The following is a 144179-nucleotide window of genomic DNA, read 5'->3' on the forward strand; positions in this document are numbered from 1 at the left end:
TGATAGGGTTAATGAAGGATATCAATTCTTCTGGTTCAAACCATATATCCTGGCCCCTTGGAGATGTTATAAACACCAACGGTGTGGGCATGTGGTGGTTGTCAGTAAGGGGGAAATGAGGTGTGGTAAATGTGGAGGGGAACACTCATATGAGAACTGTATGGAAGGAACAGAACTGAAATGCAGCAATTGTGTTTGAGCTTACACAGAGCTTTTCTCACCAACCAAAGTTGGTCCCCTAAAAGACATTACCTCACCCACCTTGTCTCTCTAATATACTGGGACCAACATGGCTACAACAACACTCCATGGAACAGTTCATTGACACACACAGTCTGGTATTGCTCAAGATTGGAGCACCTTCAAAGTTTAATTTGGTGGATGGAACCTTTCCATATTTAAATCTGGGAACTGCAGCAAGCAATATAGCAAGTAAATGTAGCTTGGACATTTATAAAGAAGACGGAATGGGATGTGATCACTTTCCTATGCTAATTACATATCAAGGCCAAGGTAATGGTGAAAATACGGAAGGAATTCCTACCTGGAGCCTTAGAAAAGCAAACTGGGGACTCTTTAAGAGAAAGTGTGTTGAATATCTAAGTACCAGTTGTATAAGTGGTACTCTAGAGGAATTTTATGATAATATGATAAACGTAGTGTAGCAGCAGCCAAACTACCTATATGTAAGACATCATATTGCCACAAACTCAGAAATCCAGTTCCCTGGTGGAATGAAGATTGTAAAGCAGCAATTAAAGAAAGAAATAAGGCACACAAAGAAGCAAAAAGTACAATGAATAGCAAGGACTTAATGAATTATAAAAGATGTAAAGCAGTGGCACAAAGAGTTATTAAAAAAGGCAAATAAGGGTAGTTGGAGAAAATATTGTGGGGAAATGAACAAAGATTCCAAGCTGTCAGAGGTCTATAAACAAGTTAAAAGAATGAATGGGACATAGAGTTAAAACAAAATTTGTAGCTGCTCTTATAGTAAGTAATAAAGTTGAAAGTTCTAACTTAGGAAAAATGGACATTTTAGCAAAAGAGTTCCAAAAAGTTAAAAGTAAAGAGTTTTGTAAAGAAAAAAGAATGTTTGCTGGGGAAAATTGTGAGCACTCTTAGGGCAGGTCTACACTAAGGGGGTAATTTGACCAAAGTTACGCAACTCCAGCTACGTGAATACCTTACCTGGAGTTGACATACCTTAGGTCGACTTACTGCAGTGTCTACACCATGCTGGGTTGACGGGAAAAACTCTCCCCCTTCGACTTACCTTATACTTCTCATTTCAGTGGAGTACAGGAAAATAAAAGAAAAAAAAGACAAGGAAAGTCCCAGTGAGAGAGACTCCTAGTGAGTCAACCCAGACTGGCCCAGTTAGGAAGGACCGGTGAAAGCTGCCAGAGACCAGGGGACTTCTGGAGTCCCAGAAGGAAGCAGAAGTTGGTTCCTGGGAGAAGGCTGAAGGCAGGAGGGCAGTAAGAGGGGTTTGCTGGCTGGCCTCCCCAAGCCAGAGAGCCAGGGCTGGAGGCCAGAGAGCAGCACAGGGAATTGCCTGCTTTCTCTAAGCCAGAGAACTGGAGACAAGGACCAGAGAGGGCGGAAGGCGGGGGAGCAGCGGAGGAGCTTACCCACTGACATCTCCAGGGCCACAGAGCTAGAACTATGAGGGAGCCAGAGGGAATGAGGGGTGTGCCCCTAGTAAAGATGTTCTCTTAGCAGAGAGGCTCTGGGGGTTCCTGCTGGGAAAAGTGGGGTTGTGCTTCAGGTGGAAAGGCTGGCTGGCTGTCCTGGGATGAGGATGGCAGAGGATGCTGCTGGAGAGCTGGGGCATGGTGAGGGACACCAGGGCTGTAAATTATATGTTATGTCTGGACTATGCTAGGGGAATTCTGGACTATGGTTGTGGGACTTCAGTTACGATTGTTGTTCATGGGACTTCTGTGATAAATGAACCCCACTAGGGCTATATTTATACTTGGGAAGATGTTTTAGACTATTTCTGGGGAGTCTGAAGGAGGGAAACTCAGGCCTGGTCTACACTGGGGGGTGGGGGATCGATCTGAGTTACGCCACTTCAGTTATGTGAATAACGTAGCTGAAGTCAACGTACTTAGATCTACTCACCGTGGTATCTTCACTGTGGTAAGTTGATGGCTGACGCCCTCTCATCGACTCCACCTGCGCCTCTTGCCCTAGTGGAATACCGGAGTCGATGGGAGAGCACTCGGTGGTCCATTTATCTCATCTAGACTAGATGCAATAAATCGACCCGCACTGGATTGATCGCTGTCGATCCAGCAAGTAATGTAGACAAGCCCTGAGGCAGGCGTGACTGTTATGTGGTGGCCTGCCACTTGGCAGGGCATGGCCTGCCCAGGCAAGGCAGTCTTCTTAGAGGTGTAAACATTAATTCTTTAAGGCATAATCCAATCTCTACTTAATGTAGGTTTAGGAAGAATTTTTTTCCTGGGACAGGTTGTCCCATAACGCAGCTGCAGGGTTTCTTGAACCTTTCTCTGAAGCAGCAGATACTGCTGGAGACAGGATACTTGCCCATATGGAACATTGATTTGATCGAGTCTGGCAAGTCCTCTAGTCCTCTATTCCTACTCAACTTCAGATTTTTTTTTTTATTCTAAATTTGTCTGCCATGTTTTTCACATGCAAAACAGACATATGTTAAAAAACAAGTTGGACAAACTGTCAGGGATGGTCTAGGATTACTTGGTCCTGCTACAGTGCAGGGGGCTGGTCTTGATGACTTCTCATGGTCCTTTCTAGCCTTACATTTCTATGATTTATGTAGGGTCTTGCATTCAGAAGTGATGTCAGAACTTTCACCTTCAAAAAAAAATCAAGCCAGAACAAACACCCGTTATGTCAGGAAAGGACAGGCGTAAAGCAATATCTATTGCACAAAGGAAACACTTTTATAAGTGGGGGTGTATGAGTCCTGTCATAGGAAAATTATTGAAAGTACGGTGATGTATTCTGGAGGCAAATTCTAAACCAGTGGCCAGTACAGCAGCAGTGGGAGGGTGTCACTAGGCAATCAGCAGGTGCATGGGAACTAGCATGATGGCTATCTTGCTTTCTGCACCACTGGACATTAATTACTTACAGTATACTCCCATTTCTGCAGATAATCTTACAATCATCTCTGCAGTGAACAGCATTAAATTATGCATGACATTTACCTTAATTCCTCACAGTTCTCCAATCCTTCATAAATATGAAAAGCAGGACTGTAGATAGCTGTCTTCAAAGTTTTCCAAAGCTATAGGGCTGATTATACAAACCCTTACACTGGTAGTGCCAGTGATTTCAGGGGGACTTTTCTAAAAGGCAAGGATTACCCTCCATTGTAGTCGCACTTTTAGTAAGTATAGTAAGAGATTAAGTGACACAGCATCAAAGTTTGCAGTAACGCATGACTTGTATATTTACTTGTCAAATGTTAACATGGGTAGATTTAAGACACCAACTAAAATTTGCCCCAAATTTCACTAGTGCTCAGAGTTGGCTAAATTAATTTTACTGCAAATCCTACCCCAGATTTCATTAAAATAAACTTTTACAAAACACTACAGAAAATAGAAATGTTTTTTTTTTCAAATGAAAACCCCCAGCAGTTCCCAACTGACATCGTTGTTCAAACAGAGAGAAATGTAAAAAATAAATGAACTAATGAAAAGTGAATCGGATTTGGAAACTGGTTTCAGTAATTGAAAGTGTGGTTAGCAATATAAGTAAGGAACTTGGTTGTTTAAAATACATCATCTTACTCCTGCAGACTTTGTTCATGTAAACATTCCCGCTGAACTCAAGCAAACTAGCTATCTAACATACTGATATGGCCTCTATTAGCATGGTACTTTTAATACATTTCTCCTTAACAGCCCTGTGAGATAAGGAAATACTATTTTCCCCATTTTACAGATGAGGAACGTAGAGACTAAGTCTCAGATCCTTAGATACCTAAATGTCTTACCCAAACTCTCAGAGAATTCTGGTAGAAATAGGAACTATTTCTTCTAAGTCCTAGGCTTTGGCCCTAACTATGTACCAGCCACAATCTCAGACTGACTTGGGTAAGGGTTTCTCTTGTGAGTAAAAGATGCAGGCTCTGGCCCTTTGACTTTTAAACTGACAGTCTCCCTCTACATAAATTAAGATACACAGCTAGCTCTGGGTAACAGTAGCATTTTCTTCAAGCTTCTCACCATTGAACTCCACTGTTGATACAGTAGTGGGAGTGCTAGTGTAGTTTGGCCACAGGTGCCAGCATTTTAACCATTCTCCTCTCTACATCTGCTTTGAGCTGGGTTAGATGAAACGGTGGGTCAATATGCACTGGTACTACCAGTGGAATTGCACTAATGGTAGGGCAGTGGCAGAAAATTAGAAGAAAAATGCTGGTCTAGACACAGCCCTAGAGAATATGTGATGTATTCTGCACTGATATATTTTTGGTTTTTCTTTTTTGTTTGTTTAAATAATGAATAAGAATTATATTTGCTATAACTAAGTATTATGATGAATTCATTCTTTTAAAAGAAGTCTGTGTGAAAGGAAGCTGGATTAGATGTCAGGATCACACTAGCATGACATTGTCTTTCATGATGATCATTAAGGTTTTTTTCATATAGAAATCTTTCTGTATTGCATTAACTATGAATGCATTCCAAACACAAGCTACTAATATACCACTATCATAATAGTTTATTACGGGATCATTATTAGATTTTCAGTTTCCACAACAATACTGAATATAAATATATTTACTAATATTCATACGAATGGAGATTAAGGCTTTGTACATTCCAGATGTGGACATCTGTAGGGAAGAAACAGGGTTCCCATCTGCTTCCTGTTTGCTTAGTAGTCTGGATAAATCTAGGTGACAGGTGAAAGCTACATTTCATAGAATCATAGAATATCAGGGTTGGAAGGGACCTCAGGAGATCATCTAGTCCAACCCCCTGCTCAAAGCAGGACCAATCCCCAGTTAAATCATCCCAGCCAGAGCTTTGTCAAGCCTGATCTTAAAAACTTCTAAGGAAGGAGGGTCTACCACCTCCCTAGGTAACGCATTCCAATGTTTCACCACCCTCCTAGTGAAAAAGTTTTTCCTAATATCCAACCTAAACCTCCCCCACTGCAACTTGAGACCATTACTCCTTGTCCTGTCATCTTCTACCACTGAGAATAGTCTAGACCCATCCTCTTTGGAACCCCCTTTCAGGTAGTTGAAAGCAGCTATCAAATCCCCCCTCATTCTTCTCTTCTGCAGACTAAACAATCCCAGTTCCCTCAGCCTCTCCTCATAAGTCATGTGTTCCAGACCCCTAATCATTTTTGTTGCCCTTCGCTGGACTCTCTCCAATTTTTCCACATCCTTCTTGTAGTGTGGGGCCCAAAACTGGACACAGTACTCCAGATGAGGCCTCACCAGTGTCGAATAGAGGGGAACGATCACATCCCTCGATCTGCTGGCTATGCCCCTACTTATACATCCCAAAATGCCATTGGCCTTCTTGGCAACAAGGGCACACTGTTGACTCATATCCAGCTTCTCGTCCACTGTCACCCCAGGTCCTTTTCCGCAGAACTGCTGCCTAGCCATTCGGTCCCTAGTCTGTAGCGGTGCATTGGATTCTTCCGTCCTAAGTGCAGGACCCTGCACTTATCCTTGTTGAACCTCATCAGATTTCACACAAGTATTTTTCTTTTTTTAATTCTAACCTATTGATCATCTACTTTTGTACTCTTTCTAGGCCACTTGAAATGGCTGGAGCATGATAAGTACATTGATCTCTGTATTTTTGTTGCGATTGTTGTTTTGTCCAAATGTATTAAGGGCCAGCATCAGTTGCATGCTGTGAGTGTCTGCTCTGTGCAGCCGCTACACACAACTAGCACTATGGCAAACCACTTTCACTGTTGTTGTGTTCCAGTCAGAGCCTGCTAAAACAAGCACGGCTGAATTGGCACAATAGGTGAGAAGTGCAACCAATATTGTAACTAATATATGGCCAAAGTCCCTTGGGTCCAGCCATGAAAGATATGTTTATATCTTTCCAGATGGCCAAACCTAACTATTTTCTGATGTTCTAGTCACTGATTGCTAGATGTTTAGCTAACCGCAGAATCAAATTAAGATATTTTTTAAAAACTTTACAAACCAGCCTCTTTTTTTACCATAAATGAATATTTGTACAATTCAGTTCTGTGTAAGTGACAGACTGTACCTTGTTACCTCTTTTGGGAGCTGTCAGCCTTTGGCATTAGGGACATGTACAGAAGCAGAAATCACCTGGTAGTGAAAGGAATAATTTTCATAATGAAAATGAGGTTCAGGAAAGACGGCCAGAAGAAATTTATCCTACTGGGCCCAATTCTATTTGAACTTACAGCAGTTTTGCACTGGGTTAACTCTCTTAATGTAAAAGGAGTCACACCTGATTTACTTTGGTATAAATAAGATCACAATCAGGCTCTTGGTATCTGATCCATTTGTCAGTAATATCACTGTTACAAAATGCTCTGCAATCCTGCAATCTGACCTATATGTGCATACTTCTTAAACAAACTTTAAGAGCCATACCAAACTGTTAGATGGGCACTGCTGAACGGGGTAGTGGTTATACATTTAAAAGCCCGATAGAAGCTTCCTCACTAAATTTCAGGGACAGAGTTAAAATTTGGAGATACTTGTGCTCGACTACAAAAATGCAGAATTAAGCCCAGTGCGTGCAGTTCCAGTATAATGGATACCTACCTGTTTTGCTGGGACTCTGAGATGTGATGAGGTATAAATGATGAAGTTTAGTATCAGCAATTAGATTCTTCCTTATATAATTCCCATTCCATTAATATATGTACCTGACTAACTAGAGTAAAAATTTTGCCTGCAGATTCACACAAGTTGGTTGCTCCCTTGTGCCCTGGGCCTTCCTAATTACTGATTTGCAACTGTGTGTTACAGAAGCTCAAATTAATGAACAATGTGAAGCCAACATTTTTATGCTGCTGCATAGAAGGTATGTGGGGGGAAATGACACAAATTCAAATACAAACAGCCACAATATCCCTGTGCTGGGAAGGTGATAGACAAGATAACCTAATACCCCCTTTCCATTTGGAATGTGTATGACACTAAAGAGGTACTGAATCAATTTCCTAAAATAGTACCCTCCTCATCAGCATCTTCCACTGATCTTTTATAAACAGGAGCATTGCCATGCTAGCTAGACATCTTCATCTGTCTCTGTGAACATCTCCAGATCTGCCAATTTTGGGGAGCTTTTTTCCAGAGACACATCTCTAGAAAATCTAGCAATCTGAGGCCCACTGCTCAGTTACAGGGTATTATAATATGACTATCCTTATTTACTCAGGGCCTCCAAAGACTTGGGGTTTTAATAAATCAAGAAGTGTGGATATTTATCCAGGAATACAGTGACCCTGTGAGCCTCTATGCCCCTTCTTCCTCTCCCCCCCCCCCCCCGAGAAAACAACAACAAAAAACTCCGCCATCCCCACAGTCTTTCTTGGGGGAGACTCCTTATCCTGCTTTCAAGGGGAGGACAACAAGGCCATTTACCTCTAGATTTTAGGAGGAGGAGGGCAGGCCCTTTCCCCCCCTCCATACTCTCACTGGGCATCCTCACATGTCTTGTGAGATGGGGGATGAATTATCGTACCCTCATACTGCCTAGTGGTTATGCCTATGTTTTTCAGAAGCGAGGAGCTAAACCTTTCAAAGAGGAAGAATGGCCTAGTGGTTGGGATGATAGCTTGAGATTCAATCCCTGCTCTGCCACAGACATCTTGTACAACCTTAGCCAAGTCACTGAATCTCTCTGTGCCTCAGTTCCGCATCTGTGTAATGAGGATAACGGTATTTCCGTACCTCACAAGGGTGTTTGTGAGGGTGAATACATATAAAGATCATGAGGTGCTCAGATACTACAGTGATGGGAGCCATTTAAGTATCTAAGATAGCTATAAAAAACATGGTTTGCCAGGCCTTCTCACACAAGATAAAGGAATTGCTGTTGTCCATCCCACAGTGGGAGGGACAGGAAGACAGATCTGCTCCCTGCCTCCCAAACTGCTCAGGCGGTGATGGAAAGCCATATCAATGGAGCTCTTCAGGAGAAGACCCAGTGCTGAAAACAAGTCTTGGAGCCTTTAAGGCTGAGCTGAGTGATGGCTCTGTGGGGAAGGCCAAAGAGGCTGGCTCTAGAATTTGAGATGCAGGTCTAGGAGTCCTAGCCTCCCTAAGGGGAATATACAGGGCCAAAAAAACCAACACCCCAAGCCATGGCAGTAAGTCTCAGAGCTGGGTTCAACTGTTTCAGGCTCCCAGGACATGCAGTGCAGGGCTAAAAATAGCAGTGTAGATGTTTGGGTTGAGCCTGGGCTATGAACCTGGGAAGGGTGTTGGAGCTCAGGCTCCAGCCAGAGAATGTCCACTTCTATTTTTAGTCCATAACATGAGCCTGAGTCAGTCGACCTGGGTTCTGAGACTTTGCTGTTTTGTTTTCTGTGTAGACATACCCTAAGTCAATTCTGTCCCAACTAAAGGGATATCCGAGGTCTCTAATACAAGCTTGTGTCACAATGATCATCATAATCATTGTGAGATGTCTGTATGATGATATTGAAAGAGTTATGTATACAGACCCTGAAAATATGATCCTAAAAAGTCTCTATTATGACAGAGCTGACCAGCAGCTTTCTTCCAGACAAGAGATAAGATGTGTATTTCTCTGTCACATGTAAATTAAGCTTTGTAAACCAAATCTGCATATGGAACAAATAGGACACCAGAGACTTAACTACAAGGGGTTGTTATGTCTCTGCAGGGCAAAAGACAATGAACTTTGGGGCTATAAGTAGAATGCAAAAAGAACAACTGGTTTGTCCTTCGCTGAGGAAACAGAAAGGACAGTGCTTTTTGCATTCATGAAAAGTGGATCCCAGCCATGTTAGTTAGTGTGGCACGGAGGTTGCTTTAGGTGAGAAACTGCTTTAGACAAGGAATTTAGCCTGTTAAAGTTAAGCTTAGACTCTAAGAATTATGTCATTACTATCTCTTAAAGCTGTATCTTTGATAAGAAACTTATGGTTGTTTTCACTATAACTATATCTCAGTGCTGTGATTGTTATAAAGGACCTAATCCTGAGTTGTACCAGTTAAGTTTTGTCTACATTGCTCCCTTGGGGACAGTGACCTGGAAGTTTCTGTGAGTGTCCAGCAACAGGGGCTGGATACTACAGCGGGATGCTTTCAGAGGAGCTTGGGCAGTGACGGATTAGCCACTGGGCCAACGGGCCCCCAGCCAATTGGGGGCCCCCCGGAAAAATGGGCACTCCAGTGCCCCAACCCACTCTGCCCACCCAGCACTCTTGCTGGGGAGCAGGTTTGGGGTGCAGGGGCTTGCTCTGCTCCATTCACCCACCTGGTGCTGTTGCCAGGGATTGGGGTCGGAGTGCAGGGGCTTGCCCTGCTCTGCCCACCTGGTGCTCCTGCCAGGGAGCAGGATAAGCCCCGCAACCCAATCCCATTTCCCTGGCAGAAGCACTGGGGAGGCAGGGGGGAATGCAGACAGAAGGGGTGGTGAGGGGCCTCCACTTGCTCTGGCCCAGAGCCCCACAAACCCCTAATTCGCCTCTGGGCTCGGGAGCTAAGGTACAATTGCTAACCTGCAAGGCAAAGTAAGGGCTGGCAGAATCCAGAGGAAATTGTTTGGGTAACTAACAGGCAGGTGGTGTCAGGGAGCTGACACCCACTTAAGCACCAGCAAGTCTCCCCCTCACTGGAAGCCAGGGCAAGGGGAACAGACTAACTCACTGTCCTGGGCACCCTGAGAGAGCATCGCAGTAATAATTACAGCTTAATTGATTCCTTGGGAAAGAGAAGCATGCATATGATTTGAATAATAATTGCCTGAAAAAATAGCAGTCGTGCTGGAGAGATTGCATGCTGACCATCTGCAGAGAGGGCATTCTATTGAATTACATTTTAATGCAAACCAATCAATAAGTAGCGTTTGGATGGAAGTGTTTCTACACTGGTGCCTTCACTGCAGTCTGACATTAGCAGAGCTATTTAAATGATTTACAGCCTTGTATTAAGCCCAGTATCCATCTGTCATCCAGCCTGTAATTTAGTTCTTGCTACCAAGATGAAACATCTCTTCAAAATTCGTCTTCGTTAGTGAATCAGAAATAGCTACATTTCCATTCAGCCTTTTATTCTTTTCTTCAGATTTTTCCTCCACTAGGAGTATAATAACCAAGTGAAAACAATCATTTCAATCAATGGCTTCCTTGTCCTGGAAAGTCCACATAATCCAAGACCATGCAGTTGCCCTTCCTCTCTCCTCATTGTGATCTGGTCATGAATATGATTTTACTAATGCTTTCTCTACAGTACGGGGGTGTTTCTGCACTCCAAGCTTTAGTATTGGAACATTAATGGTGAATGGCAGTCCCCCAGCCAGCTAGACAGCCACCTGCTCAATGCTGCCTTCATTTCTCCATTTCCTTTCTCCCAGTCCAGCTTTTGAAAACACTGATGTAAGGGATTTGTCAAGCTCACCCAATGAATCTGGATCAGATCCAGGAACATAACCCAGATCTCCTGCCTCTTAGTTCCATAGGTGCTGGAACTAGGGGTGCTGCCACACCCCCGGCTTGAAGAGGTTTCCATTATATACAGGGTTTACGGTTTGGTTCAATGGCTCTCAGCACCCTCACTATACAAATTGTTCCAGCTTCCCTGCCTAGTCATAGCTTTAATTATTTGGCCAAGATTCCTTAACTTTTAGCTCTGCTATCCAGAATGGGAACAGAATGATGCCACTACCGCAAAGTCAAACCCATAGACTTTGAGGGTGAAATCCTGCTCCATTGACTTTAGTGGTAAATCTCCCATTGACTTCAATGAGGCCAGGATTTCATCCCTTGTCTTTATTGTGATATAACTATTAATAGTCTCTCTTTTCCAGGCACATTCCTTGTGAGATCAATCCCTGTGTAAGATCAGTGTTAGCCTCCGCTTTTGCATTAACACTTTAGTAGGCAAAGCACTGGTTTCTCAGAATAAGCTGGTTATATCAATAAAATAAAAACCAGCAGGATCTTATTAAAGGGGAAAAGGCAAAATGCCACATTTATTGTGAATACAGAAAGAATCATAGTAAGCAGTTAGTTATAGCTATAACATTCCATTCAATTTCATATTTATTTACACATTCATTCATACACACACACCCAGGTTCTGCAAGGTTGTTATCATAGTTACTAGCCTTAGAGTTGCTCATGCCAAGCCACTGGCCAGGTGGCCTGGACACGAGGAGGGAGCAGGGCCTTGTCAGGTGCACATCTGATGCTCCTGGAAGTTGCTTTGCAGAATCAGACCCCAAAGTTCTCAGTTTCTAGAGTCCATTTTTATAGGAATTTATTTCTATGCCAGTCTATGGGAATTGCTGCATCATGCTTTTGCTGAATCAATCAGCAGATGGCACATTCCTGACGGCTCCGTGCTGCCAGATGTTATCTTGTTCTTCGGTTCTCTCATCCTTGAGGCTGTTGGGTGGATTCCAGTCTGCGTTCCGGGGGTCCTCTGGTTGTTTCCACTTGACGCCTTCTTTAGCCGATTGACACTGAATTCTTAGGCTGGCACCTCCCTGATCATTCATTTATTATCCACACCAAGCATCCATCCACATACATCCTCTATCTCTATTTTAATCACAATTATTAACAAAGTGAGATAAATACAACAAAAGGGAGGGGTGTCTCTGTGTGCTGTTTCTATTGTTACAAAGTATCGCTTTGGGAACAGACTCTGTTTTAGGATGTACTAACACAATTAGCAGCCAAAAACCAAGAGACCTCCCTCTTAATTAGTAGTACCCTGGAATTTAAATTATGGGGAATCAAACTCATTTGTGATTTTAATACAGAACTTCTTTAATATGATCCAACAAGCTCATGAAAAAGAAACAATAGATGTGGACAGGCAGAACCACTATCCCATCCTCAGCAGAGCACCCAGAGCCTTTATTAATAGATAAACTCACTCCCTTACTGGGGTTTGGCTTTGTTGCTAACTCAAAAACACTAGCACACACAATAACACATAAACCTCATCTTCTGAGACAGTGTGACCCCCCTGGATTGGATTTAGGAGACGTGCATTCTATTCCCAGCTCTGTCATTGGCCTGCTAGGTGACATTGGGCCAAGCACGTCCCGTCTGTGCCTCAATTTCCCTGTCCTTTGTAAAGTGCCTTGTGACTATTGATGAAAAGTGCTATATAACAGCTAGGTATTATTTTCTTAAGTTTCTTCCTTGAGCCTGTCTGTTGTTAAGATTCTCCTCTACTTTTGTCCTAGCTTCTTAGTTCCCACTCTCATCTCCCTTGTATGCAGGAGTAACAAGCAGCACCTGCCACAATGAGTCAGCAGAACTTCAGCAGCTTTAATTCCAACACCTAGTGACAGGGTGGGTAGACAACAGAGCCCTGCCTCTTTGTTATGCTATGTGATAGTGATAATGTTAATCAACTGGTCTACTGTGATGGCAACACTGCTCCTGACACGCTCTCTGAAGACCCGTCTGAAGGGTATGGTCCATGTAGACAAACACTGCCAGGAAGGCAGAAACAGGAGGAAGAACAGGACCTGGAAGAAAAGGGTGAGCAATATGAACCAAAGTCTGGATAGTTTTCTCTAAAAGGCATAAACTCAATAGCACAGGGGTTCTCAAACCGGGGGGTCATGACCCCCTAGGGGGACACGAGGTTATTATGTGGGGGTCACAAGCTGTCAGCCTCCACCCCTAAACCCTACTTTGCCTCCAGCATTTACAATAATGTTAAATATAAAAAATGTGTTTTTAATTTATAAGGGGGGAGGTTCGCACTCAGAGGCTTGCTGTGAGAAAGGGGTCACCTTTCAAAAAAGGTTTGAGAACCACTGCAACAGCACAGGGTACAAATAACTGGGTAGGTGGTGTGGGGCAGTGTATGTTCAGGAGGTTTTTGGAAAATATAGGAGATGGGCACAAACCATTAGTCTGGGGGTGCACAAGCCTGAATGATGGTGGTGGTTTATTCTAGAACTGAACTTCATAATTCACTCCATTTGTATGAGGGCTAACCGCTGGTTCTGAGTACTCCCAAACTTAGCAGGTCAGGCCTTTCTCTAGGAAATACAGACAAGGAAAATGAGAGAGTGCTGTGAAATCCTGCCTTACTGTTCTACTAGTGAAATGTGTAGAAAATGAGACAATGCCTAGTTTTCTAGAAGGACGAAGGAACTACGTTTTATACTAGGGTAAATCCAGAATAACTCTACTGATTACATTGGAATTACTCTGGCTTTACATTAGTGTAAATGAATTCAGCACCTGTTCCAATGGGAATACTCAAGTGAGTAAGGATTGTAATACTGAATATTTAGTAACAGGAGGAAAGTAAGCTTCCATCTTCCAAAAGGTGATTAATAAATAGAGATTTTAAAAATTCAAATACATTGATACTCATTCCTCATGCAGAGATTCTCATTATGAAAGGCTTTTAGTCTACAATTTGTATTAATTTCTGAGCAAGGTAGATTATTACACTTTGCAATATTCACTTGTGTGCTGTGTTGTATTAGTTGCTAAAACAACCTTCCCTCTAACGTTGCTTTTGCCCATTGTTCCTTTGCACAAAATGGCAATGTTCTTGCCTCTGCCTGAAATGTCAAACTTTGTTGGTTTTCTGGTAAGCGATATGTTCTGAACAATAAAGGCACTTGAGTTGTGAGCTATAGGTTGCCATTTTGATCATATGGGTCAGTGAAGCCGGATTGTGATCTTGTGCTCTTACTTTTATCTTCGCTTTTGCAGATTGCATTTTTATATGTAGCATCAGTAGACAGTGCTGGGACATCACAACAAGAATTAACGTTGTGACTATAATGACAACATTAATAGCAGTCCAAACTAGCTTGTCAAGAATCATGGAAATTCATTAGTGATGTGCAAACCCTATTAGGTCAGAGTGCAGGATCGTTCCTAACAATATATGTTCTAATGCATTGTCCTGCCCAGTCTTAAATGACACTTCTGTCAGACAAAAATGACAAATAGATTGAGTGGCTTCTATAAATTAAGAAATAAATCCCCCAAAACTAACACATTCACAACTTAATCTTAGGCTTCAGTGCATGAGTTTGAGTGACAGGGGACATTTTATAAAAACCTGGTAAACTACCTGAAAATAATTTGAGCTACTGGAACATGGTGTTTACCAGCTAGCCTGTCTCCAGTTCACTTTGCTTTCACCCACTGCCATAGATTTATATTGGGTATTTACAAACAGAAAACACATCTGATATCTAGAATAATTCAGAAAGAAGTGTGTTCTTTGACATTTCTGACACATTGCACTGGGTGATGCTGGGTAACCCCCTGCAAGCTATGTTGTTGTGTTTGTACCATACGCTGTAACAGTGCAACAGAACAAGATACATCTTAATGTAACAGGGATTACAGTAAATTACAGCACAAGCCTGGTTCCTTCTGTTTCAGTCTTCAAGTGCTCTAATCTCTTTGATCTTTCATATTTGCCCAGGTTAAAAAGCCCACACGGTTAATAAAATTTTTAGTTTTCTGAAAACTAAAGCACTAGATGGATGGAAAAAAATTTACCCTCTGCCATCTGCAAAATCCACCTTTAACCTGTGTTCTAGGATGCGGGGCTACAGTGTAGATCTGTGGATAGGCCTGGGGTTGGGAGCCAGGAGACTTGGATTCTATTCCTGGCTCTGCTGCTGTTTTACCATGAGCAAGTCCTATAGGCGAAGATCCACAAAAGTGTTTTGGTTCCTCACTTCCTGAACTGATTTCAATGAAAGTGAGGATCTGAGAGAGAGAGATTGTGGATCTGGGCCATAGAGTTATTAACATCCCAAATCAGAGTAGTGGGCCATCTAATCCAGTATCCTGTCCCTGAGTGTGGTCAGTTTTAGATGCTTCAGAGTAAGATGCAAGAGACCCTGAAAAGACTCAAAACAACATCCTTTGTCTCCACTTAAACTATGAATCCAGAGACAAGACAAACCTGGGTGTCCTGCTTATCCATAAATCACCAGGGACCAAAGGCATCCCAAAGAAGCTGACAGAGACACTGCCTGACATGGTAATGTATTTCACAAGGCTTACCATCTTGGGAGACATTGTCATCCACATGGACAATGCCTCTGGTAGGATAGCTGCAAACCTTCTCACAGGTGATGTCCAGACTCACATATATAATCAGCCATACCCTGGACTGGATCCTCAGGCTGGTTGTGTGTATAAAATGGGAAGAACCTTCTTTTATTCTAGTCAGACCATTTCCTCACCCACTGGAATGCCTTTCCATTGCAAATCAAGAAGAAACCACCACTGTGAACTTGCATTTGACCCTTTGGCATCATTGTTCATAGATTTGTAAAGAATGAAGCCAGAAGGTGTCACTATGATCATCTGAGCTGACCTCCTACACAACACAGGATGTAGAGCTTCATTCAGTAATTTCTGCAGTGCAAGGACTTATTCTTCCTCCTCCATTACTGAATACTGTTGAACACAAGAACGGCCCTACTGGGTCAGACCAAAGGTCCATCTAGCCCAGTATCCTGTCTTCTGACAATGGCCAATGCCAGGTGCTCCAGAGGGAAGGAACAGAACAGGTAATCATCAAGTGATCCATCCCCTGTCTCCCATTCCCGGCTTCTGGCAAACAGAGACTAGGTGCATCATCTCTGCCCACCCTGGCTAATAGCTAGGTCTTTTTTTAACCCTGTCATAGTCTTGGCCTTCACAACATCCTCTGGCAAAGACTTCTACAGGTTGACTGTGCATTGTGTGAAAAAATACTGCCTTTTGTTTGTTTTAAACCTGCTGCCTATTAATTTCATTGGGTGAGCCCTAGTTCTTGTGTTATGAGAAGGAGTAAATAACTCTTCCGTATTTACTTTCTCCACACCAGTCATGATTTTATAGACCTCTATCATATCCCCGGTTAGTCATTCCTTTTCCAAGCTGAAAAGTTCCAGTCTTATTAATCTCTGTTCATATGGAAGCTGTTCCAGACCCTAATCATTTTTGTTGCCCTTTTCTGAACCTTTTCCAATTCCAATATATCTTTTTTGAGATGCAGCAACCACATCTGCACACAGTATTCAAGATGTGGGCATACCATGGATTTTTAGAGAGGCAATACGATGTTTTCTGTCTGATTATCTATCCCTTTCTTAGTAATTCCCAACATTATGAGCTTTTTTGACTGCCGCTGCACATTGAGTGGATGTTTTCAGAGAACTATCCACAATGACTCCAAGATCTCTTTCTTGAGGGGTAACAGCAAATTTATACCCCATCATTTTATATGTTTAGTTGGGATTATGTTTTCCAATGGGCATTACTTTGCGTTTATCAACACTGAATTTCATCTGCCATTTTGTTGCCCAGTTACCCAGTTTTGAGAGATCCTTTTGTAGCTCTTCACAGTCTGCTTGGGACTTAACTATCTTGAGTAATTTATTATCATCTGCAAATTTTGCCACCTCACTGATTACCCCTTTTTCCTGATCATTTATGAATATGTTGAATAGGATTGGTCCCAGTACAGACCCCTGGGAGACACCACTAATTACCTCTCTCCATGCTGAAAACTGACTATTTATTCCTACCCTTTGTTTCCTATCTTTTAACCAGTTACCAATCCATGAGAGGACCTTCCTTCTTATCCCATGACAGCTTGCTTTGCTTAAGTGTCTTTGGTGAGGGACCTTGTCAAAGGCTTTCTGAAAATCTAAGTACAGTATATTCACGGGATCCCCCTTGTCCACGTGCTTGTTGACCCCTTCAAAGAATTCTAGTAGATTGGTGAGGCATGACTTCCATTTACAGCAACCAGGTTGACTCTTCCCCAACAAATTATGTTCATCTATGTGTCTGACAATTTTGTTCTTTACTATAGTTTCAATCAGTTTGCCCAGTACTGAACTCAGTCTGTAATTGCCAGGATCACTTCTGGAGCCCTTTTTAAAAATCCCAGCAGCTTGTGCTTGTTGGCAGTCTCTGCAGAGGCCAAGGAATTAATGGCTCCAAAGAATGTGTTACCCTCTCACCCTTCACCATCCAGATAGGGTTGAGCCCCACTGGTCTGACAGATTAGGGAGGCAAACAGGTGAACAGAAAAGCTTAGTTTCCAGGGTGTCAATTTGCTTTAAATTCAAAGCTGGTAACTTTGCTTCCTATCAACCTCCTCCAATTAAATGCCTTTTGGTAGGAACTTCCATTTGAGTAACTTTAAATATGAGAGACAAACACAGTGTTTCAAATGGAATAATTTATCCGTTCTTTTTTGTCAGGAGAAAAAATGAACTGGCAAAAAAAATTCTAGGAGAAAAATATAATTTAATCCAAATAAAATCTTCTATATAAATTTAGTATTATTTCCTTTTCTTCTGAGATGTGATTGGGATAGTTTCATCTGAAGGTTATCCAAGTTGTGAATTAAATAGATCCAGGCAAGGCTAATATATTTTCTCTTGTCCAAGAATGTGCATAACAACATAAATCTACATAGGAACAATGGCAGAACTACTGCAAGGGCTGCGAGGCTAGAGGGTTGGGATTACAGGGTTTTAAAGTATCCTTTGACATCGGTGGTTTGTAGTTAATGAAATGAAGACAACAGAATTAATCATACTTTTTTTAAAATACAGTTTGCTTGCTTATAATATCGTATTTCAGCATGTGACGACATAGCTTTTGTATTAGAGTAAGAAAGACGTGTTTGATGGCTATGCATAACGATAACTAAAAGATACAGGATCTTAGATGGCAGTCCTTTATTCAGGAGGTTTTCCCGTTGAACTGAATGGACATATAGCTTTGAGGACTACAGAAGCAGGTTCACATTTTTAATGGAAGGAATCCTTCGTTGAGATGAAGTGATCCTATCCTTCCTCATACATGTTAATTAAAAGAGTTTTTAATTAATATGTATAAGTACTGCACATATTCTATTTTATAGCATATTTTCACATGACCCATTTTTTTCCTTACCCTCCATATCTGTATGGGTTTGTACAGTGTGAAAATCTTAGTGCAAAATTTAAGCTGAAAATAAAACCTACACAAGCAAGTGTCTTGACCTGCAGAAAACCTTTCCATCTGAGCTCCATGGAAAACTCAGCATGTACCTGCCTCACTCCCTGGTCTACACTGGGGGTGAGGGGGGATTGATCTAAGTTACGCAACTTCAGCTACGTGAATAACTGAATAGATCGACTTACTGTGGTGTCTTCACCGTGGTGAGTCAACTGCTGCCGCTCCCCCGTCGACTCTGCCTGCGCCTCTCACAGCGCTGGAGTACAGGAGTTGACGGGAGAGCCCTTGGGGGTTGATTTATCGCGTCTAGACTAGACGCGATAAATCGATCCCCACTGGATTGATCACTGCCTACCAATCCGGCGGGTAGTGAAGACAGTGGCATTTAACTGAACCTATAAAGCCATGGCACACATTTGTGTGAAAAGGGCACATGGCATTGGAGAAACATACTCCCCCTTTTTCAGCAGATGATGATTGCATGCAATATTACATTCAGAACAGATTAAGGTCTTCTGTATACACAAATATAGGGTTACACAATATACCCATAGAGACTACTGAACATGGGAGCAATAGGAATGTGAAATAACAAAATTCTATGCTCCAATCTTAACTCATATGAGTAATCTTTGTTTATGCAATTAGTCTAATTGAAATCTGCTCATGTACATATCTTCAATGCAAGGAGGTGATGCAGGACTGGGCCCTGGTCCTGTAAGGTACTTACTCTGTCATAATAATGTATAACTGTAGAAAAGGGATACAGGGAAACAACACTGAATTCTAATTTCTAAGAAATGTGTATCTACCCAAGTACACAGAAAATACATGATCATAGAAGTGTAGGACTGGAAGGGATCTCAATAGGTCATCTAGTCCAGTCCCCTGCACTCAGGGCAGCACTAAGAAGACAAACACATGTCAAGAATGGTCTAGTTATTAACCTGTTCTTAAAAACCTGTAATGACAGAGAGTCCACAAACTCCCTAGGCAATTTGTTGTAGTGCTTATCTACCCTCACAGTTACAAAGTTTTTTCAAATGTCCAACTTAAACCTTCCTTGCTGCAATTTATACCCCCATTGGGGGGGGGGGGGGAAACAATCTGATCACTGTTTGCTGATTAAATATATTTAGCCTCGGGGGTGGCATCCTCACGCCACTGAAATCAAATGCAAAACTCCCATTAACTTCAATGGGGCTAGGATTTCACGCATGATGTGCTATTGCAAAAATATTGCAAATCCGTTTTCTGCTGACTTGTTAGTTCTTCTGTGCTGCTGTGCTCTCAACAAGATTACCTAGGGATTATGAGTCCATTGTCTTTCTCCAAAAGGTAGCTAAAATGAGTAGCACTAAGCAAAACATTCCCCAATTCATTGTTCACACTGTGTATATCACAGAACCAATGTTGCTTTCATCTGGAGATGGGTCCCAGATGCCAAGTTTGGAATTGGATCTGAATTGTTTTGGATTTGATGTTTTGAACTCTGCTTTAATCATAGAAAACATGTCCTTCTGAACGGAGTTGCTCCTGTAACTAAAATCAAAATGAAAGCAGGCCATTTTCTCTTGATCCCCGAAAGCAAGAATCCAGTAACATTTTTACCATGAGCTACTTCCCTTCATCATCTCCCTGAAGTGCCTGAGGAATTCAGCCAAGATTCACCCTCAAACTTCCCTGCTGCTTTGGAGGGAGAGGTTTTCTGGCAATAAACATCCTTCCCCCTGCAGCTCTGGGGAGAAGAGGGACAGTGTCAGGATGTGAGCTTCCTAGGTGAGGATCTCTGCTGTTCTTGGGGGAATGGAGAGAATTAGGTATATAAACTTCTGAGAATCGCTGTTGCTCTGGAAGAAATAAGGCCTTGAGTAATCTCTCCCTGAGGATCCCTGCTGTAGCATAGTCTATTGGCTTATGATACCTAATGTATGGCTTGTTTCTATATATATAGCAGTATTAGACCAAAGTCATATCTACTTATCAGCATGGGTAATGTGGCGAGACTTCAGTGTATCTAATCAGTAGCAGGCTGCACGCTCTAAAGAGCCTAATTTTAGTCTGCTAAGGAGCATGCTGTGGTAAGTTCCACTTATCACACTGCTCAGGTAGGTTGTAACTCAGGACACAGTTTAGGAGAGGTTTAGTAAGGTGTGTATAAAAGGGTTTGGCTAACTAGGGGAGCAGGAGAAGTGTGCCCAGTCCTCCTACAGCTGAGTGAAAATTTTCAAATTTTGAATATTTTTGACAAAAAGCAAACAATTTTTGGTGTCACAAATGATCCCACTTTTTTACTAGCTCTACTTTTGCAGCCAAGCAACACCCACCTCTTCCTACAAGTCATTCTCACAACCCTTAGCCCCCCCTCTTTTTGGAATAAGAACTGTGATAGGTTTCAGCCAAAAGGCATAATAGAAGGATTATAGTTTTCACCCCGCTGTGTCTCCTTCTATGTTCTCCCAGACTCAGTTCTGTATGTATTTTCTGTCCTGTATTTGAAGGCTCAGATCCTTTTCTTTTAGAGATCTCCCCTGTTTAGAGTCCCATCTTCCCATCTCCCCAAATTTCCTGCTCTTCTCCTTTGGTTTCTCCTCCTGGGTTTTCTCTTCTTATACTTTCTATGCTGCTTCATCTTCTTTTCCCTTTCTCTACCTTTCCGTTCTGCTTCTTCTTTTTCCTTTTCCTCCCATCCTTTGAGCTCCTCTCACATTCCTTTTCCTTCCCTAGCTCTCACTTGCCTATCTCCCCTTCACTCTTTATGTGCCCTTTATCTGTTGCACATTCACTTTCAGACTTTTGTTTTCTTCACTTCTCTCATCAGAAGCAGGTTCTCTTTTGTCTCTCTGTGCCCTGCCGCAATGTGATGTTCATCTCTTGTACGGGGGAGGTGAGAAGAGACATAGATGATGGCACAAGTTGAGTCAATCGCCACCTGCATACGGTGACTTAGAGGCTGTTCTAACTGCTGGCAGCCTTACTGGCTGTGTAGGTATGAATTCGGATACAATCTTTGATTGTGTGATTACAAACTCTTTGTTTCACAGGACCCCTGCCTTATTAGGACAGGACCCCTGAAATAGGCAGAAGGTTGCAAGAAGGGAAATAATTTTCTTTTGTGTATAAGACATTTGACTGTGACTCAGAATAACTATGCTCTGTTCCTGCCTCTGCCACAGCCTCCCTATGTGATGACAGGAAAGATGTTGGGCTGAATTAAGGTTGCATAGGCAACCTTTTAGTGTATCCTGAAAAGAACTACCCCTGCTTAGAATGATGTAGATTTCCTCCAATGTCTGGTAGCACTGATCAAAATCTTAAGGCTGAACACTGAGCTCTCCTGTTCAACCAGATGTATCACATGTAAAATGTATTCAATACAAATTAAGGAGCAACCGGTCAGAGGGCACTTTGGATAGTATTTTTCCCTCTGGTGTTGTTAAGACATGGGGTGATCATCTTTTCAGTGGGTGTAGGTAAAAGACAAGGACATCATGACCTGGTCTTGTCGTCTCCTGTTTGCACAGAGGGTTAATATGGATCAGTAATAAAAGCCGCAGTCTGAAAAATTAATAATAAAGTGCTGAAGTCAGAACTTAATAATCGTTTGCCTTGTGTGTCTAGTTTCTTTTTTCTCCCACCCTTCTTCAACATGAGCCCTCCTGTTTTGCTAGCCCCACCACAGATATCACCATGACCAGCAATAGAAGTCACCCTGAGCAGGGAAAAATCCTTACTCCCCATGCTCATTTGCTAGCCTAAACGTCAACACAGAGCCAGTCTGGGCTCTGTACCAGGAAATCCTTGTCATAGACTCAACTGCAGCTCTGAGTTGCCTGTATCCCCTCTAGGTTCTGGGCCTGATCCTGTGCCCTTGAAGGCAAAGCTTCCAGATCAGGATGTCTACACATGAGGGAGCAGGAAGAGAGACCTGCCAGCAGAGGTGGGCTGGTAGGAGTCCAAGTGGAGACCAAGGAAAAGGGCTGCTCTTTCCTGGCAGAGAGAGAATGGGGTCTCGTGGCATATTGTAGGCAGGAGTCTACACCTGGCCTTGTTTCCCAGATGCCTCCTTTCCCTTCATAGCACTCCTTAGATAATTACATTCTGGGTACCTATAATCCCCCTGTGCTTTCAAGGGAGAAGGTATTTTTCTCTTCTTGTCCTAAATTCTTGTGTAGTGTAACACTGTGCTGGGGCAGTGTTGTCATGTTTCACCCCGCAGGTAGCTACACTCCAGTAATGGGTGAAGTGACTCCTATATATAGCTTGTAAAGCCCATTGAGATGCTCCTGGCTGAAAGGCACTATAAAATGCAAGGTTCAAATCACCTCAAAATACTTCAAAAAGCATGTAACAAAATTAAAAGATGTATACAAAAGGGGACACACATCCAGCAAACCAGCACCCCATGAAAACAGACTAACAACCACTAGTGAGCATCCATCAGATGGTGGAATCTCCTGCTTCACAGTATGTCCATAGAAGGACAAAGGGATGAGAACTAAAGTATTGTAAAACCACAATTAACGTGGCTGCAATTAAAAACCTCCATCCCCTAGAAGAAGAAATCACTTTGGCAGGACACTTGGTCATACAGAGTAATATGTTATACCAATAAAATAAAAACCAGCAGGATCTTATTAAAGGGGAAAAGGCAAAATGCCACATTTATTGTGAATAAAGAAAGAATCATAGTAAGCAGTTAGTTATAGCTATATCATTCCATTCAATTTCATATTTATTCACACATTCATTCATACACACACACAGAGGTTCTGCAAGGTTGTTATCATAGTTACCAGCCTTAGAGTTGCTCATGCCAAGCCACTGGCCAGGTAGCCTGGACATGAGGAGGCAGCAGGGCCTTGTCAGATGCTCCTGGAAGTTGGTTTGCAGAATCAGACCCCTTATGTTCTTTTAGCAAATTTCACTAAATTGTCCAGTCAAATGATTTTAATCAGTTTATTTTTGCCTGGCTAATTTACAGACATTCTTTTGGAAAAGGGCCCACTTTTCCTTCAGAATGGCTGCAAAGAAACCAAGAATGCTCTTTCTCTAACACTTTTCCTTTTTAACATTTTCACAAAGTTTAGCTGCTTAATTCCCTCCAGTCTCTGCAGAGTTAACTTTTTCACTCTCTTTTCTCTTTGTAATTATGCCTGGGGGTGCCGTACATAGGACTTTCTCCCCCTTCACCTGCTGTACTGGCTGCTACCTGTTTAGAGGCAAAGCCCAATTTTTGTCTCAGACTCTTAATTAGTGATTCACAACGACTATGATTTGCGGGTGCTCTGCCCTGCTTCAAGGTTAATTTCTTTACCGTACCTTGGAGCACATGATTCTCTCTTTCAATTTTCTCAGAGCCTTTAGCTTGGTCTGCCAAGAATCATTCTCTCTCTCTTTTTGCATTCCGGGAGTGCCTCTTTCACTATTTTCAGCTGACTTTCGGTATTTGTAGCCAGCACCTTCCAATTGTCTGCTCCCTTTTCCGTTTGTGCCTTTTCCTCTTTAATAAGATCCTGCTGGTTTTTATTTTATTGGTATAACAAATATACCTGGAAACAATGGAGCAGAATGGCAGCAGTGGTGTTCAAACTGTGAAGGCAAAACCATAAATTCAGCATGTAGGACTGAAGATTGGAAAGGACCATGAATTTGTTTAACTGCACACCATTATGCTATGGGTCATAGTGGACCTCTGCAGGTAACTCACAGTCAGCAGTTACATAGCACCTCCATGGCAGATGAAACAAGTAAAACACAGACACTCATTTGAAAGAAGAAATCAGCTTTAATTATGCTGTTCCGTGGCAATAATCTCATTGCACATAAGCTGCATACAAATGTACCAGCAATGGCAAAGACATGAATAACAGAATGAAAAATAAAAATATCTATGTAACCAAGGAGAATATTTTAGATGTTGTTGAGTGATGATGAGCCATTCAGTCAGTCCAGCAAATATATGTAAGTATTTTTGAGGGGAAGAGCAGAAGTATTCAGCTAGCTTCTTCCCTTCAGCTGGGCATGCATATTACACATAGGTTGCACACAGATATGGATAAATTGCTAAGGATAAGTACAAAAGAATACCAGATGTCAGAAAGGCTAAGACACAAAATGAGTTACACCTAGCCAGGGACATAAAAGTCAACAAGAAGAGGTTCTATAAATACATTTGGAGCAAGAGAAAGACAAAGGAAAGTGTCAGTCCACTACTTACTGGGGAGGAAGAAGAACTAACAAGAGATGACATCAAGAAGGCTGAGGTGTGTAATGCTTATTGTGCTTCAGTCGTCCACAGAAAGGTTGACTGTGACCAAATGCTGAACACAGTTAATATTAACAACAACATCAACAGGGAAGGAACATAAAAACCAGAACAGGGAAAGAACTGGTCAAATTGTATTTAGATAAATGAGATGTAAAAACGAGGAGTCCGGTGGCACCTTAAAGACTGGGAGCTGCAGGGCTGAATCCTTGAGCCCCAAGCCCTGTTGCTCCCTGTAGGGCAGAAGCCCTGAGCCCATGGGTGTTGTTGGGAGGGCACAGGGGCATGGCACCCCCCAAACTGAAGTGCCAGACCCAGGGGCAGCTCCACATACAGGCAGCTCCACATACACACACCCCACCTCCTCCTCTCCCTTCCCCTGAGGTCCCACCCTTTGGCCAGGTCAGAGGCAGGAAACTGGAGCTGGGCAGAGCAGGGCAGCTGCTGCTCTGGCTGGTGCCATGGAGCAGGCAGCCGTGGTGTTCCCATGTCTTCTGCTGCTGGTGGTGCTCCTCAGCTTCCAGCCCCCTTTGACTACTCACACAGCCAGAAAGAGCTTCCCAGGCAGGGGACCTGGCTCAGTGGCTGGAAGAGCCCTCAGGGAGCAGTGACCTCACACACAGCCCCTAGCTAACTCTTCCCTGCACCTTGAGCTACCCCCCACACCTGCATGCAGTCCCTAGCTACCCCCTCCCTACACCCTGAGCTACCTCCCTTCCTGCACCCTGAGCTGTTTTCAAACTTTTTGAGCTGAGTCCCCTACCTTTGAGTTATAATTTTTGGTTGTACACATCCCCCTCCCATGACCCAGATGGGCTGGGTGGCCTGTTGAGGTGAGTGAGGGGGTGGAGGTGGCACTCCCTCCTCAAGCCCCGCTGGCCCCTGCTCCCCCCAAAATGGAAATCAAACAATGCATATACCTGAGCACCCCTCCCAGCCCCCCACTTCCTGCTAGGCCCTGGAGTTTTTATAGCATGTGGGGTCAGGGAGCTCAGTAAGAAAAAAGTTGAGAACCCCAGCTGTAAGGGGCAGTCCTGGATCTGGTACCATTTCATTAATGACTTGGATAATGGAGTGAAGGGTGTGCTTATACTATGTATGAATGACACCAAGCCGGGAGGGGTTGCAAGCGCTTTGAAGAACAGGACTAGAATTCAACATGATGAAGTTCAATAACAAGTGCAAAGTACCTTGACTTAAGAAGAAAAAAATCAAATCCATAACTACAAAATGGGGAACGACTGTTTAGGTGGTAGCACAACTGAAAAAGATCTGGGTGTTATTTAGTTTGTGATCCACTATATGAGTCAACAATGTGAAGCTGTTGTGAAAAAAGCTCATATTCTGGGGTGTATTAACAGGAGTGTAATACGTAAGACATGGGAGGTAATTGTGCTACTCTACTCAGGACTGGCAAGGCCTCAGCTGGAGTACCATGTCCAGTTCTGGAGTCCACACTTTTAAAAAGATGTGAACAAATTGGAGAGAATCCATTGGAGATCAAGAAAAATGATAAAAGATTTAGAAAGCCTGACCTATGAGGAAAGTTAAAAATATTGGACATGTTTAGTTTTGAGAAAAGAAGATGGGGACGGGGGAGGGGGAGGGAAGAACACCTGATAACAGTCTTCAGATATCTTAAGGGCTGCTACAAAGAGAATGGTGATCAACTGTTCTCCATGTACACTGAAGGTAGGACAAGAAGTTATTGGCTTAATCTGCAGCAAGGGAGATTTAGGTTAGTTACTAAGAAAAACTAGTTCCAACTAGCTCTCTGCTGCCTGGGTCTCTGGCTCAGGGTTTGGCACGCCAAAGAAATCTTTTGCTTTGAAGCTGGTCCTTGTCCCAGGAACGGCCCTGTCAGCCGGTTGTACATCGTGGCATTTCAGCAACTGCTGTTCAGATGGGACTGGGCATGTTTCTCTTCTTGGAGGGCAAGAAAGTCCAGGACCTCTTGACAGGTCCACGTGGAAACACAGGGTGTGGCTGCTATAACTGGTATGTGGCTCACCCCAGGCTGGACTCACACAGGGTGTACGTAGCTATGTTCCTGTATTTAAACAGGGAAGTGACATCTGAACAAGATGTCCCCAGAGCAGTGGAAGGTACAGAAATAAACAGACAGACTGATCCAGTGTGAAGCTAAGCAGTGTGGGATAGGAGCAGGAGGGCTGCCAGAAACAGAATAGTTAATCAGAAATATAGATGTGTCCACAAGAACCTTAGCTCAAAAAACCTCATTCTGGAATAGAGTTTCCAAAGCAGATTAATGTAAAATAAGACAGCAGACAATAACCAACAAAAACAACAACAAAAAGGCCACTTCTATATGTAGACACAAGGCTGCTTATACTGAAAAAAACAAACAAACTATATTCCAAAGAAATTTCCTCTGTAGCCAAGGCCTATCTACTGATTCTCTGATATTGTTTTGTTTTTTTAATAACTGACCAGGAGTCTTAAATCCATCTCCAATGCACAATGAAAAATAATAAAATTTAATATACATCATTTATAAGCATTAATCATTGGCAAGACCAATGTGGTTAAAAAGAACTCCTGGTCCCAATTTTGGTAAGGGAAAGGAATTGTGAAAATGCAATTGCATGATTTCTTCTAAATTCAGCTAATTTTTCTCTGTGATTTAAGTATCTTTCAAATGATTTTTACTCACTTTAAGCACTCAGTAAATTCTGGAATTTACCTACCATTCAATGTACATTATGACAAAGGCTATGATTTAGTCACGGAGGTCATGGAAGTCACGGAATCCATGACTTCCAGCAACCTCCATGACCGGGAGCTGCAGGGTTCCCCACCGGCCGTGGGGCCGGGAGCTCCGGGGGCCTCCAGAGGCGGCAGGGATACCCCGCAGCTCCTGGCTGCCACAGGGGGTGGGGGACCTCCGTGGTTCCTGGCGCTCCGGCAGGGTACTCCTGCAGCTCCCGGGTTGCATGGTGAGTGGGGGAACCCCCGACCTCGCAGGCGGGGACGGCAGTGGGGGAACCGCCGAGCTCCTGACCACAGTGGGCCCCCGGAGCTGTAGGCGGCAAGGGTTCCCCACAGCGCCCAGCCCCCTATGGTTCCAGCCCAAGCCCAACCATCTACACCACAATTAAGCAGACCAGCAGCCCAAGCCTTGTGAGCCCAAGTTAGCTGCCGCGGGCTAGCCACGGGTGTCTAATAGCAGTGTAGACATATCCCTAGAAACCACTGGGGTTGGAACTGTGGACCACTCCAGTGTATGGTCTCAATAAGGGAACAAGCAGGTCATCTTCATTGAAACCCTGTGACTCAAGCTGTAAATCTTTCCTGCTTGATAAACACCATTAATTATCAGTGGCATACTTCATGATTAAAATTTCTTGTTTTCTTTTTAGTTCTTTGGCTTGTTTGTAATGAATTAAAATTGCACTGGAAAAAGTACTATAAGGAACAATTCTGTGATAGCAGGAAATGGACTTTATGACCCAGTCATGAATTTTCATTCTATAATTGCTATTAATTTATCTGTGTTTGGGATTGACTACTGAAGCTTTCATGACTGCTGTACATGAACCATGTTGTATTTATGTTGCCTTATTTAGATAAAGAACAAAAACAATACAGTAATTTATTGTTAAGTTAACCTAGATGCTATCAAGCATTGGTACCTTATATCGGATGGCAAATAAAATATACAAAATATTACATTTTATAATAATGATATTATACTGTTTTCAGCTATTGCTCTTCTGTATTAGATTGTTCAGCTGTTGTTCTGTTAGAATATTGTAATTTAAAAATTATACAGTACTTTATAAAATTAAAATAGAATAATTTTAACACATTATCTGATGTCAAAAGCATAAAGGATTTCAACAAAAAGGGCCACATTTTCAAAAGAGTGGCTTTTCATTTTGCCAGTGTTTTTGCACTTTTAATTGAATTGTGAACACAGGTATTAGTATTTGTACAACTACCAACCTGATTTGCTGGCACAAAATTTGCAAGTCCAGAGAAGGGAATTTAGGACTCAACCCTTTGGAATTTTACCCCACAGTACTGGAAAGGCCTATTCCATTGAATTAGGGGAGGAGTACAGGAGAAAAAAATAATTAGTTCAAGTATAGACTATATATAACCTCACAGGCAAATATAATCTCCCAGTATTTACAAATATGCTACTGATTATCTGAAATGATCAGCCTTACTCCTCCCTTCCATCCCTGCCCCTTACAAATGTGGTTCATTCAAATTGGCAAAATATCGATGGAAGCAATATTGCTTGACAGGTTTGTTTTCTTGGCATCCAGAACACAGCAGGAATCCAACCTTGCTAAAGCAGACACAAATGATACTGTGAGATACTGCAGCTATCCCCATAAAAGCTGTGAGCCTTTACCCTCTTACGGGATCAATAACTATAGCATCTAAGTACAGACTACCTTATTAGTGTGACCCATAATTGATATTATAACCTACCTTGAGCTGCAAATGTAGGGCCAAAGAACATCAGATCAATACTAGTGATGTAAGCTTAATCTATGTATAATGAAACACGTCTTCAGGGACCATTCCAGTCTTAGGACTTTTTGGAAGATGATATGTAATTTTTTTTTTTTTTTTACATGCAGGATAATAAAAAACTTTCTGATGAACCTACCCCTTTCCTCGCTCACGTCTCCAGATTAGAGAGGGGTCAAGGTGGACACACAGAGCAAGTGAGAGAGTTTCCCTCTCCCTGGGACCACACTGTATTTCCCTCTGCAGATTTGGTCTCCTTTGCACCACACAGCAGGGGAAGCAACTGATCTGTAGTGACCGGTGTCATCTTCATCTCAGTTAATATGATCTAACAATAGGTAGAATGTACGGTTAAATGGAAAGGATGGTTCCCTGCAGCTGTTATTACAAATGAAAATCCCACACATCTTGAAGTCAGCTGGGCAGCTACTATCCTCCCACCCCTTTTCCCAGGATACCTAAAGCTTCCTCATGTACCACATTTTCAAGTTCCTCAACAGATATGGCAAAGCTCTTTGCCATCTCAACTGTGTCAGCCACAATGACTTCTCAGACAGTTCTTTGCTGCCATCTCTAAGAGATTAATTTATTTGCTCATATACTCAATCAAGTTTAGGCCGTTGCAGTCTATCAAAATACAACCTCAATGTTTTCATCATCAGTCTCTCATATATGAACTTTATTTTGTGTCCCTGATCAAAGTTTCAACGTGCTGAAAAAAGCAGAGGCTTTCCATAAAGATGTCCTCACAGTGACAGTGTGTGAATAACAGACTTGAGCCCAGACTCCTCAGGGTATTTAGGTGCTGTCACGGGGTCCATTTACCGCAGGTGGTGCCTCCTCCTGGCCACTCTGGGGATTAGCTCTTTCCAGATCCAAAGCTCCCTTCTGCTGTTCATTGCACACCCTGCTGCTCTCTCTCACTCTCTGGGACTTAGGGTGCTCCCTCTTTTTGACTTGGCTCTCCAGCCAGATCACTACGCGTATCTACCCCTTCTGGAGTAACAAAGTCTTTCCTTACCAGTAGTCTTAAGGAGTCTTCTCATTCATTGCCCCTATGGTACCACTTCCCCAGTTGCTGGTAGGGGAACCCAGGCCCGCCCTTTACTCTGGGTTCCAGCTCAGGACCCCTCTAACCAACAGCCAAGGTCTGTTCCATGCTGGATCTTACTGCCTTTTCCCCGAGCCTTTCCTTACCTTCTGGTTCTCCCCCCTTCTCTGGGTTCTCCAGTCCCAAAACTCCCTCCTCCCAGAGAGTTACCGTGAGCCACTTGCCTTCTTAGCCCCAAACACACCTCCCTTGTCCCAGGGAGTGACTGCACTGCAGCCTCTCTGTGCTATCAGCTTCCTGGCATTATAGAAGCCCTGCCTGTTCCTGCATAGGTGAGCTTCCCCTAATTAAGGCTTTTCTCTCAGCCTTAATTCTCCCAGATTGCAGACTAATAGATTAATTGGCCCATCTGATCTCCATTAACCCCTTCAGGGTGAGTGTGGGGTGTACACCCTATCACATACCCTTCTACTCAAGACTGCAATCCTCAGGGGTGCAGGAACCTGCTACCCTGCTCTTGCTGCAGCCGGGCTCCCAGGTAATCTCTTTCTTGTTTTATGGTCCCTGACAATTAGCCGCAGCCTGCCCTGTTCCTCTATTGCATCTCTGAAGTTTTCTTTATGAAACTCCCTATCCTGAGTTTGTTCAGCAGCTCCCAGTTTCTCCTGCAACTGCTTCATCTGCTCCACCTGGTCCCCCAGCACCCTCACTCCCAGGGTCTCAGTCCCCCTCCCGCCACTTTATAGCTCTTTTAATCCTGCATCTTTTAACTTCCTCTCTCCTCTCCTGCTTCTTCTCAAATTCCGGTTTTACCACCCCCTTGGCTTTCTCTGCCGCTTCAGTGGTCTTGCTACAGCCTCTGGTTCTTCTTCACTCTTTTCCCTTGGAACCGTGCCCTTGTCTTCCCTGCTCCTCTTTTTCCTGTGGGGTCAATGTCTCTTTATATGTCCTCTTTCCCCAGGCTCCCAAACAGATCCCCTTCATACCTAATCTTCTATTGGGTGGGATTCTCCTAGGCTTTACATCAGTCCTTACTTCCTGTCAAGATTCCTTATTGCCATAGAAGTAGGGACAGTCCCTCTACAGTTGTCCCTGCTGCCCACAGGCATAACAATACCTCAGCTGGGCCTCTGTCCTCCTAATCCTGGAACCCCCCTTCTGTTCCTGGTACTTATGACTTCTCCTACTTTCTTTTTGCAATATTGCTGTTGCTTAGCTACCCTCATTAAATAGTCCTGCAGGTGTACTTGAATTTCCCACAGTCTCTGCTGGTTTTCCAGCACTTGCTTCATAATGGGATGGACCCGCCCCTGTTCTTTACCCGTTCCCCTCAACAGGAGTGGCAACTCTGAAGTCCATCCCAGGAGGGAGTAACTTCCCTCCACCCTAGTCACCTCCATGCTTTCTTCCTTTTTTGGCATCTCCTACTACCATCCCCCTTACTCCCCTTGTATCGGGGTTTGACCTTCTTACACAGTCTCTGTCACAGTCCCCTTACATCAAAGGCGACCGAACGCTGGCATTTTCCACCATGTTGTCATTGGATCCACTCATTGCAGGTCGTGCCTCCTCCTGGCCACTTTGGAGATTAGCTCTTTCCAGATGCAAGGTCCCCTTCTGCTGCTTGCTGCACACCTTGGTGAAAGAAACCCCATAATGGAGAATTATGGAGTAAAGTGCCCATTCGGAACGTTTCTTTGGAAGCCCAGGCAGTTAGTGGTTGGTTTATATCCTGAAGCATAAGGGTTTATATCCCGTATACATATTTATCCTATATAATGCAGCTAAATTGATAAATTGGCATTTAAAATTTGCTGGATTAAACCATACTTCCATCAATAAATTGAAGCAGCACTTGGATAATATTATGATGGGGAAAAAATGAAGACCGATAGAGAGAAGCTATACAGAGCAACAGTAGGAAGTAGCAAAGGAAAGAACAAGAGAATATAGACTGAAAAAAACAGGATAGGAGAGGAAAAGTACAGAAGAAAAATAACTGAAAAAAGGGAGAGTGAAAGGAAAGAAAACAGAAGAGAAAGCATATTCAAGAAGATTAGACAAAAACAGAAAAAATAAAAGACCAAAACAGAAGAAAAGGAAATATAAGAGAAAACAGAAGAGAAAAGAGGTAAATATACAAAGGAAAAACAACAGGAAGAGGAGAATCTTGCTGGAATTGAAGTCAGTCCCTGATGGACTTTTCCTTCAGAAGTCTTAACATAAATTACAGGAACAAGCAAGAATACTAAGAGAAACTGAAATCACTTGACCTATGCTCAGAAATCTTTTGTGAAATAAATAACCCTTGAAATACCAAAGCTACAGAGGAAGAAATGAAGGGAAAAAAGAAAGAGAACAGAAAGAATGGTTAAAAGAAAAGGAGTACTTGTGGCACCTTAGACACTAACCAATTTATTTGAGCATAAGCTTTCGTGAGCTACAGCTCACTTTATCGGATGCATAAAGTGGAAAGTACAGTGAGGAGATTTTATACATACACACAGACCATGAAAAAATATACATTGCAAGGAGAGTGATCACCCAAGATGAGCCATCACCAGCAGGAGAGTGGGGTGGGGGAGAGAAAACCTTTTGAAGTGATAATCAAGGTGGGCCATTGCCAACACATCACTTCAAAAGGTTTTCTCTCCCCCACCCCACTCTCCTGCTGGTAATGGCTCATCTTGGGTGATCACTCTCCTTGCAATGTATATTTTTTCATGGTCTGTGTGTATGTATAAAATCTCCTCACTGTACTTTCACCTTTATGCATCCGATGAAGTGAGCTGTAGCTCACAAAAGCTTATGCTCAAATAAATTGGTTAGTCTCTAAGGGGCCACAAGTACTCCTTTTCTTTTTGCGAATACAGACTAACACGGCTGTTACTCTGAAGAAAGAATGGTTGTTACAGTTCTTTTGTCAATAAAACTGTTTAAATCTGGATCTTTTCCTATATAGTAGAACCTCAAAGTTACAAACAGTTTGGGAATGGAGGTGGTTTGTAACTCTGAACAAAACATTATGGTTGTTCTTTTAAAAGTTTACAACTGAACATTGACTTAATACTGCTTGTAAACTTTACTATGCAAAAGAAAAATGCTGCTTTTAACCATCTTAATTTAAATGAAACAAACACAGAAGAATTTTCATACCTTGTCAAATCTTTGTTTTTAAACTTTCCCTTTATTTTCTTTGTTAGTTTACATATAACACGCTACTGTACTGTATTTGCTTTTTTTTTTTTTGTCTGACCTGCTGCCTGATTGTATACTTCCGGTTCCAAATGAGGTGTGTGGTTGACTGGTCAGTTTGTAACTTTGGTGTTCGTAACTCTGGCTATGTCTACACTACAGCCGGGATCGATGCTCTGATATCGATCCACCGGTGGTTGATTTAGCAGGTCTAGTGAAGACCCGCCAAATCGACAGCAGATTGCTTTCCAGTCAACCCCTGTACTCTACCCCAACGAGAAGAGTAAGGTAAGTTGACAGGAGAGTTTCTCCCATTGACCCCCCTGCGGTGTAGACCTCATAGTAACTCGACCTAAGGTACGTCAACTCCAGCTATGTTATTCACTTAGCTGGAGTTGCGTAGCGTAGGTAGAATTACCACAGTAGTGTAGACATAGCCTCTGAGGTTCTACTGTAGATGCATTCAAAATATCCAGCTTATGCATTTTCTTGCCTTAGCATCTCTGCACCTCAGTTTTTGCACCTATGATTAATCAATCTGAATACTGGCCAACTGAAATGCTGTTATTTGGTTGCAACATTGAGGCTTTAAGAAAGTTACATAAATTATTTTGGTAAAGAGCTCTTTTTCCTCTAGGTAATTTTCTTGTTTGGCAAATAACAAAGCAGGTCTGCAATTAAATCTCAAAAGCTGATGTTCATTCACTTCTTGGTGGATCAGTTAATGAGTTTCATTGGATGTGTTCGATGGTCAATGTGCTAGGCCCTACACTCCTCAGGAACTTAATGTCACATGTAATTTTCATGCAGACTGTCAAATGACAGCATCAACAGGATGTAGCGGGGGATGTATGAAGTATTAAAGTATTTTGAGTTACAGTCAATCAAAAAACCCACCCATCTAAAATTGTATTGGCACTCTTTATGTAATATCACAAAATCCAGAGCAACCAAACTCAGTCAGCTGATGTCATGGTTAGAGGGCTAGATGTACTTCTGTCCCCTTTCTGGTCCCTCTGAGTGCAGTCCCCTCAGGTCTCAGATCTCATGCCTTTACCTATCCCAGGGTGGAATTACACAATTTTCCCACTCTTAGATCAGGCTGTGGGCTGAAGTTCTCTGTGGGTCAACTGTGCTTACCCAGCAGGCCCAGGTCAGTTCTGGTACCCAGCGTTCTTCCTTAGGGAGTTTGTGACCATTACTATACAAGCAGTGATAAGACAGCCTTCTTAAAACCAAAGTATTATTTATTTTGTAGTAGGAATAAAGCATTAGAGAAAAAGGATTTTAAAACAACAAACAGCCTCCAGGCATGTCTTGCTTAATTTAGGCAGCCCTAACTTCTTCAGACAACCTGGTGAGGTCCCTGTGTCATAGTCCGGTTTCCCTTACAGCTCCTTCATCTTTTTAGAGAGTGTTCCTTTTTGAACTGCTATAGACCTTTTGTACTTCTGTGTTCCTGGGCTTTGGTTCTTCTGGACAAAAACAGCCTGTAGGATCAGCACGAGATAAAGCCAGAGTCCTCAGAGCTGGTAGCTCTACCATCATCCCTTAACAACTCTCATGTGTTTGCCTAGGGGTGGCTCTTCCTGTGCCATTCTTTCACTTCCTGCTTGCTTTTCCTTACAGCTCCCTATTAACCTAAACCAACATAGTTTCATACACCATCCCAATAACCAGGCCAACATACTGTATTCATAAATTATTCGAGAGCAACTCCAATTCTGTTGCAGCAGGTAAACTTACCCCACAACAACATTTTATCACCTTCAACATATTTCCTATCTCAACTCATTATCCTACTTCTAAATGCCCAAACCGTCACATTGCCCCTCCACAACTGGACCTTAGGGATCAGCCTATGGAAAACATTTGTAACCTAGGAAAAATGATTGGGATATGTCCAGACTAGGCTATACAAAGGTGTTAACTATCTCAGTAAAACTCTAGTATAGACTAACCATTAGTCAGTGACGTTACAAGGAGCTGAGAAGTAGATACTGGGAAAGAGTGGCAATTGGGTTGTTAGACAGGAAATGAGAGGTGTTAAGGGCTGGTCTGCTCTGGAAACTTAGGGTTTGTCTATGCTGGCAATTAACAGTGCCGCAACTTTCTCGTTCAGGGGTGTGAAAAAACACCCCCTTGAGCACAGCAAGTTGCGGCACTGTAAAGCGCCAGTGTAAACAGTGCCCCAGCCCTGGGAGCTACATTCCTCGTTGAGGTGTTTTGTTTAGAGCGCTGAGAGAGCTCTCTCTCAGCGCGGCCCTGTGACCACACAAGGCATGTTAAAGCACTGCCGCGGCAGCACTTTAGCATTGCCAGTGTAGACTAGCCCTTACATCAGCATAGCTATGTCTCTCAGGGGTGTGAAATATCCACATCCAGGAGAGGCATAGCTATGCTGATCTGGCCTTAGGCCATGTCTATATTACATAGTTTTTTTGACAAAGGGGAGCTTTCGTCGACAAAACTATGGCTGTGTACATACTGCAATGCTCCTTCTGCCGATTTAACTCCCCTGCTACGCTGATATAATCAAATCAACTCAGAGAGAGTCACAGAGCTTTTTGTGATGAAGTTCAAGTGATGCAGTTTGAGTGAAGACACTGCGCTTGCTTATGTCACTCTAAGGGGCCTTCAGAAGGTGTCCCTCAATGCCCATTGTGACCACTCTGGTCAACAGTTTGAACTCCGCTGCCCTGCAGCCAGGTACACAGGCATGTGCCCCTTCCCCTTTAAAGTCCTGGGAATTTTTGAAATTCCTCTTCCTGTTTGCTTGGTGTGGAGAGTTCACATAGCATCTTCCCAGCTGACCATACCGGCTCCCTACAGCAAACACGCTCCCGCCTCAAGTATACTAGAGTTGCTGGATCTGTTGGGTGTGTGGGGAGAGGAGGCTGTGTGGTTGCAGCTCTGCTCCAGCTGTAGGAACTTTGATACCTGTGGGCAGATTACTCGTGGCATGGAGGAGAAGGGGCATGATAGGGACATGCAGCAGTGCTGTGCTAAGATCAAGGAGCTGAGGCAGGCATACCAGAAGGCAAGGGAAGCCAATTGTTGCTCTGGTGCATCACCAAAGACATGCTGCTTCTGCTAGGAGCTGAATGGCATCCTTTGCAGCGATCCCACCTCCACAACCAAGAGCCCCATGGATACTTGGGGGGCCTGGAGACAGTTGCCAGCAGAGTGAACCCCGAGGATGAAGTGGTGGACAAGAAAGTGGAGTTGGAGGAGGATGGGGGACAGGTGACAGGGTCATCTGGTGGCGTGGTGAGCCAGAACTTCTTTTTATCTCTGAGGGGTCTAGCCATGAGCACATAAGAACGGCCATACTGGGTCAGACCAAAGGACCATCCAGCCCAGTATCCTGTCTACCGACAGTGGCCAATGCCAGGTGCCCCAGAGGGAGTGAACCTAACAGGTAATGATCTAGTGATCTCTCTCCTGCCATCCATCTCCACTCTCTGACAAACAGAGGCTAGGGACACCATTCCTTGCCCATCCTGGCTAATAGCCATTAATGGACTTAACCTCCATGAATTTATCCAGTTCTCTTTTAAACCCTCTTATAGTCCTAGCCTTCACAACCTCCTCAGGCAAGGAGTTCCACAGGTTGACTGTGCGCTGAGTGAAGAAGAACTTCCTTTTATTTGTTTTAAACCTGCTACCCATTAATTTCATTTGGTGGCTCCTAGTTCTCATATTATGGGAACAAGTAAAAACTTTTCCTTATTCACTGTCTCCACACCACTCATGATTTTATATATCTCTATCATATCCCCCCACTTAGTCTCCTCTTTTCCAAGCTGAAAAGTCCTAGCCTCTTTAATCTCTCCTGACACAGGACCCGTTCCAAACCCCTAATCATTTTAGTTGCCCTTTTCTGAACCTTTTCTAATGCCAGTATATCTTTTTTGAGATGAGGGGAACACATCTGTACCATGGTGTGATGAGCCAGGACCTCTTTTTATCTCTGAGGGGTCTAGCCATAAGAACGGCCATACTGGGTCAGCCATTCTTACATCTGTATGCAGTATTCAAGATGTGGGCATATCATGGATTTATATAAGGGCAATAAGATATTCTCTGTCTTATTCTCTATCCCCTTTTTAATGATTCCTAACATCCCGTTTGCTTTTTTACTGCCGCTGCACACTGTGTGGACGTCTTTAGATGACGCCAAGATCTTTCTGCTGATTAGTTGCAGCTAAATTAGCCCCCATCATATTGTATGTATAGTTGGGGTTATTTTTTCCAATGTGCATTACTTTACATTTATCCACATTAAATTTCATTTGCCTTTTTGTTGCCCAATCACTGAGTTTTGTGAGATCTTTTCAAAGTTCTTCACAGTCTGCTTTGGTCTTAGCAGTTTAGTATCATCTGAAAACTTTGCCACCTCACTGTTTACTCATTTCTCCAGATCATTTATGAATAAGTTGAATAGGATTGGTCCTAGGACTGACCCTTGGGGAACACCACTAGTTACCCCTCTCCGTTCTGAAAATTTAACACTTATTCCTACCCTTTGTTCCCTATCTTTTAACCAATTCTCGATCCATGAAAGGCTCTTCCCTCTTATCCCATGACAACTTAATTTATGTATGAGTCTTTGGTGAGGGACCTTGTCAAAGGCTTTCTGGAAATCTAAGTACACTATGTCCACTGGATCCCCCTTGGCCACATGTTTGTTGACCCCTTCAAAGAACTCTAATAGATTAGTAAGACATGATCTCCCTTTACAGAAACCATGTTGACTTTTGAACAACAATTTATGTTCTTTTACATGTCTGACAATTTTATTCTTTACTATTGTTTCAACTAATTTGCCCAGTACTGACATACTTACTGGTCTGTAATTGCCAGGATCACCTCCAGAGCCCTTCTTAAATATTGGCATTACATTAGCTATCTTCCAGTCATTGGGTACAGTAGCTGATTTAAAGGACAGGTTACAAAGTCTCTGGCTCTGGCTCTCCAGCTCTCTGGCTCTGGCGCACCTGATGCAGGAAAGAGGAGTTCCAGTAAGCACTCATTGTGCTTTGACACTGTAGGAAGACATGAGATAGAGCGCAGCTGCTGAGCCAGTTGTTGAAGCGCTCATTGCTGGTTTCTGATGTAAGGCTTCATGAGCCACAGGAGCAAGGGGTAGGCTGGGTCCATAAGGATCACTTTGGGCATTTCCACATCCCCAGCTGGAATCTTCTGGTCTGGAAAGAAAGTCCCTGCTTGCAGCTTTCTGTACAGGCCAGTGTTCATGAAGATGTGTGGGTCGTGCACCTTCCCTGACCACCTCACATTAATGTTGGTGAAAAGACCCTGGTGATCCACCAGAGTTTGCAGTGTCAGAGAAAAGTATCACTTTCTGTTGATGGACTCTATTGTGAGGTGGTCTGGGGCCAAAATGGGGATATGCATGCCATCTATCACCCCCCCGCCCATATACAATTAGAGAATCCCATTGCCGCAAAGCCATCCACTATTTCCCGCACATTGCCCAGAGTCATAGTCCTTCGTAGCAGGAGGCAATTAATAGCCCTGCAACTCTTGTATCACTACAACCCCCACGTTGGACTTCCCAACTCCAGACTGATTCGCAACTGATTGGTAGCAGTTTGGCATTGCCAGCTTCCACACAGTGATCGCCACTCACTTCTCCATCATTAGTAAAGCTCTCATTTTGGTGTCTTTGTGCCAGAGGGCAGGGATGAGATCCACACACAGTTGGTGTCATTATCAGATTTGCAGCTCATGAAATACTGCAGGATCGGCCATGTTGTGTTCATAACACTCATCACAAGACTGGTGAGCAATGCTGGATCCATGCTCTCAGGCAGCGATGGTGGGTGCAAAGTTTACAGTGGCTTTTGAAAAGTGGCACAAAACATAGAAGCTCATAGAATGATGGGATGGAGAAAACTGCATCAGGAGATGGTAAGCCTGCCTCCATGATCCCTTCCCAGAAGTACCAGTAGCAGATGGTGACGAGTTGCCCAGTGGGATAGCTACCCACGGTGCATTGCTCTCTGTTGATGCAAGAGCACCAACTGTGGATGCGCTCTGCCATCACAAGAAGAATTGTGTGGACATGCAAAAACGGTTTAATTACAGTGGTGGATGATCGTCAACATAACTTAAGCTGACTTAATTTTATAGTGTAGACATGGCCTTAGATGTAGACAGTGCAAGGTCAATGGAAGAATTGCAGGTTGCAGCGGCAAGGAAAAAAACCCCACAAGGTTAACCTTACAGAACATACATTGCTGAAAACAGAAGGTTAACTCTTGCAATGAATGAAACACTTCACAGCAGTAAATACATTCCCTGAGGTACACGGCCACATTTTGTCTTTTAAAAGAAGCACGTACCAGGAAGGTACAACACACGGCAGAGCACTGGGCAGCAGATTTCAGTTTGCAGGCAGGCATGGTAAGCACACAAGAAAAGGTAGGAGGTGTCAGGGCACACCTGGGGACATTTTTGGTGGGGAAACTCTTGGCACATAAACAGGCTTTTCCGGGGAGCACCCTTTGCATAGCTGGACTGGCCACCACTGTATCCCAACTGTTTACCGCCGATTAAACATTAACCACAATTGCATTTAACCTCTGTAGTGTGATTACAAGTGTGCACTCACCAGACGTGCCTTCCCCACCATCATGGTCCCGCAACAGTAGGCCCTGGGAGGGGATAGGCTCCAGAGTTAGGGAAAGGTCTGGCTGATCATTGAGAATGGATCCTTCGCTTGCCTGCTGCACATTCTCCTCCTCCTCCTCTTCCTTATCAACAATGTCCTCCTCATTGTTGCCCGAGGCTACCTGGGGCCCTTGGAAGGTATCCATGGAGAGTGTTGGGGTACTGGTGGGGTCCCCGCCTAGAATCGCATACAGCTGCTCATAGAAGCGGCATGTCTGTGGCTCAGAACCAGAGTGACTGTTTGCCTCCCTTGTCTTCTGGTACACTTGCCTGAGCTCCTTTATTTTCACGCGGCACTACTGTGTGTCCTTGGTGTCGCCTTTGTCCGCCATGCCCCTGTGTGATTTTGGCATAGACATCAGCGTTACTTCTGCTGGTTCGGAGCTCTGCCTGTACAGACTCTTCTCCCCACACAACAATCAGATCCAGTGTTTCCTGTATGCTCCATGCTGGAGTGTGTTTGCGGCCCTGGGTAGGCATGGTCAGCTGTGCTGGTGAGCTCTCCATGCTGATCAAACAGGAAATGAAATTCAGAAGTTCCCAGGGCTTTTCCTGTGTACCTGGCTGACGTGCAGTGGAGTTGAAAGTGTTGTCCAGAGTGGTCAAGTTGGAGCACTCTGGGACACCTCCTGGAGGCCAATCCTGTCGAATTACCCATTGTTGTGTCTACACTAGCCCTAATTCGACCCAGGAAGGTTGACTCTAGCGTTATGCCTTTTGCTGAGGTGGAGTACAGGCTTCAATTTTAGAAACACTTTAGGTCAGTGGAAAGGGCTCTGTAGTGTAGACACACACATTATAAATTAGACCTAACGCAGCATGTGTCGACTTAACACTATGGTGTAGACCAGGCCTCAGGGAGGTTGATTAACTACAGTGAAAGGAGAATCCCTCCCCTCACAGCAGTGAGTGTCTGAACTGAAGCTCTACAGCTGCGGGTGGTTTAAGTGTAGACATAGCTGAGACAGAGAAAAAGGAAAAGCAGATGAAGGGAGGAGTGAGTGGGTGTTAGAGAGAGAGAGAAGGAAGAGTCATAGATTCATAGATTTTTATGGCCAGTAGAGACCATTAAATCATCTAGTCAGACCTCCTGTGTATCACTGGTCATAGAATGTCATCCAGTGACCCCTATGTTGAGCCCAATACTTGTGTTTGATTAAAATCTCTTCCAAAAGGAATCCAATCTTGATTTGAAGACTGTCTGGCTTCTGCTTCCAACACTGGTTCTTTTTATGCCTTTCTCTGCTAGATTACACAGCCCTTTAGAACCTGTAAATGTATTTATACAATGTAATCAAGTCACCTCTTGATCTGCTCTTTGATAAAGTAACCAGATTGAATTCATGCAGTCTGTAAGGCATTTTTGCCAGTCCTGCAATCATTTCTATGGTTCTTCTTTGCACTCTCTGGTTTTTAAAACAACCTGATTAAAATATGGACAGTAGAACTGGAGGCACGTAGGGTTTCCTTAATACATTTTTGGAGGGGATTTCCAGTTCATGAGAAATTTCAAAAAGTCAGAACTTCTCAGGACCTGCAAATCCCTAGTGTCACCCAGCTCTAATAATGTCTTATTTAGGTAATATTACAGGCAGGTATTGAAAGGACACCAAGCAGTGCAGGAGGGAAAGGCGGATAGAATCATAGAATATCAGGGTTGGAAGGGACCTCAGGAGGTCATCTAGTCCAACCCTCTGCTCAAAGCAGGACCGATCCCCAATTAAATCATCCCGGCCAGGGCTTTGTCAAGCCTGACCTTAAAAACTTCTAAGGAAGGAGATTCTACCACCTCCCTAGGTAATGCATTCCAGTGTTTCACCACCCTCCTAGTGAAAAAGTTTTTCCTAATGTCCAACCTAAATCTCCCCCACTGCAACTTGAGACCATTACTCCTTGTTCTGTCATCTGCTACCACTGAGAACAGTCTAGAGCCATCCTCTTTGGAACCCCCTTTCAGGTAGTTGAAAGCAGCTATCAAATCCCCCCTCATTCTTTTCTTCCGCAGACTAAACAATCCCAGTTCTCTCAGCCTCTCCTCATAAGTCATGTGTTCCAGTCCCCTAATCATTTTTGTTGCCCTCCGCTGGACTCTTTCCAATTTTTCCACATCCTTCTTGTAGTGTGGGGCCCAAAACAGGACACAGTACTCCAGATGAGGCCTCACCAGTGTCGAATAGAGGGGAAAGATCACATCCCTCGATCTGCTGGCTATGCCCCTACTTATACATCCCAAAATGCCATTGGCCTTCTTGGCAACAAGGGCACACTGTTGACTCATATCCAGCTTCTCGTCCACTGTAACCCCTAGGTCCTTTTCTGCAGAACTGTTGCCGAACCATTCGGTCCCTAGTCTGTAGCGGTGCATTGGATTCTTCCGTCCTAAGTGCAGGACTCTGCACTTGTCCTTGTTGAACCTCATCAGATTTCTTTTGGCCCAATCCTCCAATTTGTCTAGGTCCCTCCGTATCCTATCCCTACCCTCCAGCATATTTACTTCTCCTCCCAGTTTAGTGTTATCTGCAAACTTGCTGAGGGTGCAATCCACACCATCCTCCAAATCATTTATGAAGATATTGAACAAAACTGGCCCCAGGACTGACCCTTGGGGCACTCCACTTGATACCAGCTGCCAACTAGACATGGAGCCATGGATCACTACCCGTTGAGCCCGACAATCTAGCCAGCTTTCTATCCACCTTATAGTTCATTCATCCAGCCCATACTTCTTTAACTTGATAAATAGAGAATGGGACTAGAACCATTCAGACAGATAGGGTCTGTCATGTGTAGCTAATGAAGTGAACTGTTGAGCTGAGTGAGAAATACTCATAACTGCCTAATCTCTAGCTTTTGTGGAATTCTTCTGGCCCTCAACATGTCAGGGCTCTCAGTAGTGCAGCTGTGAAAATGGCACTGAATAAAACAGAAGAGGAATAGAGAGATTGGTCCTACTTAGTCAAGATGGAAGACTGCGCTTGAGATCCACTATTGTCTGAAGTCACTTAAAGAAAGAGGCTATATTATTTTAATTGTTTAAAAAATGCATTTCTTGCATGTCTTCTCTTTTTTTATATGGCAGAGAGGACAGGAATGCATGGAGCAGCCAAAATAAAACTCTCAAGATTTTCCATTTCCCACTGTAGGTACGCATGAAAACACTCCAGTGGGGGTGACTGTAAATTAACCACCAATGAAGGAAAATAACTGTTGGGAGGTCTTAGTACATTGGCAATGTAAAAAACAGAAAACATAAGCATTTTTAGTCCCAGTTACTTGTTAGTCACCACTGCAGCTACTGTTTTTACCTTGAGAATCGGAAGCCAGGAATGCAGGATATATCAGAAGGCCCCAAGTCTAGGTGGTGAGTTTTGTTGGTTCCCATTATAGAAGATGGCAAAAAGGACAGTATGGGCTGGGTCCCATGAGATTTTCAGCCCCCATGGGACTTCCAGTATGTTCTTGAGGTTTCATGGGATTTGGCAGGAGATTTGGAGCCATGAGATCTTGTGGGATTTAGCATGGGATGAACCATAGATCTTGAGGTATTTGGCATGAGATTTGGAGCCTTGGTAAGAACCATGTGCTCAAGGCCACTTCCTGTTTGCTGGTTTCCAGCAGTCAGCCATGAGTGGTGCATAGCATAGGCTGGAGAAGGCAGTGCCTCCCGAAACAGCCTCACGTGGCTGCACCCATGTTCTGCCCCAAAGCCCCCTCCTGCTTGCCGCTAGTTGCCCCAGCCCAGGCAGGCTGCCTCCTCTTCTGGGAAGCCTGCTGGGTGGGGCTGGGGCTAGGGTGGCCGGCCTCTGGCCAGAACTTGGGGTGGCTGGGACTGCCCAGCTCTGGGGGACCCCCAGCGCTAGGGTCGAGTCACCCATGCAGGGGAGGGCGGAGTTGCCCACCCAGTACTTTGGGATTGGAAGGGGGCCACGTGACACCCACCCACACTCCAGGGCTGGAGGTGCTTGGGTGGCCCGGGGCTAGGGGGCTGGCAGCCACGGCAGGTGCGTCTGGGCTTTGGCAGGGGAAGGGGGATGGGAGGGGCGGGGCCTCAGGTGGAAGGGGCAGGCTGGGCTAGGAGCTAGTGTCCCTGTGCCCGTGGTTCACCCACTGCCCATGCACTCAGCCCACCCTCCATCCCTTTACTAGGTCCCTTTGGACTACTTGCCACTTTGGGGCTGGGAAGGAATTTTTCCCCATACCACCAGATTGGCTGAAGCTGGTAAAATGTTTGTGTTTTTTTCCTTCCTCACAGCAAAACCTAGGATTGGGTCTTGGGCAACCAAAGGGCTGGAATTTTCTCCTTCCTAGAAGTCACAGTTTAAACTTATGTGAGAGTTGTTTAGTTGTTACAACTTTTGGCAGGTGCCCAGTGCTGCAGTACAGGAACTTGCTGATTTAGGCTCTAGATCCAGACAGCTAAAATACAGTAGTCGGTATTCTGAGGGCATCTTCTTACGAGATGGGGTCATTGGGTAGAGCGGCTACACTAGAGAGCTTGCGGTGACACAGCTGCATTGGTGCAGCTGCACCACTGTAAGCTCTCTAGTGTAGCCATAGCCTTGGACATCTTCTTAACACCCTCATCTCTTAATTTTGGCTCAGGGCTGCAAGGACTGCTACTAGTTAGCACAGTGTCAACAGCTCTCTATCTGCACAATCCTGCACCCATTGATGTCAATGGCAAAGCTTCCATTCACTTCAGTAGTTCAGGATCAGCCTTAAGAGTGATTGGAAAGGAAATGATGCTGTACCAGTTAGTGGTGCTGAGAAGATCTGATTGAGAATTTTCCAACAAAATGTTTTTTTCATTGGAAACTACTGGTTCATTGAAACTGTTCACAGGAAAGTGTTGGTTTTGACCAATTATCTGACTCAAAATTGTTGAAAAAATCATTTTCATATTTTCTAAATGAAATATTTGGTTTTCCAGTTTGAAATGGCTTTTCATTTTGAAATTTAAGCTAATCATAGTCAAAATTGAAATGAAATGTTTTGAAATTCTCAGAACAAAATGTTTCAATTAACCTGGACCAAACTAGTTTTTGAATATTCAGATTATAGAGATTTTTGTCCTGATTCAAGATAGATTTTTTTTTTTTGATATCGCAAAAATTTTCACAGGATGATAAAACTGTTTCCTGCCGAGCTCTAGTGCTGACCCCTCCAGGGCGAAGTACACACTGCACTCTCTCCCATGTTTGTGCAATGACTATTTCAGGTGGGGTTCCTGCAGCACGGGGTTACTGTGGATTCTGTTGCAGTGCAAAAATTGAAAACAAGCTGGTCTACAGTGAAAACTTACAGTGCCATAGCTACGTCTCTCAGGGATGTGAAAAATCCACCACCCTGACAGATGTAGCTATGTCAACCTAGCTTCTGGTGTAGACAGTACTCCAGCTACTGCCTCTTGGGGTGGTGGATTACCTATGCTGAGAGGAGAATCCTTCCCAACACTGTAGTGAGTGTCTACACTGAAGCGCTACAGTAGTGCAAATGAAGCACTGCAGCTGTGCCACTGTAGCATTTTAAATATAGACATACCCTGATCATCAAGGAACCAGCCAGATAAAGGCTAGTGAAAAGTAAAGTAGAGTGAGAAAGCTAGATGGTCCTCACACCTTTACATAATAAATTAACCACCTATTTAGGAGCTGTTCCCAATGCAGTCACACCCGGGACCATGATACCACTCACATCAGATGAATCTTAACTGCATCACAGTAAATACCCAAAGGCACTGGTAGATTGTGATGCTGTCTGGAATATGGGTGACCATTTATAGTATTATTGATATCAATATTAAAAAATTGCTATTAATCTTACAAGATATGCCATGTAAGGTATCAGTGGAAAACTTATGATTGCTAAATATGATAATCGTGTTTATACATATGTATCATCTTTGTCTTGTGAGTTATAAATACATGTGATGTATTGATATCTCAAACTTGTGCTGTGTATCTGGGTGACACCCTCAGACAGACTGGCATCAGCACTATCCAGACTGCTTGATGGCCTATTGAGGGCAATCAGCTATCCAATGAACTCATTGAAAAAAGCCTGGGGCTACACTTATGAGTCAGCTGAACATGTAGGGACGTGCCTGTGGAGGGAGGACTCCAAGTGATTTTCCATGCCCATGTGCTGTGAGCTTGTGTTTGGGATGAAGGATATACAAGCCACATGGAAAAGGATATAGAAGGGCAGCTGCATCTTCTCCATTTTGTCTACAATCCTGCTTCTCACCTCTGGAGTAACTTCTCTACAAACTGAAGCTCTGGACTGCTAGACCCATCCAAGCTTTGGATGTATTCCAGAGAGAATTTACAAGCCAGTAAACTCACTAATGCAGCTTAGAATCTGATATATGGATTCTGAAGTCATATGTTTGTATCTGATTGCTTTGACCATTTAACAATTCTCTTATTGTTCTTTTATAATAAAGCTTTAGTTTTAGATACTAAAGAATTGGCTGGCAGTGTGGTATTTTGGGTAAGATCCAAACTAGTATTGATCTGGTAATGTGGCTGGCTCTTTGGGGATCAGAAGAACATTTTGTATTGCGAACAGAGTTTTAAATAACTCCTCACCTTACTGGATGCGCTGATTGGGAGCCAGAGAACTGGAATGCAATAGAGGAGTCTGTGTGATTTCTTTGTTTTAGCTTCTTGATAATCAGTGTGGGGGATCAAGAGCACAGTTTGTGATTGGTTGGTGAATTGAAGGCCCTGTCTACACTGGCAAATTTCTGCACAGTAAAGGCACCCAGAGGCAGAGGATGACTCAGAAGTCAGAGATGAATGCAGCCAGGAGCTCTTTTCTACCCCGGAGGAGGCTAGCCAGTCACAGCTGTTGGACCTGGCAAAGCGCAAACAGGAGAGGAGGCCCCTGGTAAGTGGATTTGATTTTGGAAATCGCTGAAGTGAGTTGTTGGGGGCAGAAGGATTGCAGAAAGCAGCCTTGTGTCTGTATGATGCGCATACCACCACATGCTTACTCTGAGTGGCGGAACAGGCTGTTGATTGACTCCCTAACTTCACTGGGACACTGATAATCTTCACAGAAATCTGTCTCAGAGATCTCCTGGCTCCAGTCTGTACCCGCGACATTCCACTCCTCCACCATCACAGTCCAGCACTGCGGACTCGCAGTACCCACTGCACTCAACACCTATCCCTCTGCAATTTGGCCCTGCTGAAGTACAGTACCCGCTGCACTGTACTCCAAAGGAGAAGGTTGGATATGATCCCTGGACATACACAAATCTTTAACTGTCCCGGGACCCCACCTCCTCCTGGGACCTTCCCTTTCCCCATCCCCCTCAGTGCTGATGTGTTTTTTTGTTTGACTCTCTCCTCCGGTTGTTGCTTTTTAATAAAAGAATTGTGTTGGTTTGAAAGCAATCTTTATTCTATTAATTGAAAACAAACAGAGCTCTGCAAAGCAACAGACAATTCTCTTAAACCTTCATATTGCATCATCTGCACCAATCACAATTACCTCCTAGCATTACAAGCACTGCACTCCCGAGCATAGCAACAAATATTAGTGGCTTTCAGCTTCAAATTGCTGCCTCAAGGCATCCCGGAGCCTTATGGCCCCTCTAATAGCCCTGGTCTCTGGCTGTTCAAATTTAGCCTCTAGGCACTGAGCCTCAGCAGTCCAGCCCTGAGTGAAGCTTTCACCCTTCCCTTCACAAATATTATGGAGCATATAGCAGGTGGATATAAGCATAGGAATATTGTCATTGGTCATGTCCAGCTTCCCATATAGGCAGCGCCAGCGAGCCTTTAAACAGCCGAAAGCACACTCAGCAGTCATTCTGCACTTGCTCAACCTGTTGTTGAACTGCTCCTTGCTGCTGTCAGGGTGCCCTATGTATGGCTTCATAAGCCATGGCATTAACCAGTAGGCAGGGTCTCCCATGGTCACAATGGGCATTTTGACTTCCCCTACAGTGATCTTCTGGTCTGGGAAAAAAGTCCCTGCTTGCAGCTTCCTGAACAGGCCAGTGTTCCAAAAGATGTGTGCGTCATGCACCTTTCCGGACCAACCTGCATTAATGTCTATGAAACGCTGTCATAAACATACAGCTAAGTGTAGCATAAAATCCCTCCTTTACCTGTAAAGGGTTAAGAAGCTCAAATAACCTGCTTGGCACCTGACCAAAAGGACCTATAAGAAAAGAAGATACTTTCAAATCGGTGGGGGGAGGTTTTTGCTTTGTCTCTTTGTGTGGGTTCTCTCAGAGCCAGAAAGGGACCATGGGCAGGAAAAACCATCTCTTAAAACCCTGCCTAAAATAAGATCTAGGATTACAAAAATTGTAAGTAGAGCAAGGAAAGGTGTTAGATTATCTTTTGTTTTAGCTTGTGAATTTTCCCTGTGCTAACAGGGAGGTTTATCCCTGTTTTTTGTAACTTTAAAGTTTTGCCTAGAGGGGAATCCTCTGTGTTTTGAATCTGATTATCCTGTAAAGTTATCTTCCATCCTGATTTTACAGAGGTGCTTCTTTTACTTTTTTTTTCTCTTTTTATAATAAAGTATGTTTTTTAAGAATCTGGTTTACCTATTTGGTTGGTATATTATTCTCAAGCCTCCCCAGGAAAGGGGGTGAAGGGACTTGGGGGTATTTTAGGGAAACAGGAACTCCAAGTGGTCCTTTTCCTGAATCTTTGTCTAACTCACTTGGTGGTGGCAGCAGTACCCATCCAAGGACAAGGAAGGATTTGTGCCTTGGGGAAGTTATCAACCTAAGCTGCTAGAAATAAGCTTAGGGGGTCTTTCATGCAGGTTCTCACATCTGTACCCTAGAGTTCAGAGTGCAGAGAGAACCCTGACAAATGCCCACAGTGATCCACAAGCACCTGGAGAACCATTGAGAAATACCCCTTCCGATTAATGTACTTGGTGGCTAGGTGGTCTGGTGCCAGAATTGGAATATGCGTGCCATCTATCACCCCTGCACAGTTAGGGAAGCCCATTTGTGCAAAGCCATCCACAATGTCATGCATGTTGCCCGGAGTCACGGCCTTTCAGAGTAGGATGCGATTAGTGGCCCTGCAGACTTCTGTCAACACGAGTCTAATGGTCAACTTTCCAACTCTGAACTGGTTAGCTACTGATAGGTAGTGGTCTGGAGTAGCCAGCTTCCACGGTGCAATTGCCACGTGCTTCTCCAAAGGCAGGGCAGCTCTCATTCTCATGTCCTTGCGCCGCAGGGCTGGGGCGAGCTCATCACACAGTCCCATGCATGTGGCTTTCCTTATCCTAAACTTCTGCAGCCACTGCTCATCATCCCAGAGGTGCATGATGATGTGATCCCACATCAGTGCTTGTTTCCCTAGCCCAAAAGCGGCATTCCACTCTGGTCAGCACCTCCGTGAATGCCACAAGCAATCTCATGTCATAGCTAGTATGTGGGCGAGATCAATGTTGCACTCCTCTTGCCTTTGTAGTTTAAGGAATAACTCCACTGCCACTCTTAGTGGCAGTTAGAGTGAGCAGCATACTGGTCAACATTTCAGGATCCATTCCTGCAGACCGAAGAGGCAGAGCATGCAGTACGCAAACCGTTGAACAATGGTGCCAAATGCAGACGGGAGGCACAGGGATTGATGGGATGCGCAGCAATCCATCATGGGGCATTGGGACAGGACCCAGGATGCCCCACGACGCCCTCTGCTGTCCCACAACTCTTAGTGGCAGAAGAGGAAGCGATGCTTTGTGGGATAGCTGCCCAGAATCCACTGCTCCAAATACCGTTGCAAGTGCCGCAAATGTGAACATGCTATTGTGCAGGCAGTTGACAGTGTGAACACACAACAGCCGTTTCCGTTCAATACTCTCTGAGCAGCGCTGTAATTGCCGGTGCTGTAACTCTGCCAGGGTAGACAAACCCTAACTTAAGTGTTAACCACCAGTTTTGGGAGAATCTGCTGTCTTTTCGCAGCCTGCCCTTTGACATTTTCAGTGTGGGCTACCCTAGGCACCTCGGGTCACATAATAGTGCATATCACATAATAGTGTTAAATCTAATATTTTTCACTTCTGAAATTATCACTACAGCAGTGGACATCAGATCTTAAAATTTCTTCTCATATTTCAACTTATTTCTGTTGTTTTCTTTTTCTTGAGTTTACCAGCTTCACATTAAAGCTCTATCTTCTCCACATCCTGAGATTTATTCAGGTCTATGTCTAATGCCAATTTCTATTGTATTACTTTTTGGTTTCTGTTTTCTATCTCCATGAGCAACCCTAACGTAAGACAAGAATCACAGTTTATCCCTGGAGAGTTAAAAATATTGAGAAATGAAAGATGTTGAAAGTCTATTATGTCAACGGGTGTATAATCACACCCTAGCATTTCATTGTGTCCATACCATGTCATTTTCTTTTGTCGCCTATTACTGTATTTCAAAAGTAGATTTCTTTAATTTGCTGTTTCCACTGCTTGAAAATATGCTCCTTGTGGGGAAATTTGCTCTCATTTCACAGAAGCAGAAACAAATGCAAAACAGAAAGTTAGGAGGGAACTTCATTCAAATCTACATAGGAATTTGCACGCTTTGCTAGCTCTGCCATGTGACAGTTCAACAGCACTTCTGTTGTGGAGAAATGTTTATACACTATGGGTTTTTTTCTGAGTTGGTTTTCTTCCATTGTTGCTAAAAAGACAGTCCATCTGAAAGTAAATAATAAGTGGGAGAAATAGTAACGGCTCTAACTTTCATCATTCTCTTGGCTATCCTTGTAACTTATGGTAATTATTCAATAAATGCTAAAGTGTATAGCTCTTGCCACAAGAATGTGGTTCATTTTTTTGAAAACCTGCCTTATGAGAGGAGACTGAAAGAGCGTGGCTTGTTTAGAAGGATGAGGGGAGATATGATTGTTTTCTATAAGTACATCAGAGGGATAAATACCAGGGAGGGAGGGAGTTATTTAAGTAAAGCACCAATGTTGACACAAGAACAAACGGGTATAAACTGGCTATCAGGAAGTTTGGGCTTGAAATTAGACAAAGGTTTCTAACCATGGGCGCCAGGTTTGTTTAATTTTTGGTGTTGCCCAGAACGGGTCCAAGCATAGAATCATAGAATCATAGAATATCAGGGTTGGAAGGGACCTCAGGAGGTCATCTAGTCCAACCCCCTGCTCAAAGCAGGACCAATCCCCAATCAAATCATCCCAGCCAAGGCTTTGTCAAGCCTGACCTTAAAAACTTCCAAGGAAGGAGATTCTACCACCTCCCTAGGTAACGCATTCCAGCGTTTCACCACCCTCTTAGTGAAAAAGTTTTTCCTAATATCCAACCTAAACCTCCCCCACTGCAACTTGAGACCATTACTCCTTGTCCTGTCCTCTTCTACCACTGAGAATAGTCTAGAACCATCCTCTCTGGAACCACCTCTCAGGTAGTTGAAAGCAGCTATCAAATCCCCCCTCATTCTTCTCTTCCGCAGACTAAACAATCCCAGTTCCCTCAGCCTCTCCTCATAAGTCATGTGTTCCAGACCCCTAATCATTTTTGTTGCCCTTCGCTGGACTCTCTCCAATTTATCCACGTCCTTCTTGTAGTGTGGGGCCCAAAACTGGACACAGTACTCCAGATGAGGCCTCACCAATGTCGAATAGAGGGGAACGATCACGTCCCTCGATCTGCTGGCTATGCCCCTACTTATACATCCCAAAATGCCATTGGCCTTCTTGGCAACAAGGGCACACTGCTGACTCATATCCAGCTTCTCGTCCACTGTAACCCCTAGGTCCTTTTCCGCAGAACTGCTGCCTAGCCATTCGGTCCCTAGTCTGTAGCTGTGCATTGGGTTCTTCCGTCCTAAGTGCAGGACCCTGCACTTATCCTTATTGAACCGCATCAGGTTTCTTTTGGCCCAATCCTCCAATTTGTCTAGGTCCCTCTGTAACCTATCCCTGCCCTCCAGCGTACCTACCACTCCTCCCAGTTTAGTATCATCTGCAAATTTGCTGAGAGTGCAATCCACACCATCCTCCAGATCATTTATGAAGATATTGAACAAAACCGGCCCTAGGACCGACCCCTGGGGCACTCCACTTGACACCGGCTGCCAACTAGACATGGAGCCATTGATCACTACCCGTTGAGCCCGACAATCTAGCCAACTTTCTACCCACCTTGTAGTGCATTCATCCAGCCCATACTTCTTTAACTTGCTGACTAAGCAGAGCCGTCCTGTCCATATGGACAGGGACAACCGCCCCGGACCCTGCACTTTGGGGGGCCCCGCGCTTCAGGGGAATGCGGGGTCCAGGCAGAGCTGTCTCGTTTATAGGACGGACCATCCTAGGCCCTGCGCTTTGGGGGGCCCCATGCTTCAAGGGGGATTCGGGGTCCAGGGCGGTCTGGCAATTTAGCGGGGGGCCTGGCACTGGCAGGAGTGAGCGACCTGGCCCCAGCCCGCCCCTACTCCGCGGCCTCCCTGCCCCCATTCCACCCCTTCCCCCAAGCCCCCGTCCCGGCTCTTTCCAGCTTCCGCCCCCTCCCCTGAGCGATGCCACGAGCCGGCGGGGCAAGGCAGGCTGGGGTTGGGTCGTTTGTTGCTGCCGGTGCCAGGCCCCCCACTAATTCCCCAGGCTGCCCTGGACCTCGCATCCCCCTGAAGCGTGGTACCCCCCAAAGCATGGTAAGCCCAAACATTGGTGGAGCCGGGCCCACGTTCCTAAATATTGGTGGAGCATGGGCACCATGGGCCCATATAACTCGCCGTCTGTGTTTCTAACCATCAGAGGAGAGAAGTTCTGGAACAGCCTACCAAGGGGAGCAGTGGGGGGAAAAAACCTAACTGGCTTCAAGACTGAGCCTGATATGTTACTAGAGTCAGTGGTATGATGAGACTGCCTACAATGGCATGTAGTCCATCTGCGAGTGCTAGTAGCAAATATCTCCAACAGCTCGTGATGGGACACTAGATGGGGGGGCTCTGACTTACTACAGAGAACTCTTTTCCAGGTGTCTGCCTGGTGGGTCTTGCTGAAATGCTCAGAGTCCAACTGACCGCCATATCTGGGGTCAGGAAGGAATTTTCCCCTGGGTAAGATTGGCAGAGACCCTGGGAGTTGTCTGCCTTTCTCTGCAACATGGGGTACTGGTCACTTGCTAGTTTAAACTAGAGCAAATGGTGGATTCTCTGTTTAAATCAGGATTTGAGGATATCAGCAACTGAGTCAGAGGTTATGGGTCTTTTACAGGAATAGGTGGAATAGGGTGACGTTCTGTGGCCTGCGATGTGCAAAAGGGAAGACTAGTGATCATGATGGTCCCTTCTGGCCTTAAAGTCTATGAGTCTATTGTCTCTGGATGTATTGTTTTCATTAGATAGAGGTACAGGTAGTGCTGCAGCACTGCAGTTCATGGCCATTTGAAAGAGAATTAAGGAAAATGCATCCCTTTGTGACATCTGGTGAGTCTTGAGCTTTTTGGTGTTATTTCACAGTTGGTTCACGGTGCGACTCATCTCTTAGCCTCTTTAGTAATAGCTGGTTCAGAGGTGAGTCATCTCTTAGCTGCATTAGTGAATGATTGTAACTTGGGCCTTGTACACATCCAAAAATTGCACCAATTTAACTAAAATGGTTTAGATTGAGGGAAAGAATCAACTTAAATTAAACAAGGGTGTCCATATGAGAAGGTAGCACTAAGGGCTTGTCTATGTACAAAAGTTTTAAGAGGTGCTCAGCTCCTCACATAATCAGACCCTTGGACTGAAACTGTGCAACCACCAGATGGCCATATTCAGACCCATATTAAGGCACCTTTGCACTTCCCTGGCTGCACAAAAACGGCTTATACAGACAGCTGAAGATTCCGCTGCCATAGAGGAATTCTTGGCTGGTCTAGCATCTCTTCCAAGCATCCATGAGGCTGCTCTAAATCATTCTAAGGGTCAGACCTACACCTCGCTGGCCATAGATTTGGAGTGCGAGCAGCAAGGTGACTTATAAGAGCCACCTCTGCTTCCCAGGTATTCCCAGGGCTGCTCCAGTGCACTTAGGGTTGCCAACCATCCAGGATTGTCCTGGATTCTCCAAGAATTAAAGATTAATCTTTAATTAAAATTTATTTTGTGTGGTGAAACGTCCAAGAATATATCCAACCAAAATTGGCAACCTTAAGTGCACTTGAGGATTGCATTCCAAATATTTAGTTGGTAGCAGGGTTCCTAGTGCTACCTAATTAATGTGAACAAGGATTTCTCCCCGGCCACTGAGGAGATCCTGTAACTAGTAGATCATCTGCTACTGCAAGCTTCACAGACGCTTGGACCAGTTGTGGGATGGAAAGTTTCATGAAGAAGAAATGAATTGGCTGTTTGAATGTTAGAAAATCACCAGAGCAAGGTGACATAAGCCAGTATGTCTGCAGTTTACATAGCTGCGGTGCCATTTTAGCTGCTTGAATAAAATTAACATGTTTACAGTAAAATATAATTGATGTTGCAGAATAAATATTGATTAAATTACTTGTTTCTATTAAAAGTATGGCTATGCTATGGCGACACAGTGGGAGCACTGCAGCAATATCACTGTAGTGACATAGAGTAGGAAGGGGTTTTTCCATTGCTGTAGTTAATCCACCTCTTCAAGAGGCGGTAGCTAGTCAATGAAAAAATTCTTCTGTTGAACAAGTGGCAACTACACTGGGCGTTATGTTGGTTTAACTATGTCAATCGAGGGTGTGAACTTTTTTACATGTAGCTATGTTGACCTAAATTTTAAAGTGTAGACCTGGCCTGATTCTCACATTTCATCCGTTTTTTCAAAATTCATACATAATACAGATTGTATCTCAGTTGGTACACGATCCCTCCTGCTCCTTCCTCTGTCCTTCTCTGTTACTGTCATTTCCACTGTTAAATAACCTCATTTGGATTGCAAAATCTTTAGGGCATGGACATTTTTTATTTCTGTAAAGTGCCTTGCAAAATTATAGCATTGCATAAATATTAAGTAAAATAAATAGTATCACTGAGTTGTTTTTCTGGGAGCGTAGCCTATGTGAATATGATTTCCACACTTTGTTGCAGGTGAGTTTGGTCTGTTTTGGTACAGGGTGCTGCTATGGTGGCTTAAATGAACAGCCTATTACACAGTGCATGCAGGAAGAGCAATACAATTTATTTAAAGATTTCCATCGAATACCATGGCACTGAAACTCATTTAAACATCCATAACAACAACTAGCCTAATTTGGTATGGGTCTGTCAGGCCTAGTAGTCTGGTGAAGTGGACCTGGTGTGGCTGGCCAGGAGAAGAGACGAGTCCCTGCCTGAGAGCTTAGGGTGCAAGTGTTACATTTTGGCATAAGGGGGAGAGGGTTGGATGTGTTTGTGTATCACCCTTCAGCCCCTGGGGTGTGTGTATGTTGTGTTTTGGCCTGGGGAGTGCAGGTGTCATGCTTCAACCTGTGGGGATGTGTGTGTATTACACTTGGGCTTTGTCTGTAGGAGGTGTGCACACATGTATGATTACACTTGGGGTTTGGTGGGGTGGCTGTGTGTGTCCATGCTGGGTTTGTGAGATCATAGTTGGGAGCTGATGATGGCTGTGACTGTTCACAGTGTGTGTGAGGGATCACACGTGGCGCTTGGGACTGTATTCGGTATGTTTCAGAGTAGCAGCCCTGTTAGTCTGTATCCGCAAAAAGAAAAGGAGTACTTGTGGCACCTTAGAGACTAACGAATGTATTTGAGCGTAAGCTTTCCTGAGCTACAGCTCACTTCATCGGATGCACGCAGTGTGTGTGTAAGATCTCAGACGGGGCCTGGGGGATGTCTCTTCTCCTGGCCAGCCACACCAGCACACACACTGCATGCATCCGATGAGTGTGTGTGACATGAACACACTCATCGGATGCATGCAGTGTGTGTGCTGGTGTGGCTGGCCAGAAGACCCGCGCGCCTTGTTGTCCGGCTCATGGGGGGCGGGGCTGATGCCGGACAGCTCCCGCCTAGGCGCTCACCCCGGCGCGCGCGCGTTGCCTGGGGACAGGGGCGCGCGGGGAGGGGAGGGGAGGGGGGTTACGTGGTGACGTTATTTCTATATGAGCGCGAGCGGCGGGAGCTTGGGTCTTTTTACCGCCAGTCGCGCGGCACCTCGTCCTCGCTCCTGAGTCACTGCGAGCCCCGGTTCGGCGCAGGTACTGAGGAGGGGGGAGCGGCTGGCGGGGGCCGTTGCGGAATCACGGCGCCCGGCTGTGGGCGGGTGGGGGTCCGCTCAGCTCTCGGGGGAGGCGCCCCTCCGCCTGGCCGGGCCGGGCCCCTGTTCCGGGGTCGCCAGGCAGGGGTGGGCCGGGATCGGATGCGGCCGGGACTGGGCCGGGCCGGACGGAGTCGGTTGTCCCGGTGTCTGCGCGGCGCGGGGGCCCTCCCCTCCCGCGGGGCCTTTCTGCTCCGCCCCGGGGAGCAGCGCCGGCTAGTCGCCTCCTCCGGGGCCGCCATGGCCGCTGGGGTGGCACTAGGCCGCGCTGCCCTGGGCCTGGCGCGGGGTGGGGAGAGGTCGGTCTGCCGGGTAGTAAGTAGCACGTGGGGACGGGGCTGCCTCCGACCTTCCCCGGGGCGCTGCCCCGCCCGATGCTGGTGTGTGTGGGGTGGGGGGAGAGTCGGGGTGCGGGTAAGGGTGAGCAGGGGAGGCTGTGCTGAGGTGGATTGGCCGGGGGGGGGGCTGTGTGTGGGGTATGTGTCTGTGGCGGGGGGAGGTTGTTGGCGTGGGGCAGGAGATGCGTCTGGGGAGGGTAGTGAAGGGCGCCTGGTGCTAGCTATGGCTCCTTGCTCTCTCCCCGGGGAGCGTCGAAGCTAATGTGCTGCGCAACTTGTTACTGACAGGGGGACCCAGCGATTCAGAGCCTGGCGGTGAATCGCTTGCGCTCCCTGCCTTGTCGAAGAGCTCTGTCCGCTCAGTTCGTAGCCTCCCCCGATGCATGGTATCTAGTGAGTTGAGCGCAGCCTGCTAGTCCCCTCTGGGCTTCGTTCTTGGCGCTTACTCACAATTCCATGTAAAGGTCGCGTTTAAAGTACCATTAGTGGCTGTAAGTGATGATGAGAGGTAGCTTCCCTTGTCAGAAAGGAAACTTGACGTATTAGTAACCTCCCCCCCCCCCCCCCCCCGGAGCAAGTTTCAAGCAGTGTTGATGCGTTGCTTTTATACTGTTACCAGTTGCATAATATTACTGGTGATATCAGAATTTAGACTTCAAAAAATCCACTTACTCCAAGAAGCCAGGGAAAGCACTTACAACAGGAATTTCTATAGAAATTCAGCTTAATAAAAAAAAATTCTGTCTCTATTTGGTTGGTAAAATAACTCTCCAAAAGTGAACAGAGGGTAATCAATATGCTGATGTTTTCCTTAGTCTGTAGCCAGACATTAAGTGCCTCTGCAGCAGTAGCAAAGTGCAGTTCATAAGATTTGTTAGATTCCTTGCTGCTGTTTGGAACTTGGTGGAAGACTTTTGTACAGCATGCTGTAGTTCCTTGGGAAAAGTTACAACCAGCAACAGCAGAGGTAGACACTGAGATACTCACAGGGGAAGAGGAATCTAAGGACCAGGAGACTGGAGTAGTGGCGGAAGGGTACCAGAGAATTCTGCTCCTCCTCACATCAGGCATGAAGCTCTGGAGGGAGAGAGAAGTGAAGATTCTTCCCTTGAGAGCAGTTTAGAGGTTCTGGAAAGTGTATGGAAGCACTATTCTTAGCAGCTTTGGATGCTAGGTTTCTTACCAGGGCCTTGCCCTGTGTGTATTTTGTGTCTGGTAAACTTTTCAAGCTCTTATCAGAATTCTACTGAACTTAAAATGAAATCACAGACTTGTAAATTATAAATTTAGAAAATTTATTGTTTTAATCTGTCATTCACACAAACTTGTGATGTTCTCTTATGTGAACTGATGACATTGAGCAGAGCTAGGCATTGTACAGGTATGTTGCAAAGCTTCCCCGCAGCACTTCTTTCTTGATATGAGACTTGGTTATTCTAAGGCAGAGACTGCATTCCTGAGAATGTCACCATAGTCTACTAAATTGAATTTCTGCAAGTCAGTGACATGGTAAAAAGTTGTCCATTATCTTAACTTTCAAAGTACAAAGTAACCACATGAAATAAACGTATTCATTATCAGAGAAATGTCAGAAACTAAGTACACCTCTACCCCGATATACCGTGGTCCGATATAATGCAAATTTGGATATAACGAGGTAAAGCAGGGTTCTGGGGGGCGGGGCTGCGTGCTTCGGCAGACTAGTGCATCAGTGTGTCTGGCTCCCACATGCTGCTGTGAGGGGCATGTTAAGGGTGCCAGGCTGGGGCCGAGGGGTTGGATAATGGGGCCATGGGGGGGAAGGGAAATGGGTTGGTTCAGACGGGGCTGCGGCGGGGCTCGGCCAGTCTGTGGCAACCCGGGGAGCGGGTCATGGCTGGAAGTTCATGCCCCAGCCCGAGTGCCTGCGGCCAGAGGGAGTGGGTCCGTGCTGTAGCCCAGGCTCCACGCCCTGGCCAGGGGGTGCTGCGTGCTCCGCCGGGCTGGGTGGTTTTGCGGCCGCCGCCACCGCTTCGCTCAGCTCCTCCCTCCCTCCCGCGCCCCTGCCCGAAACCCTCTGCCCCACTAACAAAAATGATTTAGTTTGCAAGTTTACAAACATTTTTATCCTAAAGGAATAAAAATATCTTTCCTAGTAAAATTTCAAAGCATATTATTTCTTTGTACACTCTAAGTCCTCTACCCCGATATAACATGGTTTCACTTATAACGCGGTAAGATTTTTTGGTTCCCGAGGACCGTGTTATATTGGGGTAGAGGTGTAGCTGTCAAAGTAATAAAAACAATTTTTGGAGCGGCTGAGTGTCTTGATTTTTTTTTTTTTTTTTTGCATTATCCCAAGGATGCAAGACACGGCTTCCATCTATGGTTCATCGCTCAGGGAATGTCAATTAAGGTCCAGCAGGTGTTGTTTCAAAACATTTAGGTGTCTCTGCTGGTACAGTGTTTGAACACCAACTGATTTTGTGGTCTGCAGTCATATGGCTTTGGGCTGTGCACATGTTCTATCTCAAACTAAACTGGTTTAGGCCTGGTCAATACTTGTATGGGGAACTTAAGAAACGGCTGGATGCTGCAGAAAGTGGTAACATTTGTTGTATTTTAAATATTGTCATCCATTATTCTGTGAGCATGTACAAAATCCGATTAATCCACAAAATGGGTGGCATACTTGACTCTAAATTAATACTGAACCAATACTTCAGCCTGTCACTAGGGTTTAAGAAGGTGCCACCAGATGAAATATGAAAGCTGGTTCCTAATTGCTTGTGGTTAGAGCCCATGACTTTCGAGAGTAGGATGTTGAACTTGTTGTCTGGTCACTTCCTAGTTTGGGTAACTGCATTCTAACTAAATTCCATCTGTCCTAAACTGTAGATTTGATCTGCAGTATCTTACAACAGCTGTTAGTACATGTTGTAGATCAGTTTGTTTGTAAATTGCTTTGGGATTCTTTGCACTCAAAAGTTGTGTATAACTAAAGTTAGTTAACTAAAAATAAATTGTTAATGCCACTAACTGACCCTGGCCTGCAGAAGCATAAGGTTAATGAACTAACATTCATTTCCACCTAAACCACATCTAGGTTTTAGCTTTTATATACAAATGCTTTTTTATATGTAATCCAATCAACATATGTGTGGAAGATTTTACAGAAAGGTGCTTGAAGACGTCTCCATTTTAGCTCCTGATTGACTTAATTGGATTTAAAAACACAATGTGGGCAGTCTGTTGAAGACTTCTTATGCGTTTAGCAGATTTTGTAGATGCAATAAAATTCAGTGCAGAGGAGGCATGTAATTGTACAGCTCAGGCTTCATGTACTCCCCAGCAGGCTGGACCTTAAATTTGCAGAAATATTCCTGAATTTTATGATAGACTAGAAACTTTGCAGCAGCATCATTTATTAGAATTGCTCAAGCATTCTAGGGGGCACCAGGAAGCTGAAAAATTCTGTTTTGGTTCTCTCAAGCCATATTTTTTTTCTTAAACCCTTCCTGTGAACTTTTTCATGTTTTTGGTGGTTTGTCCCAGTTCAGGACACACATTCCCCCTCCCCCCCCTCCCCCCCCAAAAAAGAAGGAAATCTTTCAGATGTGAATTTTTTCTTAACATTTTTTTTTTTTTTCCTGGCCAGCACTATTTAGAGCTCGTTCAAGTGTGTGAACAGTTCAGAACATTGAATTTCACCTGCCATTGTGTTGCCCATTCACCCAGCAGGTATCACGTTAAAAGTGGGAACTTCGGAGCTCTCTCCTAATGCTGGTGCTGCGACTACACCGTGCGGCAGCACTTTAATGTTGCAAGTGAAGACATACCCTAAAACAGCAGTAACTTTCCTTAGACTTCAACTCTCAAATTATCTACAAGCAAACTACCATTTAAGAACTCATGGAGCTTCAATTTCGCTCCTACTATCAAGGATAAACAAGAACTGCTCAGATTAATAAAGGACAAATATCTACATGGGCTTGTACAGAAGTCTTCTGGGCAACTCCTGGGCTGGTTCTAACAAAAGGGTTTGATTTTTTTCTACATAAAAAAAGCTTCTCTTGCAAGTTTCCATCAGATAATAAACAATTCCGTCAACAAGCACTCAACAACCCCTCTGCTAGTTTGTAGCATTCTGAGGCTAGGTCTGTTTGATACTTACATCAGTGTAACTGCGTCACTCAGGGGTGTGAACAATCCATACCGTTGAGCGACGTAGTTATACCGACCTAGTCCTGTGTAGACAACACTATGTCGGGAGGCGACCTTCTCCCACAGACATAGCTACCACCTTCTGCAGAGGTGGATTAACTATGCTGATGGTAGGTGCTGTCCTGTCAGCACAGGAATGTTTTCACTTATGTGCTGCAGCTATGGTGATGCAGCATTTTAAGTGTAGACCTGCCCTGAGTGCTTGTAATTTACCCTTGCTGGGAAGATAGAATAGGATCCCAGACTCTGGTCAAGTGAGTAAGGAAATGTACTACAGAATTAGTTTAAAACTATGACAGACAATTAATTCTACCCCTTTATTCTATTACTGATTCAGACTCTCTGAACTGGTTCTAAAAGTGGGGTAATTAGAATGTAGGGACCTAGAATACAGGCCACACGCTCTCAATACTCGCTATACCGAACAAGCTTTAATTCTATATTAATAGAGAAGTACCGTATAATCTAGTGGTCTAAAACTAGAAGTAAGAATCAGGGACTTAAACACTAATTCCAGTTTTAACAGGCTGCCTCAGTTTCTCCATTTCACCATCAATAAAAAGGCAATAATGCTGATCATGAAGGGATGTTGTGAGGGCTAGTTACATCATGTATTGGAAAAAAAAAAATAACTATCAAATATTCATCCAAAGACTTCAATGTATTATTTATTCTCCATGCCCAATTCTGCAGAGGAGTTATCTGGGAGTTGGCAGAGATGCCAGAAAGGGATACGCGCAGTGGAGCAATTTGGCAAAACAATTTAGGGCAGCAGGGGTCAGTTTAATAGTTTGTCTGACAAGATCAGTTCATACACATTTCAAAACCAGCTGAAGGAAAGGATAATGTCAGCTGACTGTTGAGGTCACTTACAATGAGATGCGACAAAGGTTGACAATTACAGATATCTCATATCTGCAAGCCTATGGAGCAGGGGTATGGCCTGCACGTGGCCCATCAGGGTAATCTGCTGGTGGGCCATGAGACAGTTTGTTTACATCGACTGTCCGCAGGCATGGACGCGGTTTGCTGTTCCCGGCCAATGGGAGCTGCGGGAAGCAGCATAGAATCATAGAATATCAGGGTTGGAAGGGACCTCAGGAGGTCATCTAGTCCAACCCCCTGCTCAAAGCAGGACCAAGTCCCAGTTAAATCATCCCAGCCAGGGCTTTGTCAAGCCTGACCTTAAAAACCTCTAAGGAAGGAGATTCTACCACCTCCCTAGGTAACGCATTCCAGTGTTTCACCACCCTCTTAGTGAAAAAGTTTTTCCTAATATCCAATCTAAACCTCCCCCATTGCAACTTGAGACCATTACTCCTCGTTCTGTCATCTGCTACCATTGAGAACAGTCTAGAGCCATCCTCTTTGGAACCCCCTTTCAGGTAGTTGAAAGCAGCTATCAAATCCCCCCTCATTCTTCTCTTCTGCAGACTAAACAATCCCAGCTCCCTCAGCCTCTCCTCATAAGTCATGTGCTCTAGACCCCTAATCATTTTTGTTGCCCTTCGCTGGACTCTCTACAATTTATCCACATCCTTCTTGTAGTGTGGGGCCCAAAACTGGACACAGTACTCCAGATGAGGCCTCACCAGTGTCGAATAGAGGGGAACGATCACGTCCCTCGATCTGCTCGCTATGCCCCTACTTATACATCCCAAAATGCCATTGGCCTTCTTGGCAACAAGGGCACACTGCTGACTCATATCCAGCTTCTCATCCACTGTCACCCCTAGGTCCTTTTCCGCAGAACTGCTGCCTAGCCATTCGGTCCCTAGTCTGTAGCGGTGCATTGGATTCTTCCGTCCTAAGTGCAGGACCCTGCAATTATCCTTATTGAGCATGGGCAGACCGCTGTTTCCCACAGCTCCCGTCGGCCAGGAACGGCAAATCGCAACCACTGGGAGCTGCAGGCAGCAGTGCCTGCGGAAGGTCATTTACATCGACCAATCTTGCGGCCTGCCAGTGGATTACCCTGACCGGCCACATGCGGCCCAGAACTGCTTTGGAGCATTGTGCAACATGAAGGTGGATTTTCTTCTGCTGTCTTATAGTAAGCATATTTTTAACAGCTGTACCTGAATAAAGCTTTTTAAAAGTCTCTTAAAATGTTGAAAAGTGCTTCAAAATTAAGTACTTTGAAGAAGTCTTTTGAAACCTAATGTCTGACAAGGCAGAAAACTCGACAGCTCCAAGCCTGAAGCCACTGAGTAGCTAACTCCTCTACTGCTGGCTGCAGTTCATTCCTGTTCCCATGGAAACTAGTCTTTTAAACCTGATTTTTAAAAAGAAACCTTTCCTTTTTTCAGCAACCAATTCACTGTTTGTAGAATCAGAGAGGGTAGCCAGCAGCAGTCTTGAACTTTTGTAAGTTTCAGTTACTGCAGCCTGGAAAAGCCACTATAACAATAAACCACAACAAAAGCATGCACATATTAATTGTAAATGTCAAGTGACGAGGTCCATGGCAGAGTAAAAAGCACACCACTAATCTACTAATGATGGCCACGTTCCAGCTTTATTACAGAGTATGGCTCATTTGCTTAAAGTTTTAAGAGATTCTGAGGTGATTATGGCACACAACCTTCCACTATGAAAAACCGTTCTAGTATAACAAACTAAGTGTGGCATATAATTGAAGGCTTGGGAAAGATTCCAACACTTTTACAGATTTTTCCCTCTCCTACCCTGTGTTGCTTCTATTAGCTTCTGTTTTCATGCCCCAAATAACATTTCCCGCTCACTGATCTAACAAATGGCAATAAAAAGCCCTAATTCACAAACGAAATCCTTAAGCACTGGTGCATGGGGATGTGAGCAAAAATATCTGAGGAGCCAGCCATAATGGGGTTTAGAATCCTCTGTAACCTCATTCATAACCATAGTTGCTAAAACCCATTAGCTACCCAGTGTTTTGCAGCTTTCTATTTTTAAAGCTTATTACTGTTTGGCAGCGGGATAACTCAGTGGTTTGAGCATTGGCCTGCTAAACCCAGGGTTGTGAGTTCAATCTTTGAGGGGGCCATTCTGCCTCAGGCTGCTCTCCCAGCCAGCAGCACCGTCTGTTGCCAGCCTGCCCCTTGCTTTCCCCTCCTCTCCCTCCATGAAGGCAACGGCCAACAATTGTCATCCACCAGCCGGTTCCGCTTCCACTCTGCTCTCCTGCTCGTGCCATATCACGGCAAGCATGGAGCCCGTGCAGATCACCGCGGCAGTTGTGACAGCTCTAAACACCACATGCAATATATGCAGAATGAGAACCTGCAAAAACAGGCGAGTAGGCGACGGCAGCGCAGTAAGGAGAGCGATGAGGACATGGATACAGACGTCTCTCAAAGTACAGGCTCCGGAAATTTGGCCACCCTGGTGTTACAGGGGCAGGCTTATGCCGTGGAACGCTGATTCTAGGCCCGGGAAACAAGCACAGACTGGTGGGACCGCATAGTGTTGCAGGTCTGGGATGATTCCCAGTGGCTCCGAAACTTTCGCAGGCGTAAGGGCACTTTCATGGAACATTGTGTTTGCTTTCCCCTGCCCTGAAGCACATGAATACCAAGATGAGAGCTGCCCTCACAGTTCACAAGCAAGTGGTGATAGCCCTCTGGAAGCTTGCAATGCCAGACAGCTACCAGTCAGTCGGGCATCAGTTTGGAGTGGGCAAATCTATTGTGGGGGCTGCTGTGATGCAAGTAGCCAACGCGATCACTGAGCTGCTGCTATCAAGGGTAGTGACTCTGGGAAATGTGCAGGTCATAGTGGATGGCTTTGCTGCAATGGGATTCCCTAACTGTGGTGGGGCAATAGTCGGAACGCATATCCCTACCTTGGGACCGGACCATCAAGGCAGCCAGTACATAAACCAAAAGGGGGTACTTCTCAATGGTGCTGCAAGCACTGGTGGAGCACAAGGGACGTTTCACCAACATCAACGAGGGATTGCCGGGAAAGGTACATGATGCTCGCATCTTTAGGAACTCTGGTCTGTGGGAATGGCTGCAGCAAGGGACTTACTTCCCAGACCAGAAAATAACTGTTGGGGATGTTGAAATGCCTATAGTTTTCCTCGGGGACCCAGCCTACCCCTTAATACCCTGGCTCATGAAGCCATACACAGGCACCCTGGACAGTAGTCAGGAGCTGTTCAACTATAGGCTGAGCAAGTGCAGAATGGTGGTAGAATGTGCCTTTGGACGTTTAAAAGCGCGCTGGCGCAGTTAACTGACTCGGTTAGACCTCAGCGAAACCAGTATTCCCATTGTTATTACTGCTTGCTGTGCTCTCCACAATATCTGTGAGAGTAAGGGGAAGACGTTTATGGCGGGGTGGGAGGTTGAGGCAAATTGCCTGGCCGCTGATTATGCGCAGCCCGACACCAGGGCAGTTAGAAGAGCACAGCAGGGTGCGCTGCGCATCAGAGAGGCTTTGAAAACCAGTTTCATGACTGGCCCGGCTACGGTTTGAAAGTTCTGTTTGTTTCTTGATGAAAACCCTCCCCCTTAGTTCACTCTACTTCCCTGTAAGCCAGCCGCCCTCCACTCCCTCCCCCTTTGATCACCGCTTGCAGAGGCAATAAAGTCATTGTTGTTTCACATTCATGCATTCTTTATTAATTCGTCACACAAATGGGGGGATAACTGCCAAGGTAGCCCGGGAGGGGTGGGGGAGGAGGGAAGCACAGGGAGGACGGAAGGACAAGGCCACACTGCACTTCAAACCTTATTGAATGCCAGCTTTCTGTTTGGGCAGTCCTCTGGGGTGGAGTGGTTGGATGCCCAAAGGTCCCCCCACCACTTTCTTGGGAGTCTGGGTGAGGAGGCTATGGAATTTGAAGAGGAGGGCAGTTGGTTACACAGGTGCTGCAGCGGCAGGCTGTGTTCCTGCTGCCTTTTCTGCACCTCCAACCAGGAGGAGATTAGTCTTTAAAAAGAGACATTTTAGAGAACAATGGGTAAACTCTTTCACAGTGATCCAAGCTGTTAACATTACATAGCACGTGTGCTTTCTTTACAAGATTGCATTTTGCCTCTTATATCGAGGGCCTGCTGGTATGGTGTGAGAGATCACGCACATAGGGCCAGCGGGCAACAGAATTCGGCTTGCAGGCAGATCTGGTAAGCCACAGTCTTTTGGCTTCTTTAACCTTCCTGATGTGTGGGAATGGTTTCAAACAGCAGCACCCTCATTTCACATACCAAGCACCATTGGGTTGGCCCTTTAAAATGGGTTGTCCATTTAAAAGGAGGGGCTGCAGTTTTCGGGTTAATGTGCCGTACAAATCAAACTAAGCCCCCCCCCCCCCCCACCCAATTCTCTGGGATGATCGCTTCACCCCTCCCCACACCGCGTGGCTAACAGCGGGGATGACTTCTGTTCAGCCACAGGGAAACAGCCCAGCAGGCATGGCCACCTCTGAATGTCCCCTGAATGAAATTCCCCTATTTCAACCAGGTGACCATGATATCCCTCTCCTGAGGATAACACGGAGAGGTAAAGAACGGATGTTGCTTGAATGCCAGCAAACACTGGGACCATACGCTGCCATGCTTTCTTATGCAATGATTCCACACTACATGCTGCTGGCCTGCCGTGGTAAAGTGTCCTATCATGGAGGACAGAATAAGGCTGCCCTCCCCTGAAACCTTTTGCAAGGGCTTTGGGAGTACATCCAGGAGAGCTTCATTGAGATGTCTCTGGAGGATTTCCGCTCCATCCCCATACACATTAACAGACTTTTCCAGTAGCTGTACTGGCCGTGAATGCATCCCAAATCTTCAGGGCAAATTAATCATTAAATGCGCTTGCTTTTAAACAGTGTATTATATTTACAAAGGTACACTCACCAGAGGTCCCTTCTCCGCCTTCTAGGTCCGGGAGCCTGCCTTTGGTGGGTTGGGAGGGTATTGTCTCCGGGGTGAGAAACAGTTCCTGGCTGTCGGGGAAAACGGTTTCTCTGCTTGCTTGCTGTGTTCAACCTCCTCCTCATCTTCCCCGTCCCCAAAATCTCCATCCCTGTTTTGTGAGAGTCCATTGACGGAGTCCACGCACAGGGCTGGGGTAGTTGTAGGGGCACCCCCTAGAATTGCATGCAGCTCATCATAGAAGCAGCATGTCTGGGGCTCTGACCCAGAGCAGCTGTTTGCCTCTCTGGTTCTTTGGTAGGCTTGCCTGAGTACCTTAAGTTTCACGCTGTCCTTCTGCAGGTCCCTGTTACAGCCTCTATCCTTCATGCCCTTGGAGATTTTTTCCAAATATTTTGGCATTTTGTCTTTTCGAACGGAGTTCTGATAGCACGGATTTGTCTCCAGTACCTCCCGTTTGGTCCATGCTGGAGCTCTTTTGCGATTCTGGGACTGCATGGTCACCTGTGCTGATCAGCTCACCACGCTGGCTAAACAGGAAATGAAATTCAAAAGTTTGTGGGGTTTTTCCTGTCTACCTGGCCAGTACATCTGATTTGAGAGTGCTGTCCAGAGCAGTCACAATGGAGCACTCTGGGATAGCTCCCGGAGGCCAGTACCGTCGAATTACGTCCACACTACCCCAAATTGGACCCAGCAAGCTCGATTTCAGCTCTAATCTACTCGTCGGGGAGGAGTACAGAAACCAGGTTTAAGAGCCCTTAAAGTCGGAAAAAATGGCTTTGTAGTGTGTACAGGTGCAGGGCTAAATCCGACCTAAACCCGTAGTGTAGACCAGAGCTAAGATGCTGATGTCCAAAGCTAGCACACGGCCATGGACTTTAAGGAGCTCAACTGATCACTGTTCTCTGACCTGCCATTGAAACTCTTGACATATCTCCAGTCTTATTGCTAACTCATTACAACAAATAGAGTTGTTACATGCAGATTAGCTGTAGAGGACGGTGTTTGGTTCTGTCCTCTGATCTCAGTGGACCTATTTTAATTACCTGAGCTACTGACCTAACTCTTTTTGTAAGTGTATATAATAGAACAGTTGGACACAAAAAAATTAATAATTTGATTATATCTGATGAGTTATGTTTGTAGACTATACATAAGATTTCACTGATTTTAATAATATGGAAAATATAAAGCCTGTACTCATTTTAAGATGATTCAGGAAAAAGACTAATGCAGATATTATTTAATAAAAAGAAAAGGAGTACTTGTGGCACCTTAGAGACTAACCAGTTTATTTGAGCATGAGCTTTCGTGAGCTACAGCTCACTTCATCGGATGCATAGCATTATTTAATGAGACACAACTTTTAGTTTTTTACTCAAACTAATTAATTGAATTTGCTGAGAACTAACAAATCCTTCTGTACTCAAAGCATAAGAGCTATAAACTTCCGGAGGATAATCCCATGTTTTTATAATACAGAGTGAATCTATGCTTTAAGTGCAAAACAGAATTCAGCCTTAACTATGGAGCTGCATTTGGCACTTCCATACTTTGGTTATGTAACATATTTTTCTTTGCTGTGAGACTTTAATATTTCTAGCATCGTGCTCATTTAGCATGAACTCACATTTTAATCTGCTAATTTAGTCAAATGTATGTTAATGACTTCAATACCGTTTTTGGGTAAAAATGTTTTTCTGCCACTATTAAAGTACCAAAACTTACCAGTGTTTCAAGTGTAATTGAAAACTGTCTCAATTGTTTCATTAAATTTGATGTTGAGATCATATCCTCTTTCTAAAATCTTCTTGATTTTTAGATTCCTTTAAAATAAAACCAATCAGACTTGTGAATTTATGGATTGAATGTGTTTGCAGGCATAATACACTTCAGTGTGGAAAACTGTTACTCTGAAGCAACAGCAGTTGCACAACTGGAGGAAGGGGCCACTGAGCCGCCTTGCTTGCATGTGAAGTCAGGTTAGGGGCAACTGTGACTGCCTGTCTCCAAAGCAAAGCAGCTGCATACCTCATGAACTTTTGAGTATTAATAACACCCCTGATGTCAGAGTTGGCTTTCCTAATTCAGTTCCGTAATCTATCCTACGTCTACCTCATCTGTCAGCTCTTGTTTCTTCTCCATGACCCTTCTACTGCCCATAAGTAAATTGCTCCTATGGAGAATGTCTTTCCAGGACCTTTGCACTTGTACCCTTCTATTTCCACCCAGATAAACCTTTTTTTTTTTTTGCATATCATTTTTTATTCCCACACACAATGAAGTGTGCGCATGTGTGTTTTGATAGATGTTGATTCTTGAGTGAATGGTAACCTTGCAGCAGGTTAGTTTCCATTGCTGAAGAGAAACTGAGGTCACAATCAGTCATAGAGTAAAGTGAGTTCCTAGTTTTTTAACATAGACTTACTGTTACAGAATATACACTTCTAACCTCTAAATTGGCTTTAATTTCAAAATGAACATATTTCAGTGGTCACATTCATTGGATGCAATTCAGTGGGAAGTTGTGGGACACTTGATGAAATATATGGGGTTCTGATGAACCTCAACTCTACCATTTGGACAAAGTGTTGTCTTTTTACTGACTACTTTAATATTAGAGTTTAATGACTTGGCCAAAACTTTGTTCACGTAATTTTCATATTTGTAGTTGGCTAAATTAGTGTAAACTCAAGTTGACTAGATTCTTATGAGTGTCCTAAAAGTGACCATATTGTCCCTGTCTTACTGGAACAGTCATGGCGTCCCATTTCATCATCGTAACAAAAGTTTTTGTTGTTTTTAAACTAAAATCTTTAAGACCTTGCTGTAGGGAATAGAATGGGGGTGGCCAAACCATGGATTGCAAGCCACACGTGTCTCATTTACAGTTAAAAGGGCAGCTCGTGGAGCCCACCATGCGTGGCTCCCTTCCCCCCCATTCTCTGCCTACCAAACTGGGGGGGGGGGGGGCGGGGGCGGCAGAAGAGCTCTGGACTTCCGCCCGAGCACCAGAAGGCAGCTCTGCAGTGCTAAAGCCCAGAATCCTGGCAGGTGTGCCCAGCTTTTGAAGTTATGAAAATTTATTATGTGCGACTCAGATGGTCAACAAGTTTGGCCACCTTCAGAATAGAATTTGCTCAGTATCAGAAACAATCCATTAGAGTGTTTAGCCTCTTGCTTCGAATACGCCGAAGTGTACACGCCATCAAAGATGGTCTTCTGATTAAAACGAATTAATGACAATTATTCAATATTTCATGATTTAATGTTCTGAACATTGAGTACGTCTGTAGCATGAGCTAGGGGTGTGATTCTTCTGCTCTCTTATGCATACTTGTGCAAATTCTATTCAAGCTCACGCTAGCTTGATTATAGTATAGCTGGAATAGCATGGGTAGGAGTATTGGAGGCATGACTTCAGGTAGGTTTGTACTTGGCCTGACTAAGTTACTGTATAAAAAAAGCTCTCTAATCCAAGAAATAAACGAGTATTGCTATTGAGTGAGAGGCTGGCATTAGCGATACAGCACACATTTAAACATGTAACTTTGTGTTATGATGTTTTAACCCTAAAATGTTACCACTAAGTATCCTGTGTCGTACTCTGGCAAATATAGTAATGTTACATACCAATTTGCTGTTTGAAAATGCAGTGTAACATTACTTGTGCTTTGTCTTAATACTTGTATTCTTCAAGAATCCCTGTAAAACTGTACTGGGTTTACTCCTGGGGGAATTCTGCGCCAAAAAATTAAATTCTGCGCACCATATTTTAAAATTCTGCAAATTTTATTTGTCAAAATAACACTCTATAATCACGCCAGTTTCAATTATTTTGGTAATTTATTTCAAAATACCTGTCAGCAAGTATGTCCGTAACTATACGGACACACACACACACATTCCCCCAGAAGTAGAGAGTTAAAGAAACCCCTACACCTTATTCCTTCTTCTCTTCTCTTCTCTTCTCTTCTCTTCTCTTCTCTTCTCTTCTCTTCTCTTCTCTTCTCTTCTCTTCTCTTCTCTTCTCTTCTCTTCTCTTCTCTTCTCTTCTCTTCTCTTCTCTTCTCTTCTCTTCTCTTCTCTTCTCTTCTCTTCTCTTCTCTTCTCTTCTCTTCTCTTCTCTTCTCTTCTCTTCTCTTTTTCCACCTCAAACCTAGCCTTGTGTCGTCCCCCCCCCCCCCAACCCCCGCCCAGACATTCAGACTACGTTTCCCCCAGAGGCCAACTGCAGGCCCCCACAGCCCAGACACTCTCAGACCCAACCCTCCTAGAGCCCAGGGATCCAGAGGGAGAAACAGCCTGATGCTAGGTCCTGGGCTTGCACAGAGTTTCCTGCACGCCGCAACCACCTTCCTTCAGGGAATGCTGGGAAAAAGAGTTCAGGAGAGCTGGCAGTTTCTCAAGGAGACACTGTTAAAAAGACAACTGTAAAGTATCCAGATATAAAAGGAGAGATGAGAATAGTAAGAGGCCTTCATCAGGAGCTCTTTAATGACCTGAATCAGGATGGATTTGATTTAAATCATGATTTAAATTACTAGTCAGGAAGACTCGATTTAATCAAGGATTTCTACATAAAAGGGCATTCTTGTTGGTTGTTATAACCTTAATATATATTCTTCACAACTCAGAGATAGATGTAGGTTTCATTTTTATAAGGTACACACTATACATTTTTGAAGTCATTTATTTTGAAAACTTTTCAGATTGATTTTACAGCTATATCAGAAAATGAATGATTGTTTGGTTATTTCATTTACCAAAGGTAATTGAAGCAGATAGTTCACCTCCCAAGGACTTCATAAATATCTCCAGTTCAACAGGTTAATCATCATTAATATTTGGAGGATTTTCTTGCCATGTTTTAGGAGGAGAACATCACCAGACAGACATTTTAAATTGTTTTATTTAACTAAAACAATGTTACGTATTCTGGATTTTTTTTTCTTCAACAGCAAACATAGTAATATTTTAACAAAACAAGCATATGCATTTTTGAATTTAAACATTCAAGTTTTTTACAATCAGGTTTGTTTTTGTTAAAATTGTTTAACTAAAATAGTTAAATGATTTTTTTTTTTTTTTTTTAAATTCAACAAAAATCAACGGTCAGCCAGATCAACATGAGAAACTTAAAATATGGGCTTCTGCAGCTAACTCAGTCGTCTTCACCTTCATTTTCCTGTTTGTTCATAATCTGGAAAAGGAAACTGAGCTTTCCTGCTTTTTCAGGTCCCAACGATTTCTCAATTTGGAATGAATTACACCGGCAGAAGAAGCTACTGCTGTTAAAAATGAGATTATCACTTCAACAGTCTCTGAATCCAAGTGCTTAAGTGACTTCCACCAGTTCATTGGTGTGAATTTCTTTAAAACATCATCAGCAAACATCTGTTTCTTGAATGGTTCACCCTTAGGTCTGAAGTTTATCATAGTTGGCATTATGGAGAGATGATTGCTGGATGTCCATGGCATAGCCAACTCCTCTTCTTCAGCAGTTAAGGTTTGACCTTGGTACCGAGTATGGAGAATATTTTGCAAGAAAATGAGATGGAGATAGTGCTTGTCCAATTTGTTTTTTTTAATGCTTGTAATTTAACTCTGTCATTGCATATTTTTCTTTTTAAGATCTCACTCAGTTCCTTCCAAATTTCAACCGCATCAGCAATAAAATAGGTATTTCTCTGCATTTTGTTCATGGCTTCAGAAATAGGCTTCAGGGTACTCGGTATTTCTCTTAATCCCAATGTTGAGAACGTATGCTGTGACAGTGCCATCTATTTTTTCACGATTTTGTTCACAAACTGTCATCGTATTAGGCCAGTTCTTGATATAGTTCTCAAAACAGTCCACTACTGAGTTCCATCGCACATCTTGTGGGAGAGTTAGCTTGGTTCCTCCCACTTTTTTCAGAGCAGCTGCTGCAAAGTGGTGGTTACAGAAGTATTTTGCAATTTCAACAATATTAGCCTTTATTTCTGGAACACTGAAATCTTTGGCAAAGAGGTGCATCAAATGAGCACTGCAACTGTACGTTAGCTTGGGACTCTCTTCTAAATTTCTTCTCATCTTGGATACATTTGCAGCATTGTCTCTGACCAAGCTGTGTACTGGACATTTGAAATCCCCCCCCCCCCCCCCCCCCCCGCCGTTTGTTATAGCTTTTACAGCTGCTACTTGTAAGTATTCTGCTGTGTGTGCATTTCCTGATGGATCAGTTGTTTCTGTAAGGAAGACGTTCCCTTCTTCTGTCACACAAGCACATACAACAGGATCATTGTGGACATTGCTCCACCCATCAAGACTTAGGTTAACAATTTTACCCTCTAGACCTTTTGCACACTGCTCAATTTCTCTTTCATACACTTTATCCAGCAATTTGCCTGCAACATCTGCTCTGTTGGGTGGACTGTATCCTGGTCTTAATGACTTAACCATGTTAATGAAGTGTGGGGTCTCAATCATATGGAAAGGAGAGTTTGTTGCATAAACAAACCGGACAATTTTTTCATCAATTACCTCTTTTTGGAATCTGCTGGTTCTTTTCATAAACTTATCTATGGTTGTTTCTGGATGATGGAGTTTTGTTTGTTTTCTTTTTGCTACAGGTGATATACTGTGGCTATGTGACATACATGATGTGACTGAAACACTACCATTGGCAGATAACTGAAACTACAGAAAATGATGGTGATCCTGAAGGTGCATAGTGTTCAGAATCCTGTATGTTGAGGATGGATTCTCCTACACAAAATAAGTCAATGTAGTTATTTAATTATTATTACCATACTGCTCATTTAGTATTACTCGTTGCATTCACTGACACTCAGTATTACTTTAAAGGTGAAATTGTAAAAGGAATATTGACCTATTTCAGCTATTTATTTTTTTTAATCACAACTGCATCTAAAATGATAGTACCATAGAGTAACAACTATATTTTTTGCTCAAACATGAGAATTCAAGAATAGTCCAGAAGAAAGACAGGCAGTCCTTAAGAAAGAAGTATGAAATAAAAACATTTATCAACCTGCATGTTCAGACATGTTCCTTTCATCATCTTCAATGCAGCTTCCGCCATAGAAGGAACACTTCTCATGATGTTTCATTCAAGCACCTAGGCCTTGCATTTCTTTGTTACGCTGTTTGTATTTTGCATGCATGCCTATCTTACCCACAGGTAGAGGAACTTCATTAAAATATTCCCAGACTGGGTCTCTTTTAAGGCCTGCTGCCATTATAGGTTTTCCCTTCTAGTGATAGAATGGTATGGTAGATCTCAAATCCAGTGAAGGCTACGCTACATTCAGAAAGACCTTAAGACTTCTGGAATATGCTGCTCAAACAGTTTCACTTTTGTTTCTACTGCCTGTCCCTCCCTTCTAAGATTTATCTCCAGACTTCTTCTCCTTGTCCAGATCTATTTCCACCCCCAACAATCTTCTATTCATTGAACTTTTTGAAACTCTGCACTTTTAGAGAGAGGTCAGGGATTGACTCTGTACACAAATTTGCAGAGGGACAGTAGGGTTGAGGTCTGTTGTTTCTCACCTTTCTTTATGTTTATTTAAAAACATTTTTGCTGTTATCTCTGGAGACACAAATCTACAGTTGGAGAACTGCAAAACTAAGCATCTCTAATGGTATCTTCTAGACTGAGCACTGAGTCCCATTGGGTAGATAAAAAGATTAACCTAAATCTATACCGAAGCCCCTGGAACCCCATAAAATTGGGTCCCTAACCCATGAACTATTGGAACTCATTTACAAAACTTCTCTTAAACATTACATGAATATATTGTTTCATACTATAGAATTAGAATTCAGCATCCCTATTCCATGATCAGACATTATAGCTCAAAGATGTATCTTAATGAAAACTATAGATAAAATGCTTTTTGATTATTAAAAAAAAAAAAAAACTATCAAAAAATTAATTTTTTTTTAAAAAAAAATTCCTTGATTTTTATCCATCCTGCTGAAAATTAAAAAGGAATCATACAAAGAGTGGAAACATAGTTTAGTGACTAATGCAATGTTAACTATGTTGGTGAGGATAGTGTAGGCCAGCTATACCTTGTAGCCAGTTAGCAGTATTTTGGACCTTATCCGGTATCTATCATCTGGGGATTAGAAGGGAAAGATAGTGTACCTCCCTATCCCGTGATGCAAGTGAATAAAGAAGAGAGAAGAATAAAGTAAACAGATGATAGCTTTTATTTAAAACAGAAACAGTGAGATGTGGTTTGACCATTTGGATTTAAAATCCAGGCCCAACCAAACAGACACCTTGGCAATAAACAAATAAACCTAAAACAAAAATACTCCAGATACTGCACCATTTCTAGGTGTTGATAGGCGGTAGATGGTACGACACTGTTGTCACAGGCAACTGATGGACCTTGGGTCTTGACTGCTTCTTAAGAGAGGCCTGGCTCTGCCATCACTCAAGGGTGAGTGATCAACAGGATCTCTGTACCTTTCTCTGAAAATGATGTGGAGTTCAGAGATTGGTAAGCACAGTCACAGTTCTTAATGCTGATGTCTTCAGATGCTGGTCTTTTGACCTTCTGGTCCACGTAGCCACGCAAATACAACGGTACCGTGGCTGCTGCTAGGATGGACAGCAACTAGGCAGCAGGCGCTCAGAGTTATATAGGCACAAGTGTGCCAAAGTTCTGAGGTAAAACTGGCAGTTTCCCTGCTGGAACCTGTTTGAACCAGTTCTATGCTGACTGTTGGCTGCCTTTCCTGCCAGAGTTCCAAAAGGGCGCGAAAACTTCAACAAGAAGTTAAACAAAGATGGAGTCGAGCTGTTTGGCAGGCACGCCATTTTGAATTTTAGACTCCATATCGAATACATGGTTAACCAAGTGTAAAGGCATAAAGTATAACTTATTCTAAAGCACAAGACCATTTATAATCTCTCATATACAAAAACATTCTTACAAGGCGTATAAAAGAATAACCCAAGCATGTAGGGACAAAATTAGAAAGACCCAGGCAGAAGGTTAATTACACCTAGCAAGGGACATAGAAGGCAATAAGAGATTCTTTACATTAGCAAGAGAAAGATGAAGAAAAGTGAAGGTCTCCTACTTAGTGGGAAAGGAGATCTAATAACTGATGACATCAAGAAAGCTGAGGTGTTATGCTTAATTTGCTTTAGTCTACACTAAAAAGGTTAATGCTGATGAGGTAGTTAACAGCCAGGGGGAAGGACTGCAAACCAAAATAGGGAGAGAACAGGTTGAAGAATATTTAGATGAGTTAGATGTGTTCAAGTTGGCAGGGTCTGATATAATTCACCCTAGAATGCTCAAGGACCTAGCTGAAGCAGTCTCAGAACTGTTAGCAATTATCTTTGAGAACTTCTGCAGGATGGTTGAGGTCCTGGAAGACTGGAGAAGGAAAAACATAGTATCTGTCTTTTATAAAGGTGAGTAAAGAGGACCTGGGGAGTTATAGACCAGTCAACGTAACTTAGATACCCATAACAAATATTAATCAATTTGTAAGTGCCTGGAGAATAATAGGGTTATAAGGAATAGCCAGCATGGAAGTTGTCAAGAACAAACCATACCGACCCAATCAATTTCCTTATTTGACAGGGTTACTGGCCTAATGTGATGTCTTGGGTGTGGTTTTTTTGTTTTGTTTTTTTGTTTTGGGGTAAAGTGAGGCATTTGACAGTCCCACATGACATTTTCAAAAGCAAGCTAGGGAAATGTGGTCTAGATTAAATTAGTATAAGGTGGGTGCACAACTGGTTGAAAGACCGTACTCAGAGTAGTTGTTAATGGTTTACTGTTGACTTGGGAGGTTGTATCTAGTGGGGTCCTGCAGTGTCTGGTGGAATTTAATGAAAATATTGACGACTTGAAGTGGCAAGTATGCATATAAAATTTGCCGAGAACACTACATTGGGAGGGATTACAGCAAGCACTTTGGAGAAGAGGATTAGAATTCAAAATGACCTTGACAAATTGCTGCGTTGGTCTGAATTTAGCAAGATGAAATTCCGTAAAGACAAGTGCAGAGTGATTGCTTGAAAATTTAAAAATCCAATGCACAACTATAAAATGTGGAATAACTGGCTAGGTGGTAGTACTGCTGAAAAGGATTGGGGGTCATAGTGGGTCACAAATTGAATTTGTCAACAATTGATACAGCTGCAAAAAAGACTATCATTCTAAGGTGTATTAACAGAAGTGTCATAGGTAAGACATGGGAGGCAGCTGTCCTGTTCTTGGCACTGGTGAGGCCTTAGCTTGGAGTACTGTGTCCAGTTATGGGTGCCACACTTTAGGAGAGATATGGACAAACTGGAGAGAGTCCAGATGAGAGCAACAAAAATTATGAAAAGTTGAGACAACCCGACACATGGAAAAGCTGCTTTTTATTTAAAAAAAAAAAAAAAAAAAAGGGGGTGGGGTGGGGGGGGACATGGCTAGTTTTAAAAAAACAAGACTTAAGGGAGACCTGATCGTAGTATTCAAATAGGTAGAGCTGTTATAAAGAGGATGGTGATCAGTTATTCTCCATATCCACTAAAAGTATGTAAAGTAGCAATGGGTTTAATCTGCAGCAAGGAAGATTTAGGTTAATATTAGGAAAAACTGTCTAAAAGGTAATGAAAGACTAAAATAGACTTCCAAGGGAGGCAGGGAAATCCCCATCACTGCAGGTTAAGAACAGGTTGGACAAACACCTGTCAAGGGTGATCTTGGCTTAGGCCTGGTCTACACTCCGGGTTAGGTCGAATTTAGCTGCGTTAGGTCAATTTAAAAATGACTGGGTCCACTCAACCAACCCTGTTCCATTGACCTAAAGAGCTCTTAAAATTGGCTTCTGTACTACTCCCCGACGAGGGGAGTAGTGCTAAAATCGACCTTGCTGGGTCGAATTTGGGGTAGTGCGGGCGCAAATCGACAGGATTGGCCTCCAGGAGCTATCCCAGAGTGCTCCATTGTGACTGCCTTGGACAGCACTTTGAACTCCGATGCACTAGCCAGGTAGACAGGAAAAGCCCCGCAAACTTTTGAATTTCATTTCCTGTTTGTTCAGTGTGGCGAACTCAGCAGCACAGATGACCATACAGTCCCCCCAGAATCGTAGAGTATAGAATGTTTCTACACTCCCCCTATCATCTCTGTCCCTGATGTTATCACAGATTAGAAGGCGGGAAAAAATGCACTCGCGGTTACATGTTTTCCGAGCTGATACAGTCCTCCCGCACTGATAGGGTACAGCTTAATGCATGGAGGCATTCAGTGGCAGAGACCAGGAAAGAATTAGTGAGTGCGAAGAGCGGAGGCAGGACGCGATGCTGAGGCTAATGGGGGAGCAAATGGACATGATGAAGTGTCTGTTGGAGCTGCGGGAAAGCTAACAAGAGCACAGACCCCTGCTGCATCCACTGTATAACCGCCTACCCTCCACCCCATGTTCCATATCCACCTCACCCAGATGCCCAAGAACGCTGGGGGAGGGGAGAGGCTCCAGGCACCCAGCCGTCCACTCCAGAGGACGGCCCAAGCAACAGAAGGCTGTCATTCAAACAGCTTTGATTTTTAGTGTGGCTACAATAAGCAGTGTGGCCTTGTCCTTCCCTCCTCCCCCACCCCACCCGGGCTACCTTGTCTGTTATCTGTATTAATTTAAAAAAAAATAAAAATGCTTGGTTTCAAGACAATAGTTACTTTATTTCGAAGGGGGATGGCGGTTGGTTTACGGGAAATTAAAATCAACAAAGGGGGCAAGTTTGCAGCAAGGAGAAATACACACAACTGTCACACTGTAGCCTGGCCAGTCATGAAACTAGTTTTTAAAGCCTCTCTGATGCGCAGCATGCCTGGCTATGCTCTTCTAATCGCCCTGGTGTCTGGCTGCTCAAAATCGGACGCCAGGCGATTTGCCTCAACTTCCCACCCTGCCATAAACGTCTCCCCCTTACTCTCACAGATATTATGGAGCACACAGCAAGTAGCAATAACAGTGGGAATGTTGGTTGTGCTGAGGTCTGACCTAGTCAGCGAACAGTGCTAGCGAGCTTTTAAATGTCCAAAGGCACATTCTACCACCATTCTGACTTGCTCAGCCTATAAGTTGAATTGCTCCTTACTACTGCCCAGGCTTCATGAGCAATGGGAGCAAGGGGTAGGCTGGGGTAGGTGCAACCGCGCAGTGCTGCCAGCTGAGAGAGCAGCCTGAGGCAGAAGCCTCCAGCTTGCATGATATTCCAAGCAGCATTGAATCTCCATGAGACAAAACTTAAAGAAGAGAATGACCTGGAGTTTCTGACTCCCATTCAGTGCTCGAAGAGGAGGATAGCCATGTTTGTCCAGGGGCCCCTGATCGACCTCACCGAGGTCTGCCAGGAGCACCCAGGAGATGTACGATGGCTATCAGTCCTACTGCACCATCTGCCGTGAAGGCAAGGAGCTGCTGCTGTGTAGCAATGCAGTACCGCATCTGCCAGCGGGACCCAGGAGATGTACGGTGACGGTGAGCTGAGTGGGCTCCATGCTTGCTGTGTGTGGTATAGTGTCTGCACCGGTAACCCAGGAAAAAAGGCATGAAACAATTGTCTGCCTTTGCTTTCACGGAAGGAGGGAGGGAGGGATTCGACATATACCCAAAACCACCTGCGACAGTTTTTGCCCTATCAGGCATTGGGAGCTTAACCCATAATTCCAATGGGCAGCGAAGACTGCAGGAACTGAGGGATAGCTACCCACAATGCACCGCTCTGTAAATTGATGCTAGCCACAGTAGTGAGGACGCACTCCACCGACTTAATGCGCTTAGTGTGGACATACGCAATCGACTGTATAAAATCGGTTTCTAAAAATCAATTTCTATAAAATCGACCTAATTTCGTAGTGCAGAAAAGGCCTTAGTGTAGACAAGGCCTGTCATAGCACAGGGAGCTGGAGTTGGTAACTTGAAGTCCCTGCCAGTCTATTGTGAATCCGTGCAGTGTGCACTCCTAACAAATGGGTACTTCTGTGACCTCAGCATAGTAACTATTTTGTAAACTACTGATAAGCTTTGAAAACTATGATAGTATGTCTTATGCAGTTCCTAAACTTCATTTTTAATATATATATTTGGTGCACATAGTCTCTGTACATAAAATCTAACACTAATGTTTTTGGGGTTTTTTAAGGCGGTCTGAGAACATGGCAGACATTGACAAGTAAGTATACTCTTTTGGACATTGACTTTGACTAAAACTGTCTCACCATGTATTGATTAATCCTGTACTTGCTGTGATCTCTAAGTAACTTTTTCTCTTTAAGGTGTATATATTAGATTGGTGTAAAATGAGCAAATATGCAAATGGATTCATGTTCGTTTTATTATGTGCTCACTTAGGATTTTAACTGCAGTAGCTATTAAGCAAAATGTAAACTAACAATGTTCTAGTTTAACTACAAAATAAAATTAACTAATGTACTAAATTACTAAAACTAGCAGCATCACCTGTTCCACTGTCATGTTAAACATTACATTTCTTTTCCCTGTCTCTTTTTGTCAGTGGTTCTAAGCCAAAATGTAGGGCTCTGGAGGAAGCAGACTGACAAACATATTGGCAGTTACTAAACATACTACAAAAGTGATATTGTAGATTTAAAGTGTTGCAAAATCTTACTTTAAACAGGATACGGGTGAAACTTATGTCATTGGGTACAAAACAGTTTCAGTGATTTAATAGTGCTGTGGCGTTAGTCTCGTTTTACAGAGGGAGAAATGCTGGGACAGAGGTAGAGGTTTAAATGATTTGACCAAGTTCAGAGGGCATTTCTCCCCAGGATAGGATTAGAACTCTGATTCTTGATTCCTAGTCTTGTATGCAAACCACTAAATTATTATTTGTTCATTAGGATAGTAAAAGTGAAATTGTTCGTGTGGAAAGTTTCTAATTTGAATTTTACTCTTTTGGTCAAATTTACCAGTGGAAAGAAGTTACAAAAGTTTAAAAAAAAAAAAAAATCAAATACCTGACCACAAAACAGAATACATCAGTTTAGTTGTCACACTGGGAACTAATACAATATCTGTAACTGCAGCTTTTTCAGGACAAGTTGTATTAGTAAATAAGTCCTTTAGCTTAAAAGAAAAAAACAAAACAAACCCTCAACTCTTGAATTGAATGTTTCTACTAGCAAAGAACAGGCTGAACTTGACCAACAGGATATGGAAGATGTTGAAGAGGTGGAAGAAGAAGAAACTGGCGAGGATGCGAACAGTAAAGGTAACACTGTAACATACTTAAATCGAAAGAAATGCTAAAGGGATTTCACGTCTCAATTTAAACTGAATGCAAATGATGATAAAACATGATTTTTTTTTTAATGCTTTTTAAATTCTGAAACCAGAAGAGTATTGGTCATTCAAAGGGATTTTTAATGATCATTCACTTCATGCTTGTCTGCTTATTCTTTTTTAATCATGAACAGCAGCAGTTCACGAAACGTTACCCCTGTGAACCAGTCATTGACCAGTCAGTGCTTCTGTCAGTACTTTCAAATGAACTTTACTGCTCACTTAGCTTAATTTCATAGACAATCATTCAGCTTCAAAATGATTCAGTCACTATTATTAGAAACCCACAAATACCTAAAATTGGTCCAAAAAAAAAAATTAGAAACCCAGCATACCCATTTGTATCTATATCGGGAGGGAGGGATAGCTCAGTGGTTTGAGCATTGGCCTGCTAAACCCAGGGTTGTGAGTTCAATCCTTGAGGGGGCCATTTAGGGATCTGGGGCAAACATTGGGGACTGGTCCTGCTTTGAGCAGGGGGTTGGACTAGATGACCTCCTGAGGTCCCTTCCAACTCTGATATTCTATGATTCTGTGATCTAGTTAGTAGTACATTTGCATGATACACAATTCAAAGTAAAAATCAGCTGTTATAGCTGAAGACTGGGGTAGCATATGTTGCAGGGAAGTTCAGTACTAGGCAAACTTGGCTGAAATAATTAAAGTTCTAAAATACCCAGATGAATATATCCTAAGGACTGACCAGCAGAACTACAATAGAATAAGGTGATGCTTTTCTAATCCTATTGGACTTTCCATGTAAACAAAATAGTGAGTGTAAAAGAGACCTGTTTGATATAATTTATTTGGAATTTCAAGAGCCTGTTGGAAAGTTTTTCACTGAATACTATTAAGGAAACCAAGTAGTCTTGGATGAGAGTTGGAAGTTCTCTCAGGGATTAAAAACTCTTAAGAGTAGGAATAAATGGTCACTTTTCAACATGATAAAAGACTGTCAGTTGAGTGCCCTAAAATACTGTACTAGAACTGGTGTTTAATATATTAATGTGATAAAATTGCGTATGTTTCAATTACATATATTTTAAGTCTAGAGAAGATGGAAGAACTAGAAAGATCTAAGAAAGTTGTCTGAATGAACAGTTCAATGGCAAACCAGTCATTGTTGACAAATGCAGGGTAATCCCCTTTGGAGAAGTAACTTGAACTACTTCTGCATGTTACTGGCATCTAAATTGCAATCACTCAAGAAAGGGACTGAACTGCTATTGTGCATAGCTCTCTGAAAATCTCTGCTCAATATATAAATGCAGTCAAAACAGTGAACAATTTTAGAATGCATTAAGTATTGGACAGAAAATAATTTGCAATTTCATGCAAAGATAGTACGACCTCATCTGAAGTATTGTGTTCACTTCTGGGAGAGATTAAAAAAATTGAGACTTTGTTTAATTTAGAGCACAAAAATAGGAGGGGTGTAGGTAGGTAAAAGGGAAACTCTTGCGCATTTTGGAATAATAAATGTGTGGAATTCATTGCCACAGGATATTGAGGCCAAGAGCTTGGTAAGAGTTAAAAGATGAATATTAATATGGATAATGAGAACACTTACAATTACATTTGACAAGACAAATTGTATAGGATATAAACTTCCCTGATTCAGGGTATGACGGAGGTTAGGAAGAAGGGTCTCCACTGGCAAAGTTACTTTTATTTTATTTTTTTAAGCTATAAAATATGCAATTAGATGAATCGCTGGTCTGGTCTGGTATGAGAGCTTGTTCCAACTGCACATTAAATTTTTCTGCTTACTAAGTCCCTTATGCCTTATTTTCACTAGTATTTTTCAGTGAAATCTTGTATAAATTAGAGACTTGTAGGGCAGTTACTGAATCCAATTAGAGTTTTGATAGTTGTACAGAAACTGTTGTTTTTTTGGAAGAATATTGACTTATTGCACAGTCCCTGCCTCTGCCCAAAGCAAAAAGTACAAATCTCAGTATCTTGCATTTCTTTTTATCATTTCATTTGAAATGTTAGACAAAAAATGCTTTTTTAAAGACAAACATTTTTGGTGACCCCTTGTAAACCTGTGTTTTCAGCAAGAACTTCTAGTGACTGGGTCAACTTTTCATAAAATAAGAGTCTCAGAGCTTTGTCTTCCTTTTTCTAAAATGGTCAACTTTTAGGTTTTGCAAATGCTCAGCTGTCTTTCAAAATGATCAGCATAAGATGGATCTTCACTAACATTTTTAATAAGATACTAAAATAAGTTTATTTCCAGGTTGGCTACAAGATTTAGCATAATGCATTTGCAAAACCTCTCCTCTTCTTGGTTTTACTTAGCTCGGCAGCTGACTGTGCAGATGATGCAAAATCCTCAGATTCTTGCAGCCCTTCAGGAAAGACTCGATGGTCTGGTAGGAACATCTACAGGATATATAGAAAGGTACAACTTGTTCTCATTCAGTAGTTAAGTGTCTGTTTTTATAATCTTGTTCTCTATGGAAGTGTTCACAACACTCAGTCTCTTCGCTTTGAGACAAATAGTATTAATACGTCCTAAATTACCTGCTGGGGCCAAATATATCTGAGAACCTGACCTTTAGAAGAGAACAGGAACTGAGTTCTCTTATGTATTTTTAATTTGAGGAAGGGAAGGTGGGAAGCTTGGTAAAGAGCTTAAAGTAGGGCTGACCTGTTAAAGTGACTTGCAGAGGTACATTTTAGCTTAACTTAAGTTTAAGTTTAATTGTTTGAGGTTGCTTTCAGTCTTGTAGCATTTATTACTGAAATAATTAGAGCTATTTTTTTTTGAAAAGCATGGATCTGTTCCTGTAATATGGTTGCTGAGTTATTTGTTTCCTGATATCTTTGTTACAGTATGATCAGAAAAAACTTTTAGAATGATTAAATGGCATAAAACTTCATTAATGCAGAGTTAATGTTGCCCAGCTGATATCTCATGCACTTCCAGAATGTCAAGTTCAGCAAAATAAATTTCAGAAAGCCAGGAAATAAGAGTTAAGGTAAATGCTTGCACAGCTTTAACTCTGCCACCTGGAGCTGACAATAGTCCCCTGGGAATTATCTGCATGGACTGCAGCTAAATTCACTGTTAAGTATAGCTATATTGAAGGGTGGAAGAATAAGTTGGAGCAACTTTGGAGAGCTGTAGTTGTGATATGAGGAGAACTGGATCTGTGTCCATCCCCCGCTCCCCCATGTATATTGTCAAAGGAAAGATACACATGTACCTTGAGGTTGTACTCTGCATCACTTTAATACAGAATTTGGTAGGTTGTGTCAGTAGCAGAGCTCTAGGGTCTTCTTGCCATGGGTGTTGCCATCAGATGGGATATCAGAGGAGCTGGTGGATATAACGATGGGGTTTGGGTGGTATGTGCACGTGTCAATGGGTTGTGGAAGGATATGAAGTGGTTGTTAAAGCATGGTATTCTGTCTGGGGAGTAGTCTGTGTTTGAGTGTAGGGCAAGGGCAAGTAGCATCTGTTCATTACAGTGACAAGGCAGAGTGCAGGTATGTGTGTGTTATGGGCATTATGGGGCATTGTTCCAGTCATGTCAGTAGGTGGTCCCTTCCCTCCCACCCGCCCTGTACCCAGTGCAGGAGTGTTTCTGATATGGGCAGAGTTAAAGTTGCATTGTTTACCTTAACTCTGTATTTCTTGTTGTTCAGAAGTTGAGTTTTTCTGAACTTCTTCTAGAAGGGCATGAGCTACCACCAGGCAACCTTAACTCTGGGTTCATGGTTTTTTGTTTTTTTGGTTTTTTTTGCCACTTAATATCCTAGTTTTTTTAAACCAAAAAATGTTTGTTAGTGGCCCTTTGGGTAGTTGTAGTTTTACCTAGGTTTGCAGTTGATAAGGTACTGTAGCTATGTAATAATCAAAGGCCTAGCTTTATATAGTGCTTTTCATCAGTAGATCTCAAAGAACTTACATCAGTATCTCCATTTTTACAGATGGGAAACTGAGGCACAGAGGTGAAATGACTTGCCCACAGTCACCGAGTAGGCCAGTGACAAAGCTAGGAGTAGTCCCAGTCAATATTTTCACTAGGCCAAATGGTTATGATGTGATTTCCTCAGTGTTCCTCCCCCCTCCAGGTTATTTTGTGGGGATAATAGTTGTGCATTGAAATGTTTGCAATGCGTAGTTGCGAACAGGGCCAGTGTGAGAAATCTCATCCATGGTCTATGTCCCAAAACCTTGACAGTCTTATTACTTGGTTGTTACAGTAATTTAGGGCAGATCTACAATTATAATGCTGCATCAGCATACAGTTGATGTAGCACTTTAATTAAAATGTTCCAAGTACTCCTGAGGGCATTCTGTGCTAAAAAATTAAATTCTGACACAATATTTTAAAATTCTGCAAGTTTTATTTGTCAATAAATAAATGCAGGAGCTCCAGCATGGCAGTAGGGAGCACAGGCTACTGGCTGCACAGGCCACTGGCTGCACAAAGAGGGGAGATCACCCTGCAGCCCCCACACCTCGCATCCCTGGGACACAGTCTCAGTGGTGAGGCTGCACCTGACCCTGACACAGCACAAGGCCTGGGCCTTCCCCAGAAACATCCTGGGACCCTGTCCATCTGCGCCAGGTGCACGAGGTGTGGGGCAGGCAGGCTCAACCAGGCAGGATCCAAGGGTGGAGGGGCTCAGTGTGGGGGGGGATTCAGGTGTGGGCTGAGAGGATTCTGTGTGGGACAATCTGGGTACAGGCAGCTCAGTGTGGGGTAGATCTGGATGCACAGAGGCTTGTTGGGGAGGTCCAGGTGAAGGTGGTTGGGGCTCAGCAGAGGGGTCTGGGTATGGGGGTCTCAGCGGGGGTGTCTGGGTGCTGGGGGAGTGGGGCTTCATGGGGGAAGGACTGGGTGCAGCTAGTTGGGGGTCAGTGGCATGGGGGTCTGGATGTGGGGGCTCGGTGGTGCGGGGGGGCATCAAGATGGGGGTTTGAATGCAGGGAGCTCAGTGGGGGGGGGCTCTGGGTGCAGGGGTGGGGGTCAAGAAGCAGGGGTTGATGTTCAGTGGGGTGGGGTTCTGGATGTACCGGGTGAGGCTTGGCAGGGGTCTCTGGGTATAGGAGGTATGGATACGCAGGTGTTGGGTGGATGGGGAAGCAGCTCCCCTTACAGTGACCCCTCCCACTACAGCTGAGGACTGATGGGACTAGGAAGAAGGGGAGGATACTGAGCTTCCTGCAGCTGTAGGAGGTCTGACATAGCCCCAGCCACTCCTTGGAGGGGAAGGGTATGTCCTGTCCTCTCCGGCCTCCAGCCCTGATGGGACTCTCAGCTGATCCCAGCTCAGGGTTGGAGCCACTGGCTAGGGTGTCCCCAGCTCCACCATGATTTACCTCTCTGCCAGCTGCTTCAGGTGCCTGAAACAATGTATGGGCGCTGCTAGGGAGTGGTGCATGACTTCTTTTGCAGCTTCCCTTTGCTTCTCTGTCATTTTTCTGTAGGGAAGCAGTCTGCAGGGGCCATGAATTCTGCACACGTGCAGTGATGTAGAATTCCCCCAGGAGTATAAGCTGATGACAGAGAGAGAGAGAGAGCGAGCGCATGTGCTCTATGTAGTTAGCTACCACCTCTCAGGGAGGTGGATTATGTTGGTGGGAGCTCCCAATAACAGTGCTGTCTATGCAGTGGCTTTCGATGGTATAACTACGTTGCTATAGGGTATGAATTAGTGTAGACCAGACCTCAAAGCATTGAGAGAAGATTGATGTGTCTGTATTCTTCTCTACACCCTCCTTGTTTCCAGCTCCCTCTTTCCTTCCCATCCCATTATGCTATTAGCTGGCACTGTAGAAGCCATTAACTTGTAAGAAGTTACTCCTTGCTGTCTCCAGACCTATGCTACTGCATATTCATCATGGCAAAAGCTTACTGGAGGGCCATATGCTGCCATGGTTATTAGGTAGCCTGAGCGGCATACTGAACTTGGCCCCTCACTCCCACTACCCACCTCCTTTGGCACTCCTCTCCCTGCTTCTGTCAGACTTCCCCAGCCATGTCCCAGGTCTGCTCAGTCTGCCCTTCTCCCAAACACTCTGGCCAGCTGTCCCCTACTCCTCCCACCTCACACAGTGCTGATACATACCTTAACTAGTTATTTTATGGATTTCAGATATTTAAATTTGCATTGCCTTCATTTCCCCCTCTTCTCTTTGCCCCCCCCCAAATCCCATCTCACGAGGAAGGGCAGGGAGAGGGGCTCAGGCACTGCAAGAGGAGCAGGATTCCCCATATCCTGGAATACATAATGGGCAGAGGGTCTCTGGTCCTTGCAGAGATGTTAAGGCTTCCCTAGATCCCAGCATGCATACATAAGGACAGCACACACAGTGCTGACAGGCCCCTCCAACTCTGAACCCCCAACTCTCTTTGCTACCCTTCATATTCTCCAGCCTCCTATCTTCCATTCCTACTTAGCCCCTTCCCCATAATCCCTTGCTGCAGACTCAACCCCCTGTTACCACACTAATCACCCCATCCCTTCCAATGATCATTTACTTGTCTAATTTATCTCATTCTCAAAAATAATTTTAGTACCTTCTGAATATTCTGCTGTACTCAGATTACATTTCTCCACAATAAATTTAAAAAAAAAGGGGGGGGAGGCAAATCCTCTCCTCCTTCTTCCTTCGTGTGTCTCCCCTCCCCTCCCCCCCCCCCCCCCCCCCCCCCCCCCCCCCAATGTTTACAGTTAAATCTTACTCTTCTGCCCTGGGTGGATCTCAGACTTCAAAGTTGAAGGCTCCGCGACATGTTAAGTGATTCATCACAATGAGATGTTCTCAGACGAAAGAATACCCAGTGGAGAGGAGTACAGATTGAAACAATAACTCTGAGGCTTTGTCTACACTAGCGTTTTTGTTGGCAAAACTTGTTGATCAGGGGTGTGAAAAAACACACCCCTGACCAACATAAAGTTCACTGACAAAAGTGCCAGTGTGGACAGTGCTATGTCGAGGGCAGAGCGTCTTCTGCCAACATAGCTACCGCTGATCGTTGGGTATGGTTTAATTATGCTGGTAGGAGAGCTCTCTCCCACCAGCATAGAGCACCTACGCAGGAGACCTTACAGCAGTGGAGCTGCAGCGGTACAGCTGTGCTGCTGTGAGACATAGTGTAGACATAGCCTGAGCCACTGCTCCAGTCATGTCATTAGGTGTTCCCTTCCTCCACTCTCCCCGGTGCAGGAGAGTTTCTGATGTGTGTCAGACAGACCAGTTCTCAGCTCTTCACTCCAGTCTCAGCAGTATGTTCTTTGCATGCTCCGAGCATGCCTGTTCTAAGCTTTTCACCCAGAGGAGCAGGGTTTTTCCAGATTCTTGCTCACAGGGGTGTAACGGAGAAGGGTTCAGACTTCCCCATAAAGGGCAAGCCCTGAAACCTGGTTTACATGGGAGGCAAGGGGGCAGACCCTTACAGATACTGGTTCTCACAGGAGTAGAGGAAGGGGTTCAGACCCCCAGAAAAGCAAGCCCTCCCAGAAACTGGATCACATGGGATGTTTGAGGGGGTTAGAGCGCCATAGATGAGCAGCCTCCCAGATCCTGACACACATGGAGGCAGAGTGTGGGGCTTAGACACCACTGGGGGGAACTGACCCCTAGATCCTAGCTCACATATGCGGGGGAGGGGACAGGGAGAGGATCTGACCCCCAGATCCTGACATACAGAAGGGGAGAATGTGGTGCTGACAGATGCTCCTGTCACTTACCCCCATGTCCTCTTCCCAGTGTCCTAGTCCCCCCAAGCCTTCTCACCTCCCTTACACCACCCATCCCTATTATCCAGTGCAACCCCTAACTCGGTCCCCTAAAATGTCCCCCCCCTTCAAGCATTCAGGTCTAAAAAATTTTTCCAGAAATACTTTGATTATTCTCCCTCTCCCACCCCAAAAATGTAACCCACCAAAACCCTGACTGACAGATTTTAGCAGTATTCCTCCCAAACTTTTCCAGATGTCTGCCCAAGGTGAGTCTCAAGTTGCCACTGGTTGGTGGGTCTTGTTTAAACGACTACTGTTTATCCCCTTGTGGTGTCCAGCTGGTGGGGAACTTAAGACTAACATCCTGTTAACTCCTCTGTCCATGTATGCTCAGTATAATCTATCAGGAATGAGGATAAGCAGGTGAGGCTTGCAAAGTCTTTTTCAAATGTTTAAATCTGATTTCCTCTAAAGGGCTGGTGGGTGCCCTGGACACTCCAAATGATTATTTTTTGTAAGCAGGCTACAGATTCGTCTAAATTCTTTTTTATAAGACCTTGCCTGAAATGGGAATACCCTGTCCACGGGGAACTTCAAAAATCCCCTCCATTCAAAACTGGGAAGAACAATTTTGAAACTTTCTGCAAAGAACAAGAATTTCAAAATTCTGTTTTGAAAAAGTGGAAACATTCTGTTTCAACCTTTTCAGAATGTTTGAGGCTATAGGCATCTCTGGGCTTCTGGGAGCCCCAACTCAGAGGCAGCCTGCTGGAAGTCTAGGCTGCTGAGGAGCTAAGCAAGCTGGCAGGAAACCAAGCAAACTTCCATTGGAAGTTCTGTTGTGGAATGTTTGGATTTTGACAAATTGGCATTTTCTGATGGAAAAGCATTCTATTTGGCCAAGTCTAGGTATTAGTAGTTCGGTTGCAACCAGTCAGTTGCTCCTCTGTCCATGTTTATACTAATTCGAATGAAGCTTGACTCTACAAGCTGATCTGAAGTTTTTCTGTAGGTCAGACAAACCTCCTGAGGAGACTCGCCCTGCTTGTCATTTGACCATACATTCATTAAATTGGCTTGCATTCAGAGGACCAAATGCTAACTGGGTATCATCTTGTATCTGTTTGTTCCTTCAGCTTTGATTCTTTTGGACCTGTTGCCTCTCTTTGGAGCTATTGCATAATATTCTACCTTTTATAAAACTGCTTATAGGTGACACTTCCTGTGTGAAAAGACAAGGCATGTAAAGATAATGGATATATAAATCTCAATTGAAGTTTGAAATGAGTTGCACTAGCATTTCTGCATTTTGTTTTTATATCCAATATGATTTATACTAAGGAACCCAGATGCTCCCATAAAATAGGTTAACCTGTATTAAATTACTCTGGCTTGAATTTGCATTCGGTGTCCAATATTAGCCTGACAGCCTCTGATACAGAGAAACAGATGTGTATCTATTTGTTTCTTGATGCTTATATGTACAGTTGTTAGTACCTGTCCAGTGTCCTTAGACTCTTGCAAAATGTTACTCTAGTGACATCAAATGAGTGCTTATCGTATGCTGTCTCAACAAGTCTTTCTAATATTTTTCTATTAACATCTTTATACAACTAACCTTTTGATTTTTCACCGTACCATTCCTTCAAGTTAAAATTGCAGTGGAGCATTAATGATAAATTTGACCTGAAATTTTGGAACATTTCTTTTAGAGACCATGAAAGTAATATAACTGAATGTAAATGTCACATTGGGTGGATTAAAAACTTTTTCTGAACTTTCATGAATAAGTTTGTTTGGTATTACATATTGCAGATCTCTACTTCAGCAAAAGCCAATGCTAAATTATTGGTGACTTATGGGAAACTCACTTGTTTGATGTTAATTGACATCTTACTAGTCGGGGTGGTATGTTCCTGTTAACCCTAAGAATGATCGTGAGGAAGGGTGGCGATTTTGCATTTTAAAACTAAGCTAGCGTTACAAGAGTCTAAGAACCTGTAAATAATACAGTATGAGTAGAGCAGTGTTAGATACTTAAGTTGTCAAATTACTTAATTTAGTCACATCCAGTGCTTAACAGAGCCTTGAGTTGTCTCTCCCTTCTTAAAGCTGAAGGTGAAAAGAAGAATAAAAGCAGTCTTGCTATAGTCTGTTCTGATCAATGTGGCCCACCTCCTTAATAAAGTAGGCAAATGCTAATACACTCAATCTTGTTGTAAAATAATTTTATGTACACCCTCCTTTTGCGTAGACAGTCTTCCAAATTTTCTCTTTGTGAAAGTTCATAAAAATATTTTTTAAATATCCAAGCATGAAATCCCTATTTTGTCACTGATAGGAAGGCAATGGAAGGGTTTTAACTTTTTTTGCTTTTTGTTTGTCCTGTGTTGAGTAATTAATACTCCTTCTCCCCCTCCCCCCACCCCCCCCCACCCCCCGGCTCCGCTCAACATGCTATAAAAATGCCAAGGCGCAGTGCAGGGGGGTGGGAAGTTCTGGGCCAGCCTAGGTCCTTGGGCATAGGCATAGTTTTACTTCTATTTGGGGGAGCAAGAGTGCCAGGGCTTGAGCCAGCTCCACACTGCAGGGTTCAGGGACGGAGTGCCACCTCCACCCTCTAACTCACTCAGGAGGCCACCCAGCCTGTCTGGGCTGTGGGAGGACGCAAAAATATAACTCAAAGGGGAAACTCAGTTCAAAAAGTTTGAAAACCGCTCAGGGTGCAGGGAGGGGATAACATGGGGCTGTGTACAGGCAGGGGGGACTCCTAGTGCAGCTCTTAGCTTTGGGGGTGGGCGCTGGGGATACCGGTTTTAGCCTGCCACTGCTCCCAGTTTGTGGAGGGAGGTTTACTGCCTTCAGCCCCTTGCCACTTTGAGGGGAGGGGGTGGCTACTGCCTTTAGCCCTGCACCGCTCCCAGCTTCAGTGCTGGGCCTCAGGGCACCGGGTTTCAGCCATGGGGCTCTGTGGCCCTGCTGGTGAGAACCACTGCTCTTTCCCACAAATTAATTAGCTCAGACCTTAACCCAGTTTGGATAGCCATACAGAGTAAGTGGCAAAATTTAATTTTGTACTCTTAGACATGTGAATATCACTGTGTATAATTCTTACAAATTGAGCACCTTCCTTAAGAATATACCCCATCATTCTCCGATTCAAGTAATGTACATTTTTTTCATAAAGTTTACATAAAATACTTGAGTTCAGATCCTCGGTTGTGGCATGGCCAATTTGTGCTCCACTGCCATTGGTTCATAGGCATGAAGCCAGTGTAAGTGGCCCCAGGAAGATCACTGCAGCATAATAGGATCCTGTGGTATATAGGCTCTGACACCCTGCACTCTTATGTCGGTTTAGAGGGCAAAGCTAGGACTACCGTACATTCTCCTGGCCAGCCCCTGGGCCGCCAATTGCGGTTAGCCAGTGTAATTTAGAGAGCTTGCTGTAGCCTAATGTTGGGTGACTGGGCCAGTGCACAGCCAGTCCAGGATGGGAGAAACTCGGAGGCCAGCTTTGCAACCCACCTCGCCCACAAGCTGCACTTTATCCGCCTCAGCTATAGCTGAGCCTCTGGGCCTTAATCTTTTAATGTTGCATTGTCATTGGAGCCCAGATGTAAGGAGAGCACCCAGTTGATTACAAGTAAAGCTAATAGCTTAAGGAGTTGCAACTGATTAGTATATTTTATAATCAGGGTCACTTCAACACTTTTCCAACATGTTTACTTAATATATTGGTCTGTCTAGGAAAAATCTTTTTAATTCATGGGAATATTATATAATATGTTCTGAAATGTTGCACCAGCCTCTTGGCTCTCAACTGGCTCATATACAGATGTAAATCCTGATGTTACTTGATTTTCTCCAGTGAAATAAGAAAAAAAGTAGCTTGTCATCTTGATGCGTTGGCCCATCTTTGCAGGGGGGAAAAAACACTATCCTGACAATCATTTGATAAATTACTTTAAATTCAGTGACTACTCTACTATTTAGAGAGCAGCCTAACATTATTGCAGAGGTTAGCAACCTTTCAGAAGTGGTGTGCCGAGTCTTCATTTATTCACTTCAGTTTGAGGTTTCGCATGCCAATAATACATGTTAACATTTTTTAGGTCTTTCTCTATAAGTCTATATATTATATAACTAAACTATTGTTGTATGTAAAGTAAACAAGGTTTTCAAAATGTTTAAGAAGTTTCATTTAAAATTAAATTAAAATGCTGATCTTACATCGCCAGCCCGCTCAGCCTGGTGCCAGCCTGGGGTTCTGTTCACCTAGGCTGGCAGCAGGCTGAGCGGGGCCGGCGGCCGGGACTCCAGACCGGCAAGGGGCTGCCACTCAGCCCGCTGCCGGTCTGGGATCCCAGCCCTGCCCACATAGAATGGGTACCTACCTTCTCCCTGGTTCTAGCCCATTCTCATCCTCTCTGTCTGCACTGAACTGAGGGTGGGAGTGCACTGAACACAGGGCTGGGGGTGAAGGAGCAGGCTGGGGGTTGGGGTGTAGGGTCTGGCCAAGAGCTAGAATGAGGGAGGGGGCCTCAACTTTGTGGCAGGAGGTATGGGTGTGGAGTGCTTACCTGGGCAGCTCCCATTTGGTGCCAGGGGTGCAGGTAGGAATGTGGGGGGGGGGGAAGGGTGCAGGAGCTCCCATTTGGTGCTCACAGTGGAGGGGGTGCACGAGGTATGGGGGGTATGTGTGTGGGTATGCTGGGGTCAGGGCTGGGGTCATGGGGGGGTGCAGGGGTCAGGGCAGAGGGCTGAGGGTGTGGGCTGGAATCATGGCGGTGCTCCCAGCCCCCTGCCCAGAGCAGCTCATAGCAGGGGGCTGGAGGGGATATGCCCTGATTCCACCCCCTTCCCCAAGACCCCATCCCCACCTCTTCTCCTTCTGCCCCTCCCTCGCAAGGGCCATCAGCTGATCGATAGGTGGCAGGGAGGGAGAGGAGGAGGGGCAGGCATGCAGCACAGCAGGGGGAGGGCGGAGCTTGCCTGCCCTGCAGCAGCAGCCGGCAGAACCAAGCTTCTTCACCCTGCTCCCGGGGTGGGGAGGCAGACAAGAGTGGCCCGGGGTATGAGCTGGCATGCCATTGGTTGCCGACCCCTGCATTATTGCTTTGAATCTTTAGGCAAAACCTTATGTAATTAAACTTAATGTTTGTCTCAGTTCTTTGGAATACTTTAATGAAACCTCAGCCTTAATGAAGCCTCAGGTTAGTTTAAGAGTTGCATTAACCCTGAATCAGCATGATTTAGTGAGTCATGTGTTCAGCTGTTCTTCTGTCAAAAGCTTAAGTATGAAAAGTATTGTAACATAGCATAAAACAAAACCAATCTGTACTATGGAAGGTGGCTATGGGATGGGCAGGGAGTGAAGGGGGTTGAGAAGATTGAGAAGGGGGTCAGTGTGTTTTATGGAACACTTCTGTTAATAGTAATCATAATACTGTATAACTGAAACTTTCAGCTTGCCTAAGGTAGTTAAGAGACGGGTGAATGCCCTCAAGAACCTTCAAGTTAAGTGTGCACAGATAGAAGCAAAGTTCTACGAGGAAGTTCATGAGCTGGAAAGAAAGTATGCTGCTCTCTATCAACCTTTGTTTGATAAGGTAACAACTCTGTGCTAATATGACTTTATTTGTAAGCTCTAGTTAACTACAATCCCAAAAGAAAGGATTACAATGGGAATAAACATCAGTGGTGCATATCTGTAGCTATATGGTGTTACAGTTCCATGTGGGGCCAGATGTGAACCCCTCAGTCCCTTGAGTGAATTGATTCCAATAGGACCACCCATGAGAGTAACTAGTGTGATTAAGGGTCTCAAGGCCTGGGTAGTTATTTTGGATGGGGATAGGAGTAAAGTGTAATGTTACTGTTGAGTGTCAGATTAGGTCAAGAAGCAAATGGAATGCGTTCCCCAAAGGGAGAGCTTGGATTACAGTAACTTTACTAATTGCAAAAACATACAATTTACTGGGAGGAGTGGTTTATTATGGGCATTACATAGTTCAGATTCATTATTATAAAATTATACAGTAAACCTGAAAGACTTCATGGTTTTATTTTCCAGCGAAGTGAAATCATCAATGCGATTTATGAACCTACAGAAGAAGAATGTGAATGGAAAGCAGATGCTGAAGAAGAAATTTCAGTGAGTATCTCCACTGTATCTGAAGAGAACAATTGATGGCATATTTCAAGCTTTAACACACTAAGCAAGACCCAATACTGTAGCAAAATTTAAAATGCCAGCAGTGAAATTCCCATAATAGCTTTTTGTGGCTCTGTAAAGTAGCTGCAAAGCTTGACTTCTAGTTACGGGCACACTGACTTTATCATAAAATCATGGGCTTTACCGGAGTATCTGGTACTGGTGATAACTCTTATTAAATTTTAGAAAGTTTAACATTTTTATTTTATCAAGGAGGAAATGAAAGAGAAGGCCAAGCTTGAAGAGGAGAAAAAAGATGAAGAAAAAGAAGACCCTAAAGGAATTCCTGAGTTTTGGCTGACAGTATTTAAGAATGTGGACTTGCTTAGTGATATGGTTCAGGTAGGTGGTGACCTAAAGTTAAATGTAATCATAAGTCTTAAAATTTGTACTGGTCTGCTCCTAGAAATTGTGGAAATAGTGATATGATTTGGGTGTTTTGGTATTTCTTCTGGTAGGATCAAATGGCTTGTATCCCATTTCAAAGTGCTTTGTCAATGGAATGATGTATCATGCTCCCATGCCTGTTCAGCCTGACACATCTTATTGTTTAGTTGCCAGTTACATTCCTTACACAGGTCTTCACATATTCAGTGATGAATTGCATATCAAATGATGAGAAACTGCCTTTCATGATTGAATAAGATTGAGGATGCTTATATAATTTAAATTATTTACTGTGCCTATTTATTACTTTACTATTGCCCTCTGCTGGTCAAATAATTGTATACAATATTTTCAAATGCCTATCGCAGGTTCTTATCTACTGTAAAACACATACTAAATATACCTGTGCCCCTTTCACCGCAATGCTTTTTTTATTTTGTAACTAGCTTAACTCAAATGCTGTTTGTATGAAAAATGCTATGCATTGATTTAAAATCATTTTATTTAAAGGAACATGATGAACCTATCCTGAAACACTTAAAAGATATTAAAGTGAAGTTCTCAGAAGCCAGTCAGCCTATGGTAAGCTTAACATCATAGACAAACTGTATTTATTTCTGTATGATAAGATTAAAATTGACACTGGGGACATAGTGGTGGTCTGTGCCTGTCAAATATTTGATGGTGCCTTTTGGATTCTGAAGAATTTTTAGTCTGTTCTTTGTGAGAAATGGTACTACCATACTGTTAATATAGTCATATATAAAATGACCACACATCTCTTGTATTATGACAGTTTAATCAATTAGATACAAAACCTAGCTTTAATCAGTATTTGCAACTAGGAGTTTCTTTCAGATTTGGACACAATTTCAAAAATGTAGTTGCTGATAATTATGTCCTTGAACTGATTACCTATGTTGCTTGCAAGAAATTATGTAGTAGTAGTAGTCCAGAGGTTTAGTTCTACATTATAGCACACAAATCACTGTTTATCTCACTTCAAAAGGTATGAGGCAGAAGATGAAAATCATAATCCTAGATGCCAGTATGAAATTAAGAAAACTTTAAATTATTGTAATTTGGGGATAGAAATTGTTTTAGAATTTTCAGTCTCGTATATTGGGCAGAATTAACATTAAGTAAGCCACTTTATTACTGGAAAAGAGGTGTACGCTAATTTGGGATATCTGATTCTTGGATATTAGGTGTTAATCATTATGATTTTGAAATTAAAGATGAGGAAATGTTGCTCAGTTGCTAATAACACTGTCTTTTGGCAATTGTTTTTAGAGTTTCACGTTAGAATTTCACTTTGAATCAAATGACTTCTTCACAAATGAAGTGTTGACAAAGTCATACAGAATGAGATCAGAGCCAGATGATTCTGATCCCTTCTCCTTTGATGGACCAGAAATTATGGGTTGTACAGGGTAAGTGTTAACCACCTTTTCATGGCTCCTCTTAATATTTGGCTGAGCTTGCAATCATAAAATCATAGAACTGGAAGAGACCTCAAGAGGTCATCTAGTCCAGTCCCCTGCATTCAAGGCAGGATTAAGTCTTTGTCTTACTTTCAAGCAACGGCCTTACATTCAACTTGCTGGGATTTCTGTTTGGCTATGCATGAAATGGGATAACTTTTGAACACTGCATCCAGTCAACTCTAAAATTTCGGACCATGTACTAGGCAACAATGGTCAGAACCTTGTTGACTTTTGTGGGGGGAACAATAGGGTCATAAATGAGTGGTACATGAAGCCCCAGACAGTTCTTTAGTACAATCACAGCCTCAGACACCTCTGCAATTGTGTAAACAGCAAAAAGCTGGCCCCTATACCCATGAATAGAGTAAATATGTTGACACTCTGAATGTCTTATCTCTCAAATGGATTGAACCATTATTCTTTCTAAATTTTATATAGCATCATTTCTTGAATTGATCTTCTAGAGCAAATACACAGCTCAGGAGGACAGTCCTATAATAAGTGTTAAATTGAGACACCTCAAACTTATAACTTTTGAGTCTAGGATCACTTGCAATGTTCATCAGATATGGAGATCCATGCAATCAGTGCTTCAAGAATGAACATTTACTGACTTAATTTTTGTTGTTTGCCTGAGTTTTTGGGTCTTAGTGAAAGAAACCAAGTAAACGAACTTGCGTGGGGTTCGTCCCTTGTCTGTCCTTGGCAGGTTGTGTACATAGTAATCATTGGAACTGTCTACAAAGTACCATGAGCCCACATCTAAGTGAGTGTGCAGCTTTGCAGGCAGTCATTCCATTAGCAAGTAACAATTCTTATCCATTTCAGACTTGGCACACTTCTGTCACAGCTATATTTCCTTCTTCTAATTTTCCTCCTGTTTCTCCTCCACCCCAACCTGGTGGTATTAACATATTTGGTTGTCTTTCTCATGTCTCAACCTTTTTTGTGGCCTTTATAATTGAAAAGCCCTCACACCATCATTGGTGCCAACTAAATTACTACCCCCTATTCAAATCGTTCCTGAAAAAGTACTTTGTCCATGCAGCGTGTCAATGATTCATGGAAGGAAAGTGGCACCTGGTCAGTGTTGACAAAGTTCATGAGACAGGCATTGTCTTCCATAGTCTTGAACACTGTTGAGCAAATTAAAAGTGTGTGATAGTCTTGTTGTAGAGTAAAACTGAGCTATGCTCTTATCCTTCCACCTGCCAGGGCTTAAAAGTGAAACGTAATATGTGAGGGGCCCAAAAAATTATTCATGCAGGAAATAAGTGCTGTGGGTTTATTTTTTTTTTTATTTCTGATGTAAATATTTTCAACCAGAAAAGTGGTGTGGGAGGGAAAATCTCCTGACTGGAAGGAATTTTGGGAGTAGAATGAGTAATTCAGCTCAAAATGAAGTACCCATGAGCGTTATGGCTAGCCCACAGTGTTTTCTCCAAATACATAATAATTTTCAAGATCACCTTAAAATAGACAACTGGCTGTACTTAAATATTTAACCATATCCTTAGACTAGGGGCAACTTTAGTGTGTAAAAACAATGTGAAATTGTAAGTATGTCCCAGTTTGATAGCTATTTTCCTTATTTCTTGCAGGTGCCAAATAGACTGGAAAAAAGGAAAAAATGTTACTTTGAAAACCATCAAAAAGAAGCAGAAACACAAGGGACGAGGGACAGTTAGAACAGTGACAAAAACTGTCTCCAATGATTCTTTCTTCAATTTCTTTAGTCCCCCTGAAGGTAAGTATTGTCTGGATTAATTTGCGATGAATTATATGTAGTATTTTTTTTAAATTACTTATTTTTTTTTTTCCCCTCCCTCTTTCTTTCAGTTCCTGAAAGTGGAGACCTGGTAAGTTGAAATTCAATACACCAAATTTGGAAAGAATGTGTGCTACTTAAGCTATAACTTGGGAAGATATTAAACTATTCTAGCTATTTCTTCATGGAATAAGGAACACTTCTCTAGTAAATACTGTTTAGCACATATTCTGGCTTGCTCTATGGGAAGATCTATTCAGGCTGTATAAGAGCATTCTTAGTTGTAATTAGTATATTTTGGGCTTGTTGATGCTTGTGAAGGATAAACTGGAGTTGTCTTGTAAAGGTTAAAATTTGAATAAAGTTGGGACTCATGAAAGTGAGGAACCAATAATACCAGCCTAAGGTGAGTGTCAAACTAACTTGAACTACAGTCTCCAAAGGAGAAAGATTTAATTAACCTACTTATCTAGTTACCCCAGAAATGCTGTGTCTACTCTATCCACTTACCCTTTCCACCACTGCTAAAACTGGTGAAGCTTCAGGTGCCCACAAATGCTTTCTCAGCTCTACTATTCATCTTGCCTACCAGTGGTGGGAAGCTTTACAGAAAAAGCCTTATCTGTGTGACAATGTCTTGAAAACCTATTCTCATAAACACTGAATGTAGATTATGCTTTTTATGTAATGGGTCTGCTTTTTATCACTGGAGACTCTGAATATGCTGCCAGAAATGCCACGGTTAGTATAAACTCAGTCCCTAGGTGTTTTGGCATCTTATACAAATTTTTAACTTTTTTCATTTAAACGCTTTTTTTTAAATCTAGCCCCTTCGGTTTGAAGATAGTTTTTCAGATATAAACCAGTAGAGTTCTGTTTACCTGAATCTATGGACAACAGGAGTGAAAACTTAAGTGTTGTACCCATCTCATTGGGTTGTCAGTGTAAATCTAACTTAAATATCATGTTAACTGAATTATGGGTGAATTTATTACTATCACTGTGGTTGAATTAAGTGGCAGAGACATACCTTCGGAGTAAGCGAAGAGTCTTTAAAGCATTTGGATATTAATGTATTTGTAAGATATTCAAGGGGTTTTAGTGCTTAGCAGAACTTTAGGAAGGTCGTGAAGAACACTAAAATGATGTGGAGAAGCTAAACATTGGGGAAATGGGGAAACTTTCTTTTTAATACAAATCTGGGTAAAAATGTTGACTTAAAAATGAAGGAACTGTATTGAGGTTTCTGTGTTAATTTGCACAAAATTTCAGAGACTTTTCACAGGTTGCTTTTTTAAAACGTGGGCAGATGCATACATTGTCTATTTGCCCTCGTTTGCAAGTTGTCCCTTAGGTACGATCCAATAAATGTCAGAATCCATGAACATAATCCCACTGTGCTGAATTCTCTTGAATATCTGGTCACCTCGATCTGACATTAGTTTGTGTTCAGACTCCTAAAACAAATGAGTTATTAATTTACCACTTGACTGTTTCTTTTAATGTCTTACACAGGATGATGACGCTGAAGCAATCCTTGCTGCAGATTTTGAAATTGGCCACTTTTTACGTGAGCGTATAGTCCCACGATCAGTATTGTACTTTACAGGGGAAGCTATTGAAGATGATGATGATGATGTAAGTCTGTTTTAAACTGGTTCAGTATGCCCCAACAATATTGTTAATATTTAAGATTCCTAATGTATAATTTCTGTGGCGTTAGTAGTGTTTGTGGGATTTTGTGCATGAATCTACTCTGTCTAGGTACTTCCAGCTATGTTCAGAGTAGGGCCCCGACACACACACACCATGTTACAAAAGCCTTGGAGGGCAGTGGTAGCCACTCTGTCTACACTACAAGTACTACACCAGCACAACTCTAGTTGCTCTCCTGTAGCACTTGCGGTGTAGACACTTGCTACAGCAACAGAAGGGGTTTCTCAGTCACTGAAGTAAATAATCTTTCTGAGAAGCAGTGGCTAGGTTAACAGAATTCTTCTGTCAGCCTAATTGCATCTACTGGGGGTAAGTTTTGACTGAACTGTTTTGCACAGGGTGTGTAATTTTTCACAGTGCTGAAAGATGTAGCTAAGTCTTAGGTGTAGACCAGGCCTTAAAGGTATGGAGGGATATGACCTTGACTCTGTGCCATCAGGGCATGACCCTTTACACAATGGCATGAGCTCACCTAAACTGGATGTAGGATCAGAAAATGTCGACTACAGCATATGGCCCTGGTGTGCTGGAATATGGCCCATTTTGTTTTTATGTATTCTGTTCCAGCATAGGGCCATGTAGCGTGTGTGTATGTGAACTGGATATTTTTGGATTCTGTCCTTGCTGCAGAGCTTCTATATGATGCAAAACAAATTATTTAAACCAAACGCTTCATGTGTGGTCACTAGTTGTGTGTACTTCCCTTTCTGGGTGCCCAATCTGGTATTGTAGGGTCTGATCTGAAGAAGAGTTGAGCGCTTCCAGCTGAAGCTGAAGTCAGTGGGAACTGTTTTGTACATATAAAATGCTGTATAATTCTAAGTACTCTGAAAAATCAGGTCCTAGATTACTCAAATCGGGCACCCAAAATTAGTGTGAATTTGTAACCTTAATCTCTGTGCCTTGGCTTCCAATCCATAAAATGGGGGGGGATAAATAATACTCCATCTCAGAGGTGTTATGAAAATAAATTCATATTTGTGAAGCACTTGAATACTATAGAGATAAGCACCGTAGAAAAGCCCATGAGGAAACTATTTATTTTTTGTCTTCAAAGCAGGGTTTAAATAGTGTAAATGAGGGGCCCACACTGAACAATGAAGAGAACCAAATTTTGAAATGCTGCCCATTAAGTGAGCATCATTCATTGTATTCACAGAATGAGGCAAAGGTCCTAAAAGTGTATGATTGCATATAAGAGTGTCAGATTAAGGTTGCACAAGGAACCTTAATTCTTTCATTTCCTAACCTGAATTCTTGGTTTTGCAATCTTAATGTTCTCTTAACAAGTTTTTTAGTGCAGAGCTTCCTAACCTTTTTAAAGCAAACTGGAAAAAAGTAAATTCCATCATACTAAGATATGGATCATCAGTAGTGTTGGAACCTTTAGATCCACTGCTACTTGTGCTAAGGAAGTTAATTGATAGCAGCAGTAGGTTGTCCTCCTCTGTATAGACCAGGGGTCAGCAACCTTTCAGAAGTGGTGTGCCGAGTCTTCATTTATTCACTCTAATTTAAGGTTTCGCGTGCCAGAAATACATTTTAAAGTTTTTTAGAGGGTCTTTCTCTCTAAGTCTATATCTTATATAACTAAACTATTGCCGTATGTAAAGTAAACAAGGTTTTCAAAATGTTTAAGAAGCTTCATTTAAAATTAAATTAAAATGCTGATCTTACGCTGCGGCCCCGCTCAGCCCGCTGCCAACCTGGGGTTCCATTCACCTAGGCCGGCAGCAGTCTGAGCGGGGCCGGCGGACAGGACCCCAGACCATCAGTGGGCTGAGCAGCTCAGCCCGCTGCCGCTTTGGGTCCCAGCTGCTGGCCCCACTCAGCCCGCTGCCGGTCTGGGATCCCGGCCCTGCCCACATAGAGTGGGTACCTACCTTCAACCTAGTTCTAGTGCGTGCACGCGCTCTCTCTTCACTGAGCTGAGGGTGGGAGTACATTGAGCACAGGGCTGGGGGTGAAGGCGCAGGCTGGGGGATGGGATGTAGGGTCTGGCCAGGAGTGAGAATGGGGCGGAGGGGGGCACGCTCAGGGTTGGGGCAGGAGGTTTGGGGGTGGAGTGCTTACCTGGGCAGCTCCCATTTTGTGTGAGGGGTGCCGGTGGGAATGTTTGCGGGGGGCGGGGCGGTGCAGGAGCTCCCGTTTTGTGCTCAGGGTGGGAATGTGGGGGGTGCAAGACTCAGGGCACGGAGTGTGGGGGTGCTGGAGTCAGAGCTAGGGGTGTGGGGGGGTGGAGGAGTCGGGACAGGGGGCTGGGTGTGTTTGAGGGGTGTGCAGGGGTCAGGGCAGAGGGCTGAGGGTGTGGGCTAGGGTTGTGGGGGTGCTCTCAGCCCCTGCCCAGAGCAGCTCACGGCAGGGGGCTGGAGGGGATATGCCCTGATTCCACCCCCGTTCCCCAAGGCTCCACCCCCACCTCTTCTCCGCCTCCTCCCAAGGCTCCGCTTCTCCCCCTCCTTGCAAGGGCCATCAGCTGACGGCAGGGAGGGAGAGGAGGAGGGGCAGGAACCTAGCATGCTGGGGGAAGAGGTGAGGGAGTGGGGAGCTTGCCTGCCCTGCAGCAGCAGCCACCAGGACCAAGCTTCTTCACCCTCCCCCGACGCTGCTTCCTGCTGCAGTGCCGGCCGGCGGCCCCGCTTAGCCCACTGCTGGCCTGGGTTCGGCAGCGGGCTGAGTGAGGCCGGCGGCTGGGACCCAGCAGGCAGCAGCGTGCCATTAAAAATCAGCTCTCATGCCGTCTTTGGCACACGTGCCAGAGTTTGCCGACCCCTGATATAGACCATCACTTGGATAAGGATGAGACGCACTTTGCCATTGGGGTTCACAGATATTTGGTGACACTGGAAGAATGGTGACATTCAACCTTGGGTTTCTTTCCTGACTCTGGAAGGGGATTGCGCTCTATTGGGCTCAAATTCTTCTACCTATTTACCCTATCCACCCACTGCTTCATTTCTTTTGCCCAGTCCACCCTGTAAGCTGACTCTCCCTTTTCCCCCCGACCCTATCCCTGCCTGCCTCCTTGCTGTTCCAGTTCTCCCTCCACAAACCCTAGTCCCTTGTCCAAACTGTATTCCCCATACTCTGGCTTGCAATCCCTATCTCACCAGATTGTCTCTATCTTTTCTCTCCTACCTTCGGTCCAACTTTTGTTCCCCTCTGCAGTCAAATTAGACTATTTCCTGAGAGAGAGAGAGACACCCACCCACCTCAGCACTTCCAGGTGGCCTCACCCTCCTCTCCAACACACACAAAAATCCCAGTGTGGAGCAGCACTTCCAGGGAAAGTTTGGCCTCACTCCTATAGCCCTGATCTGGGACTTGCTCTTTGGAATGGCACATGTGCAGTCTGGTCAGCACTAGAAACTATGAAGATTGAGCCATGATCAGTGAAGACAATCTTTGGAAATTCTACTTGTTAAACTCTAGCAAGTCTCTATTGAGTGTTTGCAAGCTTCAATTTTTCACACTTGTGACTTGGTCAAATTTGGATGTATTTTCATGGAGACACCAAAAGGCACATCCCTGGAACACCCCTGCCAAATTTCAAATCCCTGCTCCAAAGCTTTGAGAACTATTCAAAGGAAAAGGTCACTAATTTATTAACATGGACAAAACTGTATCTCCATCTAGCTGTATTCGTTAAAAAATTTATCCTGAGGCTGACACTTTGCATGGAAAATTTCAACCCAGACTGTTGTTTTTTGCAAAGTTTTATAAGCAACTGAAAATGCGGTTTTGTTAGGGGAAGTGTCAGACATTTGTAGTAGGTATGGCTTTCAACCCTGCCTTTAAAATATATGCGTGCAAAATGAATGTGTTAACACTTAACTATGAGTAGGTTTTATCCTTAAACTAGAAAACACCTTTCTTTGTCAAAGCTTATTTTAAATTTTCTGCTCAATAAAACATCTTCAGTATTAATGATATTGATCACTGTCACCCAGATCTAGAATTTTTTTTGACAAAGCTGAATTAATGTAAATTACCCCTCTGAAAAAAAGTGTATATATAATATATATACACTTAATTTTAACATGAGAATTCTTTGGCTTCCATGTAACTTACATAAAACTGCTTAACATCTAGGGTGATGGTGTTTACAACATTGTACAATTTTTTTTTCTCCTTTAGTATGATGAAGAAGGTGAGGAGGCAGATGATGAGGTGAGTTACAAGATGGGTTAAATGAGTAAAATGACGCACACATACTTCATTTTGGAGCAAGTTTTTCATCTTTGATGGAATGGTAGCTGAGCAGTTGGCAAGTTACTTTGGTTTCTTGTTTAGTTAACTATAAATGACAAACATTCTTTAGTATTTCTCCAATCTGTATAAAACATTATTGGTTGAGATGTTTTATAAATGTAAGCCTGAAGTGGTGATAAAAGTAAATATGCCAGATATTAGTCTGCCTTAGATTTGTACTAGTAGCACAAGTATATTTAAGAGCAGAGCTTTATCCTAAATGCAATGTAGAAATTTACTCTTAAAAGCGGAGTATGGCTAAACACCAAGATCTCATTCAAATTGTTTTCTTTTCTGCACTGATGAAAACTCATGGGAAAAAAAAATTACAAACATCAGAGGAACATTTAACCTGTTGACTGCATTCTGTGTATTTAATCTGAACCAAGAGTACTTTCTACTTGACACTTTCTATCTTTCAGGAAGGGGAGGAAGAAGCAGATGAAGAAAATGATCCAGATTATGACCCGAAGGTGACTAGTACCAATGAATGTATTTCATTAAAATTACGCAATTAATTTAAAGCAACACTTTTTAATCGGCAATATACAATTAATAATTCCTGTAACAAACATGCTTTGACTCAACTGCTCTCTGAGATGGTTTTAATACCCCACTTTTTACCTTCTAAGATTTGCTGAGCAACGTAGTCACTCTAATTTTGTTTTTAGTAACACTTTTAAATATGTGGCCAGGGATCTTTTTTTAAAGAAATTAGAAGTATTATTACAAAATGAGTTTTTAAAAATATACCTAAGCAACCTTTTTTCAGCAAGTAAAAGCTTTCTTATTCATAAAGAAAATACAAGTTAAATGACCTTAAATAAGGGCTGTTAAAATCTTTGATTTAGTTGGGCAAGTTTGTCACTGATGTATGTATTTTTGCTATTAGCTGTGACATAAAGTGTAGCCTGCATTTTGCTGCACTATCAAGGAGAAACATATCCTTTCACTTGGGTGAAATTTCTTGAGTGGGGCTGAAGCTGTATTTTAAGACTTAAGAGTAAGAAGAGGATTTGGGCTGTCTTCCCTGGAGATAATCATCCTCCTGTACGGAGCAGAACCTACAACAATGCTCTAAAGAAAACGTAGGTGTAGCTGACATGCAATTGGATGTAAACCCTCCCTTTGTGGCGGGGAATATATTGCTGGGCTAAGAGCCCATCTCATTCCAGTCGTTCCCCATTTTTGGGAAGACGATGTACAGGGGAAAATACAGATGTTTACTACGTAGAGAGCAGAGACTTCAGGATGACTTAAAAGGAGGGCAATATGGATGTGCAGCAGAGATTGTTAATCCTCTGTTTTGCATACTCCCAAATTTATGCAAATTCTCATAGCTTAGTTTGGGATGTACCAGACATCTGAAAATTCATCCTCTACATTAGTCCCTTTATTCTAGATGAGCCATTGGGATTTTTGAAACCTAGTTTTCATAGTAGGTAGCATTTATCCAGCTACTTCTGGGGCCACAAGCACTGATCAGGAAGCCAAGCCAGGTCATTAGGAATTGTGAGTGGGAACCAAACCGAACTGAAATATACATGACATTGGAAACACCACTGTTACTCAGGTGACACTGGGTAGTTGGTTATATCAGTTACATGATGCCTGCTGGAGCTAGTTGCAGAAAAAATATTGCAGGAAAGGGGACTACTCATCAGATAAAAGGCAACTATCATTTTGGGGAGACTGTATGATAATTTGTTATAAAAAATGCTAGATTATAATGGGAAATGTCCATTATAATAGCAGTGGTCCAAAAATTGTAGGCACCCACAATATGGTAAGATCTACTCTGATCTGCAAAAGCTATGTGATGGAGATGGGCATGTACTAGGGATGCTCTTGTTGCAGATACACAGAAGCAGAATAATTCTATAGATAATTTTTCTCTGCCTTTCCCTCCCTGTCTGCTAGAAATCTCTAAACAATGTGCAGAGAGTTATCAGCCAACTTTGCAAGTTGAGTTGTTTTAAATATAGTGTCAGCCCACATTGTAGAGGAATTTAAAGAGAGTGCTAGCTTCAGTGGGCATAGGTGAAGGAGGGCTTTACATAACACATTGAAAGATCAGCAGGCTATATGGATACATTAAACTTGCTTCTCAGCAGTGTTGGCAGGACTTAGACCAAACCAATAATGGTACATCAAGTAAGGTCAAACAACTGTTTAGCATTTGCCCTGTTGTATCCAACCACCTGCATTCCACTGTACCCTTCACTGCCCATGACCAAAAAAATTAGTTGTTATGGAGAGCAAAGTAATGCATGCAGTGCCCTTCCTGCTGAACTGCTTTAACCTACCCTGACAGAAATATCAACAAATTGATTATTTGCAAGCTGAGACAAGTAGAGCTCATGCACCTGCTGTGGGATATGCTAATTGTCTAACTCTTTGGCCTTGTAGGCTGGTCAGATATTGGCTGTTGCTAGGTTGCAATATTTCAAATTCTGTTTGAGGCAACTGAGGGATGCAGCCGTTTTGTTGCTTAGCCTAGCACAGGGCACAGTGGAGGGAGTAGTGTTCAAATGGATACGCAAGTGCCCCTTGCATACAGTCCTGTGCAGGTCCAGCCTCAGTATCCTTATCTGTATATGTAAGTGATCTGTTATCACATGTTTGTGTAGACCACACTTGACTGAATCTTCTCCCTCTTATGCGACCTACTGAGCATGGCAAGATGGCAGTTGCTACTGCTGCAGCATCAAGAAATAGAACAGAAACAGGGCAAAGGTCTGGACTTATGATTTAGGACCACAGGGATAACTAACAAGTGGTGGGGGAATGAGGGGAGAAAGATGTCATCAAGGCAGTAACACTCATAGGCAGTGGGACTGAGCACTTCTGTTCCCCAGAAGTAGCTGCTTTAGAGCCAGATTCTTAAAAAAAAAAAAAAAAAAAAAAGGTGCTGTGGGAGGATAAGGTGGGAAGCTAGTAGGCCCTTAAAAATGGGAGCGGGGAGCGAGACCTGTACTAAGCAAAACAGAAGGTTGTACATGGCCTGGCAGTGGGAATCAAGTCGATAAGATGAAGAGCAAGTACATGTTAAAACACACCTACAAGCCATTCCCATGTGCACTACCATGGGAATTGTTCAGCTGCACACAGTGAGAAGCCAGGAAACGATTATTTACTCCCATGCACCTGGAGTGTCACTAAGGGTTTTTTGCCTCTGCTTCACTCCAAAATGCACAACAGTCACTATGCATGCTTTACCACTTCCCACTGAGCAATCTTACAATCCTGTATGTCATCATTCACCAGCTCTTCTGCATGTCGATGTAGCACTAAATGTTGTCGTCAAAGCCAATTGCTGGGTTGACTAAATGTTCATCTCAGATTTGCTTCTGTCTTGGCTTCACAGATCCATCTCTTTACTCATGTTTGGCTGTCTGAGCAGCGTGGGGCTAATATAAACTTGCAAGAAGATGCTCTAAGCATTTACCTCCGTTTTATGTTTAAGTAGCTGGAGTCTCCAGCGTCTGTTCTAAACATTATCAAGTAGCTGGTAGACAGACAATGCAGCAACTTACAATCTCCACTAGTTCAGTGGTTTTCAGTCTGTGGACCTCTGGGGATCCACAGACTGTCTAAGGGGACTGCGAAAATAAAATTTCAGATGCCAGAAAAGGTATACTTTTGATTGACCAGAAAAACAGAATGTGAATACCCCATCTTACAGGTCAAAACCCAGAAGTGTCATTACCATAAAAGCCCACACAGTTCAGGGCCCTTTCTCACGCTGCATCCAGTGCCATGCCAGAAATGTGCAGCATTTATAGTTGAATTCTGTTCAGTTTTCAATCTAAGACTTCAGGGTCTGCGGACCACAGGGTGAATTTCCAAAGGCGTCCGCAAATGAAAAAAGGTTGCAAACTTATGCCCTAGATACTGTGCTTAGTATATCCATGTAAATTTACTGGGATGGGTATGAAACCACCCTCTGCTAGTTCTTCCATCACCACAATTGACTGAGACTGGTCCTTGGTTGAGACTGTTACTATAATGAAAGTACAGTCAGTGTGAGGAAGGCTGATTCTCAGTGTGCCATATAATCCAATATACATTTTGCTACTCGCCCTACCATATTGTTTGTAATTTTCTTTAGTAATTTCTCACTTCCCACTCGCAAATTAGCTATCAGCCTGTGTTTGATGTCTAGGGGCCAGGTTCTGCTGGCTCATTCAGGTATGCCATCACAATCTAGTTCCATCACCCCTCAGGTGGCTCATTAAATCACTTACATGCGAAGGGTATTCAACATGTCATCTCAGCGACCATTATCCATTTTCAGGATTTTATGCTTTTGTTAATTATGCAGGTCAGGAGCCAGCTTTCAAAGTGTGACTTGTCTCCTGAGGGATGACATTAGAGCAAGTAAGCTCTCCACTACTGGTATTAATGTGAATTTTTGTCCTTTTTATGAGGAAGATTTGGCTTCCGTTAGCCCAGATGACACACATAATGGGTCTGCTGTTGAACAGTGCAGACAGGAATTAGTTTGCATATACATCAGTCATGATAGGTGCTGAGAAATATAGCTATAGAAGCCATAAACGCCATGGAATAGATGTTATTTCTGTAGGCTTTATACCTTGGGAGCCTTGATGGGGACTTAAGTGTTACCCTCACCAGGTTACTGCTCATGTCATTATACAGATACATGATGACCTGTGCAGTGACCCTGTATGTTTGGGCTGTCTGTGCTCATGGGGCCAAGGAAAGTCCTCCTTGGCTAAGACTCTTGGAGTGTGTGGGCATCTCTTCCATTTCTGTGCCAGGCCAGTTTTGTTCCCATTTTCTTTCCCTCAATTTTTTTCAGGATATACCACCCTACTGTAGTTAGAAGTTCTGTGTTGCTGCCAATGGCTAGTGCAGACCCCACCCAAAGGCAAAACTGAGGCATCCTCTTGAATTTGATATCCTTAACTTGCCTAGTGCACAGAGATTTGAATACAATGTGGTATAGTATTCACAGGGTGGATAAGGGAGAGAAGATGCAAGATTCTTAATAGCTAAACTTAATTCTTAAGAGCTATAATTGAAACTAGAAAACACTTGTTTGACAGCTTTGATAAGTGACTTAGAAAAATAACTTGATGTGACATCTGTATACTGACCTTTCTTTTATTCCTCAACAGAAGGATCAAAACCCAGCAGAATGCAAGCAGCAGTGAAGCAGTGTGTATGTGGCCTTGAGGATTACCTGCACTGTAATAGCCTAAACACAACTATTAGTTACTTACAGCCTTATGTTTTGTATCTTCTTGGTAGAATTAAGTAAACAATTTGTTAAAATGAAATCAAACACCTAAGTACCAGTTTAAAATGTAGGTTCATTCTACCTAGCATTTTAATAGTATAACTTTCTGCCAATATGTAGAATACAGTAAATCCCCTAAAGCATGAATGTTAATTCATTGCTACATAGTTTGGTTCTTGTGAAGTCTTTCGTCATGTAGCTATTAGACTGCAGCTGTGAAGATTATCAGAACTGTTAACTGAGACCAATATTTGTTTAGAGAAAATCCTCTCCTGAAGAACCAACCAAAGTCTTTTCAGCCCAGTAGTTTGAATGGGTTTGTCTGCTTGCACTAGCTGTGCCTTCCATTACCTTGTTAGAGAAGTGGCAGTGACTTGTACTAACTAGGAGATGATGCATTTTTGGATTTGACTACTTCAGAAGATTAGTATAATTCATTTAACTTCCAGCAAGACCACATTAAATGTTCATAACTGTCTGCTTGTTTCTGCTATGGGTTTTGTATTTTATGTGACAGCGATCTACAAAAGAAACCTAGTAATCATATTAAGGTTATTGTTTACCACTGGGGTGTGAATAAAACCTAGTATTTTCAGAAGTTAGTCTTCTTTTATTATGCTATGTAAACTGTTGACATCTTACATGCTGCAGTTGATTTTTTATTTTTTTATTTATTTTTTTTTACTAGACAGTCATTTTTGAGAACTTTTTATAAGCAAACTGTTTAACACTCAGCAACATAAAACATCAACTCAACTGCACTATTCTCCTTCCTGGACAGTTTTATCTAGGCTTTTCATTGCCAATATAATGGGGATAATAAGGTCATGTTGCCACTTGTGAACTTGAGATACATATTTCTTTGACTAGTCAACATGTCATTTGGGAAAACAAATTCAATTTCTGCTGCAGTTCTGTATTTATAGGCAAGTCTGGAACCATGGAATAAAGATGTACAAAACTCTTTTCATAATGCCTTAGTGAATTTCAGAGGTCACCACTTGATCAAATGAACTCTGGCTTATATTTTAAATTGCTGTATAGATGTAAAAATATATAGATTCCCCTAAATACCACCTGGATAGAGGAAATAGTAACCCTTTTAATGAGTCAATATAGACAGTTCTCCAAAGTGGGAAGCTATCACTACTGGGCTCAGGGAAACAAGCGCTGAGTGGTGGGATTGCATCATGATTCAGATATGGGATGACAAGCAGTGGCTATAGAACTTTTGGATGTGCAAAGCCACCTCCTGGAACTGTGTGCAGATCTTGCCCCTACCCTGCAGCGCAAGGACACCAAAATGAGAGCTCCCTTCACACTGGAAAAGTGGTGATCACTGTGTGGAAGTTGGCAACTCAAGACTATCGATCAGTCACGAATCAGTTTGGCACTCACAACTGCGTGTATGTCCAGCTGTCATTATGAAACATGTCCCTAGGGATGGAGTGCAAGGGTTAGTGTGACAGGCCAGGAACGTGCAAGGAATGTGTGGGAAGAGTTTGGTGAGGGCATGAAAGGCAGTTCTGTATGGGCTGCAGGGGAAGGTAAGCACCGATTTGTTCCACCTGCAGCGCAGTCAGGGACCTCAGCATCTCTGGTCCTCCATCAGCTTTATCATCTGCTCCTGCCCCTATATTGTCTGCTCCCACTCCTGTCTCCTCTCCTGGCTATCCATTCTGAGTTTTTTTTGTTGTCTCTGTCTGTCTCTGCTTGTTAGCAGCAGCAGGAGCAGCAGATTGCAGCTCTTCCTAAACGTTTCCTCCTTATGCCTCCTGGTTCATCTCCTTATCTGACAGAGCTGCTCTGCTGTTGTGTAGGAGGTGACCCTCAGGGGACATCTGCAGAAGCTAAAGAAACAAATAGTGAGAGCCCTAAGCATGGTGTGTTTGGTCCAGGGGGTAAGGGGGAAGATGGGACAAAGAGTTCAGTGGCTTCTGAAGGGGATAACTACCAGCACCTAGGGACACTATTCTGAATACTGGCACAGTTTTCCACAAGTGAGGGTGATCAAAGCTGATATCTCACTCCTGAGGGTAACCAAGGATGCAAGAGTGCATCTCCTGCAGGTATACAGCTTCAGACTGGGTCTGTGTGCTGCTCTGGTGCCTGTAGAAGTAAATGCCAATTGGTGTGGCAAAGTTTCATTCGGGGGGGGGGGGGGGGGGGGGGGGGGGGGGAAATAAGGCAGCTCTACCAAGGGAAAGTTATGTAGAGATCTCTATGGAGGATTCCTGGGACATCCCAGTGTGCCTAACATTTTCTGCCAGAGTTCCCACTGTAGTTACATAGGGGAATGAAAAGCAAATGTGAATAGTGCTGGTGTTAATTTTTATCCCTTATCCCTCTTCTACCCTCTTTTTTTAAAAAAAGCTCTACCTCATGTGATGTTGTGCAGTATCAAAGCAAAATGAGTACTTACAGAACTCCCCTCCTGCATCAGGCATGCCAGAGCTGGATGCTGGGACTGGCTAGACCCCTCCAGAGTCAAAAAGAGGTCCTAGTTTGTCACACTACTGGATGATCCTGTTGTATATCCCACATGCTCCTCAAACTCCGCCTCCTCGTCCATCACTTCGTCTGCAGGGTTCACGCTGCTGGCTGGTGCCTCTAGCCGCCCCCCCTCCCCCCCACGTATCCACAAGGCTCTTGGTGGTGGAGGTGGAGTCGCTGCCGAGAATAGTGTGCAGCTCTTTATAGGAACAGCACGACTTTGGCAATGCCCCAGAGTGACAATTGGCTTCCCTTGCTTTCTGTTATGCCTGCTTCAGCTCTTTGATCTTAGCATAACACTGCTGTGTGTCCCTTTGTGCCCCTCCTCAGCAATTTGCCCACGTACATATCAAAGTCCTTATGGCTGGAGCTGAGCTATGATTGCACGGCCTCCTCTCCCCACAGACTCAGCAGATCCAACAACTCTGATGTACTCCAGCTGATGTACAACTCTGATGTATTCCTAACTGATAATGCTGCGGGGAGCTGGCATTATCAGTTAGGAATATGCTATGTGAACTCTCCATGCCAAGCAAACAGGAAGAGGAATTTCAAAAATTCTCAGGGCTTTAAAGGGGGAGGAGTGCATGCCTGTGTACCTGGCTGCAGTGCAGCAGAGTTCAATTGGTGACCAGAGCGGTCACAATGAGCATTCTGAGACCCTTCCTTGAGGCCACTTAGGGCAACATAAGCGAGCACAGTGCGTATGCTGACACTGTGTCTCTCGAACTTCATCTCAAAAAGCTCTGTGCCTCTCGTTGAGGTGGTTTTATTACATTGGCATAGCAGGAGAGTTAAATCGGCCAGAGGAGTATTGCAGTGTGCACACCTCCACTGTTTTGTCAACAAAAGTTGCCTTTTGTCAACAAAATTGTGTAGCGTAGACATGGCATTCAACTATGTGCACATTGCAGCTTAAGTGGTATAAATTCTGTTCCTCAAGGATGTGAATAATAAGCCGCCTCCCTGAGCGACATTTGTTACACTGCCTAAGTGCCAGTGTGGACAGCGCTACGTTGGTGGGAGAGCTTCTCCCACTGACGTAGGTGCTGCTGCTCACAGAGGCTAGAGTAATTTTAGTTTACGGGAGAGCTCTCTCCTGTTGGCTTAGAGCACCTGCACTAGCAGCGCTCCAGCTGTGCCTCCGTAAGCGCTGTAGCATAGCTATGACCTAAGGCTGCTTCTAGGAGAATGGATTCCTTCCGAGTCAGGTGAGTCTTCTCAGGCAGGTCCCAAGAACCATGCCATGCCCAGTATAGACATCAGTGCTGATCATGACCTAGCAAGCAAAAGGACCAATATCTGCTGGTACCAATCAAGAGCTCCAGATGGGACACACATCTTGTCCCTGTCCCCTAAGGCTCTGCCAACCTCTAAGTCTGTTGTGGCAGTGGATCCAGTGAAACTAACATCCAAAACCCCTCATACATTGGAATGGTTTGAAACATATATTATCCCAGAGGATATCTTCGCCCTACTGGACCCACAAACTTCTCTACTTTTGGACCCAATTGTGGTGGATGTTTTGATCCCAGATGAGGACGCCACCTCGAAGAGAAGGAGTTACTCCCCTAATCCATCTGTGAGATGGAGCGTCCTCCCACCGACACCAGCAGTACCACTGATGTAACCAAGTCCCGCCACCTTGTCAGCTGAAACTTGGGTCCAAGACAAACCATCATCTCCCCCAACCCAGGGAGGTTTGGACAGCTAGGGCCTTGAGAGTTTCTTGGACCCATCCTCTGCTCAAGCAAGGTTACCCTCCAAGAGACTGCTGGTACCCAATGCCTTGGGCTCCCCTGACCACCTTACAATCCTTCATACTGTGGCCCTTTGGAATTCATGGAGTCCTCCTATGCAAGACAACCAGATTAGTGTGCTTTACCAGAAAGTCATGTCCCTCTCCTCCTAGACCACAGCAACCCACTCCGCAAGAGTACATACAGGAGGAAGCTAACTAACTGGATCCGCCAGTGCAGACATGGATATCATCTTCCTCACCCAATGAGGCAATTGCTCTATCTTCACCATCGCCACCTGATGATCATAGGCAGTGTCAAGAACTATTGCAGAGGGTGGTGGCAGGACTTTAGATTCCATTAGAAGTTCAAGATACTCAACACAACCTCTTACATATGCTGCAGTCTGCTGGACACAGTCGGGTAGCTCTCCTGGTGAATTAGGCCATTTTGAAACCACCTAGAGTGGAATGGCATACATCAGCAATGTGTACCCTATCCTAAAAGGGTTGAGGAACATTACTTATTGCCTTTAAAAGGGGCAGAATTCCTGTTCACTTAACCTACCCCCAGCTCCTTAGTAGTACGAGCAGCCATGGAAAGATCCATGCAGCAACACCCTAAAACCACCACATGGACAAGGGAGCTAAATGGCGACCTTCTGGGGAGGAAGGTATTTATATCCACCAGCCTCCCATTCAGAATCTCTTAACTATCAGCCCCTGTTATCAAAATATGATTTTATGAACTACTTGAAGTTCCTGGTGTTCAAAGATGAACTCTCCCAGGAGGACAAGGACAAGTTCTAAGCCCCTGTTGTGGACTTATGTGGACATACTCATGGTTAAAAACCTCATTTCAAGCTGCAGTGGATGCAGCCAATACTGCATAATGATCTATAGCCACTGCCATAGCAAAACAGCAAGAGGGGTTGTCTTCAAGGTTCCTCACAGAGGTTCAGAACACAACTGAGAACTTGTGCTTCAATTAAACCAGTCTCTTTATTGAGAAAACAGAAGTCTTTGCACTTGTTAAAAGATTCCAGGACAGCCCTCCACTCCTTGGCATTTATACCCTTGCCCCTAAGAGGAAGCATCATTAACGGGTATAAAAGGCAAGGCCTCTTCCACAGTCTTTCTACCACCAATGACCACATAAACTGCCACACAAGTGTCAACAGGTGCAGAGGCCAAGGTATGCAATCCAATCCACTGACTAAAGGTTACTTTTGATTGGATACTCAAGAGCTGAGACCCAACACAGACGCCATTCCCACCTGTTTCCAAAGTCTGCTTTGGTGGGGGCCTAGTATACTTAGCCCACAACTGAAGGGCTATAACAAAGGACAAGTGAGTGAGTACTAGATATCCACTTTGAGTACTCCATTGAGTTTTTCTTCTCCAAAACACCCTTTCTGGCTCCACTTCAGGGACCACTCTCATGAGATCCACTGACAGGAGCTCAGGTCTCTCCTTGAACGAGAAGCTATAGAGCAAGTGGTACCTCAGTATCAAGGGAAAGGGTTCTACTCCCAATTTTTATAGTTCCCAAGGAAAGGGGAGGACAGAAGCCTGTCCTCAACCTATGTCAACTAAATATTTTTAATTGCAAATTAAAATTGCACGTGGTTACGTTGGCATCAATAATTCCCTCCTTGGAAAAGGACCCATGGTTCACAGCTCTCAACATGAAAGATGCTTCCTTTCATGTGAATATCCACATGAGAGGTTCCTCAGGTTTCTGGTAAGACCGAAATACAACCAGTTCAGGGTACTCCTCTTCGGTCTGGCAACAGCTTCCCGGGTCTTCACAAAGATTTTTCAGGGGTGGTGGCACAGATGAGATGAAACAGCTACATTGTCTTTGGAGGACTGGCTTCTAACGAGCAGATCCCATCTGGAAGTTCAGTCAGAAACCTTGTCTTTACTCTACCTCATGGTATCCTTGGGAAGCTGCATAAACATAGAAAGTCTACTCTGACTCTTCTGCAGCTTATAGACTTTTTAGGAGCGACCCTGGACTTGGCCACAGCCAGCGCCTACCTTCCTGCACACAGATTGAATGCCATGAGCAGTTTGATAAACTAAGTCACTTTCACACCCTGAACAACAATCCAGGTCTCTTTTTGCTAGGTCACATTGCCTCCTGTACTTATGTAGTGTGCCCACTAGGCTCCATCATCGTGGTCTGGAGGCCTGGCTCTGGTCAAGATAGATGCCAGACAGACAAAGCATGAACAGTGTAGTGACAATTGCCGTCAATGTCAGGGCATCATTCATCTGGTGGACAAACCCAAAACGTGTAGTGGAGTATTTTTCTTACCTCCCAGACCTGACATCACATGACAATAATCATGGACACATTTCTTATAGTTGGGGAACCCCCGAAGATGGTCACACAACACAAGGTACGCAGATGCATATTATTCTCTTAAAACTAAGAGCAGTCAGACATGCATGCAATGTATTCCTCCAACCCCTATGATCCCGACATGTCTGGATAATGTTAGACAACATGATGACCATCTTCTGTATAAACTAACAGGGGCAAAATCCCTCCCATTGTGCATAGAGGCAGTCAAATTATGGAATTAGTATATCCGCATCACAATTTCTGCAGTATACCTTCCAGGGGCTCAGAATGCGCTGGCAGACAGCCTTGGCAGACATTTTGCCACCAATCATGAGTGGAAATTACACAATTCAGTGCTGAACAACGTCTTAGTGGGAAACACTATCTCAGAACCAGTTTGCCCCTCAACTGAACAAGAAGTTCAACATATGGTGTTCCAGAGCAGCACAATATCAAGATGCCAAGGGTGATGCCCTCCTGTTGTCCTGGATGGGCCACCTGAAGTACACCTTCCCTCCCATCCCACTGTTACCCCAGTTTTTATGGAAGATTCATTATGACCAAGCATGATCATTCCATTGTACCCAATTGGCCCAGACATTGCCCCCTGCTGTGGATTTTCTAACTCAAAAGTGATTTCCCACTTAGCAGTGACAGTCCAATGTTCCAAGTTTCCAGAGTGTGAATGCCACTTGCTTCTCTGCTGTCAATGCAGCTCTTATTCTGGTGTCTTTGATTATGGTTTGTGGCCTGGACAATAAATACAGGAAATCTTACTTCTCCTCAGTCCACAGTGGATCCCTGACTGATATCAGTGGGAGTTTTGTACAAAGATCAAGAAACCAGAATTCAAGTAGTAACTTTTATTTATTATTTATTTAGTACCTTGTCATGCTGTGTGAGAAAAGCTGAGCCCTGATATGCCACTGCTACTTCTGCCCTTGTTTCTCTTCCTTTCCCATCTTTCTTTGACTGTTTCTCTCCCTCTTCTCTTTTTTTCCCCTCTCCCAACAACTCCCTGTGCCCACCTCTTGCAGACTTCACTCTCAGTGTCTTTTCCATTACATCTGCTTAATTGATCAGTAGTGGAATAGTTAACGTTGATATTGAAAGGGTTATTACTGACTGTTATGGTTCACGGCCCAGTGCAGTTTATGGTGGACATGGGAGTTCTCACATCTGACTCTGTGTTTCAGGCTGTCTGCAGACTCAGGCAAACATGACATCAGTTCGTACTCACTATACAATTGGAGGGTTATGTCTGCAGCCAAAAGAGCTAGGGCATGTCTGCACTTACCTCCGGAGCAATCGATCCAGCACAGTTCGATTTATTGTGTCTAGTGAAGACGCAATAAATTGACCGCTGAGCGCTCTCCCGTTGACTCCGGCACTCCACCCGAGCAAGAAGCATAGGCGGAGTCGACGGGGGAGTGTCAGCAGTCGACCTACCGCAGTGAAAACACCACGGTAAGTAGCTCTAAGTACGTTGACTTCAGCTACGCTATCTTCGTAGCTGAAGTTGCGTAGCTTAGACGGACTTAGCTCGCTCCCCCTCCTGCCCCCCCCCCCATAGACCAGGCCCTAGAAACTTACTTTTTTTTCTTTCCTTCTATAGAATCTCAGATTCTGACGGTATCATGCAAGCTAAATCTATGATACCCCCAGATAGATATTTATGAACATTTGAAGAAATAAAGCCCCTCCAGTAAGAGCCTATCATGAAACTCAAAACTTGCTATCAATTAATAAATTCTACCACCATCCCCTTTCTACCACAGAAAGTACCGTAGTTAAGATAATCAAGCTTCATCAGAACAAATCTTGTGAGGGAACGGGGAACATTGCAGATAGTACCTTTGCTTTTTCTGTCCTCTTTTTGAGCCCATTCTCTGTAGTTCCCAAAACATTGCCAGATTTCCCTCAAGCTTCACATAATAAGTACATTCTACAGGTTTTCAGGCACATCAGTCTTTGGCTTTCAAAGTTAGGAGCCTTATAATATTGTATACACAGGTGCAATGTCTGTACAACTGCACTTTTCTATCAGCAACCTCTCTGGGCAAGGGAAGAATAGGGGAAAATACCAGAAGAATGAGAGGGCTATCATTTATATTTTCAAGGATCAGGTTCAGAATCCTTCCATCTTGCAATATCAAAGTTTGGCACTAGGAGGCATCTGAACATCAGCTATAGCCAAAGAATTTAGCTAACAGGGCTGCTACTAGGAAACTTAGCAAACCTTGCATAGGATTTATTAGAACTACAGTAGAACAGGTAGAGCTTTGGATACATTTGTGAGACAGAGGCCCCTTGGCCCCTATTCCTTGCAAACAGCTCTCACTTCAGACCCTACAAACGTACTACACCAAACACATCTTACAGGATATTTGTCCATAATGAGTAACACCTATCTACAGAAAGCTTGTAACTTGTCAAGACTCTGAATCGTGAGATGTATGTATGGGCAATATTTAAGGAATAATGTATTTATATTGAAAACATGCTTTATGGACTGAAATAAAAATTAGCCACTAGGGTTACTGTGTCTCGGGGATGACCCATTCATTCAGGGGAGTTGTCACCCCACCCTGTTTAGCTGGGGAGGTAATGCAAAACTCAGTTGTTTGGCCTTGCTCCCTCCCAAGCCTACCACTGGGAAACCATCAGATATAACTACAAACGATTGAAACCACTTGGAGGTGGAAAAGGAACATTACCACAGACAGAGGTTTGCCCTGTCTGAATAGAAACAAGAGGCTGTTTTCAGTATAACACACAGGAGGAGAAGCATTTTGGATCCATTCACTGAGGACATCCCCCAAGGAACACGGGGGCTTTCATGAACCGGATCCTGAGTCTTGTGAAACCAGCCAGCTCTACAACAGACTGAACTTTGCAGGGAAAACTTACTTCATATATTGATAAGTCTTCCAGGTTTGCAGTTTATGGTTTTTGTTGTGCTGTAACCCCTTGTTTCTATCACTTTTGTTTTTCTAGTTAAATTTTTATTCTCACTTGAACCAACTTTTGTTTTATTATAAGGGCTCACAAGTGCTGTGTGGTTTCCAAGAGTGATGGTTTAAGGTAAAACTTGTCAACTGGGGTACCCTGCATCTTGGGGTGTGAAGGATCTGGATTTTTTGTGAATAGCCAGTATCAGGGGCTGTAGATCATAGGGATACAATTCAAAGGGGACCGGTGTGTACCTCTTGTTAACCTGCAAGGTGAAGTTAGGGCTGGAAGTTGCCGAGATGAGAGTGCTTGAGTGTCTGGAAGCTGTTATGCAGCCAGGGATAAGCAAGACAGACGCCTTCATGCTGGAGGGTACTTATGCAGGAATGACAGAATATAGGTCAAAACTGTTGAGGCATCCAGTGTAGTTCAACATACTACAGCTTGTTCTTCTTGAACATTAATTCAAACAGCCATAAAGGAGTTTTGTTTCATAAAGTAGTGTCTAATTCCAATTGCTCAGTCTAGGCACATGCATATTGTTCCACTTTGAAAGTAAATATTTGGATCGTCAGCTGTTCAGAATTTTGTTATTTTACTGTAGGTCCAAGTAATGTACAGCGGCTGTCTACACTACAACTGCTACAGCAACACTGCTGCAGGGTACGGTGGTGTAGGCTATGGCTATACTGGCACTTTACAGCGCTGCAACTTTTGCTGTGCTCAGGGGTGTGAAAAAACACCCCCCTGAGTGCAGCAAGTTACAGCGCTGTAAAGCGCAAGCGTAAACAGTGCCCCAGCGCAGCGCTCTAAACTAATCCCCTGGTGGAGGCGGAGTACCAGGAAGGCTGGGAGCGCTCCTGGGGCTGTGCTTTGAAGTATCCAGTGTTGTCATGTCCCTTGATGCTTCCCCTGCTGATGGGATGTGGTTTTTCTGGTGCCCTAGTTAGTCCACCTGCCTGAGAAGTGGTAGCTGGTCAACAGAAGAATTCTTCCATTGACCTAGCCATGTATATCTACACCAAGGATTAGTCGACCTAACTGCAGTGCTCAGGGCATGGCATTTTTCACAGCCCTAGACTACCCAGCAAGGTCAATCTAATTTTTAAGAGTAGACCAGCCCTTAGCCAATTTTTTATCTAGTTTGTTTCTTTCTCTCCTTTTCCACTTAGTCTGTGTCCAGACTGGAGTTTTTGGTCTTCTTGTAGTGTATGTTAGATTGCCAATTAATGTGTTCATTAACACTCTTGAAATGCTGCCGGCCATATTTCACATTTTTTTCTTATCAGGTTTCTAAGGTGAATTAGACGCAGCCCCAAAAGGTTTGCGTACTGGCACCTACTTTAATGATGTCCATTGGCATTAGTGAGTAGTGGGGCTTTGCAGGGGCCCTCATACTGTACACAGGGGCGCTGGACCAATTTATATAGTGGGGACGCTGAGAGCCATTGAACCAAACTGTAAACCTTGTGTATGATGGAAACCACTTCAAGCCCCAGCCCTAGTTCCAGTATTTATGACTGTAAATGGTTTGAGACCTGCCTCTTAATAATAATAAATAATTACTAAAGATACCTAGCTTTTCTAGGTTTCAGAGTAACAGCCCTGTTAGTCTGTATTCGCAAAAAGAAAAGGAGGACTTGTGGCACCTTAGAGACTAACCAATTTATTTGAGCATGAGCTTTCGTGAGCTACAGCTCACTTCATCGGATGCTCAGGAAAGCTTTAACTCAAATAAATTGGTTAGTCTCTAAGGTGCCACAAGTCCTCCTTTTCTTTTAGCTTTTCTAGAGAGCTTTTCAGCCTTTGATCTCGGTAGTTTCTGACGAGGGCCAGGCGCTCCGACGACGCTACAGCACCAATAAATGAAACCGTTTAGTAGGTAGCAAACTGTAAGCAGGAGAGGCACCATCACCCCGACTGCAGGGGGCTGATGAAGGCGAAGTGGGAGCCGATTTCCTCGGGCGCTTGACCCACCCCAGGCCGAGCAAGCGCCAACGCGAGCAGGGTGACACCGAAGGGAGGCGCCTGCCGGGAAGCGCGCCGCGAGGCAGCCCCATATTTGGAAGGGAACCCAGGGCAGCGGGGGCGTGAGAAAGGAAGGCGGCGTTTGCCGGAGCGGGGCTTCCCCTCCGCCGGGTGTCACTCGGGGCTGGGCAAAGCGCGCGGAGCAGCCAGACTGAGCGCCGGCCCGGCTCCGGCTCCGGCTCCGGCTCCGCACGGCCGCTCGCTGCCCTAGGCGCCGCGGGAGGGTCGGGATCGTCCCGGCTTCGCCGGAGCCTGGCCGCTCGCCGCCATCCGCTTCGGGCGCGGGGAGGAAAGGGACCGGCTGCTGCCTGCCCCGCCGGGAGGAGGCTCGGCGGCCAGCAGGCGCGCGTCGCCCCATGCCGGGAGGATGCTGGAGAGCGGCTGCAAGGCGCTGAAGGAGGGCGTGCTGGAGAAGCGGAGCGACGGGCTGCTGCAGCTGTGGAAGAAGAAGCGCTGCATCCTGACCGAGGAAGGGCTGCTCCTCGGGCCCCCCAAGCAGCCGCAGCCGGGCCCCCCGGCCGCCGAGCCGCCGGCCGCCAAGATCAAGGAGCTGCACTTCTCCCACATGAAGACGGTGGACTGCGTGGAGCGGAAGGGCAAGTACGTGTATTTCACCGTGGTCATGGCCGAGGGGAAGGAGATCGACTTTCGGGGCCCGCAGGAGCAGGGCTGGAACGCCGAGATCACGCTGCGGCTGGTGCAGTACAAGAACCGCCAGGCCATCCTGGCCGTCAAGTCCACCCGCCAGAAGCAGCAGCACCTGGCCCAGCAGCACCCGGGCCACCGCCTCCGCAGCGCCTCCAACTCCGCGTAGGGCGCCCGAGGGACCGGCCGCGGCACAGCCCAGGGACCGCCCCGGGATCCTGCCCCCGCAGCCCCCGAGCGCTGGGGAGCGCGGGATCTGCGGGCCGCCACGGCCGGCTGCCTGCCAAGCCGGGACCCCCCCTCGGTCGGAGCAGGTGGGCTCCCGAGCGCTCTCGGGGCACCGGGAGCCTTTACAGATCAAACCAGCGCCAGCGTACCGGCCGGGGGCTCCGGCGGCCTGGGGGCGGGGGAAGAGGTTTCTCTGCTCCCAGCACCTTCGAGGCGTTTCAGAGGCAGCCGGGGAGCGCTGCCTTTTGTGCCGCGGGTGAACGGTTTCCGAGCCCAGGGCTGTCCTCGTGCGCCCCGGGAGCCCCGATGATCTTCCATCTCCCGCCCCTCCGTTTGTGCCTGGTTCGCTGGGGCAGCGCCGCGCACCCACCGCTTGTCATTCAGAGAGCTCGTTCCAGGCGCAGGCAGGTTGGCTCTCTGTGCGCACACCCTTTGCCGGCTCATTCCGATGCCCTTCCTTCTGTACCGTTGTATCGCAGGTTGAATCCAAGCGCCACTTCAGGACGTGAGACCGAGCAGCACCTTTCTGTTGTGAACATATTTCGGGGGCTCAAAAAGCTTGGCAAACCAAGGAGAGCCGCGGAGCAGGGAGGCTGGAGAGCGTCAGATCAACAACCTGAAAACCCAGCGAGTTTTCTGCACAGTCCCTCCCTTGGTGCAGGGAAAACATTTCAAGTCATATGGACTCTGACTACTATTTATGAACCTTGGAAAGGATCATCTGGCATGGTGGGGCTTCTAGCACACATGATGTACTGTACATTTATTTTAAAGTATTTTATTTTATGGTTATTTATTAGGGATTTTGTAAAAGGCTTGTTTGCAAGACGTTTCTGAATGTAGGCCATTATCCAGAAATCAAATTCCAAATAAAAATTCAAAGCACACCTCAGTTCCTGGATATATTTTGCAACCTTTGGAGAGAGGGGGAGGTTGTGGGAGAAGAGAATGATTTATATAACCATGAATTTTAGGTGGTTTTCCACATGGAATACAATAGTTTTCATTTCTACCCAAAATATTATTTTAGAAACTGTTGTTATATTAAGGTGAAAAGTGTAATGCATGGTTTAGAATTAGGATAAAGATCTTAATGCTTCTCTCCAAAGGTTGGAAACTGATGTCAAGGTTATTATTCTTTTTTAAACATAAATATGGGGGAAGAGTATTACATTTTATATGCAACTCAGTTATACAGAAAAACTAATCTGATTCATTATTATTAAATAAAATACCTTTGTTTCATTTATCACCTATAGCAGTTGAAGAGGGAACTCTGACCAATTTGATTTGTGATATGAGAACATGTCACATTAAAATTATATCAGTTTTATGTGCTTGCTTATTTTGTGTTATGAAAATGGTTGTGAGAGCTGAGAACTATTTATTAAAACTTCTGTACATTTGAGTTCAGGGCTTTCTTGGTACAGAAGGTTTATGAAAGGGCCATGTTCCTGACCTTTTTCTGACAGATTTTAAATGTCTTGCATTGAAAAACCCCACAGTTTAAAGCCCATCTTGTACATGTCTTCAAGTGTTTAAATGAGTCATTTCAGTCATAATTTTCCTAAACTGAAAAATGTTATATTGCTGAGATAAACAAGTTTATTTTAGTGTGTAATATTACCGGATGTCGAGAGATGTGTTGGGACCTTGTCTGCATTATGTTAATGAACCCCATGAAGTAAGAAAACAAAGCACTAGGCACATGTGTCTTCCTTCTCCTGTTGAAATCAATGAGAGTTTTGCTGTTGATTTCAGCATATGGGGTGACTAGGCCCTGATCCAGAAAAGCAAGTTATGCCCGTGTTTATGTGCTTTTCTGGATTGGGCCCTTAATGTGGTGGGTCATTCCCCATTTTGCACTGCTGTAGTTAAAGCTCTCTGCTTTGAAATAAATAGTGAGTTGTCCTTAAAAATCTGATAGTACGATACGGCCTGTTATCGCTAAGTCAAGGTACAGAGCCTCAGCCATGGAACTATTTCTTTTTACCAACTCAGGAGGGAAACTGCTCTGCCTATTTATAAGCTATACAAACGTAAACAGAGACTTAAAGTAATATGTTTAGAGCTTTTGATTTGTAGCTTCACCTTAAAAAAATGACACCGTTCATACTGTTTTTAGTAACTGGATAAAAGAAACATGAAAATGACACAGTGAGATCTTAAACCAAGCACTGCATTTGAAGGGTACCTTTTAAATTACTTCCCATCTCAAACTGAGGTCCAGTCCTGCAAGGTGCTGAATTCATTCTGCTCCCCTTTATCTTACAGGTCATTTAGGGTACTGAGCCTCTTCCGGGGTGATGGAACATAATTTAGCCCTGATCCTGCAAACATGTAAGTAGCCCCATTAATGTCATTGGGACTATGCATGTGAATAAAGTTAAGCAAGTGTTAGCAAAATTAAGGCCCAGTTCTGCAAACCCTCATGTGAACAGTCCCATGGGGCTATTGGAGTTCAGGTCCTTTGTAGGGACATATATTGACTGGATTGGAATGGCAGGTTACAATGGCCCTAAGAAAGTCATTCCTTTGAGGCTAATTGAAACTGAGAATGTTCAGTTGCAGGACTGGATCCCTCAGTCTGGGACACAGGGAGGAAGGAGATGAAAAGATACCCTGCAAGTGCAGCAGCAAGTTTTCACATCTCAGTTCATTTGCCATTCTCATTCTGCTAAATCGTAGATGATTGTGCTGGAAGGGAGACTTACAAAATAGACTGTAATAGACTGTAGTGGCTCCTTCAAAACCATTGCCCTTGACTGTGTAAAACATCTACCTTTTAAAAAGTGCCTAAATATTGATTTGTGGAAAAATGTGACCTCTTTTTCAGAGCCATTAATTACAGTTTATCAGGTAGCTAACCCACCCTTTCAGATATACACCTATAGCACAGAAAATTCACCTATCAAAACATGCATTTAACCAGGTAAAGAATAAATGGAATTTTCAAAATGTGTCTCTGTGATCCAAGATAGGTATTTCCCTGGGAGATGCAGTCATTCCTATCCTACACAAACCTGATCCAAAGCCCACTGAAGTCAAGACTCCTTCTGATCATTTAATTAAATAATTTAATTTTATCATTTTCCCTCAAAGTGCTTGTGCTTTTAAAAACAAAAAAAGGCCTTTTTTAAAAGGTTTAAATAACATTAAGGTTCTGTCTCAAACTGCTGAAAGGCAAGATTTTCAAAATCAAGTTTGATGGCATCATTAGCTCACACTTTGATACATCTGCCCTCCAGGTTGAAATCAAAGTGTCCTCTTTCACATTGCAGTCTTGGTTTATGTTGGTTTGAGACAGGCTCTTTCTGTGTTATTTGAACATCTATCTTAAATGTAATAATCTTTATCATGAACAAACTGTTGCTTGCTTATATTGCCAGATGTGTTACTTATTCCCCGTTATGTTGTTTGAAACATTGCTGTCAGCCCAGGTGCTGCTGTGACAGGTGAGCACATCACAAAATCCACTTCTGAGTTGGCATCTGTCCTTGTGGTCTGAGTAGAAGCTCCAGTGGTTGGCTGGGATGAGGGCGTTCACTCCCTCAGCTCAGGATGGAGGCAGTGTGAGGGCAGCCTGGCACATGCTGCTCATGCCATCCTAGTGTCAATGAGACTTCAATCTCTGGGGCATTCAATCTGGCAACTTTCTGAAGTATTAAATTTACTATGCTCTTCTTGAGAATAGTAGCAATATAGACCAAAAATTCAGCTGGACTTGTAAAGATACATGTTTATTTTGTTCTTTTCCTACTGAACAGTCTTCATTGACTCTACTTGGTTAAATATTGATTGTCCCCTACATGTTCTTTGTCAGTGGTAACTACTCAAATAGGTCCACTGTGTCCTGCACCATCCATGGCAGAACAACATGTATAATCCTACATGCGGTTCACAAGGGAAGTAATCATGATAGCCCCTCCCTTTAATGGAAGAAGGATAGAATGGGTATACGACTCAAATGAATTTAATAGAAAATAAACTACAGTGCCAGTAAAACAAAAAGAGTTGCTCAGTGTAGCTAGCGGCAGTGTGGAAAGCTGGTTAATAAAGAGGTCAACCTTTTTTATGTCTTAGTAGAAGACATTGGTGCAAACTGAATATGCCTGCATGTAAGGAGGGGCAGGATTCGGCAGGGAAATTCAAGCTGTGGTGACCATTCTGTAGCTTAATAGCTTAGTATTTAGAAGCAAGAAGTTCAACCAAATGTGATCTCTGTTACATCCTGAAGTAGCTCCTCTTCCTTAAAATTCATGTTCTGTAACTGCCGGATTCTGACCATTAGCTGCAGTGATGTACCAAATGTTTTCTAGCATATCCCGTCGTGAGCTGAAATATTGGTGTTGTCAAATTTGTGTGTAAATACGACTCATAAATGATTTCTGAGAGATGTGATTTATTTTTCATATTTTTCAAAATGCATTCCATTTCAAATAAAGAGGTATCTATTGAAACGAACTGGTGCCATGTTGAAGGAACTATCCTTTGGGGCTGTAGCTTCTTAGCTTACAAATGTTTAAGGGGCTGATCTAGAGCCCACTAAAGCTAATGAAAGTCTTTCTTTGACTTCAGTAGGCTCTAGAAGAGGCTTGTGGAGTTTTTTGAAAGACAACATGACTTCAAAACAACTGTTTACATAGAGCTTTCCTAAAAGAATGGCCAATTGAATTAACATTGTCATCCAGTTACTTTTCTACATACAGCACAGTTGTAAGGTGTTAGGTCTTGTAGCTTGTGCATCTTGTAGCTTGTGTGTGGATGGGCTGCTCTTTGATTTCAGTGGGGCTCCCCCTGGCACAGGAGTCCACTCACATGCAACTGCACCTAGCTGCAAAAGGGGAGGGTTGAGATTTGTGTTGTCACACCTCCCCAGACTGTAACCTTTATCAGTGAGTGTGGTAATCTCTATGTATGAGGTAGAGAAGCTGGGTAAGAGTCTAAAGAACAGAATGAGATTTGCCTTGTTGCTCTTCCATCAGCATCTAAAAGCATCTGATGGAATTTCAAGCAACCTTTAAGTAGCCCAGAAAGGACACTTCAAACAGTCGGCGTATCCTCCGACAACAGCACTGGTTCCTTATATGTGGCAAGGAATGATGTGTGAAAAGAAAAATGTGCAACGGCTACTGTGGCTTTTCGAATCTCTGTGGAATGAAAGCTCTTCAGGTGTGTCGAGCTGCCTCGGTGAAGTTAAGCTGCGTTACAATGAACTTTAATATTTAGCACTGTCAGTTATATTAAGTTCAGTTGCACAATTCATTCTCTGGCTCTCTTGCCAGCATATATAATAACGCACATTTGCCAGTCTCTTTTATTTGTGAGTCACCAAAAATATCTGCTCTAATGTGTATTTCAAGAGATGTTTAGGCCAATATTTTCAACTGTAGGCACCTAAAGTGTAAGCACTTTGATCCATGAACAACTTTATTTTTAGAGGTGCTGAGTGCCCGCTTCTCCCTCGGAGCTGCTGGCGCTCAGCTACTTCTAAAAATCAGGCCACTTTTCATTAGGTGTCTGTAGTTTTAGTCGCTTAAATGTTAAGCTCCTAAGGTTGAGAATGTTTCTCGCAGCTTTTAAAGGGTGACATCAGTTATTACCTGGTAATTGTAGCTTGAAAAATGTGTAAAGAAAAATATATAACAAAAAGGAATAGGAATACATAATAAAAGAAGAATTTTGAAAAGAAGCTCAATCTATTAGCTTGACAAAGAGAAGGTTAAGGGTGACTTGTCATATTTGTCGCCCAGGTAGATACTTGTAAACTATTTGATACTGGGCTCTTCAGTATCTAACGGTCAAAGGTATAACAAGAGCCAATGGCTGGAAGTCGAAGCTAGACACATTGTTAACAACCAGGATTATTAACCATTAAAACAATTTACCAAGGGTTGCTCGTGGTGAATTTTCCATCTCTAGTAATTTTTAAAGCAAGATTGGCTATTTTTCTAAAAGATCCGCTCTGGTTCAAACAGGAATTATTTTGGGGAAGTCCTATGGCCTGGGTCATGCAGAAGGTCAGACTAGATGATCCCAGCAATTCCTTCTGGCCTTAAAATCCATGAATTATTTGTCATTTTCAGTGTTTCCACTAAAGATGACATTAACCTCTGTGTGTAGGGCACCATTTACAAGATCTATGCCCACTTGAGTCCTATGTAAGTCCTATAGTGCTGCCTCAAGTCTGACTTCCGTGGTAGATAGGCCTTGTGTGGGCATTGTGCACAGAAGTGAAGTTCATCCTAAATGAACTGGGCTGTTGTCTTCCTCCGCAGGGGCAATCATTTTAATAATTCCTTCCAGAGAGAGTTTACTTTGATGTAAAGTAAGATGGAAAGAACACTATATGAAAACATTAGGAATCATTGCAATATGTAAAGGTAGGATTTATCAGCCTGATCTGAAACCCACTGAACTCAATGGGAATCTTTCCATTGACTAAAATAGACTTTGGCTCAGGCACTGTAAGCAGACTTTTGGTGTTGTGCATAAATGCATATATGCATTTAATTCTTTTTGTTTGTGTGTTTTTTGTTTTGGTTGGTTTAATTCCTTTGTGTGAACTTAAATTATTAAACCAGCTCTTAAATTCAGTCATTTTCTAAATGACTGAATTTAGAACAGTGACACTTTGATTCCTAAATGCTTTCACTATCACTTTGCCATCGTTGTGAAAATCATGGCTTCCCTTTTTTAAAACAGGACACTTTCCCCATGATTTATTCGTTTGCAGTTAGGTGCTGTGACAAGAATAACTTTAATTATTCTGGGTTGTTAGTTTCAATTTCTACAGTAAAACTTGGGCAAAGGTAACTGGAACATGAAATGACTTATGTTGTTTTCTAAGTATAAAGGACCTTGTCAAAACGTAGCTAAACCGTCTTTTCACTGATACTCTTTTAATAGCATCTTAGAGACTAACCAATTTATTTGAGCATGAGCTTTCGTGAGCTACAGCTCACTTCATCGGATGCATGCTGTGGAAATCGCACAAGACATTTTATACACAGACACCATGAAACAATGCCTCCTCCCACCCCACTCTCCTGCTGGTAATAGCTTATCTAAAGTGATCATCAAGTTGGGCCATTTCCAGCACAAATCCAGGTTTTCTCACCCTCCGCCCTCCCACAAACAAACTCACTCTCTTGCTGGTAATAGCCCATCTGGTCACTTTGGATGGGCTATTACCAGCAAGAGAGTGAGTTTGTTTGTGGGAGGGCGGAGGGTGAGAAAACCTGGATTTGTGCTGGAAATGGCCCAACTTGATGATCACTTTAGATAAGCTATTACCAGCAGGAGAGTGGGGTGGGAGGAGGCATTGTTTCATGGTGTCTGTGTATAAAATGTCTTGTGCGATTTCCACAGCATGCATCCGATGAAGTGAGCTGTAGCTCACGAAAGCTCATGCTCAAATAAATTGGTTAGTCTCTAAGGTGCCACAAGTCCTCCTTTTCTTTTTGCGAATACAGACTAACACGGCTGTTACTCTGAAACCTTTAATAGCATCAAGAGTAATAAGAAGTGACACCTGGGCTCTTCAAAGCAATGTTATTTAACAGTTATAAAAAATGTGGGGGGTCGGTGGAGGGGTTTTGTTTTTTTAATAAGTTTCTACCCACTGATTTCATTTAGTGGTTTTGGATTGTGAAATCTAGACATGTTACCAGCCAACTCCCAAGTTTGCTATGCTCACAGCACTGCTTTCTTCTTATGAGGGTGGAAAACCTGAGAACTAAAGACTAAGGAACTGGATCCTGCAAAGAGCTGAGTACCCTCGAGACCTACTTACTTTGAAGATGGTTGAGGATGGTCAGCACCTCACACGACTGCTCGGCAACCTGCAGGATCTTGCCCTAATTTTGCATTCTGAATTTACAAAGGAAATACCTGAATGATGTGTCAGGGTGGCATCATTTCATAAACGAGCGCCAGTGCAAGGAAATCACGTTGCCAGATATAATGCTCTTGAAGTACCTATACCATATGTATGCCCTGGCTTGATTGTCACACCTCTAAATTGTTGTTAGAAGACTTGGTAATAAAACCCAAGAAAGATGGTACTCCTCTATATAGTTAAAAAAGAAAAAATCAAACCCAACCAGAATCATTAATTCCTCAATAGACAAATCATAGCCACTTTAAAAAGACCAATTGTATATACTTTCAAATCATTCTGATACATACTCTACTAGTGATATCCAGAGATTGGCAGGATATGTCTGTTTGGATATTACTTCGATGATTTAGTTTTTGTTTAAAATGTACTATGACAACACTGAATCTCTACATAAACAAAACAATTTGTATTGACCCTACTTTGCCATTTTATCTTGCAATAGCTAATTTAATCTCGTATTGATGATTACACTAGTAAATATATATGGAATGACTAACCACTACAGTGAAACATACAGTACTTTGTGGTTTGTATGTAAAGGAGCCAAATTACAACACATTTTGGCATAGTCCATTCCCAGTTTACAGCAAGATGAGGAAATCACTACCATTGTATTAAAAGTCTTGGCACTGTTCTGTAAATATTGCTGGTATAGATGACTAGCCATATGTTTTTGATCATCACTTATTATGGTCAAATGTTGGGTCAGGTTATGTGTAAGATGGGATCATCAAACTGATCGTCGTTATTTTTTTTTCCTGTGCCATATGTGACAGAACAGCCCAGGTTTTTTCCCCCATTAGCATCTATTGCAATTTGTGAAGATAAAATGCATTGTCTAATAAAAACAATGGTTCTAGAATTCTTTGAATCAAAGACCAGAAAGAGATTAAAGGGCTGATCTGAAGCTGATTAAGGGAAAGGCTCCCATTTACATCACTAGGTTTTAGCCCTGTGTATAATTCTTACAGGAGTGCCTTCTGTGCAGAGCCCTCATTCCATGTGTTTAGAGTATCACAATTTTACAGGTGAGGAAGCTTGGATGCAGAGCGTTTGTCACTTGCCCAAGGCCTCCCAGGAGTTGCCTATGTGGCAGAGGCAGGACTAGATCCCAGATCTGCTGGATACCCTGTGTTGAGCCTCTAATATCAGGTATCCTTCCTCTCCAGTCCTGGTGAATAAAATCATCTCTTTAACCGGAGAACAGGCATAGCACATGCAGCAATGCATGCTTCCTTACGCATGTGCTGCCATCCACAGTGATGGAGTAGTTCATTCTCTATGCTTGTCAATGGACTGTTCCTTAGGCCATATTGAAGTCAGTTGAAAGACTCCCACTAACATCAAAGGTCTTTAGTTTGGGTCCGAACTAACGTGACTTTCTGCCACTTAGGTACCAGATATGAAATAGTTTGTGGCACAGATACTTGTCTGTTAGAAACTGGAGGGTGATAAGACTCAGAACAAGCATCAGAGGGCTTTAGGTTATGAAGTCAGCATCTAGTTATTACCAACACTAGCCACTGTCCGACCAGTGAGCTAGAGGTGAAAGGGCCTGTAGATGATTACCAGTTTCCTGAGTGATTAAAGTTCCTCCATTTACTTCTTATTCCAAAGATAAGTAGAGGTTATGAGCAGCATAATAATTTAAAACGATTATTCAGGTACGAATCCTATCCTAACCTTGCTTTTCCAGTCATAGAACTGATTGAACTAACTAAGAAGAAAATAGTTAAATAATAACGATGGAATATTTTCCATATTTGTTTTGTTTACGCACCCACCAGACAAAATTTGTCCAATTTGCTTTGAGCTATAAATTAAAAATATTGAGCTGAATTAATTTTGATGGAAACATTCATTACAAGTCTTCCTTCCACCCCCAGAAACAGTTGATAGAAACATAAGGTTAGAGTAGCTCACAGACAACAGGTTTATCTTAATCCACTGCAGAACATTAATGGAATTCTGCAAGGCTAGCTTGTCTGCTTTTGCAAACAGCCCCTTAAATTGTTTGCAGAGTTGAAAAATATTTCAGACTCTCTCCTGTGCCTGAAGTTACTCCAATGTGTAGATGACCTTCCTAGAAGCATTTTGGGGGGGTGGGGGGAGGCGACATATAAAATAAGATGAACATAATAAAAATTATTCTTGAGAAAACCTTAAAGGAAAAGTTAAACTTTTGTCTGCTTTTTAGCAGAATTGTATTAGCAACTCATGAAATGATGTCTTGAAACATAAATGCTCATAGTAGTCTGTTGTCTCATTTTATCATGGATTGTTAACATTTCCTGTTTCACTAAGTTATGTTTCCCTGATATTCATTCCTAGTGCTTGGCTCTTTAACAAAGTCACCACTCTTGTCACAAGACAGTGGGTTGCATGCTTGTCCTTTATATAAGTGATGACTGAAAGATCAGCAATAGGGAAGTAATGCTGACAGCCTCGGTCTTTGACAGCAGATTGTCAGCATTCTTAACCAGGGCAGTGAGAGAGCCTGGGAAAAGTCTGGTATTTGTATGGGGTTCGCTAAAGAAAACTGTCCATTTGGAGCACAAGAAAATACAGAAGGATGGTGTGCTAATCAGTTTCCAAGTTGGAGATTGAATCATAAACATGAAGTATGTATTAATGACATGGCAGAGCTAAAAAGTGATCATTTTCACAGACCACAAGCTGAAGAGTTAGTAAATATGAGACAGAGATATCTGATGGTTGGCAGTGTTATAATACATACTTTTATTTTCATGAGTCAGAGAAGGGCTAATAACTTGTAAGAGAGGAGGGGAAGGGATCAGTTTATTTTACAGTGTATGCACTTGAATTAAGATGCCGTCACTGGTGGATCCCTGTTCAAATCTCTTCTCCCCCTCAGGCCGAGGGGGGACCTGAACCAGGGCTCTCCTGTATCCCAGGTGAGCGCCCCAATCACTGGGCTAAAAGTTATGAGCGAGGGCCTCCTACTCCCCACAGACATTCTTGTGTAAGCTCACCTATAGGGGCCTGATCCAGTAGGTGAACTCTGAACACACTTACAGGGTTGGACCCTGCAGACGAGTTATGTGGAGGAATGCCATCATCCCCCAGCTCAAGCATTACACTGGGGCTTAGGCACTCAGATGCCTAGAGAGAGGCAGTGATGCACATGTCTAGTGGTTGAATCATAGGCACTTAGGGAACTTTTAACCTGGAAATTTATGTGCTGAGCGAGTTGAGAAGCCTTCGTGGTTCAGTGGCAGCTGAGTGGGGGGCTTTGTGCATCCCACAGGGGCCTGTATCTGGGACTTAGGTGTCTAAAGTGACAGTTAGGCTCCTGAGTCCTTTTGTGAATCTAGCCCTTAGTCTGCATTTACACACTTTCAAATGTTTTGTTGCCTTCTATCTTTAGCTTTCCCTCAGAATGGCCTGAATCAAAATGGTTAATTTTCCTAAATAAATACCATTATTGTAAGGATTTTTAATCATCAACATCTGATATATACTCATTAAGATTAGCTAGGAACCTCAAATCTAGTAAAATTATTATTATTATTTTATTATTTGTATGGGGTAAATAATTCAGTCTCCCCCCAGATTTGGATGTGTCTTGTTTTCTTCCTCCCTCCTCTATCCCTACTCTCTCTGAGCTGAACACACAAGGTACAGGGAGATGTCTGTAATACATAATGCTAACTGCTGTTCCTGAGCTCTCTTCTTGTGTGCTGCATTGATGAGCTTAGAGTCTCAGAAAGAAATGGTGCATTTTGATTGCCCTCAGGTATGCTGTGTGTTAGGTTTGCCCTTGAAAAATGAAACTTCAGCACAGCTGGGGCTTGCTCTTAATTCAGCGGTCACGTTTTCGGCTGGGGTAGAGAGTGGAACTGTCACCTTGCTTAGGGTTGGGAGGTGTTGAAGTTGGCTTAGAATCAGTGCTTAATTTGTGCCAGGGTTGGCCAGGGCTGAGTCCCGGCACCTCTGGGCTTGATGCATCAATGATTGTAAAAAAATTGCTTGAACCCTGGCACCTCTTTCATTACAAATTAAGTGCTGCTTAGAATAGTCTTTTGGCATCTCCTCCTCTTAGGGAAGACGTTCCTGAGCCTTTATAACTACACTGTCTTTTGAAAGAAGAATCAAAAACCTGCATCAAGTGATTCTGGTGGAGGTAAAAATCCTACAATGACAATTATGTGCTAGTCTCCCTCAGGGGTGGCCTATTTTCCACATCTGTATGCGAGAGTTATTTAAAAGCTTTTACAAATACTAAAGAGACTGGATCACTCTTCCCTTCTCATAGCTGCAAATGTGCTTCCTAAGTGCTTTTGATGAAGGTGTAATCCATTTTGCATTTACAGCCGTCATATTCATTCTTCATTTTAACAGTGATGGCCATGGGCAACAGTAAATTAGGGGAAACTTAAAAGCAAGGAAGATTTTCAAAGCACTGTTTATTTGTTATGTGGCACTTTCAAGAGTTCCTCTAATCTTGTGCCTTATTCTTGCCTTTCTTTAACCTCTTGTTTTATGCATCAGTAGCACAAGGTTCAGAAGGTGCATGATCCAAAGCCCATTGAAATCACTGGGAGTCAAGATCTCGATGCATAAGATTTGGGGTACATTTTGGTAAGAAAATGCTGTTATAAGCCATACTATTCAGCAGTATATTTAGGGTATATTTATATACCCAGCTCGGCGGATAGTGATCGATCTATCGGGGATCGATTTATTGCATCTCGTCTAGACGCGATAAATCGATCCCTGAATCGATGCCTGTACTCCACCTCGGCAGGAGGAGTAAGCAGAGTTGACGGGGGAGCCGCCGCGGTTGACTCGCCGCCATGAGGACAACCAGGTAACTCGAACTAAGATATTTCGACTTCAGCTACGCGAACAGTATAGTGGAAGTTGCGTATCTTAGTTTGAACCCCCATCCTAGTGTAGCCCAGGCCGTAGATATAGCGAAATACAGGATTGGGTGCAGCAGGAATAAGGGCCCTGATTCATCAAGGTACTTACGTGTATGGCCTTACTTTAAGCATGCAAGTACTTCCTTTGAAGCCAATAGGATTATATGTATATATCATGCTGAATCAGGGCCATGGAATCATACATACACAGTTCACATGTGCTGAGGCACAAGGAGAAAGGCTGCTTCCAGAACCCAGGAGCTAGCCATATAACATCAAAAAGCCACATTAGCAATTTATTGCTGTTGTTTTCCAGGAGTTTACCTAATGATTTAGCTGTAAGCCAGTCTGACTTTTGTGGGGGGTGTAATAACTATGCTGTTCTGATTGCTTCTCAGTCTAAACCATCACACTGTATCTTAGACATATGCAATAATTAATATAAACAGTGAATGGGCTGGAAGGAAACAACAAAATAAAGTATTGCTCAAAGGGATCAGTCTAATATATACATTTCTAAATATTATTGTCTCTTTGTAGTACAATAAATCGTACTCAGAGGGTTGTCTGAAAGAGCAGTTTGTGCTGTGTGGGCCATCTGGTTTCCCAGTGCCACTCATAATTTGCAGTAATCTGATGTGTAATTATTTTATAACTATATTGCAGCATCTAACAGGTCACATGAAGCTGTGTAATATATAATAAGTGATAGGCAAAGATTTTGGATGCTTATTTTAGTCTGTACAGTCTTCCTAGTAACTAATCTATTAGTCTGCCAGAAATATTCAGCCCCCAAGAGAGATTTTAGCCATGGTGGGTCTGTTGCAGCTCACAAAAAAGGGAATGGAGTTTCTTATCTAAACAAGTTCAAATTTGAAAATAATAAAGATTTGGGGATCAATGCAGTTTTAGATTAGTGCTGAGGTTTAAGCCATATATAAAAATATATACAGTGTGTGTGTGCAAATATGCATGTGCATGTGTGCACACACACACACAAAATAGAAGTGCCTGCTGATTAAACCATTTTGAAGATCTTGCTGAAAATGACTTGATGGGGCCCATAAATCTCCTCAATATAAATGTGCTTGGCAAATCCCTCTGTGGGTTAAAAAGTACTGTCTTAAAGGTAAACCAGAAGCGGAGGATTATGCCAGTGAGAAGGCCACAAATACTAGTTCCTTTAACATTTTATGGAAATCACACCCTATTTGGCAGCTTAGATTTTTCTGTTCATACTCGTTTACACAGGGCAACCCTATTTCCTCTGCTCATTTAACTAAGAAGTGTTCAGGTCTCTGAGGAAAAAAAGTTTGGTATAGCCTCTCTGTGCTGTTTTCTGTGTGACCTTTTTTCACATACGGTGACAAATGTTTAAATTATTTCTGGAATGTAGAATGCCTTGTTGTTACAGATGGCTACAGATAAACATCCCCTTCAACCCTCTGTCAAAAGATGCAGGTAGTTTAGTTATGTTGAGTCATGGTGCAAATGAATCCAGACAGCACAGGTAAATGGCCACTCTAGATGCCCCACTGGGGCAGCTGAACCAAAGGCAGAAAAGAGGCTGTCATCAGTTTCACTGCTGGAGGAATTAAAAACTCTCCTGTGTTCTTTCACTGAGTTCTTCCATCCTCCAGTTTCACACAAAGGTTTTTAAGAGTGTGGGAATTCCCCTTAGCAGTTTAGTGTTTGTGAGTATAAGGCTGAGGAGGCTGAAGACACCCATTGCTCTGAATCATAGAATCATAGAATATCAGGGTTGGAAGGGACCTCAGGAGGTCATCTAGTCCAACCCCCTGCTCAAAGCAGGACCAATCCCCAACTAAATCATCCCAGCCAGGCTTTGTCAAGCCTGACCTTAAAAGCTTCTAAAGAAGGAGATTCCACTACCTCCGTAGCTAACCCATTCCAGTGTTTCACCACCCTCCTAGTGAAAAAGTTTTTCCCAATATCCAACCTAAACCTCCCCCACTGCAACTTGAGACCATTACTCCTTGTTCTGTCATCTGCTACCACTGAGAACAGTCTAGACCCATCCTCTTTGGAACCCCCTTTCAGGTAGTTGAAAGCAGCTATCAAATCCCCCCTCATTCTTCTCTTCTGCAGACTAAACAATCCCAGTTCTCTCAGCCTCTCCTCATAACTCATGTGTTCCAGTCTCCTAATCATTTTTGTTGCCCTCTGCTGGACGTTTTCCAATTTTTCCACATCCTTCTTGTAGTGTGGGGCCCAAAACTGGACACAGTACTCCAGATGAGGCCTCACCAATGTCGAATAGAGGGGAACGATCACGTCCCTCGATCTGCTGGCAATGCCCCTACTTATACATCCCAAAATGCCATTGGCCTTCTTGGCAACAACGGCACACTGGCATCCTTAGTAATAGCCATGTGGCATCCTTAGTAATCTGATCTCCTACTCCAGCAGGCCATCTAAGGGGGAAGGACACTCTATCTGTTAACAGGACAACATAAATGTTTCCTTTGCCATTCATGTCTTCCTTATTATAGTCCAGCAGCATATGGAGCATTTCAGTTCTGTGTGCTGGGAGTGGTGCATTTGTCAAATGGCTTAAGAAATACCGTGACTCCAGATGGTCTGACTATTCATTCTGAGGCTGTACAAGCTCTGGTCCTCTCCCTCCCACTTGCTATTAATATAATTAGATCCGGTGTTAGTGTGAGAGGGAGCCTGCCTAAAGGACATCAAAACAAACTATAGAAATTACTTGGCCTCTCAGTCCTGCTTTCATTGGTTTAATTCCATGACTTCAGTGGAGTTACTCCTGATTTACACCAGTAAAGCGAGAGGACAATTGGGCCCATTGTATTCAGAGTTGAACCAATTCACAGTTGCTGGCATTCTAATTACCACTGGGACACTCTATAGAATGACAGTCATTTACAAACCACAGTAAGGTGGTTTGCTCTTTTTGCTGAACATCTCAGAACAAACAGAGGGGGATTTTACTACAGAATGCCATCAGCTGTTTAATAGCAACCAGCCCACAAATGTGGGATTTATAACCTCAGAAGAACAAAATCTAAAAGAATCCTGAAAGGATTTAATACATACATTTTTCTGGTACTGACCTTATGTTTGAATGTTTCTATATTTTAATCATAGAATATTTCCTATGCTTTGGAGAGAACTAGATTAAATGAATAAACCCTTCCAGATATTTAGGAGGGGCAGCCAAAGAAAGCTAATTGGGAATTCAGGAAAATACAGATTAAGTCAATGGCAAAACTCCATTGAATTCAATGGGGCAAGGATTTCACCCTAAATATTAATTTCATTTTGCAATTTGTGATACAGTACGTTCTCAGCCTGTATAAAAAATACATTGTTATTTCAGATTTCTACTGTTAAATCTAATTTCATGGAACAGAAGAAAAACGGAGAATGTAATGGGGGACTTTCCTGTGCTGTGTAACTGAAACCTTTTCTGTTCAGATAAAAGGTATTTAATTTTGTTAAGAAAATGTCTAGACAGATGCAGAGAGCTGTATCTTCTCAGTCAAAATTGTACATTTCACTTTGTGCCCTGGAAAATGTCTTTTAAAGTCTGTACCTTGCTATGTAGATTTGGTTTTTTATCTGAAAGCTGATTAGAGCTTATTTCATTAAGCCATTTTCTTTTTGGCTTTCCTTAAGTGAGAGACTTAAAGCTAACCAACACGCACACGGTCATTGGTCAATTGTAGAGCAAGCCCCAGTTGCTTGATAGAAAGGACTGGGTTTTAAGTCTATTTGGTCTCCTGTTAGAACTTCTGAGTTCTGTCAGCAAGACACACAGGAGTGCTAGGCACCAAAATAAGTGGTCAGATTTTCGAAAGCTCAGCCTCTGACACAATGAGTTTTTTGGAATATCTGGTCATATATGTCACCCTGGAAGCTGCCTGAAGCTGAGCACTTTTTAAAATCTGGCTCTTGTTTTGGTGCCTACAAGTGGGAGCTGATTTAAAAATCTGTCTGCAGCTGTGTGTGCTGAGTACTTGAAAATCTAGACCTACATTGTTGTTCAGACAGCAGCCGCACAACGAGTTGCATTTTCCCAGTCTTCTGTACACACTCAAAATTGGCTTCTGATAATAAAATAGACACATGGCATGATTTAATAATTTATGAGCAATCTTTTCCATTATTCATAGCCTGCAATACTAACAGGCTATTTCCTCTTTTAAAAGGCAACATAACCTGCTGCTCATATGAGTTTCCTGCCACATCACTGACAAATAATAGTAGTAACAACATGCAGCAGCTTCAGATAAGCTTTATTATAAGGGGAACATTTGTGGTGGAATGTACACTATGCAAAGCCTGAGCCATATTGCTCCCATTAAAGTTAAATCTGTGCAAATCCCGATACACCATTCCCCCACCGATCCCTGCTAAACATGCACTTATAATAATGGCAGTCACCGCCATGCATCTCAGTCTGTCACATACCTTTGTCCCAGCTCATGGATGCATTCTTTGCTTTCATGTTGTAGAAATTAAAGACACCTGTGGAGCAAGACTTGTGCTGAGGAAAACCATAGGAATGCCCTGCTCCTCATGCCTTTTGAAAAAGCATTTATTAGTCTTCTGAATATTACCCAGAAATGGGCCTATCAATAGGGGTTGGATCCACACGTGGGATTCCTCAGTGTCCACTACATGGCATGAAATGATTCTGCATCCTAACAGAACATGCCCCTTCGACCTCGTTTCTCTGTGCACATGAAACATGTCAATGCAGTTAAGAGGAAAGCGAGAGTTCTGCCCTGGCAAAGTGTACGGTCAGACTCTGTGTGTGGGAATTTAATTCTATAATACAATGTGGGGGCATAGGAATCTATAATGTACTGACATCAGAGCCACTGTCACCTGGTGCTGTACTGAATAAAGGGGAAGAAATGATACTAAAACTTTAGTCCATTGGATATTATTCCCAGCCAGCCTGCTCATGCAGTTTGCCCAGCATGCTAGCTTTCCAGGAGCCATCCTTAAAATGTGATGCCTGGTTCCTCTTCTCAACTCCAGAGCAGAATAAAACCAGCCAACAGGCTCCTAACAAGTTCTTTCTCCATGCATCTTGGTAATTATGCTTTCTGTTCCTTTCACAGCCTACACCCTCTCTTTGAGCTCATTTATACTGGAATAAATCTTAGGTACCTCCTGTGATGCTGGTAGACCAAGTACCAGCTCTTGCCAAGGCAGTAGGCATCAGCTGAGCAGAGATAAATTCATAGCTGGAAACCAGACCAGCTCGCCTGTATGTTAGTAGTGTTCAAGATAGAACTTGTAAGGATGTGATTAGTGTTTAGACTTTATAAATTCTTGTAAATTGCTGCATGCATTATTCTTATGTCTAATGTTTGTATCCCCTGTTATAAGAAAATATGTAAGTTTTGCTTTCTAAGTGTAAAAATGCCTGCTCTGATCTTGTGAACTCAGACAGGAGGAGTGGCTCACCTAGCCCATCAAGAAGGATTATCAAAACTAAGTGGGCCATTGTGAAACATCATGATACAAAGAGTGGGCTAGGCCCTCTCACAGCGGTAGAGGTGCTATGTGCAAGGAAGATTGTCCCATCAACTTGAATCCCAGAAGAAGGACATAAAGATAGCTGACATGAAAATTCCTCATCTCTTTGCTGTTTGGACTCTTGCAGGGCTGGAGATAGGAAACAAAAGCAGAGATTCCCTGGGTTAGCCCTAAAAGTCACTAATTGCTGACAGATTACTACATCTCTTTCATCTTTTGGAACCATAGACTGTAAGGTTTCAGAGTAACAGCCGTGTTAGTCTGTATTCGCAAAAAGAAAAGGAGTACTTGTGGCACCTTAGAGACTAACCAATTTATTTGAGCATAAGCTTTCGTGAGCTACAGCTCACTTCATCGGATGCATACTGTGGAAAATACAGAAGATGTTTTTATACACACAAATCATGAAAAAATGGGTGTTTATCACTACAAAAGGTTTTCTCTCCCCTACCCCACTCTCCTGCTGGTAATAGCTTATGTAAAGTGATCACTCTCCTTACAATGTGTATGATAATCAAGGTGGGCCATTTCCAGCACAAATCCAGGTTTTCTCCCCCCCGCCCCCCACACCCCCCCCAAACAAACCCACTCTCCTGTTGGTAATAGCTTATCTAAAGTGATCACTCTCCTTACAATGTGTATGATAATCAAGGTGGGCCATTTCCAGCACAAATCCAGGGTTTAACAAGAACGTCTGAGGAACGGGGCGGGCGGTTAGGAAAACAAGGGGAAATAGGTTACCTTGCATAATGACTTAGCCACTCCCAGTCTCTATTCAAGCCTAAGTTAATTGTATCCAATTTGCAAATGAATTCCAATTCAGCAGTCTCTCGCTGGAGTCTGGATTTGAAGTTTTTCTGTTGTAATATCGCAACTTTCATGTCTGTAATCGCATGACCAGAGAGAGTGAAGTGTTCTCCGACTGGTTTATGAATGTTATAATTCTTGACACCTGATTTGTGTCCATTTATTCTTTTACGTAGAGACTGTCCAGTTTGACCAATGTACATGGCAGAGGGGCATTGCTGGCACATGATGGCATATATCACATTGGTAGATGTGCAGGTGAACGAGCCTCTGGTAGTGTGGCTGATGTTATTAGGCCCTGTGATGGTGTCCCCTGAATAGATATGTGGGTACAGTTGGCAACGGGCTTTGTTGCAAGGATAGGTTCCTGGGTTAGTGGTTCTCTTGTGTGGTATGTGGTTGCTGGTGAGTATTCACTTCAGGTTGGGGGGCTGTCTGTAGGCAAGGACTGGCCTGTCTCCCAAGATTTGTGAGAGTGTTGGGTCATCCTTCACGATAGGTTGTAGATCCTTGATAATGCGTTGGAGGGGTTTTAGTTGGGGGCTGAAGGTGACGGCTAATGGCGTTCTGTTATTTTCTTTGTTAGGCCTGTCCTGTAGTAGGTGATTCTGGGAACTCTTCTGGCTCTATCAATCTGTTTCTTCACTTCCGCAGGTGGGTATTGTAGTTGTAAGAATGCTTGATAGAGATCTTGTAGGTGTTTGTCTCTGTCTGAGGGGTTGGAGCAAATGCGGTTGTATCGCAGAGCTTGGCTGTAGACGATGGATCGTGTGGTGTGGTCAGGGTGAAAGCTGGAGGCATGTAGGTAGGAATAGCGGTCAGTAGGTTTCCGGTATAGGGTGGTGTTTATGTGACCATCGTTTATTAGCACTGTAGTGTCCAGGAAGTGGATCTCTTGTGTGGACTGGACCAGGCTGAGGTTGATGGTGGGATGGAAATTGTTGAAATCATGGTGGAATTCCTCAAGAACTTCTTTTCCATGGGTCCAGATGATGAAAATGTCATCAATATAGCGCAAGTAGAGTAGGGGCATTAGGGGATGAGAGCTGAGGAAGCGTTGTTCTAAGTCAGCCATAAAAATGTTGGCATACTGTGGGATCATGTGGGTAACCATAGCAGTGCCGCTGATAGCCTGTAAGTCATTTGTAATATATGTTGCCTGCTTTAACCCGTAAATAACTCACTCATTTCTTTTTCCTAGTTAATAAACCTTTAGTTAGTTTATTACGGGACTGGCTACGAGCATTGTCATTAGTAAGAGATCTAAGGTACAAGTTGATCTGGGTAAGTGACTGGTCTCTTGGGCCTGGGAGCAACCTGAATATTTTGTGATCTTGCGTGTAAGTGACCATTTATTACTAAGTCCAGCTTGCCTCTCCAAGATTGACTGGAGAGTCTGAGGGGACTGTCTGTGACTCTATGGTAAGACTGTTATAATGTTTCAGGAATTCACATTTGTTACTGGGCTGATGAAATCTAATTACAGAACATGCAGCCAGTTTGGGGTGTCTGCCCTGCTTTTTGACAGTCTGCCCTCAGGCTGGCCCTCACGGTTGGGAACGACTGAGACAGAATGACACCTCCACTGAAGTTAGCGATTACCTTGCTCTCAATGGGACTAAGAGCAGAACAGTGCTCTTTAGCAGCCTCCACGCCACCTTTTCTCCTTCCCTCACAACTTTACGCTCAGCTCCAAGATCTAAATTTCCACTTAAAACCTCTCTTCCCTTCCACTGGACTGATCTGTCTTCTCTAGTGTCCTCGCTCTGATACCTGACTGCATCCCTTACCCATGCTACAGCATTTTCCAGCTGCAACCCTTCTCTGCACCACTACTTACTGTTCCATGAATGCCCTTGGCAATGCCGTCCAGTGCTACTTCTTCCCCCACTGCCGCTCCCATCCACAGCAATCTGTCCAGATTTCTGATAGGAGGGAGGATTGAGCATCCTCCTTGCCATGAGTCACGAGGCCAAATTCACAGATGTCTCTAGAGCAGCGGTTCTCAAACTTTTGTATTGGTGACACCTTTCACACATCCGATGAAGTGAGCTGTAGCTCACGAAAGCTCATGCTCAAATAAACTGGTTAGTCTCTAAGGTGCTACAAGTACTCCTTTTCTTTTTACAGAATACAGACTAACATGGCTGTTACTCTGAAACCTTTCACACAGCAAGCCTCTGAGTGTGATACCCGTCTTATTTTTATATTTAGCACTATTATAAATTCTGGAGGCAAAGTGGGACTTGGGGGTGGAGGCTGACAGCTCGCGACCCCCCATGTAATAACCTCATGACCCCTGAGGGGTCATGACCCTCAGTTTGAGAACCCCTGTTCTAGAGGGAGTGTGGTGAAAAAAAATTACATCTTTTTTTCCATCCCCCTTCATTGTGTGTATTGCATAGATTTTATCGGTTAGGAGGACCCAACTGGCTGCAATGGGAATTAAACCTTTGTAACAGAGGGCAGAACTGAGTTCAGTAGGTGGATGTGACTCTCACATACATGCTCCTGACACACCACCTCTGAATTTGGCTCAGAATTTTGAAGCTAGGTGTTTCACAGAACAGATACCTTTGCAGGTTTAAGTTGTGTTTAGAGATGGACTTAGACCAAAGACCCACTCCTAAACAGTGCCAAGCTTTGGATGGGTGGTTCAGAAAATGAACCCAGATCCAGATTTTACAGCGGGCCCCTACCTCTATAATGGGCTGAATAAAATTCTCAGTTACAAAGAAAGACTTCTGAAAAATGAGGTATCTAAAATGCATGTCTAGATCTATATACAACTAGGTGGACAGACAGTCTAGCTGGTCAGTAGTTGCAAACCTTAATAAGGGGGTTAGCATGGTTTGTCTTTACCATCATTCACTGCAGCAGCAGCAGGTCACATGAAGTGCTTGCTCACTAGTTTTCCATGACATTCCTGCCTGCTTAATGAG

At 43.6% G+C, this 144179-nt stretch overlaps 2 protein-coding genes across 13 annotated transcripts; both read left to right on the top strand.

Annotated features, from left to right (window-relative positions):
• Positions 1–55954: 55954 nt before the first annotated feature.
• Positions 55955–110267, top strand: NAP1L1 (nucleosome assembly protein 1 like 1). 12 transcript variants are annotated; one of them, XM_043547554.1, is made up of 17 exons: positions 55964–56072; positions 65402–65408; positions 79711–79740; positions 80711–80799; positions 83175–83277; positions 94048–94189; positions 94654–94734; positions 95011–95136; positions 95692–95763; positions 96475–96614; positions 98270–98415; positions 98508–98527; positions 99952–100074; positions 104290–104322; positions 104826–104876; positions 108728–108783; positions 109548–110267. In XM_043547554.1, the coding sequence occupies exons 3-16, from the start codon at positions 79724–79726 to the stop codon at positions 108770–108772; spliced, it is 1188 nt and encodes a 395-aa protein (XP_043403489.1). In that variant the 5' UTR covers positions 55964–56072; positions 65402–65408; positions 79711–79723; the 3' UTR covers positions 108773–108783; positions 109548–110267. The 12 variants fall into 12 exon arrangements, 11 of the variants coding, with proteins under 11 accessions (XP_037742168.1, XP_037742187.1, XP_043403516.1 ...); XR_006291283.1 differs by lacking the exon at positions 108728–108783 and adding an exon at positions 109229–109308 and having other exon boundaries at positions 55965–56072; positions 95008–95136; XM_043547551.1 differs by having other exon boundaries at positions 55965–56072; positions 95008–95136.
• Positions 110268–120890: 10623 nt separating this feature from the next.
• PHLDA1 (pleckstrin homology like domain family A member 1) lies at positions 120891–126570 on the top strand. The gene has a single exon (XM_037886272.2). The coding sequence runs from the start codon at positions 121601–121603 to the stop codon at positions 122045–122047; it is 447 nt and encodes a 148-aa protein (XP_037742200.1). The 5' UTR covers positions 120891–121600; the 3' UTR covers positions 122048–126570.
• Positions 126571–144179: the final 17609 nt, after the last annotated feature.

The sequence above is a fragment of the Chelonia mydas genome, chromosome 1, assembly GCF_015237465.2.
Source record: "Chelonia mydas isolate rCheMyd1 chromosome 1, rCheMyd1.pri.v2, whole genome shotgun sequence".
Classification (NCBI taxonomy): Eukaryota; Metazoa; Chordata; order Testudines; family Cheloniidae; genus Chelonia; species Chelonia mydas.

Bases quoted from the DNA above. Each gene is read 5' to 3' on its own strand.
- NAP1L1 (XM_043547562.1), top strand. From the start codon at position 73,265: ATGTTGAGGATGGATTCTCCTACACAAAATAAGTCAAT. The intron at 73,303-79,710 runs GTAGTTATTTAA...GGGTTTTTTAAG, and splicing joins CCTACACAAAATAAGTCAAT to GCGGTCTGAGAACATGGCAG. The intron at 98,528-99,951 runs GTAAGTTGAAAT...TGTCTTACACAG, and splicing joins TTCCTGAAAGTGGAGACCTG to GATGATGACGCTGAAGCAAT.
- PHLDA1 (XM_037886272.2), top strand. From the start codon at position 121,601: ATGCTGGAGAGCGGCTGCAAGGCGCTGAAGGAGGGCGTGCTGGAGAAG.